We start from the raw sequence: 140,685 nt of genomic DNA on the forward strand, positions 1-140,685 counted from the left end.
TGTCATAAAAAACGTCATAGTATAGTAAGGCGTCAAAATTGGACAAAAAAAGTCAAAAATTTTTTTGACCTCAAAATGTCATAAAAAACGTCATAGTATAGTAAGGCGTCAAAATTGGACAAAAAAAGTCAAAAAATTTTTTGACCTCAAAATGTCATAAAAAACATCATAGTATAGTATGGCGTCAAAATCGGACAAAAAAAGTCAAAATTTTTTTTGACCTCAAAATGTCATAAAAAACGTCATAGTATAGTATGGCGTTTTTTTCGGACAAAAAAAGTCAACATTTTTTTTGACATCAAAATGTCATAAAAAACGTCATAGTATAGTATGGCGTTTTTTTCGGCCAAAAAAGTCAAAAATTTTTTTGATCTCAAAATGTCATAAAAAACGTCATAGTATAGTAAGGCGTCAAAATTGGACAAAAAAAGTCAAAATTTTTTTTGATCTCAAAATGTCATAAAAAAGTCATAGTATAGTATGGCGTTTTTTTCGGCCAAAAAAAGTCACAATTTTTTTTGACCTCAAAATGTCATAAAAAACGTCATAGTATAGTATGGCGTTTTTTTCGGACAAAAAAAGTCAAAAAATTTTTTGACCTCAAAATGTCATAAAAAACGTCATAGTATAGTATGGCGTTTTTTTCGGCCAAAAAAAGTCAAAAAAATTTTTGACCTCAAAATGTCATAAAAAACGTCATAGTATAGTATGGCGTTTTTTTTTGGACAAAAAAAGTCAAAATTTTTTTTGACCTCAAAATGTCATAAAAAACGTCATATGGCGTTTTTTTCGGCCAAAAAAGTCAGAATTTTTTTTGACCTCAAAATGTCATAAAAAACGTCATAGTATAGTATGGCGTCAAAATTGGACAAAGTAAGTCAAAAGTTTTTTTTGACCTCAAAATGTCATAAAAAACGTCATAGTATAGTATGGCGTTTTTTTCGGACAAAAAAAGTCAAAAATTTTTTTGACCTCAAAATGTCATAAAAAACGTCATAGTATAGTATGGCGTTTTTTTCGGCCAAAAAAAGTCAACATTTTTTTTTACCTCAAAATGTCATAAAAAACGTCATAGTATAGTATGGCGTCAAAATCGGACAAAAAAAGTCAAAATTTTTTTTGACCTCAAAATGTCATAAAAAACGTCATAGTATAGTATGGCGTCAAAATTGGACAAAAAAAGTCAAAATTTTTTTTGACCTCAAAATGTCATAAAAAACGTCATAGTATAGTAAGGCGTCAAAATTGGACAAAAAAAGTCAAAAAAATTTTTGACCTCAAAATGTCATAAAAAACGTCATAGTATAGTAAGGCGTCAAAATTGGACAAAAAAAGTCAAAAATTTTTTTGACCTCAAAATGTCATAAAAAACGTCATAGTATAGTAAGGCGTCAAAATTGGACAAAAAAAGTCAAAAAAATTTTTGACCTCAAAATGTCATAAAAAACGTCATAGTATAGTATGGCGTCAAAATCGGACAAAAAAAGTCAAACATTTTTTTGACCTCAAAATGTCATAAAAAACGTCATAGTATAGTATGGCGTTTTTTTCGGACAAAAAAAGTCAAAAATTTTTTTGACCTCAAAATGTCATAAAAAACGTCATAGTATAGTATGGCGTTTTTTTCGGACAAAAAAAGTCAAAAATTTTTTTGACCTCAAAATGTCATAAAAAACGTCATAGTATAGTATGGCGTTTTTTTCGGCCAAAAAAGTCAAAAATTTTTTTGATCTCAAAATGTCATAAAAAACGTCATAGTATAGTAAGGCGTCAAAATTGGACAAAAAAAGTCAAAATTTTTTTTGACCTCAAAATGTCATGAAAAAGTCATAGTATAGTATGGCGTTTTTTTTTCGGCCAAAAAAAGTCAAAAATTTTTTTGACCTCAAAATGTCATAAAAAACGTCATAGTATAGTATGGCGTTTTTTTCGGACAAAAAAAGTCAAAAATTTTTTTGACCTCAAAATGTCATAAAAAACGTCATAGTATAGTATGGCGTTTTTTTCGGCCAAAAAAAGTCAAAAAATTTTTTGACCTCAAAATGTCATAAAAAACGTCATAGTATAGTATGGCGTCAAAATCGGACAAAAAAAGTCAAAATTTTTTTTGACCTCAAAATGTCATAAAAAACGTCATAGTATAGTATGGCGTTTTTTTCGGACAAAAAAAGTCAACATTTTTTTTGACCTCAAAATGTCATAAAAAACGTCATAGTATAGTATGGCGTTTTTTTCGGCCAAAAAAGTCAAAAATTTTTTTGATCTCAAAATGTCATAAAAAACGTCATAGTATAGTAAGGCGTCAAAATTGGACAAAAAAAGTCAAAATTTTTTTTGACCTCAAAATGTCATAAAAAAGTCATAGTATAGTATGGCGTCAAAATTGGACAAAAAAAGTCAAAATTTTTTTTGACCTCAAAATGTCATAAAAAACGTCATAGTATAGTATGGCGTTTTTTTCGGACAAAAAAAGTCAAAAAAATTTTTGACCTCAAAATGTCATAAAAAACGTCATAGTATAGTAAGGCGTCAAAATTGGACAAAAAAAGTCAAAAATTTTTTTGACCTCAAAATGTCATAAAAAACGTCATAGTATAGTAAGGCGTCAAAATTGGACAAAAAAAGTCAAAAAATTTTTTGACCTCAAAATGTCATAAAAAACGTCATAGTATAGTATGGCGTTTTTTTCGGACAAAAAAAGTCAAAAATTTTTTTGACCTCAAAATGTCATAAAAAACGTCATAGTATAGTATGGCGTTTTTTTCGGACAAAAAAAGTCAAAATTTTTTTTGACCTCAAAATGTCATAAAAAACGTCATAGTATAGTAAGGCGTCAAAATTGGACAAAAAAAGTCAACATTTTTTTGACCTCAAAATGTCATAAAAAACGTCATAGTATAGTATGGCGTTTTTTTCGGCCAAAAAAGTCAAAAATTTTTTTGACCTCAAAATGTCATAAAAAACGTCATAGTATAGTAAGGCGTCAAAATTGGACAAAAAAAGTCAAAATTTTTTTTGACCTCAAAATGTCATAAAAAAGTCATAGTATAGTATGGCGTTTTTTTCGGCCAAAAAAACTCAAAATTTTTTTGGACCTCAAAATGTCATAAAAAACGTCATAGTATAGTATGGCGTTTTTTTTGGACAAAAAAAGTCAAAAATTTTTTTGACCTCAAAATGTCATAAAAAATGTCATAGTATAGTAAGGCGTCAAAATCGGCCAAAAAAAGTCAAAATTTTTTTTGACCTCAAAATGTCATAAAAAACGTCATAGTATAGTATGCCGTTTTTTTCGGACAAAAAAAGTCAAAAATTTTTTTGACCTCAAAATGTCATAAAAAACGTCATAGTATAGTATGGCGTTTTTTTCGGACAAAAACAGTCAAAAATTTTTTTGACCTCAAAAAGTCATAAAAACGTCATAGTATAGTATGGCGTTTTTTTCGGCCAAAAAAAGTCAAAATTTTTTTTGACCTCAAAATGTCATAAAAAACGTCATAGTATAGTAAGGCGTCAAAATTGGACAAAAAAAGTCAAAAAATTTTTTACCTCAAAATGTCATAAAAAACGTCATAGTATAGTAAGGCGTCAAAATCGGACAAAAAAAGTCAAAAATTTTTTTGACCTCAAAATGTCATAAAAAACGTCATAGTATAGTAAGGCGTCAAAATTGGACAAAAAAAGTCAAAAATTTTTTTGACCTCAAAATGTCATAAAAAACGTCATAGTATAGTATGGCGTTTTTTTCGGCCAAAAAAAGTCAAAAAAATTTTTGACCTCAAAATGTCATAAAAAACGTCATAGTATAGTATGGCGTTTTTTTTTGGACAAAAAAAGTCAAAATTTTTTTTGACCTCAAAATGTCATAAAAAACGTCATATGGCGTTTTTTTCGGCCAAAAAAGTCAGAATTTTTTTTGACCTCAAAATGTCATAAAAAACGTCATAGTATAGTATGGCGTCAAAATTGGACAAAGTAAGTCAAAAGTTTTTTTTGACCTCAAAATGTCATAAAAAACGTCATAGTATAGTATGGCGTTTTTTTCGGACAAAAAAAGTCAAAAATTTTTTTGACCTCAAAATGTCATAAAAAACGTCATAGTATAGTATGGCGTTTTTTTCGGCCAAAAAAAGTCAACATTTTTTTTTACCTCAAAATGTCATAAAAAACGTCATAGTATAGTATGGCGTCAAAATCGGACAAAAAAAGTCAAAATTTTTTTTGACCTCAAAATGTCATAAAAAACGTCATAGTATAGTATGGCGTCAAAATTGGACAAAAAAAGTCAAAATTTTTTTTGACCTCAAAATGTCATAAAAAACGTCATAGTATAGTAAGGCGTCAAAATTGGACAAAAAAAGTCAAAAAATTTTTTGACCTCAAAATGTCATAAAAAACGTCATAGTGTAGTAAGGCGTCAAAATTGGACAAAAAAAGTCAAAAATTTTTTTGACCTCAAAATGTCATAAAAAACGTCATAGTATAGTAAGGCGTCAAAATTGGACAAAAAAAGTCCAAAAATTTTTTGACCTCAAATTGTCATAAAAAACGTCATAGTATAGTATGGCGTTTTTTTCGGACAAAAAAAGTCAAAAATTTTTTTGACCTCAAAATGTCATAAAAAACGTCATAGTATAGTATGGCGTTTTTTTCGGACAAAAAAAGTCAAAAATTTTTTTGACCTCAAAATGTCATAAAAAACGTCATAGTATAGTAAGGCGTCAAAATTGGACAAAAAAAGTCAAAATTTTTTTTGACCTCAAATTGTCATAAAAAACGTCATAGTATAGTATGGCGTTTTTTTCGGACAAAAAAAGTCAAAAATTTTTTTGACCTCAAAATGTCATAAAAAACGTCATAGTATAGTATGGCGTTTTTTTCGGACAAAAAAAGTCAAAAATTTTTTTGACCTCAAAATGTCATAAAAAACGTCATAGTATAGTAAGGCGTCAAAATTGGACAAAAAAAGTCAAAATTTTTTTTGACCTCAAAATGTCATAAAAAACGTCATAGTATAGTAAGGCGTCAAAATTGGACAAAAAAAGTCAAACATTTTTTTGACCTCAAAATGTCATAAAAAACGTCATAGTATAGTATGGCGTTTTTTTCGGACAAAAAAAGTCAAAAAATTTTTTGACCTCAAAATGTCATAAAAAACGTCATAGTATAGTATGGCGTTTTTTTCGGACAAAAAAAGTCAAAAATTTTTTTGACCTCAAAATGTCATAAAAAACGTCATAGTATAGTATGGCGTTTTTTTCGGCCAAAAAAAGTCAAAAAATTTTTTGACCTCAAAATGTCATAAAAAACGTCATAGTATAGTATGGCGTTTTTTTCGGCCAAAAAAAGTCAAAAAAATTTTTGACCTCAAAATGTCATAAAAAACGTCATAGTATAGTATGGCGTTTTTTTGGGACAAAAAAAGTCAAAATTTTTTTTGACCTCAAAATGTCATAAAAAACGTCATAGTATAGTAAGGCGTCAAAATCGGCCAAAAAAAGTCAAAATTTTTTTGGACCTCAAAATGTCATAAAAAACGTCATAGTATAGTATGGCGTTTTTTTCGGACAAAAAAAGTCAAAATTTTTTTTGACCTCAAAATGTCATAAAAAACGTCATAGTATAGTAAGGCGTCAAAATTGGACAAAAAAAGTCAAAATTTTTTTTGACCTCAAAATGTCATAAAAAACGTCATAGTATAGTATGGCGTTTTTTTTTGGACAAAAAAAGTCAAAATTTTTTTTGACCTCAAAATGTCATAAAAAACGTCATAGTATAGTATGGCGTTTTTTTCGGCCAAAAAAAGTCAACATTTTTTTTTACCTCAAAATGTCATAAAAAACGTCATAGTATAGTATGGCCTTTTTTTCTGACAAAGAAAGTCAAAATTTTTTTTGACCTCAAAATGTCATAAAAAACGTCATAGTATAGTATGGCGTTTTTTTCGGCCAAAAAAGTCAAAAAATTTTTTGACCTCAAAATGTCATAAAAAACGTCATAGTATAGTAAGGCGTCAAAATTGGACAAAAAAAGTCAAAAATTTTTTTGACCTCAAAATGTCATAAAAAAGTCATAGTATAGTATGGCGTTTTTTTCGGCCAAAGAAAGTCAAAAATTTTTTTGACCTCAAAATGTCATAAAAAACGTCATAGTATAGTATGGCGTTTTTTTCGGAAAAAAAAAGTCAAAAATTTTTTTGACCTCAAAATGTCATAAAAAACGTCATAGTATACTAAGGCGTCAAAATCGGCCAAAAAAAGTCAAAAAAATTTTTGACCTCAAAATGTCATAAAAAACGTCATAGTATAGTATGGCGTTTTTTTCGGACAAAAAAGTCAAAATTTTTTTTGACCTCAAAATGTCATAAAAAACGTCATAGTATAGTATGGCGTCAAAATTGGACAAAGAAAGTCAAAATTTTTTTTGACCTCAAAATGTCATAAAAAACGTCATAGTATAGTATGGCGTTTTTTTCGGACAAAAAAAGTCAAAAATTTTTTTGACCTCAAAAAGTCATAAAAACGTCATAGTATAGTATGGCGTTTTTTTCGGCCAAAAAAAGTCAAAATTTTTTTTGACCTCAAAATGTCATAAAAAAACGTCATAGTATAGTAAGGCGTCAAAATTGGACAAAAAAAGTCAAAAAATTTTTTGACCTCAAAATGTCATAAAAAACGTCATAGTATAGTATGGCGTTTTTTTCGGACAAAAAAGTCAAAAATTTTTTTGACCTCAAAATGTCATAAAAAACGTCATAGTATAGTAAGGCGTCAAAATTGGAAAAAAAAAGTCAAAATTCTTTTGACCTCAAAATGTCATAAAAAAGTCATAGTATAGTATGGCGTTTTTTTCGGCCAAAAAAAGTCAAAATTTTTTTTGACCTCAAAATGTCATAAAAAACGTCATAGTATAGTATGGCGTTTTTTTCGGACAAAAAAAGTCAAAAATTTTTTTGACCTCAAAATGTCATAAAAAACGTCATAGTATAGTATGGCGTTTTTTTCGGCCAAAAAAAGTCAAAAAAATTTTTGACCTCAAAGTGTCATAAAAAACGTCATAGTATAGTATGGCGTTTTTTTTGGACAAAAAAAGTCAAAAATTTTTTTGACCTCAAAATGTCATAAAAAACGTCATAGTATAGTAAGGCGTCAAAATTGGACAAAAAAAGTCAAAAAAATTTTTGACCTCAAAATGTCATAAAAAAGTCATAGTATAGTATGGCGTCAAAATTGGACAAAAAAAGTCAAAATTTTTTTTGACCTCAAAATGTCATAAAAAACGTCATAGTATAGTATGGCGTTTTTTTCGGACAAAAAAAGTCAAAAATTTTTTGACCTCAAAATGTCATAAAAAACGTCATAGTATAGTATGGCGTTTTTTTCGGACAAAAAAAGTCAAAAAATTTTTTGACCTCAAAATGTCATAAAAACGTCATAGTATAGTATGGCGTTTTTTTCGGACAAAAAAATTCCAAATTTTTTTTGACCTCAAAATGTCATAAAAAACGTCATAGTATAGTATGGCGTTTTTTTCGGCCAAAAAAAGTCAACATTTTTTTTGACCTCAAAATGTCATAAAAAACGTCATAGTATAGTATGGCGTTTTTTTCGGACAAAAAAGTCAAAAAAATTTTTGACCTCAAAATGTCATAAAAAACGTCATAGTATAGTATGGCGTTTTTTTCGGCCAAAAAAAGTCAACATTTTTTTTTACCTCAAAATGTCATAAAAAACGTCATAGTATAGTATGGCCTTTTTTTCTGACAAAAAAAGTCAACATTTTTTTTTACCTCAAAATGTCATAAAAAACGTCATAGTATAGTAAGGCGTCAAAATTGGCCAAAAAAAGTCAAAAATTTTTTTGACCTCAAAATGTCATAAAAAACGTCATAGTATAGTATGGCGTCAAAATTGGACAAAGAAAGTCAAAATTTTTTTTGACCTCACAATGTCATAAAAAACGTCATAGTATAGTATGGCGTTTTTTTCGGCCAAAAAAAGTCAAAAATTTTTTTTGACCTCAAAATGTCATAAAAAACGTCATAGTATAGTAAGGCGTCAAAATTGGACAAAAAAAGTCAACATTTTTTTGACCTCAAATGTCATAAAAAACGTCATAGTATAGTATGGCGTTTTTTTCGGCCAAAAAAGTCAAAAATTTTTTTGACCTCAAAATGTCATAAAAAACGTCATAGTATAGTATGGCGTTTTTTTCAGCCAAAAAAGTCAAAATTTTTTTTGACCTCAAAATGTCATAAAAAACGTCATAGTATAGTATGGCGTTTTTTTTCGGACAAAAAAAGTCAAAAATTTTTTTGACCTCAAAATGTCATAAAAAACGTCATAGTATAGTATGGCGTTTTTTTCGGACAAAAAAAGTCAAAATTTTTTTGACCTCAAAATGTCATAAAAAACGTCATAGTATAGTATGGCGTTTTTTTCGGACAAAAAAAGTCAAAAATTTTTTTGACCTCAAAAAGTCATAAAAACGTCATAGTATAGTATGGTGTTTTTTTCGGCCAAAAAAAGTCAAAATTTTTTTTGACCTCAAAATGTCATAAAAAACGTCATAGTATAGTAAGGCGTCAAAATTGGACAAAAAAAGTCAACATTTTTTTGACCTCAAAATGTCATAAAAAACGTCATAGTATAGTATGGCGTTTTTTTCGGACAAAAAAAGTCAAAATTTTTTTTGACCTCAAAATGTCATAAAAAACGTCATAGTATAGTATGGCGTTTTTTTCGGACAAAAAAAGTCAAAAATTTTTTTGACCTCAAAATGTCATAAAAAACGTCATAGTATAGTATGGCGTTTTTTTCGGACAAAAAAAGTCAAAAATTTTTTTGACCTCAAAAAGTCATAAAAACGTCATAGTATAGTATGGCGTTTTTTTCGGCCAAAAAAAGTCAAAAATTTTTTTGACCTCAAAATGTCATAAAAAACGTCATAGTATAGTAAGGCGTCAAAATTGGACAAAAAAAGTCAAAAAATTTTTTGACCTCAAAATGTCATAAAAAACGTCATAGTATAGTATGGCGTTTTTTTCGGACAAAAAAGTCAAAAATTTTTTTGACCTCAAAATGTCATAAAAAACGTCATAGTATAGTAAGGCGTCAAAATTGGACAAAAAAAGTCAAAATTCTTTTGACCTCAAAATGTCATAAAAAAGTCATAGTATAGTATGGCGTTTTTTTCGGCCAAAAAAAGTCAAAATTTTTTTTGACCTCAAAATGTCATAAAAAACGTCATAGTATAGTATGGCGTTTTTTTCGGACAAAAAAAGTCAAAAATTTTTTTGACCTCAAAATGTCATAAAAAACGTCATAGTATAGTATGGCGTTTTTTTCGGCCAAAAAAAGTCAAAAAAATTTTTGACCTCAAAGTGTCATAAAAAACGTCATAGTATAGTATGGCGTTTTTTTTGGACAGAAAAAGTCAAAATTTTTTTTGACCTCAAAATGTCATAAAAAACGTCATAGTATAGTAAGGCGTCAAAATTGGACAAAAAAAGTCAAAAAATTTTTTGACCTCAAAATGTCATAAAAAAGTCATAGTATAGTATGGCGTTTTTTTCGGCCAAAAAAAGTCAAAATTTTTTTTGACCTCAAAATGTCATAAAAAACGTCATAGTATAGTATGGCGTTTTTTTCGGACAAAAAAAGTCAAAAATTTTTTTGACCTCAAAATGTCATAAAAAACGTCATAGTATAGTATGGCGTTTTTTTCGGCCAAAAAAAGTCAAAAAAATTTTTGACCTCAAAGTGTCATAAAAAACGTCATAGTATAGTATGGCGTTTTTTTTGGACAAAAAAAGTCAAAAATTTTTTTGACCTCAAAATGTCATAAAAAACGTCATAGTATAGTAAGGCGTCAAAATTGGACAAAAAAAGTCAAAAAAATTTTTGACCTCAAAATGTCATAAAAAAGTCATAGTATAGTATGGCGTCAAAATTGGACAAAAAAAGTCAAAATTTTTTTTGACCTCAAAATGTCATAAAAAACGTCATAGTATAGTATGGCGTTTTTTTCGGACAAAAAAAGTCAAAAAATTTTTTGACCTCAAAATGTCATAAAAAACGTCATAGTATAGTATGGCGTTTTTTTCGGACAAAAAAAGTCAAAAAATTTTTTGACCTCAAAATGTCATAAAAACGTCATAGTATAGTATGGCGTTTTTTTCGGACAAAAAAATTCCAAATTTTTTTTGACCTCAAAATGTCATAAAAAACGTCATAGTATAGTATGGCGTTTTTTTCGGCCAAAAAAAGTCAACATTTTTTTTTACCTCAAAATGTCATAAAAAACGTCATAGTATAGTATGGCGTTTTTTTCGGACAAAAAAGTCAAAAAAATTTTTGACCTCAAAATGTCATAAAAAACGTCATAGTATAGTATGGCGTTTTTTTCGGACAAAAAAAGTCAAAAATTTTTTTGACCTCAAAATGTCATAAAAAACGTCATAGTATAGTATGGCGTTTTTTTCGGCCAAAAAAAGTCAACATTTTTTTTTACCTCAAAATGTCATAAAAAACGTCATAGTATAGTATGGCGTTTTTTTCGGACAAAAAAGTCAAAAATTTTTTTGACCTCAAAATGTCATAAAAAACGTCATAGTATAGTATGGCGTTTTTTTTGGACAAAAAAAGTCAAAATTTTTTTTGACCTCAAAATGTCATAAAAAACGTCATAGTATAGTAAGGCATCAAAATCGGACAAAAAAAGTCAAAAATTTTTTTGACCTCAAAATGTCATAAAAAACGTCATAGTATAGTATGGCGTTTTTTTCGGACAAAAAAAGTCAAAATTTTTTTTGACCTCAAAATGTCATAAAAAACGTCATAGTATAGTAAGGCGTCAAAATTGGACAAAAAAAGTCAAAAAATTTTTTGACCTCAAAATGTCATAAAAAAGTCATAGTATAGTATGGCGTCAAAATTGGACAAAAAAAGTCAAAATTTTTTTTGACCTCAAAATGTCATAAAAAACGTCATAGTATAGTATGGCGTTTTTTTTGGACAAAAAAAGTCAAAATTTTTTTTGACCTCAAAATGTCATAAAAAACGTCATAGTATAGTAAGGCGTCAAAATTGGACAAAAAAAGTCAAAATTTTTTTTGACCTCAAAATGTCATAAAAAACGTCATAATATAGTAAGGCGTCAAAATCGGCCAAAAAAGTCAAAAAATTTTTTGACCTCAAAATGTCATAAAAAACGTCATAGTATAGTATGGCGTCAAAATCGGACAAAAAAAGTCAAAATTTTTTTTGACCTCAAAATGTCATAAAAAACGTCATAGTATAGTATGGCGTCAAAATCGGACAAAGAAAGTCAAAATTTTTTTTGACCTCAAAATGTCATAAAAAACGTCATAGTATAGTAAGGCGTCAAAATCGGACAAAGAAAGTCAAAATTTTTTTTGACCTCAAAATGTCATAAAAAACGTCATAGTATAGTATGCCGTTTTTTTCGGCCAAAAAAGTCAAAAAATTTTTTGACCTCAAAATGTCATAAAAAACGTCATAGTATAGTATGGCATTTTTTTCGGCCAAAAAAGTCAAAAATTTTTTTGACCTCAAAATGTCATAAAAAACGTCATAGTATAGTATGGCGTTTTTTTCGGACAAAAAAAGTCAAAAAATTTTTTGACCTCAAAATGTCATAAAAAAGTCATAGTATAGTATGGCGTCAAAATTGGACAAAAAAAGTCAAAATTTTTTTTGACCTCAAAATGTCATAAAAAACGTCATAGTATAGTATGGCGTTTTTTTCGGACAAAAAAAGTCAAAAAAATTTTTGACCTCAAAATGTCATAAAAAACGTCATAGTATAGTATGGCGTTTTTTTCAGACAAAAAAAGTCAAAAATTTTTTTGACCTCAAAATGTCATAAAAACGTCATAGTATAGTATGCCGTTTTTTTCGGCCAAAAAAAGTCACAATTTTTTTTGACCTCAAAATGTCATAAAAAACGTCATAGTATAGTATGGCGTTTTTTTCGGACAAAAAAAGTCAAAATTTTTTTTGACCTCAAAATGTCATAAAAAACGTCATAGTATAGTAAGGCGTCAAAATTGGACAAAAAAAGTCAAAATTTTTTTTGACTTCAAAATGTCATAAAAAACGTCATAGTATAGTATGGCGTTTTTTTCGGACAAAAAAAGTCAAAATTTTTTTTGACCTCAAAATGTCATAAAAAACGTCATAGTATAGTATGGCGTTTTTTTCGGACAAAAAAAGTCAACATTTTTTTTGACCTCAAAATGTCATAAAAAACATCATAGTATAGTATGGCGTTTTTTTCGGCCAAAAAAGTCACAATTTTTTTTGACCTCAAAATGTCATAAAAAACGTCATAGTATAGTAAGGCGTTTTCTTCGGCCAAAAAAAGTCAAAAAATTTTTTGCCTCAAAATGTCATAAAAAACGTCATAGTATGGTAAGGCGTCAAAATCGGACAAAAAAAAGTCAAAAAAAATTTTGACCTCAAAATGTCATAAAAAACGTCATAACATTTTATGAAGCTATTTCATTGACCAACAGGTGGTGGCAGTAGAGGTTTAGCCTAGTAAATGTAAGTTCACTGATCTCTTGAACGGTGACTAAATGTTAGTGGAGAGAACTGTTTAATACAACTTTTTCAAAGTGGAGACTAAAACCAGAAAGTTTTAAACTTTCCATGTTACATTGTGCTGCATTCTTCAAGTGTGTTGTGCCAAATATATATGGCAGTATGTGTGTGTGTGTGTGTGTATCTATATCTATATCTACACACACACACACACACACACACACACCTCACCTGTGTATATATAACAGAGTAGTAGACAAAAAGACTGAGATAAATCCTGCCAATTAAATGATAATGACCCCAAACACACCTCCAGGGTATTTGAGGGCTATATGACCAAGAAGGAGAGTGATGGAGTGCTGCGTCAGATAACCAGGCATCCACAATCACCTGACCTAAACCCAACTGAGATGTTTTAGGATGAGTTGGACCACATAGTCGAGGCAAAACACAGCTCAGCACCATTCCAGGTGACTACCTCATGAAACTGACTGAGAGAATGCCAAGAGTATGCAAAGCTCTCATCAAAGCAAAATGTGGCTTCAAAAAATATAAAATCTAAAATATATTCTGGTTGGTTTCACACTTGTTTGTTAAGTACATAATTCCATATGTATTCCTTCATACTTTTGATGCCTTCACTAGAAAGTAATACAAATAAAGGAAAACCAGTGAATGAGAAGGTATATCCAAACTTTTGACTGCTACTGTATGTGTACACACACACACACACACACACACACACACACACATATATATATATATAATTCGTATGAATATTTGAAAGACAGACAAGAGTCACCAATAGGTTTATAGGTTTATTAGATTCACAGATTCTTCTACAGGTAAGTAATCAGACTGTGTGGGTTTGCAGACATAGTCTTAAAATGTTATAAAGGTTCAAGATGGATGAGTAGTATTATAATTTTTCACTGATAATTTTCATATCATAATCCCATTTTAAGAACACAGTAGAATCGTAAGGGGCTGCTATCCCCCAGGAATGACTTTAACTGTTCTCTGAAAAGATGAACTGCTGCTCTGTTGAACTCTTCAGTGATGTATTCTCTGATGGGTGTCACTGAACTGTTGTTGACCATTTCATTCCACTCCTTCTGAAACAGCTCACAAGCTTTATCTTGTACTTGTGGCAGAAATGTGAAAGAATTAATCATCTGCTTTCCACGGTTCAAATGATCCTCACACAGACCAGATGAACTTTCTGCCAGACTCACGAGGGATTTTCGGGCAGATTTGATACACTCGTGCAGTGTGTTTTTATCACAGTTGTTGACATGTGACATTGTATCATAGTATATTTTACTATGCTTAAAAATACCTCTCAAATTTTTATCATCCAGTTTGAAAGGAATGTTTTGGCATTTTTCAACATATGGATGAAAAACACTGCTGGGACACGAGATAGTGGAATAGGTGAGATGTTTAAAATAATTTGGACCACTTAGTCCCCAGTGCTTTGTGAAGGCCACATCAGTAAAAACCTGATACTTTTCATGCCATTCACAGGCTTTGTACAAAAGCTGAAACATACAAGGGACAATTTTATCTTCGCTTTTCAAACATGGGCTGTTATATGAATAAATTAAAATACGTTTCACAGCTGATTCATTATGGCTTAGAAAATCATCCAGTTGTTTGATTAAAATTTCTTCACTGTGTTTTGTTGCACCAGGCTTTTTCTTTTTCTTTTGGAAATCTGGATAAACTTTTTGAAAAATACTTTTGGTACCATCTTTTAGGAGGACAATGGGAAATGCATATTGCTTGTTTCTTTCTAGCTGATCTGTGTTTGAATACTTTCTGAATGATTTCCATTCTGCATCAAAATACACATTATTATTACCATCTTTCTCTCCTTTTGAAGGAACAAGTTTCATTATGTCATTATATGTTTTTCTTTTGTCACACAAGTTTATTGTTTTTCCCCAACTGTTTTTTAACAGCTGAATTTTTTTCATCATATCTATACCATCCAGATTCTGTAAAAAACTGGCACAACAGTTTGTGATTTCAGTCTGGTCATCATTGTTGATATCATGAGCATTGAGAGTCATTTCAGGGATGAATTGATTGTTTTCCAGCTGCTCAGTCTTTGCCATCTCACCTCTTAAAGCTCAAGTTCAACAGTAGTTTTAAAAGTTTTTTAAAAAAAAATTCAATTGAAAGTTTAAAAAATTTTTAAATTAAAGGTTTTAAAAGTTGAAAAAATAAATTAAAAGTTTTCAACAGAGTAGTAGATAAAATTGTGTGAAGCTGTTCCACTGACCAACAGATGGTGTCAGTAGAGGTTTAGTCTAGTAAATGTACTTCACTGATCTCTTGAAGGGTGACTAAATGTTAGTGGAGAGAACAGTTAAATACAGCAACTTTTTCAAAATGGAGACACTGAAACCAGAAATTAAAAGTTCTACAATTTTTTTAAAAGTAAGTTTTAAAAAAATTTTTAAATTAAAAGTTTTCAAAGGAGAAGTAGACAAATTACAGTGTGCTGCACTCTTTAAATGAGTGTATAATAATAATATTATTATTAATAATAATAATAACACCTATTATTATTATTATTATTATTATTATTATTATTATTATTATTATTATTATTATTATTATTATTATTATTATTAATGTTGTTGTTATTATATTGATATAATATGTAAATTATTGCTCAGGACTTTCTAAGCCATGAGTTTTTCTTCAGCAGTGCACAGCATAAAAAAAGTCTGACATGAAAATATGCTCAACTTCAGTAGTGAAAAGGGATGGAAGGCCAACACTGCTGAACACAGACTGTTACCAGCACACTGCTCCTTTTCTTATCACAAGAAACTCACGGCATCATGTTAGTGGATGAAAGCTATAATAATAATGATGAGAAGAAGAAGAAGAATAGGAATGCTGTCAATCCTGACTGATTAAAGTTTGGTAATCAGAGCTTACAAGAAGGGCAGCAGAAAGGGTTTCAGGGAAATCACCTGATAATGCCACAACAATGTCAGCTTTTTCTGGATGATGACTATTACATGAACAATTTGTATATTTCTGTGGAGAAAAGAAAGCAGAGAGTGGGAAAGACAGAGAGGAACAGGAAAGCAAAGAAATGTGTCTTCTCGTGTTGCCATTGTTGGGCACATGGGCTTCATTCAGCAGCAGTAATATTTGCCAGAGCAAAGACTTGGTGCTAACAAACCATATTAAACACAGAGTGAATCAAAATTCTCAGCAAATAACATAATTCATCTGCTAAAATGTCTGTAGACCACGTACAACAAGAAGTTGTGTGGTGCGTGTGAGTGTGGCTATACAGTGTGAAGTGAGGACATTTTGCGCAGTCCTCACTTTCTGACCTTAAAATAGCTGTTTGACTTAAATATCCAAACATTTAATCACTAGCCTTTTTTTTACTTATCAATTTAGAATTAGACACTCCATAGTTTCTTTTTTAACTTTTCAAGAAACAACATTCATCAATCAACAGTGACTCTGTTATTAGTGTTTTATTTGAACTCTCTCAGCACAGTGTACGTGCCCAGTGCTACAGAGTAGTAGACAAAAAGATTGAGATAAATCCTGCCAGTTGGTCGCAGTAGAGATTTAGTCTTGTGAATGGAAGTTCACTGATCTCTTGAGGAGAGACTACATTTTAGTGGAGAGAACAGTTTAATACAACTTTTTCAAAGTGGAGACACTGAAACCGGAAACATGAGACTATCTATGCCTGTGTTGGCCTGTTCTTTATCTTTGATCAGCCAGCACATTTAGATGACAGATAGCAGATACAACACTGCAACTATAGCTTGCAAATCAAGCTTCGCGAAAGTTCTGTCAGGAGGACTATGACTGCGCATGCCCAATAAGTCAAGCGTACATTCTCGCTGATTCTAAGCTCCACCAGCTCATTACTGTCTTCATCCAATCACAACCCAACACCTCACCCAACAGCTCACCTTTAGCCAAATAACTCATCAGCTGTCAAACTTATAAAGAGCTGTCTCTCTCTTTCAGCTGACATTTCATAACCCACCTCACCCATCTCGATCTGAGTGATATACGTTTACACTAAATTCTGTAGGTAAGAACTTCATCTTGAAAAATCCAACATTTCCGTCTTACCATGTATCCTGTGGATATGATGACAAAAATTCAGTTGTTCGAAGACAGCTGGAAAAAAAACCCCAACTCTTCTGATAAAACAAAAACATATAATTACATAATGAAACTTGTTCCTTCCAAAGGTCAGAATGATGGGAATGATGTGGATTTTGATGCCAAATGGAAATCACAGATGAACAAGCAATATGCAGGTGCTACTGTGTTCCTAAAAGACGGAACCAAAAAGATTTTTGAGAAAGTTTATCCACATTTTCAAAAAAAGCCTGGTGTGACAAAACACAGTGAGGAAATTATCATTGAACGACTGGATGATTTTCTAAGACATAATGGATCAATGGTGAAACAAATTTTAATTTATTCATATAACAGCCCATGTTTGAAAGGGGAAGATAAAATTGTCCCTTGTATGTTTCAGCTTTTGTACAAAGTCTGTGAATGGCATGAAAAGTATCAGGTTTTTACTGATGTGGCCTTCACAGAGCACTGGGGACTAAGTGGTCCAAATTATTTTAAACATCTCACCTATTCCACCATCTCACGTCCCAGCAGTGTTTTTCATCCATATGTTGAAAAATGCCAAAGCATTCCTTTCAAACTGGATCATACAACTTTGAGAGGCTTTTTTAAGCATAGTGAAATCTACTATACAATGTCATACGTCAACAACTGTGATAAAAACACACTGCGAGAGTGTATCAAATCTGCCTGAAAATCTCTTGTGAGTCTGGCAGAAAGTTCATCTGGTCTGCGTGAGGATCATTTGGACCGTGGAAAGCAGATGATTAATTCTTTCACATTTCTGCCACAAGTACAAGATAAAGCTTGTGAGCTGTTTCAGTGTTATTTTTTTATTTTTGATATTATCAATCTTCTAACTGCACTGAAAATCACATTTATTTTCACTGATAGAGACATAAGAGTTTTTCAGTATTTTCCCTGCATTTGTTCACTAATGTTCTTGGATCATGATTAATCACAAATTAATTAGGATCATTTTCTCTCCACGTCTTGTCTCTTTTCTCTCATGTATAAATGCTCTTCAACGTTTCATGTGCCGAAGACGTCAAGTGTCTGATAAGGTCTGATAATGATACGAATCTAGTCAGAGCTGAAAGAGAGCTGCGTGCTTCCATACTCAAGATGAATCAAACAAAGGTACATGACGCTCTTGCAGAAAGAGGAATTCAGTGGGCGTTTAATCAAGCTGCTGGATCACACTTTGGTGGTGTGTGGGAGAGGCAAGTAAGGCTGGTTAAAAAGGTCTTAAGGTCAGTGCTCCAGGAACAGTCAATGGATGATGAATGTCTGCAAACTCTGCTTTGTGAAGTGGAAGCAATAATCAGTGATAGGCCAATCACTGCATCTTCAGATGACCCAAACAACCTTGAAGCGCTAAACTCAAATTCCACTGCTATTAAAGGAGCAGCCATTACTGCCGCCAGGGTTGTTCAATAAAGAAGACTGTTATGGACGTAGGAGATGAAAACAGACACATTATCGCTCAGATTTGTTCTGGAAAAGGTGGGTGCGGAAGTACCTGCCTAGTTTGCAAGAGCGCCAGAAATGGAATCAGGTCAAGCAAAACCTCAAACCTGGTGACATTGTAATGATCCTAGATGAAAAGGCCCTACGCAGTTCTTGGCTGTTGGGAAGAGTAGTGCAAATTAGGCTGGATGCAAAGGGCCTGGTGAGTGTATTTGTGAAGACAAAATCAAGTATTCTGGAAAGGCCTGTTACCAGGCTGTGCCTGGTCTGTGATGCCAGCTAAGGGGTGTCACTCGGCTCGACTCTATTGTTTGACTCATTATATATTTAGCTTTTATTTATATTTGCTCTTATGAATTGAACTTTACTGGGGGTTTTTATGCTGCACACTGCTGAAGAGCTGCTAAACCCATTTTCTTTGTTCTGCGCACCATGACAATAAAGATCTGTTCTCCACACTACTTGGCACTGATGAATCATTATCATGCGATGTGCCTGAAATCATGCCTGAGGCTTCTGTATATCTGACTGACAGACCTTTGCCAGTGGCCATTTTGTGTTTAACACAGGTGCTTAATAATGTCTGCTTAGCACCAAGTCTTTGCTCTGGCTGAAGCTCATATGACCAACAATGACAAGGAGAGAAGTTTTCATGTCTGTTCTCTGTTTTTGTTTGGCATTATTCCACCATGCTGTTTTATGCTGTTGAAGGTTCAGCTGTAGGAATGTAAGCTTACAGGAAGAGCAGCAGAAAGAGTTTCGGGGGAAATCACCTGATAATGTCATGACAGCTTGTTCTGGATGATGGCTATTACTTTTCATAAGTCTGTTGCCAGAGGACTCCATAGAGAGGGAAAGACAGGGAGAAACTGGAAAGCAGAGAAATGTGTCTTGTCTTCTAGCCATTGTTGGGCATATGGGCTTCATTCAGCAACAGTAATATTTGCCAGAGCAAAGACTTGGTGCTAACAAACAGTATTAAACACCTGTGTTACACACCCACTGAGTGAATCAAGAACTATAGAAGCCTCAGACATGATTCAGGCAAATCACAAGATTCATCTGCCGGTATGTCTGTAGAACAAGTATAACAGGAACTTCTGTGGGGTGTGTGTGTGTGTGGCTATACAGTGTGAAGTGAGGACATTTTGCCCGGTCCTCACTTTCTGACACACCCAATTGGGTTTAGGTTAGAGTTAGGGTTTGACTTTCAGTTTTGATGGTGGCCAACATTTCACCCATTTGTCTCCTCAAATCTTATATTCGTCTGTGAATCACCTGGTCCTTGTTATTTTTCTACTTCTGCTCTAAATCATTCAGATCTAAGACCAACTTACTGTAGGTTTTCATTCTGGTCTTAATATATGTTGTCAAAGCTATTAACCTGCCTCTAACCTGCCATGACTCTCATTATATGGAACAACCTCGCCGTTGTCATTTGCCTAGAGCTATCTTTTGATTTCCCTTTTAATGTCATTACCAATATTGTTTTATTGTTAAATATCCAAACATTTAATCACCAGCTTTTTTTTACTTATTGATTTTTACTTATTGACACTCCATAGTTTCTCTTTTTACTTGTCAAGAAGTAACATTCATCAATCAACTAGTGTTTTATTTTAACTCTCTCAGTAACACGTACACACAGTAGTGCTTGCCCCACCTTTTCTAGCCTGTTCACGTAATGAAAGTTGGGATGAAAACATCACAAAGTCAAAACTGATTGGTCAGCAGAGGGATATATATGCAGCTGCACAAACTATCCCCGTGTATTTCAAATTTAATGTCTTTTTCCTCATCAACGTACGGAAAAAAAGGAGGGAAAGGACAAGAAAAAAAAAAAAACCAAAAAACACAGGGTGCCCCAGCAGGGGTAGGCAGACCTTGTTACAACAGAAAATCTTTGTAAAACTTGTCGACCAGTAAGATTTTTTACAAGTAGCTTTTCTTTGTTTTCAAGCTCTGCCTATCCCTGCTGGGTAGACAGTTGCCGGCCAAGTCTGGTAAGTCATAACAATTTTAAATACATTTTCCAATATTGTTTCAAAATGTACTGTATTTTGTACGAAGCTTTGTGTTAATGGGTAAAACTGGCCTACAAAGTCCTGGTATGATAAACTTCAAACTGAACTTAAAGCAATACAGCGTAAGAGGCAATATGAAGCTTTACTTATAAGGACCAATTCAGATACTGAAATATTACATAAATATGTAAAAAAAACAAAAAGTGATATATTTGTAAACCAAATTAAGGAATTTTTTTCTCCACTAAGCCGGACAGAAGCAGGCAACAACTTCCAGAAATGCTTGGAAACGGAGAAGAGGAGTCTGCAGCCAGCTCCACCGAGCTACAGCTCCTCTCATCTCGAAGGTACACTGTGACAAACAAAATGCTGTTCGTACTTCATCTAGTTAAGACTTTATTCAAGGTCTTAAAAACATCCGCTGTAAAATATGACAATTACATTCATGCCGCTTTGACTTAATGTTTGACAACGTACTCCCATCCACCTTCTTCAGAAATCCACAGAACATCTATCAAGGGCAGAACTTCCACCTTATATCGTTCACTGAGTTTAATAAAGGCTCCTATGTCCATCGTTTCAGTCTTCAACCCAGGGTAGCCATCCGCAGAAGGTAAGTATTCATTTTCTATACTGCTTGATTCGTCAGGATCGCGGGAGAGCTGGAGCTTATCCCAGTTGACTATGGGCGATAGGTGGGATACACCCTGGACTGGTCACCTGTCAATTGCAGAGCTGACACATGAAGAGAGACAACTAATTTAGAGTAACCAATTAACCTAATGTGCATATTTTTGGGGATTGTGGGATGAAGCCGGAGAAAGCGGAGAACCAGCAGAAAACCCAACCAGGCACAGGGAGAACATGCAAAGTCCACACATAAGAGGCCAGACCGGGGTTCAAACCTGGAATCCTGTGAGGCGACAGTGCTAACCGCTGCACCATCGTGCTGCCCCAGAATGTAAGTAGACAGAAAATCTGTCCATGCTTTGGAGGACACAACAGACTATACACAGTACACAGTGGTACCTGATTATTTGCTTTGAAAGAGACACTGAATGGACAAGACATTTACATTTTATAAGCAGTTTCACAACTCTCAGTCGCCAGTTTATTAGGAACATGTAAACAATCCAGTGTGATCCAGAACAACAGCTGTGCCACAATCTCTTTGTCAATCTGATAATGTTGGACTGACTCTTTATTCAGCGTCTGAGAGAATAGCAATAATTTAAAGTTTTGTCCATCCCCAGTTCCAACAAGGGGAGAGAATATTAGAAATAAACCAACACATCACTAAATACACTCATCATTGAGTGTATGCGGCACACAGGGAATCTTGCAGCTCAACTGTTAAAACTATTGGATTAAATGAAGTCCAACCTCTTTCATTATACAGGGAAGAAGACTCACAGCAGGAGGATGAACCCACTGATCTGGAAAACAACAATTCTTTTAATTTTGTGTTTAGATTAAAAACTGATTTTTTATCACAGGACAACAAAAATAATCACAAAACTCCCCGTGTAACACCTAATCACTGGAAATATTTCCAAGAGTCTTACCGTGATGAATTCAAAGGAAAGACAAATCAGCATTTATTTGCTGTTTTGTTTTTAGGGGATAGTATTAAACAAATCTTTTCTGTTAGTCGGCCAGAATTTCCAATTAAGAAAGGCAAGAATTCTGCCACCAAATTTGCTATACACACAGAAGAGATTTTAGGCAAAAAAGTTGATGAGTTTCTGGAAAATTATTCCAAGCACATTGAACCTACAGCTGATAATATATTAGTGATTTTTTTACTTAATAGTCCATGTCTGAAGAGAATATGCATTGACCCTTGCATGATTCAGCTGTTACTAAAAATCTATCAATGGTTCAGTAAATATGGAATTTATACTTTCGTCTTGTACACAAAGTGTTGGGGCCCAATTGGACAAACATTTGCTGAAAATCTCAGCATGATTATAAATCCACATGCTGAAAGGTACAAGAATATCCCCTTCTGCTTAGACAGTAAAAAATTTGAAGGTATGTTCAAGAAAACTGACATAAAACAGCTACTGTCCATGGTTGAAAACATAAAAACCGAAAAAGCCATCAAATTTTTTCACAGGTGTAGAGACCGTCTTGTCCAACTAACAACAGCAGAACCTTTGACCATTCAACAACATCTGAATAGAGGAAGTAAACTGACTTTGAAATGGACTCGTTCATCAAAATTTAAGCGACAAGTCAAAAAATGCATGCGTAAGATATTATCCAGAATTTACCTTGAAGGGGTGCGTGAAAGTGCAGTACAACATATTATCAGAACAATAGTTGCAGATTCCAACAATCAAATAGTTAAACAGGTTATAAAGAACCTTCAGTCCAATTTAGGTAACAGCATCCCTGTAAAGTTTCATCAGATCACTCAGGAGGACTTAACTTCCCAAATGAACATCTTATGGTCTAATTGATGTCAAGTTCTGCTTTTTGGATTTTTTTCACGTTTTTCTGGATTTTGTTGTCTGCTCTGACAATAAAATTTTTAAAAGTCAAGGCTCTGTGTGCTGTGTTTGCTGATGAATAAAATGTATCTGACTGTGGTTAAACCACATCACCCCTCTGTGTTCTTTAGGCCTGTAAAGACATAAACAGGATGTGTTAATAGGTGAGAAAATAGAGAAAGGCTGGGTTGTGTTAATACAGGAAGAACAGAACCCACGAGAAACTAAACCAAGTCAGTGTGAGCCTCCAGAGTTCAGCTGTACAACAGGCAATAACACACCGATTTAATTTCTTTATTAGTAGCTTTATTACTGATACATGACCTTGTTAGATATCATTGTCCCAGCACTCATACTGTTATCCTCTTTGACGTGGAGCTCTGAGAATTGGCACAAACAATATACAAATGAACATCCCTGTATACAATACTGATTTTAAACACAAAATAATCAATAAATATTCAAAAATGACACAAGATAAAAATGCTGAGTTGTTTGTTGGTAAAACAGAACGTTCTCTAATTATGTGATGTCTTCTCTTTATTCAGTGCAAACATTAAACTAAGAACTTGTGGCCTTTAAACGCTTTATAACAGGACATAAACGTACAAACACCAGTTTAAACTCAGTCTGGAAATTCCCTACTTTGTGATGGAGAAGAGTTAAAATGTCTTGTCTCATGAAAAGACAAGTAAATGTTATTTAAAAAAGAAACACACACAAATGATTAAGAAATTAAACGGATGTCAGCCCAGAGAATGAATAAGGCAAGCAAGCTCATACTCTATATACAAGTTAAATTTACTATTTACACTGTGTTTACATTTTGTTTAGTAACTTTGCCAACAGTTGAGTTGGGCTTTGTCTCCACCTATTGGTTCATACTAGTATCACGCTGCAAACCGCAGTAATGAGTGCAGAAGTAGTCTCATGCTTTTAAATCTCCCACTGCACAGCTCTCAGAAGATACCGTGCCCCACGTGGAGGCTCCTCAAAAAACTAAAGTCCAGTGTGTTTTAGAAACACCCACAGCCTGGTCTGATACTCCCACTCCCCCCACATCTGAAACAAAAGCATGGGGGAGAGAAAATACTTCTCACACAATTTCCTGATGTTGGTTTGGCTTGAATTGTTTCCATATTGCTTTGCTTTAACCGGCTTTTTTTTCCTAGTGAGGCAAAGTGTCAAAGTGTCACCACGCAGTTGGGTAAAACTTTCTAATGTTAAACACAAACAATATACAGACGTCACCAAAAGCAGATTCGTTACCTCACAAACACTGGCAACTCATCTACGACTACTGTATTTATTGGGAGAGAGCGCTATCATCACTCAGTTACAGCATCGCCTCGGGAGGCCCAGGTATTCCAGGTATATGATCATATTTATTCCTAATATTACATGACTAACAGAACTGGATAAAACAGAAGCGCAATAAATAAATGATCATGAATAAATACAACTTCAGAGCGCGATGCTTAGATGATGGATAACTAAGCCAACACTAAACAAACTCCACTCCATCACCAGCACTGTCCATGACTTCAAAGTCACATTAAAGCAGTGAGAAAGAAGGCTGCTGTAAGTGAGACCTGAACATAGCAGAGCCAGACTCACTCAGAGGTAAACAGACTTGATGAGGGGAAGCTAAACTTTAAACTCTTCCACAAACTGTAAGGCCAAAAATCCTGTCAAAGAGGTTCAAATTTTAGGGATTTAAAAAAAAAAAAAAAAAGAAAAAGTGGCAACGATGAGGTCTGAAACAGCATTAAGGATGTCTACTATTGATCTCAAGCCCGTCTTACTCCTTGGTAAAAAAAAAAATCTCAGGATCAATTAAAGTCAGCTGTTTTGGTGATGTGTCTGAGGATTTCTACCATCACGGCCAGGTCAAGATGAAGATGCATCTGGACCTGTGGCCTGCATGAGATTTTTCAACCAGCATCTAGAGGTTACATAGAGGACCCAAATCTGGGGAACTAGGCTTGAAGAACATAATGTTTTACTAGAAATACTTCCAACAAAAATGTCAACCTGCCAGTAACAGAACATGAATCAGTAACATCACTGAAATTGGAAAACTGCACATGGCCAGCTCATGTTATCAGCTATGTTTAGGACCTACATATATGCCTTGGGGTTAAAGGAAAAAGGAGGATTAACCATCTTCAGACTATAAAAGAAAAAGTCCAAGAAACATCTCCAGCTGTTAAATCTGTGTGAAATAAAATATACAACAACTCAGTAAATGTAAAAGAGATGTTCCTACATAAAGGCGGCCACAACTAAATCTGCACTTTGCTCTAAAAACTAGCAAGAGTGATGCAATTTCTGTGATTGATATACATATACATATATATATAGTGTATATGTGTTTGTGTGGAGAACAAACTTAGAAAGAAGAGCCTGCAGGCTGTGGGTGGAGAGAGTGTAAGGGGGGTGGATGTGGACAGCAGGCCTCATGGTGGCGTCTCTGCATTGTTAGTCGTGGTCTTTTTCTTTGTCGGCTTCTTCACCGTCTTAGTTTGAGTCTTGCAGAGGGAGGACAGGGACAGGAGGGAGGGGAAAGTAAAGAGCAATTAACACAGTTGATTTAACAACAGAAGCAAAAAGAAGACAACTCTTCCTCTAGCACCATCATCCGATCCAAATTTCACTTTGTCAAATGCTCTGCACTTCATCATCCAAGTCTAAGCAGGTTTTAAGTGCTGCCTCTGAAAAAAACAACTACATATAATAATGTAGATGGTTGCTTCTTGGCCCTACCTCTGTCTTAGCAGCAGCAGGAGGTTTCTTGGTTGCCTTGACGCTGGTCCCACGTTTGGGGGCTTTGTCTCCTACATCTTCATCAGAGTGTTCAGTCCTCGTGTCTGACTGGTCAGAGCTGTGTTGGGATGACGTGTCATCAGCAAGGGACGCTGCTGCCAACGAGCGGGCTGCAGGATTGGGGGGGGGGGGGGGGGGGGGGGGATCAGTGGTCACTCAGTGAGAGAGTGGCTCAGGATTCAGACTTGGAGCATGTGAAAACAAAAACTGAACTGAAACCAGACGATTCACCAGAGAGACAGCAGGGCCAACTTCCCACATTTCTGCATATCATTACCTCTGAGACAATGTGGTTCTATTTTATAAAAACATTAAAATGTAGAATGGATTAAAGTCTTTTTCCATTAATTTGCAAGATTTATCCAAAAGACAACAACACTGAAGAAACTGTTCAAAAGTTTGTATTTGCACACCAGTGAATCTCTTTCACGCCACCCAGTGGCCACATTTCCAAGTACACTTTTTGCATCCACCAGCTTCATAGTTGGATGTGGGGTGTTTAATAAAGGTATCTGGCATCTGGGTCAAATATGTTGTGGACTGATAAAAGTCCAGACAGGTTCATTTGAGGTGAATGTATTTCAGTGCACTCACACCAAAGGCTACATAAGCAGCGGCAGAGGGTGCTGGTCTCTGTTGCTGTAAGCAATCCAGACCCCAAGAGACACTGGCACTGCAGCACCCATCTCCAGTACGTGGAAAACAAAACAATCAAACCTCTTTTGCTAGCAACAGTCCCTAATCCAAACTTTAACCATCGACCATACGGATTCCTAACTGTGGTAGTGTGTTGTCAGGGGCCGCAAGATAAATCTGAGGGGTCACGAGATGATTAAAGGGATAGGAAAGAATAAAAAGAACATTTTCAGACATTTCAGGGTTAGGGAGAAAATCAAAAATGTTTGGGTCAATAGATTTCTTGAAATTTACCCCATTTCCAATTTACAAATGGTGAAGACTTGTATAATTGAATGTGCTTGTTAACAGTATGGTGGCTTTTTCAGTCTTTTTCATTCTTTGAATAAAGACTGAGAAAAGATTGAAAGCCCTGAATCATTAGTAAGAGAGCCTTTGAGCTTGGAGTCTCTTCACTGAACACTGCATGGTTCCCAAAAGCTATTTAGGAACAACCTTCCACAAAAAGATTTTATTTAAATTCAATTGTCCAAAGCTTTAACTTACAGTGTTTTCCTGTACTTTTCTGTCCGTCTGTTTTTTTTTTAACTTGCTCAAGGTTTCTCTGTACGTATATATTTAAAATGTGTCACTTTGCTGTCTTCATTCATTGTTTCACTGTCTGTGCCTTTCTCTGTATTCAGTTCACAGCTTGTCAGGCCCACACAGCCAGCCGGCCGGCAGTGTAGTGAGACACAAAGAGTCCTCCTTCCTAGCCTCCCCTCCCACTGGAATCACATGCTTTGACAGTGCTTTAAAATCACATGACTCCTCTTGGCTCGACCAGCCCCAGACCTTCTCTGATAAAAGTTAAATAAAGTAAGTCCGCTTGGTGAAACTAAACCCTCCTATCAACAACCCGGACATACAGCATGTATGTATAATTTACGCGAGTCTGTGTTTCCCCACGTGAAGTAGCTAATGAAGCAGTGCGGGATGTGTGTGTTGTGCGGTCTTACTCTGCCGTGCAGCACTGCTCTTGGCCCGGGGCAGCGTGCTGGCCCCCGAGCTCATCTCATCCATGGGGTCCCGTCTCATGCGCGTGTCTGAAGTGTGCAGAGCCAGCTCATCGTCAGCGTTGATGAGAGTCAGGTCCTGCATGCTGAAACTCCGCAGTTTGTCTGACAGCACACCCTGACCCTGGGCATCGCAGCCAAACAAAACACAGACAAGTTAGTTTGTTGTGTGGGCATGAAACTATCCTGCCCGTGCCATCTAGAGCTGCAATGATTAGTCCATTAATCGATCAATATATTTGAGTTTTAGAATGCTGGTTGGACTAAAAAAAAAAAAGAAAAGAAAAAAGAAAAACAATTTGAAGATATCACTTTGGATTGTGGGGAATTGAAAAATAATCAACAGATTAATCAACGGTAGAAATAAGTGCTAAGTGTTACCCCAGTTTTTCTGTACTCTGCATCAAACATTAAATATTGGCTTGAATGTCACTTCACTGCATGGTTTGTATGATCCGTTAATGTCACAAAGACCACTGCATGCATAAACAGCAATGGTGAAGACTTACATGTTAATTTTGAGCAGAGCATTAAATCGTATTGCCAGAAATTAAACAATGGCTTTAAGACTTCCACTGAACATTACTGTGAATATGACTTTGGAATCACTGCACTGATTTGGCATTTCAACACTGATTTGGGGGCACCAACAATTTACTGTTTGCATGAGCCCATCAAATTATCGGATAAACAACAATTTGTTGAACCTTCAGGACTTGATTGTTTGGCTGAAGCGATAATTTAATTAGTTCATATAGTTTTAAGCAAGCAAAGACAGTCAGAAACCCAGCTAACATCTTGTCTACACAAGATATTAAGAGATACATATTTTTTCCAGTTTTACGCTCGTAACTCCAGTGATTTTGTGCTGCTTTCTCTACACAGGCTGAGTAGACATGGACATAAAAACACATTTCACATGTCAAGTAGACGTCTCTGTATACAGCTGTGAATTCATCCCAAACACAGAGGACAAACTGTGATCTTATCACTTAAACCACATTTAAATAGCTGGAAGACTAAGTGGAAATAAACATTACTCTCTGTTTAGCAGCTGTCAAAATTTCCCTCTGAAAAAAATCACGTGAGCAGGGAAGCAACAAGTGATCTCCGTGGTCTCTTGAGAAGCATTTGAAACACAGTGCTGTGAACTGCATTTCAACTGGATTCAGACAATGTGCACGGACCTGCATCAAAGATGGGATTAGCACAATCTAGAGTGAGGATAATACAGCGGTCAAAGCATTAACGTGAACATCAAGCATTAGTGAACCATCTAACAACACCTGAGAACACAGCTCACCTTGGTGGCTGCAGTGACAGCAGCATTAGCAGCCAGGTTGAGGCCTCTCTTTCCAAACCTCATCATGGTCTCGTAACTCCTGTCTTTGGCCTGTGCTATGTACTCATCTATCTCCTATAGCACAGGAGGACAGTTGAGGGGAAAGAGTGGAAAACAATGTCGGAAATCAGGACAAAGAACATTGGGAAAAATAAAAAGGAAACGAAATCTGAATACTTCAGTGTGCTAGCCAGTTCACATTTGTGAAAGGGACCAAATGACTTAAAAAGGTCACATTCCTACCTTCTCTTTGTTTGACAGGGTCGGGTGGACAAACTTGCGGTAGAGGACACTGGAGCCCTTGGTGTATGGGGAAAGGAGCCAGATCACAAAGGCAATCTTTAGCTCAAAGTAAAATGGAAACCTGGGCAACAAAACAGAATTATGACCATCAGCAACGAGATTCAAAGACAACATGAAAGTTTTGAGGGAGGTGCAGACACCTGAATAATAAAGAGAAAGACACAATGAGAGAAAGGAAGACACTGTATGTATAAAAAGGCTAAATAACTGTGTGGGCTGCATTTTATGATGCTAAAGTGAAAACAAATACTTTAACTAGAGATCATAGTGTTAAAAATATCAAGAACACTTAGCACTAAAAAAAACACACATGAATGAGTCTATTGATATTATACAAGAGGTTTATTTATTACAAGCTAGGTGAACATGAGGGTCATGATTGTGAGCAACTCCTGACTCACCATGATAGGAGCAGGTCTGTGGCTGTCTCTGCTGTGGTGAACAACGCAAATACTATCCAGTACATCATCCACTTCACCTGATAACACACACGCGCACACACACACACAAATACAGAGGTGAGGAGTGAGAACATAACAAAAATAGCACAAGAAAACACACAGCATCCAGTGCGCACGTGCTGAGACACGTGGAGCTGCACACACACAGCAGCTACACACACACACACGCCAGCGCAGAAACACAACATATGTTTCAGTCCTTCCAGATCACATCAGTATGCATGGTTAACCTCCAGAAACAAAGGAAAAGTGGGGCATCATCTAAATGTGCAGCAAACTAGGCACTTACAGGCAAATTAGCTAGAGAACCAATGGCAATGCATTATCAATAATCAAACATTATCAGATGTTTAGAATTGAGAGAAAAGCACTGGGTATGGTAACGGCATGTTTAAAAGGCATTAACAGGCCACAGGCATGCAGCCCTATAAACACACATAATGCTGAATCACTGGACTCATTAGAAACGGGCCAAACAAGAGGAAAGGGGGATGAAAACATCAGTTCTAAAAATGGCGTCCTCCACTCCTTCTCTCTTCCTCCTTCCCTCATTCGCTCCTTCTGTGGCCGTCTGCTCAAGCAGCGATTGGGAGGGAGGGTTGCCATGGTAACCCGCCAGGAGGAGACTGTTCCCCGGTGCAAATCTAGGCAGAGGGCCAGAGTACTGCTATCTCCTCCTCCTGGACCCCCTCTCTCTCATCCCTTGTAGTGATGAGGTAAACAGGGAGGACCCCATTTAGTTTACAGACTCTCAGCCAAATACAGAATGAGAATCTACCGTTTTTTGTTTTTTTTTTTTTAAATATAATGCCACCAAATCCCTAACTCAAGCATGGACTGTATTGAGTTTTAACATATCAGCAGTGAACTAAGAGAAAATCTGGGGATTTGCAGGCAGAATTGGACACTATGACAAAATCTGGGAGTGTTCATTTGAACTATGAATCATTTTGGTATCAGGGGACTGGATAGCTTCATGGAGTTAATATATTTTGAGTGTTTGTCGCAGCCCATTTTCCCTTAAACACAGCGATGCTACGAGTCATTAGTGATTCAACCTAAATTATTTCTCCTTATGAAAATGGTTTGATTTGATTTTAATTTTTAGAGTCCTGAAGGACTATTAACAAGTTCATAATAACCTGTTGGGAACAATTGCACTTTTCTCAATCTGCAGCATGGCATGACGGTTATGTAATTGTCAGAAGGTGCAAGCACATTCATTTACTTTTTTGCAATGGATAAAAATGATCTGCTCAAACAGATGAAAGAATACCCACACACTGCTGTCTCATCGCAAGGTCAAAACGCTGTCAGGTCAGTGCAGACTAAAAGGATTAGGACTGACACAGAGACATGCCGGTATTGAGTTTTGTTTTGTTTTTTTGTAGTGTGTGTCCTTATGGTGCCATAGTGACCCCTGCCCTGCCAAGCTTATGACCTTGTCTGGGAGACCCTGATCATTGTTAAACACTGTTGATATTTTTGACATCAGTCTTCTCATGATAGCACTCAGAGAAACAGAAACACGTCAAAACAGAAATCATGCCGGGTAATGAGCTGTGTGCTCTGATGAAACAAAGACAAATGTTTGTCTGACCCAAAACTCAATTTTGTGGGATTTGCATTACTTCCAGTCTCAGAATGTGCATTTACAACTTTAAACATCAGTGTAAAAATAGCTGACAGCAGCCTGGGGCAAAATATCCCAAAAGTCAAACATTGCAGGCATGGGGTCAAAAATGGTTTGCTGTGATTGAGTAACCAGAGGTGATACTCACATATTCCTTCACATTCTTCGTTTTGACAGCCTTGTATGAGGAGTATGCTGGATAGAGCGTCCCAAAGGCGAGGCTGCAAGAGCAGAGAAGCTCGGGTCAGAGAAGAGGGATTCAGCATGAGGACACAGCCTCTGGGTGTTGACACCCTTGCTTAAAAAGCAGGTTAGCCATGTTTGCTCAGAGCTACTGTAAACACAATTCTCTATCTTTATTACTGGCCTACTTTGTGTATACTAAAACACAGAGTCTGTGTAGTTTAGATCTGAATGGTGAGGCACAGTAGAGCAGAGAGGTGATGGGCAGTGGCTTATCAAAACACACTGGCCTCATAATCGTGGAGTCAGGAAGGCTGCAGCGAGATCATGTGGAAAAACACACCAAAGTCTGTCAGAGGTGGGTCAACATGTGTTAGTCCACGTGCAAATTGGGACACTGCCCACAGAGCTGTGTGTTTGGGATGTGCATTTGGTCGCATCCTGTGACACTGTGGTGATTTGTGCTGATGTGACAGGACGCTGAACACCGAGTGAGGGGACAGCAGGGAGAATACAGTGCAGAAAGTCACCAGTTTATCTGTATGCTTACAGTGTAAAGAACTGATTGTCCCTTATTACACCCCATCTAAAATAAGGTTTTAATGTGTATCACACCAAGTCTCCCTATGAGGCTTGTGCTCCCGGGTGTTGGCAGCCTGAGCATGTCTACTGTTTTTCTCAGCATTTAAGTAGGTCCTCTGTCCCAGTATGCGTCTCAGCTGCCCAGTCATGAGTGCAGTGCCTCTCAGCTCTGTAAAGTAAGCTGAAGAGACTCGCAGCAGACCTCTAGGCCAGTAGACTCCCTCAGCAGCCAGACGCCCTGCGTCTCTTTGTGTCCCCATCTTGGGTTCACTTCTTTGGGTAGAGGGCACCCAGTCCTCCTGACGAGACCCTCATAAAGTGATCTGGGTTATGCTAATTTTGCCATCTATTCCCTTTTCAGATTAGGATGAATCATCTTTCTGTGATACAACACAAAAGAAGAGGCAGCGGCGTGTTTAAAGCAGAATAAAGGTTAGAAGCGATTGATCTAGAGTTAGATGTGCAGCGGCCATTATGATGCTCATCCAGTCACATTGTTTGTCTCACAATCGACGCATGACCATCTGAGGTGCAGTGAAGTGGAAGAGCCAGCTGGAAGCCATTAAAAGTAACAGTTTGCCAATGTTATCCTCTACTTATGTAATCCAGGCGAGCAGAATATTTATAGGAATGAAAGAACAGTGACATTTCTACACCTGGGCTTTTCAAAAACACCATCGCAGCTACATATCTACATCCTCATCCACACAAAATGGACAGCATCTGTGACAGACAGGTACATTCAGCAGTGAGATGACACAGCATTGCAAAAGTGTGTGCATAAGAGACCAGGATAATGACAGCTGCTGGCTTTAGTTGAGTCATCCACAGCCGGGATGTGGCGTGTGGAATCTATCAGTGGATGGCTGGTATATTGAAAATATAGAAGTCATCTACATTTATCAGATCAATTCCTGATCATGGGCCTAGCCATGGGTGGATGGATGAACACACACACATCCCTGACTGGGAAGCTGCCATCACGTTTTACCAACTCATGTTACCAGATGGTGCCGAGATGCTCAGTCACCACAGCAGAAACACTCAGGAGGGGTGTCTCTTTTTTTTTTTTTTTAAAGCATGGCAGGCAGCTTGGAGTCTGTTTACTTGTCTGAAGCGAGGTTGGCATATTAAGCAGGTTTTTTAGCTGTGGCCAGCTAACAATTCATTTCCCTGCCAGCACATTATCTGTCAGGTGGTTACATTTACTGACTAGCCAGCATACGTTAGCTACCAGCGGCTAGCAAGCGCTGGATGCAGACTGTACTGCATCGTGGTAATAATAAGGTATACGAGGAACGGCCGCAACGGTTAGTATAGATTATGGTTAAACGGGTGCCTAAACAACAGTTCACCAACAGAGTTTTTCTACATCACTGAAATTTAACTAGACACGAGCAGAAAATGGTGCCAAGCCTTGCTAGTTGGCGCGGCTCGGCGTTCAGCATCAGACAGCTGATGAATGGAGCCGCTGCTCTGCCCGACGTACAAACACGACAACAGAGGCAGCCCGGCCCGTACTCACACAACTATCCTCGAAATGATCCACGATACCATCTTGGAGGACCGCCGACCGTGCGCCTTCCGCTTCTAGGAAATGTAGTCGGTTAGCTAGCGGGCTAGGTGGCCCCCCATTCCCCTCCAGGACGCGGTTTGTTGTGATGCGAACCGGGAGGCTGGCCGGTGCTGCCTGTCCGCTCGTCTCCGCCGTGCTGTGGTGTCAGGTGGGCTGACGGCAGCTGAGGATGTGCTGCAGTCTCTGGCTCCTCCAAGCTGTCCCTGCTCTCCGCCGCTGGCTGGCTCTTAAAGGGGCAGAGCCGCGCTGTAAAATGTGCCAGTTAAACTGCATCGAGACCACTGCACAGTGACACACATTATGCAATTAACTCAATTAATCAAGGAAATCAGTGACAACAGATGGGGTTACTTAGAATACAAAACATCTGTGGTTGTTGAGAAAAACAAAATAAAATAATAAATCAGGTAAATTGAAGCCTGCATTCTCCTCCTTGGTAATTTACCAGTACATTCAAGCTTTCCTGCCCCATTTCTGTGATCTACTTACTAATTCAGACATGAGCAGTGAAAGCTGAGTGTGGCATCAGTAAAACACTTTCTGTTGGCTGCAGGTTTGAGACACAGCTAACGGAAACTGCCTTGCTTTATGGTGATTTCCAAATTTTAAACTTCGTCGGAATTCGTGTTTTAATTTCTCGCCAGAATGCAGTGAGAAAAGGTAACATTTTAAAACATCCACAACTGAATTCAAGATGCAAACATCAAATTTAACTCACATCAAAACATCACACAGAACATTTAGATGGACATTCAGACTAGTGCTGAAACTGGTACTTGATCGAGTGATTGTTGTCATTCATCAGCAGAAGTCCAAACATTTGCTCTCAAATGTTAGTATGTGCTTCTTTTACCTGTTTTATATAATTGTAAACTGAATATCTTTACTGGGCCATTAGTTCAAAACAATGTGTCCACATTGCCTCGGGCTCTGAACTTAACTGACCTGACACTGAGTATAAATGATGGTTAAAGGACCAGTTCAGATATTCTAATACGTTCACATGTCTCACAGATGTCCCCTGTAGCACACAAGCAAACAGTAATTTTTGTAAACTTTATTGTGAAAAATCAAACAGACTGCTAAGATCAATATATATATTGATACAATGTTAATGGCCAGTAGTTCTGTTCAGCTGCAGTTGTGATTCTTGAACAATGTTGTTGGAAGTCTTCAGGTCATTCAGCCCATGGGACAAAGATAGGTGACCAAACCCATGACTTAAAAAAAAAAAAACAAAAAAAAAAAAACTGCCCTCTCTGAAGTCCTTCTCATCATTACCTTGTGGTGTATAAAAAGAAATGACTTCTTACTCTAAAACTGAAATAAGAAAACTAAAAATACAAAACTTTGGTCTGCTTCCCTTCACTGGCTGCTTTTCAAATTCATTTCAGCCACAGAGGGCAGAAGCAATCAGCTGTTTAAAAACTCCAACAACAACAAAAAAAATCTACAAAAACAGGTTAACCTCGCTCCTATTGAAGAAAAAATAATATCAACGTCATCAAAGTAGGAAAGTTAGCCCAGTACTCACATTTTGTCAGTCGCTTATATGATAGCTGAACCTCTGCTCCAAAGGCACGTCAGCTTTTACCTCCCTTACTCTCACATCATACATATAGAATGAGAACAACAGAACAAACACACTGACCTTAAATACAGAGTTAATCAAAAAAAATAATAAAATAAAATAAAAATTTTAAAAAAGGAAAACAACTAGACAACTTTGAGCGTACTGTGTAACAGCGATAAAGGACTTCCTTCATCAAAGCGCTGACTAGCCCCTCCCAGTCTAATCCCTCCCCATATCAAATGTTCTCTTTCCCGAAAAAACAAATCTTGACTGCCCCCAAAAAAACACCTACACTCCCTCTTTGTACTCTGCAATCTGCAGCTTGTACATGTGTATGTAGGTATGCCATGTATACTGTGTGTGTGTGTGTGTACGTAGTGGAGTGGTCTTCAGAGGCTGGTTGTCTTGGGACAGCGTTAAGTGAGAGGAACTAAGGGCGTGCTAGTTTAGGTTCATGGGCCTTCAGTGTCCCAACGGCATCCTTCACTGCGTGATAGATGATGTTCTTCACCTGAGGAAGACGACAGGAAAAGTCTGTTAAAACAATGACAGACATGGAAACAATCTACTGCCTCAGGACAGTAATACATCATACCGACTAGTAGGCCTGGTAGGCCACTGACATTTTTCAATACTTGTGCAAATACAATACCAGATTTTTCCAGAGCTTTACTTAGTAAAACTGTATTTTTTTCCGCATATTTGAGACACACTTATGCTTGCAGCATTATAGCAGGGGAAAAAACAGCTTCTGCTTACTACTCCACTGCTCTTCCTAATGACACCTTTATGTGCTGTCTGGAAGATATTAAATTCATTTCAGTAAAAGGAAAGATTCAGCCAACACCAAATGAACGTGCAGTTACAAGCTGCGCTAAATGAACTGACATTTCATTTAGCTGCTTTCATTTGTCCGTATAATTTAAATTATACTGGCTGAACTTGATTTCCATCAGTTCATACTGAGTGTGAATTTCACTTGGGGATGATTAAAGTATCTATCTCTATCTAATTACAACTAACAAACCTAGTCTGAATTGATCACTTCCCTTGTATGTCAAACCAACAGATTATAAAGGTGTGAATACAGAGTTGTACGTGCTTAGAAACAACACTACACAAACATCACTGTCTCCTCGAATAAATGGGAATGGGACACTGAAACTGTTCAAGACAAAAGCACACCAACCTGTAGCTTGTCTTCGTGGTTTGTATGAGTAGTGGACAGGTGTCTGAACTCCTGGGTTAGTCTGAAACAGTGCCTCACATGTTCAGGAGACACAAAGTCCTCAGCCACCTTGATACAGCTGTACAGGTTGTGCACCTGGGAGTGGGAAGAGCACAGAACAAACAAGTATGTTAATGAGGGACATGAATCGAGTCATGGTACATTCATAAATGATGTGATATGTATATCAAGCTCTCTCAGCCTGACCTGGTGTGGAGCTCCCGCAGGAATGAACACGGCATCTCCTAAGAACTGTACAATGGCCCAGCCCTGGACGCCATATTCTTCATAGAGCCTACGGCGGAGCACCTGGTCCAGGTACCAGCTCTGGTCATGAATGGGGTCATGGTCTGGGGGGTTTTCTTGACCCTGCTCCTCTCCCACCTGACACAGATATAGATAAACCACGGCATCATGTGATTAATTTATCTGAACCACACAAATATCTCTGGTTGTTGTTGGAATACAGGCGATGATATCTCTAATTTCTGTTTGGCTATTAGTTGAAATCAGGCCGTAGGTAGTGCACCTTTTGTACAGTTCATCATCGTCTCTGTAAAGAAGCCTGAGTCTGAGGTTAAAATACGTCCCATCTTCACTCAATGACAATACAGCGTGACAGATCAGATGCTATTTGAGAGAGAAATCTACTGGCTGCTGACCTTGCGGAGCAGTTCCCTGATCTTCTCAGCATCCTTGGCAGCGTAAATGTGCCAGAGTGCTCCAGGTTTCTCCTGCCCCTCGTACACCCTCCGCTTCGTCATTTCATCCACATCGCCCTCCTCGATGGTGGTCATGACCTCTGGAGGACCAAACATAAACAACCACACACACATACAGGGCACCAAAGGGTCATCAGCAGTGTCTCTTTGACGACAGGATTTTACAGTAGAGTTTCTTCTAAGCGGTTGCGTGAATTTGGAGCTTTAGCTGCTGATGTTTCAGCGTTGCTTAAATATTGCTGTCTTTTCATTATTCTGGTTTGTTGACTGACTAAATGTATTAAGCCTCAGTTCTGGGACAGTGATTTGGACTGACAAGATACATTTTCATTTCCCTCCTTTCATAGCATAGTTTTTAAACAACTAATTTAATGTATGTCCATCATACTGTTGGAGCAGGGTTGTGGCTCTCAACTGGTGGCTCATGACTCTGTAATGGGTCACAGATCCATTGCAAGTGGACCGCAGGATTGAGTGCCACAGCAGTTTAATTCTGAAGTGTACTCATTTAACAGAGCTTCAAGTAAAACACTGTTCACAGCTGCATCATGTGGCTGTCATGACACATCTCAAGCAGAAGTTCTGCGTGTTTTTCCCAGAGAAGAACTGTGATTAAAAAAGAAAATGCGTCTTCACAGAGAGTATTAAAATAGCCTTTGGCAAAACATGAAAATGCCTCGGCAGGACTAATGAAAGCACTGCAAATTAATTATTAGTTTTGAGAAATCAGAGAAAACGGCTCAAATTTTCAATGATGCTTGGGCTGTGACTACCAAAAAAAAAGAAAAGATGGATCCTATGGCTGGACCAGTTGAGAACCACTGGGGCAAAGAAAAGGACAAGTTACAGACTACACAATCACATTTACTGGCACAACATTCACATCCACAGCCTAAGGTTGATTGTAGTAAGCAGCTGCTGAAACACTACTGACTGAAAGGGTACTAACCTCTCATTTTAGTACTGATTTATGAGTTATTCAGAAAGATGGTAAGTGGAAGCAAACACATCAGTGACTAATGTATTTGCTTTCGGAGGACCTTTGTCTTTCACCAGCCCAAGGTCCTTTTATTCCCAGTGTTTCTCTTTGCTCTCTAATCATGTGTGTGCATTTAGCAGGCTGACCAAAGAGGTATAAGAGGTTTGTCAGTGTGCACACACTGGGACAGTCATTATTCTCTGATCAATCACAAATTATTGTCTTACAGACATAAGTTTAGTTGCCAGGCTAAATCAGTGTGTTTCTTTTGAGGTGTGTGTAAAATCCCCTTTTCCTAAGAAGAGGAGGAGGGGCCAGTGTGTGATGACAGCATGCCTATGGTCATGCTGTTGGGTGTGTCTCAGTGTCACTGTCACAAGTGAGAGGAAGCCAATTCTAGATGCCCTTCATTCAAACCTTTCTCCCACAGTGTAAGGACCAGAGCACAGCTCACCCAAAGCTAGCAGGAATTCATGTTACTGCACCGACTGAATGCCAAACACTACGCACATTTTTAGAAAAAGCCTGAAATCAACCCAGAAGAAGAAAGTGCGGATCTCCAAAGGTCAACAACAAGAATTTCAGTACCATCTTTTAATTCATTTAAGGTGTAAATAAAAGTTGGCTTTTACATAGAAGTGTAGAACAGGGTACAAAACATGCCACATTAAAAACTAACAATTGGGTCCCAGCGCCCTGGCCCCTACTGCACAGATAATAACAGAAGGATGGGGAGGAGGAGTGAAAAAGGGGAGTTAGTCAAGAAGAAGGGCATGCTACTGAAGTAATACAATTGAAAGTCTACAGACCTTTGCGTCCAGTGATATCTGCCTCTGTGAATGAGAAATTTTGCCACAATGTAAATGAGTGAGACCCAGAGGTGGGTCTTTCCAGGGTCCTATCCAAGCCAATCAAGCCTGGAGCAACTAACAAGTATAAGCATGACGTTCAGAACACAGCTCTGAAAATACTCCGTAAGATTTTTCGGGAGGGATCAGTTAGATTAGGGATGAGTGAGTAATATACTTCTGGTAACACTTGGTGGTTCAAGTAACGGTGTAGTGCTGTAAGTGTTACGTGTGTGAGCGAGAGAGAGAGAGAGAGAGAACAAGACTGAGAGAGACACAGGAAGTTCACTGACCTTGCTCCTGGTCTCCGTCTCCTTGAGGGATGCCAACATAGACCATGACGTTGACGGCATCAGATACATCCAGATGGAGGTTAGTGGTTCCCACCTTCCTGTCTTCAGTCGAGATTAAGCCTGAGGGAAAGAAAGACAGTGAGAGAGAGAAGGTGTAGACAAACACATAAACATAAAACGGAGGGAAGGGGAGAAAGAGATGACTGGGAATGGAAAATTCAATTGTTCTCACCATAGGCATTGTACATCTTAGGACCGAGGTCAGGACGCACAAAAAAGTTAGGCAGACGTGCGGCAAGGTTTAGACGACCGTCTCTTTTTGTGTACTCAGGTAAGGGGAGGTTATCCATCAGATCGTCAAACCTGGGAAAAGTATGTGAAATCAATCAACTACGTGACAGACCATACACAAATAAGATTCATGTGCTGTGTTCTGTACTTTACAAATACAAATCAAAATACTACAAATACGGGTTCACAAAAAACCTGAAGCAAAACTCAGATAGTCCTTTTTTTTCTTTAATCTAGTATAATTAGTTGTGTGATAGGAAGAACCCCTTTCGGGATGAAGTGGGTGGCTTGTTTGGTTAGCAAATAAATGAAACGCACAAAAAGCAACATAATTCTGGGCTCCTCACCGTGTGGGCATCATGTCCCTGAAGTCTTCACCTGGAGGCCAATCCTTTAACTTTAACACCATTGGCTGGCCGTCACCATCTTGAAGTCGCTCTAAGTTCACAAAAAAAAAAAATAAACGAAAGAATCACGTTAGCTACCACTTCCCTGACATCTGAGAGAAATGGGTGATAACATAGCGGCAGGCACATTGAGCCAAACAACAAACAAGAATGATTTAGCAAAAATAATTTGGACACTCACTGGAAATGACCTGGAAGCCATCCCAGAAATCTCGGACCTTCACATCTGAGATGATAGCACAGTTTCTACAGTTGACCAGGTCTACATCCTGGTCTCCAAACTCCTCACTGAAGGCTTCGGGTCGCCACAAATTAGCTTTCAGACGTTTATGTATCCCTGACACCAACACAGGCTGCACACAAAGGAGGAGAGATCAGACAGATGACAGAGCAACAGAAGTCAGTGTACCCATGTTTCCCCAACAGCCAAACACCTGGCTGAGCTGTATTTCATCATTATCCTGAGAAAAACTGAGTTACACTAATTGCGGTTCTTACTTGTCCCTGCTTCCAGCACTCTCTGAAGATCTTCCAGTTGTTGCTGTTGCTAGGATCCTGTAGGCAGAGGAGTCGTCCGTCACAGAGCCAGGAGTGTGAGGTATGTGGTTCTAAAACGCTAAGGCCCATTACTCCATCTTTGCGTCCCCCCAACACACCGAGCTCGCCACCTTCAGAGGCCCCTGTGCGACGGCCTTCTGCCTTCTTGGTCTCCACAACCGATGCAATGATGTGATCCAGGAAGTTTGGGAGGCTGCTCTTCAGCTTGTCACTCTGACAGAGAAAAGATTTTTCTGTTACTCAGCTGTGCAGTCATACTTTAAAGGTGGATAATTTTAGGCAAAAGCCTCTTCATTTTTTTGGAAGCTTTTTTTTTCATTTTCCACCTTGGCATTTTCAAATTAAACGTTCTGGTTCATTACTACACCAGCAGATGGCAGCAACACAATTTGTAATAAATTTTGTAACTATATTTTGAACTTATGATTAACTAATTGACTTATATGAAATATTTCACACATTATTTGAAAACTGAAACAAATATGAGAATTTTACACTGGAAAAAAATCACAGAACTTTTCTTAGGATTTCCTGTTGTATTCTTCTGTAGAGTTGTAATAATAATAACTTTATGCATCACTTTTCAAAACAAAGTGCTTTACATGGTTCACAGTTTTCAACAGGATTACAACAAAGACAAACAGAAGATAACACAATTAAACAGACAATAAACACAACAGTAGCAAAAAAGGCGGGATAATAATTCAATAGTTAAATAGGCATACAGTGTGTGATGTGTGATTTGAACAGGTTTTTTTTCATCTTTTTTTCACAACTGATATATTTTTCAGTCTAATGTTCTTGGGCACACTTGCTTCCACTGCATAAGGTTAATTCAGAAACTGATCTTGCTGATGTTCTTTTTAGCACAGATGTGTACACTTTGGATACTTCATAAAACTACATGGAAGAAAGGTTTTTATACATACGCCTGCTGAGGTAAATACGGAGGGGAATGGTACCCCACTCTCTCCAGGGCCCTGGGGGAGTTTGCCAGGTCCGGAGTTGAGAAGATCCCGAAGACTGGACCCTTCAGGTTTGGACTGGGCCATGCTGGAGCCCAGTAACAGGCTGTTAAATAGCTTAGGGCTAGAAGCAGAAGGCTTTGACAGGGCACTGAGTGAGTCCAGGCCAAAGGGAGGCCGGCTGTCTCGACTCATCATGGAGCGAAGTGAACCAGACTCTGGAAGGTGGCAAGAACACAGTGATGTGACTTCAGCTTTAATTTAGATTTCGACTTTTTTTTACTCAGTAAGACTACACAGGCACTGCATTGCCCCATTTCTACTTACCCTTGGTGTCATCCTTGGCTTTCTGTGTGGCCAAGTCTGCCAGCCAGTGCAGCGCAGAGCTGTTGCCCTCTCCCGATGAGCGCGACTCCTTGGCAGAGGACTGGGTGAGGTTACAGGGGGAGGATGTACCGCTGGCGGAGTTACTAGTACTACTCACATTTTCCCCTCCGCCACTGTCTGATGCTGCTGCCGTTTGTGTCGTTTCTGTTTTGATCGCTGACGTTTCTCCTTCTGATTTTGGCATGGTGCCAACACCAGAAGCCGCAGCTGCAAGACCACCACCACCACTTGTTGTAGACTGCTGAGACAAGCACAACCAGATGTTAGCGCCTTCAAGTTTAACACTTAAAAATGGACGAATGTAGACTTAGAAAAAGATGCTGTGACACAACAGTACCTGTGAGATCCCATTGGGAGCACTAGGGCGCACAAGAGGCTTGGTGTGTCGACTGGCACAGGGACAATTGGCCTTAATACCCCATTTGCCTCTTGCCGAATGCACCATGTCCCCTATGTTGTAAAGAGCTATAAGAGAAAGGCAATAAAAATCAATCATTACAGCTCTTATTGTACTGATACAACATTGTATTTAACCCTGAATGCTCATGAGGTGGGGATTTATAGATTTATGACTCAATCATAATGTACATGTTACCTGTCCCAGGTATAATCTGCGTAGGCATGAGGTTCTGTGGCTCATGAGGTTGACCTTTGGCACACTTCAACCAAGAAAAAACCTCATCCTCTGGACCTTCATCTACATCTAAAGGAAATAACATATTGACCCGTGAGTCCTAAACCTCAAAACATGTATTCATCTAGTCAACCTGTTTATGTATTAAAAACAGAAAATAGAATAAAACAAGATAGGTCAACACAGTAACAATACAGAAAACTGGTTAACTTGGCTCTAAAGTTTCCCGAATGTCACTGCAAGAACTCACCCTCCCTTGGCCTGTTCCTGCGGAGCCGATAGCAGTCCAAACACACTCCAAAGCCACACTTGCGACACACCCAGTGGATGTTAAACAGGGTGGTCTCACACACGTCGCACATTTCCCTGACACCTCGTACAGCACGTTTCCACGCCACTTTCTCTGAAGGACAGGCCACAGAGAAAAAGAACCTGGATTATATACACTGACACTTCTGACAGGTTGAGTGTAGGACAAAAGCACAAGACACGACACTGAATGTAAGAAAAAACAGGCTCAGCAAGAGCCCTTTATACTCACGGTGAGGTTCCACCATCATCATGGCTTCCTTCTCAGACATGACCAGCTGGCAGAACTGGTCTCCCACATTGGCCAAGATGTACTTGGATGTATCGAGGTCAAGCCCCTCTTGGACAGCTGGTGCAGGAAGCCACAGACCCATTGCCATGGAATCACTCTGCTGAGGACTCAGGAAGCCTTCCACACGCAGTACACCTTTACGAGTGAAAGCCAACCTGATCACAGGCAACAAAAAAAAAAAGTTTATTCAGTAACAAATCATAGATAGAGATGATTGTATCCTCTGTTCTGATAACTTCAGGACAATCATACTATAATCCACACCTTCTGAAGTGGAAGAAACGACAGGCTACATTTGGGTCGTCGTCGTCATCACTGTCTTCGTCTGTATTCCGATATTTACGGTAACGCTCCAGGCGGCACTCACGGCACTTGTGCAAGTGAGGGGCAACATTGATGCAGGAACCATCCTGGAGAAAGGACTCACCAGACTGCTTCAAACGACGCACCTTGCTCTGGTCTTTTAACACAGACTGGCCCACTGGAGGACAAAACTTTGTGTTAATTCGGTTGCTTAGTTTGTTACCACAAAGGATTCAGAAGAAGTTCTTCAAAGGCTTACCTTTGAAAGGCTTGTTACGTGGACGGCTCTTAGAAGCCCCTTGGACCTTAGTTTTCTGCAACAATGCCCCATCCTGGGCAGCGTGTGGTGGCCCCCCTGTGACTTGGCCTTTCTCTGGGCCCTCCTCATTCTCACTCAGGTCTGACAGGTCACTGTTGCTGCTGGAGTCAGAGTCGCGTTTGGACGACTGGCCTCTTTCCTCCAGGGTAAACTTCTGAGACTGGCTCTGGTCAAAGGACACAGGTACTTCCTCCATTCCACCAGGGCCAGTGCCTCCAAACATGGGACAGCCTGACGTGGATGTTGGCATCTCCCCAACCTCCTTCTCCTCCTTTGTCACAGCCCCTTCACTCTGTGGCTTCTGAGATGAGGCCGATGCTGGAGAGGAGGAAGAGCTGGGTGAAGCAGCTGCTGTGAGTGCTGGGAAAGGGGAAGACAGAATTCCCTTAGGAGGCTCTGCCATAGTGAAGAGGTTTGGTTTGCTGTCTGAAGCAGGACCTAGGGTCTGTGGCTCAGCCCCACTGAGTCCAGCAAACGGTGTGTGGGAGGTTTTGTCCCCATATGCCAGAAATGGATTAGTAGGCTCTTTGGAGGCTTGCAGAAAAAGATTCTGGTGGCTATCTGAAGTATTAAAACCAGACTGAAGCCCTAAGCCCCCCGTAGAAGTTCCATTATTACTGCTCTTCTTAGAAGTACTTTGGGCTCCAGAGGGGGCAGTCAGACCACCAATACCAGAGCCTCTTCCAACTGCAGAGCCACTCATGCCCTGGAAGGCTGATGACGATTTGTTGAGCACACCATTTCCCGTTGGATGGGTCTCAGGCACTTTGGGCTGATCAGGCTTTTTCAGCCCTTCAGTGGAGGCTGCAGGCTTGAAAAGGCTTGGGGGCTCTTTACTCAGGCTCTCAGATACTGCGGTGAAGTAATTGGTGTCCTTGGATTGGGTCTGACCAGCAGTTAGGCTTGGGCCAGAGCCAGAATTCTGGTTCATACACTGGAAAAACAAGTTCTGGTCTTGCTGAGATTGAGTCTCATTCTTAGCTCCGCCAAAGCCAAAGCCAAAAGGCCTGGGAGTGTCCTGGGAGGTTGTGGTAGTGGTAGGAGCTCCATTGGTCTGTGAGGTAACATCTCCAAATACAGGAGCAGCGGGTGCAGCCTGGGGCAAACGAAAACCCAAGGCAGTTTTAGAGCCCTGAGAAACAGAACAGTATGGTAAAATAAAATTATATTAATAACAAAATGATGACATCACATAATGGCACTGACGGTATTGATCATATTGATTTTCTTACCTCAGTCTGGCTTCCCCAGGTTGGGGCTTTAGGACTAAAACCCACAGAGGCAGAAAGTGCCACACTAGGGCCACTGTCATGTGACCAAGAAATGGTGACAGGGCCCGGGGAAACAAGGGCAGCCGTTTTGGAAAAGGCTGACTGGGAGGCCTCCTCTCGGTCTGGCTGGGGGGATGGGGAGGCCTTGGGGGCAGGAGCACCAGGCACTAGGCTTGGCATCTGGCCTAGTGAAGGGAAAGATGTGGTGGAGAATGGAGAGGGAGCTGGTTTGAGGGGAGGAGGTGTGGGGGTGTGAGTTATGGTGGTGGTGGAGTCCGCTGCCCCCTGTGTAGAGAGTGAGCGACCATTTTCTTTGACGTGGGCTGGATAACGAGGAGTAGCGTTTGATTGGTCCATCTGGAGTGAGGAATTGGTGTTAGGGGACGACACTCTGCCTTGAGGAAAGGTTCCCTCTGAAGAGCTTCCGTTTTTGATTGTGCTGCTGACTCTTTCGCCAGAGTCTCCAACCCAGATCCCCATCCCTTCCACTGGGGTTTTGTTGGAGTCGCCACAGTTTTGTGCATCAGCTCCCGCATCTCCTGCTCCCTTAAAACGTTTCAAGTTCAAGTCATCCTCACCTTCGGAGGCAGTCCTACGTCTACGTCCACTATCTCCCTTCATTGTTTCACTGTCCTTCCTTCGTCGCCCATTCTTACCAAGCTAAAAAGGGAGACAATGTTAAGAAGTAATTCTGTCAATGCATCTTCTAAAGCTAAAGCTAAAGCTTAAAGTAATTCAATCGCCTTAAAGAAATAGTTGAACCAGTGACAACCTTACCTCCTCCTCTGCCAGCATGACATGTATCACACGAGGATCTACTATTTGATTTTCTTCCCCCTACAACAAAAAGGTATATAAGTGGCATCCTTTCATACAACATCCAGAATGTATTCAGGCAAAAACATTAAGCTGTATTTACCTTATCCAAGGTTATCTCCATAATGTGTGAGATAGGGTCATGCTGTGAGACCAGTCCAGAGGCCCAGCACTCCTCAAACTCTGGCTGGTACACACGAACCCTGCGTCCTTGAATAGTGTACGAACCTGAGGACAGGGACAGCAAGAAAAGTATGAGTTACTTTCTGGAAGATTTAAAACATATGTAGGCGATATATAACGGATGGCACTCGAGATTGTATTCAAATTAGGAACGATTAGTTTTGCTTCAAAATTGAAAGCAATTGCTAAGCAGCATAGGCAGGATCATACAGATTATTGCTCTGTTTGCATCTTAAAACTGTAAAAGCATGAAAGTCTCTCCATTTTGTCAGTTTACTGCAGCATTAGATGACCATTATGTTGCTGTTAGTTGTACCGAATTGAAAATTCTTGGCCGAAACCGAAAACCAAAAATGAGGAAACCAAGGCCGAAAACCGAAAAACTGAAACACCAAAAGAAGCTATTTTGCCAATCATTAGTATCATTGCATTTATGGCTATGATTGTGTACTAACCTCATTAAAATTGCAAGGCATTGCCATTACATAAATTAATATGAATGTTTCAAAGAATAAATTAATTTAAACAAGACTGTAAAATTGAATATGTTCTCTCATAAAAACAAAAAGTACATATAAGTCAAGTGCAAGTGTATCAAAACAAAGATTGACATAGCCCATGTGTTAACAACAACAAATGCACCAAGAATTACAGCGTTTTAAGTTTTAAACTTCCTTGCCTTTTCAAAAACGTCCGCCACAGACGGAGTGGGCGTGCTCGGAGGGATTTTTCTTTTCTGCCCCGCAGTCTTCTCATATTCAGCACAGCAATCGAGATGTTTGGATTTCAGGTGATAAATTAAACCCAACGTGGAGAACTTCCCTGCAGTTGCACCCCCTCTTGAAATTTCAACAATACATGTTTTGCAAATCGCTATCCGTGTGTCTTTCTCAGATTTACTGGAATACGTCCACACCACGTATATGTTGGCCTTTCCAAACAAGCTCGTACTGGCCGCGGTTTTCACTTGCGTCATCACAACATCCTGTTTTGGCCGTGTTGTTTCTGTGATAAAAGTCTTTTGGCCGAAAACCGAAAATGCACTTTTGGGCCATTTTCGACCGAAAATTTTCGGTGGCCGAAAATATTCGGTGCATCCCTAGTTATCAGTATGTCCTGCCAATAAAAGCTTAGTTCTCTCCATTGCACCCTGCATCTACATCAACATCACATTCTGCATCAGTCCATCTGTGTCATGTTCTCACTGCTTGACATCATTTTTTAGCTGCATCTAATGGCAAATGTCAGGTTTAAGCATTTCAAATGAACTCCAGTGTTTTCCAGTTGTAATGTTGCTAACTTGAGCAGGTGCCCAAAATAAAAACATTATATGGGAAACACTGTTAAGACAAAATACCTCAGAGAACCCATACAGACAGTAAAGGAAAACAACCTGAAAACTGGTGAACGTGGAGTCTTACCCTTCCTGAAGATCTCTTGCAGTTCAAAGTCAGTACGCCAGCTGGAGATGGCAGCCTGCAGGGAGGGGTGCTCCAACAGCAAAGGGTGTCTTATGTCTTTATCAACCTGTACAAGGACATGATGCACATTGTCCTGAAATAGTGCTAGCTGTACAACAATAATGTGGAACAAAAATGTGTGAAACTTCAACGATTATTTGACTGGTTTATCATTTTGTTTAAATGTCAAGTTTTATATAAATACATACATAAAACTGATGGAAAAACCTAGAGGTATTCAGTTTACCGTCAAAAGAAACAGAAAACAGCGAGGAAATAATCTCTGAGAAGTCGAAGCAGATAATGTTTTAATACTTCTCGATAAATATCCTAAATAAATAGCTGAAAACAGAAATACGTTTTCTGTCAACTAGCTGGTTTATAAGCTAATTATTTTAGCACTCAACAACACAACTAAAGGTTTAACAAAAAATCTAAAACAAACTTACATACCTCAAACCTCTGGACAGTTTTGTTATCAGGTAGGAACTCAAAATTCTTGTTTCCAAAATACTCTACAGGAACCAGCGATCCTAACCCCACTCTATCCACTAGGGAGCGGAAGGCCTGAGGCAAAAGACAAAAAAATTATTTTAATTCTTTGACCCTGTAGAAAAATATTTGATATTTGTACTCAAATCAACAGGAAAAGAGCAACAAGAAAACATCCATTTTACATCTTTTCTTCTGCTAATAACACCCACATGAACAAGTTAACTGACCTCAGACATGAAGTACAAGCACAGGCAAATGGCCAATGAGTACTAACAAAAACAATTCAAACTGAAGGGTGAGACGGAGCTGCGACTACAGTTGTGAGCCCAGTCTGGGTGGGAAGGGTGGACCTGGGAAGTGACAGGTGTCTGTTGCCCATATCAGGGTCAGACATGAGAGTGAGGGAAAAGTGCAAATTTCATTTACAAATGAATCTAAATGCCCTTGAATTTCAAATATGTGTATTTAAATCACAGTCACATCATAGCATTTTTTCTGCATATCCTCACTGACAAGTGCGTACTTTGTTGTTTACATCAACTCTCTGGAAAATGTTGATGATTTTGTTACTTATAATTACAAATGGTCAAGGTCCAGCCTTGAGAAGGAATACTTAAGGGATTGAGCCCATCTGGCAGCCATGGTTGGCCTTGTGCTGATGCCCCACTTCAACAGGTAGCCTTGATCGTTTCAGGGCTTGACTTGTATACATAGTGCAGATGCTCACATCCAACGTCCAACAGATCACTCACCAGAGCGGGCCAGGCAGTGGCTGATGCTGGGGCTCCAGTAGTCCCAGTGCCATCGCTCCGATTTGCCCAAACAATGGAGTCTTCTACCAACACGGCTTTCACCCCTTTATCGTACACCTGCACCCAGGAACAACGCTGTGAAGCATTCTCAAACTCCACAAATACCTGCAGCCAGACCAAAAAAAAGAGAGAGCCTAAATGTAAACATAAGAAGTTTTAGGAGACCTCAGATGGCTACAGTAACTGTCTTAAGTTTAAGCAACTCTAAGAAATAAAATTCTTTCATGAAAGAGCATTTCATAACTGTGATCATTAACTTTGTCTTGTGCACGTTTAATAGAGAACCTGTGCTGCTCGAACAAGAGATTGGTAACAAACTTCATTTTTCACAGAACGAGTAGAACTAGGATATAACTGACTCACATTGGCAGTCACTCTGGAAGGGTCATAAGAAGGAGTGCCTGTCAATCATTAGTTATCTTACTACTTTTGTTTTACACACTTTGTACCTGTCTTCTAATTGTTTTCAAATTTGACTCTTAAGTATTATTTAATTTGAAATAAGAGGATCATATGCACGCACTAGAGAAGCTCCAATTAGTCATGAATGGATTGGAATTAGTCAACGTTTGTCTTAGGTGGTTGTATTTCTTTGTATAAATCTTCCTTTATCCGGGTAGGCTCAGTGAGCATGACTGCCCTTTCTTAGTAGTTCTCACATTAACACTGAGAGATACACAGTAGCAGACCATTAAGATGCCCAGCACAACCACAGACATCTGTGGGACACGGAGAAGCCCAAGCAAAGCAGTCCAGGGGTTAAGAAGTCCAGAAAGATAATGTAAGAATATGTTACAATTACTATAATTTTGTCTCTTAATGCCAGACATTTTAGTTATGCATGCTCTTCTCTGTGTCAAAGTAACAGAATAAAAGTGCTATGCACTGATTAACAACAGATGATCCAATTTAAGTGACAAAACTCCTCAGCCAGTGTTTCAAAATTAAATTGAACAACTACACAGTTAACTTCACAGCACGCACACCTGGGGTTTGAACCACTGACTATTATCACACCCTCTGAAGACACTGTGACACAGTTATCAAGTTGATAGCAGAGGTTTATTATGTGGACTCAAGTGAAGTAAAATACCAGGCGCCGCTAAGCTCTTGGCTAAAGCTGTTTTGTGTTACAAAGCAAGCTGTGAGAAACAGATTGGACTGTGCCTCACTCCCTCAGCCACTGCTGCTCGTCAAAACATCTGATTAACATCATCGATGCCAATGCCTAGCCAATTACCCGCTTGCATAGATTTGAAAAGAAAAAGATCTGTATAGTGAGTCTGTGAGAGAGAGAGAAGATAAACTGAAGCTGACACTTGGTGAGTGACACCTGGCTGCATTAGTATAATGTGTATATTGTTGTGCCTGCATTAACTGGGTGAAAAAACAGATCAGGTTAGAGGTGAGACTTGAAGCACCATAAGGTGGTGAAACAGCCTTACAGCAAGGGTGGGGTAATACTGACAAATTCAAACATCTTGGTATTCTTTTGCTATACTGTATTTCCATATTAATTAGTGTGTAACAATATTTTCTTGTACAATAAAAATGTAATAACAACACAATGTGTATCTGGATCTGCTGCTTAACCAACATGTTGCACTTTAAGAAACACTATTATCAAAAATCACAAGTGGTGAGTCATCAAACATGATGAGAAGCAAACCCCAGGATGATTCCTAGTGTCACATCACTGCACTGACATGTCCAGACTAACAGTCACAAACCGCTGAATCTAGCCTCGCAACAAAAGTCTTAAAAAGCACAAATGTGTTTTTGTGTTATTTTATTTGTCAAGCACCAGTAACATCAGAAAATTGCCATTTGCTCTGATTGGTTGAGATTAGACCACGTTCAGGAGGGTCATGGGAATCAGGGAAGTAAACTTAGACCTAAAACCCATCTTTATTTTCTTAGAACAAAAGCTGGAATGGTTCCTGGTGACCCATGACAAACTCTACACAGCAAGGTAATAACATTTTTTTCAAACTTAGTGAACAGGTGCACAGTCCCACGTGTCTTTGTTTATTTGTTTTTTCTTCTTATAATGACAATAGTTCTGTAAGCAAGTGATGATCATGGAGGGGGAAACCTGTTTTTGACTCTGTCCCTTTATACCAGTTATTCAAAAACTTGAACATGATTGTCCTGTCAAGTCCTGTCGAGTATCCTGTCAAGGTTCAAAATCACAGCAAGGCAGAAAACTAATTCCTTTCTCGAAAAAGACATTTAAGCCCCAGCCCCATTAATCTTTATATGACCGATGGATCATATTTTTCTAACAAAAATCCATTTTGGTGAAGGCACACCTCAGAGGAGAGAACCAGTCTTTACATGCAAAAAATAAACATAGAAGGAGAATCTAAGTTTGATAGTTTTGTTTGAGTCTGCTTATTTCCAACAAATAAGGGGTGCACTTCTGCAAAAACAACCCAGAGGACCATCACTAATTACTGTCCTTAAATAATTAATTTTACTTTGTTTAATAATACATACCACAGTCAAAGTAGGCACCACTGGAGGATTAATTCATTTAATCCTCACTTTGCTTACTTTTAAATCAGGTGATTTTATTGAGAAAAGGCCTGTACAAATCAAGTGTTTATGACAATTTAAATCATTCTTTTTCATTGTAATAACCTGCATGTTAGTTAATAAGAGTGCCCTTTTTAATGTAGGTCATCCAACATCCCAATATTTGTTTTTTCTCACTGCACAATGTAATCTAAACACAGCTTGGGAATATTGGTTTCATTCATTCAAGTTTGAGTTAAATCACAAACTTTAGCCTAAGTCTGAATATTTAACAGCTCGGACCCCAAAGTAAAGTAAAAGAAATTCCTGGTTCATCCTCATATGAATGTGAGGCCTTTAACTACACTATCGATGGGAACTGACAAGCTAATGCTGTTATCCACTGCTGATTTCCGCCGTTTTATTACAGTGTACTGGTCGTTTAATTGGCTCTGGCGCATCTGTGTTTTGCAATTTATTTCTACGAGGTAACGATTAACATTTCTGGAGCTGCATGTCATTCGTTTAAAAGAGCTAAAAAGCGAACAAAGCAAAGGCCAGAAAATCCCCGGCCTCGAGTTTAGCTTCGTCTCACTGCCTGCGACTTGCAGCTAGCTAATATATGCTTGAGCTAACGTTACCGGCCGACAAATGTACCGACATTGCCGTTTGAAAAAAAGAGCTCAATGAGGTAATAAAAACATACTTCATGGCTAGCACACATTTTATATACTTATTGGTGGGTATCGGCACATTAGCTATGCAGTACGGCACCATTTGTATGTAAACACTGACCGTCAGCCCTGCAGCAGTGCTTGTTGTTGTAGCCTCTCCTTCGCTAACCTCCGGGGCGGCCAGGCCGATAACGCTCACTGCCCGCACCGTCCCCCGGAGCCAGTCCCGGGCCCAGGCAGCCTGTTCCGGCTCGGATCCATTCGCGGACCTGCCGTCGTCGAGGAGCAAAAGCAGACGCTTCCCTATCAATTCGAGAGAGTCCCCCATGGTTCGCTCGCAAGCTAGCTGCCTTTAGTGAGCCACCATGAACAGAGTAACTTCTCCGCCTGGGATGGGAACTCAAGAACGGCAGAAGACGAGCAGGAAACAACCACAACGGCTTCGTGTTCAGCGTTCGCGCACAAGAGAGCTCGTCTCACCCGTTGCACCCGCGGGCACGCAGCGGTGGACCGAGTCACGCCGGCAGTTTACAGTGTCGAGATGTTATTGTCCTCGGTGCTAATGCGACTATCCTGCTCTGTCCGCCATTGAACCCTGCAACAATCAAACGCACTCCTCGTAGACAGGCAGCACTGCGGAGACAGAGAGCGAGTGTGTGTGGAAACAGCGACCTCCAGTGACGGGACTGTGTACCAGGACCAGGACTCGCACCCTGCGCTGGAAGAGGGCTTTGTTTTTCAGGATTTTCCGCAGCGGAGGCGGACCGCCTCGCCTGAAATAAAGAAATAAAAAGTTAAATCACTGTAATGAAATAAAACATTACTTATGTTAAAGTCAAGTAGCCTGCTGGGTTTTTTTGTAACAGATAACCATATTTATATTTACAAGTTACAAAGATCTGAATATATTTTTTTAATTCATAGGGAAACATTTTGATCATGATTCCTTAAAATTGAATTCTAAAACCGGACTCCATACTTCCATACTGCAGTTTCTAGTTGGCTTCTTATCACTGGCATTATGTTGGATGATTAATCAGGCATTTTCCCAATCATTTTTATTACCTAGCTCTGATTTCTCTATTCAGCCCAGGTACCTATTGTTTAGGCCATTTTCTACAAGCTAAATTGATCACAAGATGATCAGTTAGGGTGCCTGACCGCCTCTGCAACATAATTTTCTGGCCAGTCTCTTAGTCCAGGAGTTGAACATTTTTAAAAATTCTGTTATTTTAAAACAACAGCGTAATCTAGGGGTACACATCACAGAAACCCCATTTTTTTTATTATTTTTTTTTTAAAGAAAAATTAAGACAGTTACAACAAAGAGAGACAGGACCCATAAACAGAAAATACAAGCTACAATAGAAGTACCATTTAAGTAGATAAATACCTAAGACAAATGATCACTCTTATATCGCTCTGATACAATTTCTATTTCATTTTTATTATTATTCGTATTAGTAGAAGTATTAATAGTAGTATCGGTAGTAGTAGTGGCAGTAGTAGCAGTAATAGTGACAGTAGTTGTATTGGTGTTGTTGATTTTAACTAACACTAGGAGGTGCTACACTGCCACAAACTCTGCAATGCACTGTGTTGAGCAGTGAATACTTAAGGAGATGTTCTACTTGAGTGAACACTGACAGTTCATACATTTTTACGTTCAATTACTAATCCTTCAAATACCACCAGTAAAGTAACCCAGGGGCTATGGAGCACTTGGTTATCAAAATTTAGGACACAGAGTACAATACATTAAATTTTCATCTATAAATATGTAGAACTGTGACTTCTATTTTTGTGAATGTAAGGCATCATAACCTTTTCGCACTGTGATATTTTCAGCTGTGTATTTTTGCAGTGTTGAGTGTTCTTTGGACACAAATAAAGAAGTGTCAATACTGGTCAAATTATGTTTTGGCACACACAAATAACTGCATCGTGTATTACTGGAAATGTGCAAATTAAGAATGTTCTTTGGTCTCACAAGAGTTTTATATTTAGACACTGCTTTTGCATAATAATAATACGTTCCAAATGAAAAGCCATACAGGGGAACAAAGTAACACTGATGTCTTCTATTTGAAAAATACCACCATATTTATTCATGAGTTATACAAGATAAGATACATCATACAGTATGTACAAAATTTCAACATTAAAATATCAAAAAAGATAATAAAACAAATATTTATCTTTCATTTTATAAAAACCTGCATCTTGCAGACCAGCGGCTTCAGACTGGCTCAATGCTTCAAGTCAGCTATTTGTTTTTTTCTTGTGAAAGGTGATATTTATAAATTGGGGTGTTAGGTTATTTTGAAAGAGCTGCATGTGCCAAGCATGTATAGGTTACCTATGTAAACCAATGCCTCCGTGCCTGTAAAAGTATGCAGTATGTGCAAGGACCTTTGCCTGAAGATGTCTGCGTGCACATGTGTGGATACATGTAAGATGTACATTTGGAAAGCCACCATCAACATACACTTTAAATGCATACACTACCGGTCAAAAATTTCAGAACAGCTTAATTTTTCCAGATGTTTTTTAAATGTATTTGATTCAGTGTCTCAGTGTTTCTGAAATTAAAGCATATAAAAAATAAACAATTGTGGGATTTTGTTGAACTGAACTTAATCTAATTTTTTTGACTCATCCAGCAGCCGAACATACTTGTGGTGTTCTTTCTACAATGGAAACAAGCTATTGTTTGGAAAATTCATCCCAATACTGTTGTAGCAGTTTCCACAAATATTTTGCACTTGTAGTTTGCTTTGCTTTCACCCTCTGTCCTGTTCATCCCAAAGCAGCTTCATGGGGCTTAAGTCTGGAGTCTTTTCTTATAATGTTTGATGAAGCTCTGACCAACCAATCTTTCTTCCTTCGTTCGTTACTTGTCTTTTTCTCATCATTCTAATATGCATATGCAATGCAACATTGCAATTTAGCTTTTTTTTTTTTTTTTTACCATGGGCAGTTTACTACTTACCTTTCTATCATTTATGGTTATTCACTGAACTTGAACTGCTTAAATAAAAACTGGGGAAAAATGGGGTGTTCCAAAACTTTTGAACTGCACTGTATGCTGTTGGTAATGAACAAACCATAATAGGTCTTGTACAAGTCTTTGAGGGGACACACGTCATGTCTCCCACTTTCAGTTTTTCAACTCCACATCCATGGCAATTTATAAAAATCACTTTTAAACCTAAAAACACTTATAGTGTCATCTCAAACCCTAACACCTGTCCAACACTCTGCTACAACCAGCCTTAAGTTTCCGTTTACTGTCATTAAATGTAAAACTAATGGGCTGCACAGATAACGCAGCATGTCTTAAATGTCCACAATTTGGACATGACAAAGATAAAACAATCTTTTGCATTATGAAGGCGATACTCAAGATGCAGCAGAATTTCTCAGTCCAGCAGTAATAACATCAAAGTCCCAGTGCTAAATTACTGGCAGTATCTGTGACTGTGTGCTCTGTGGGTTACTGAAGTTTCATACAGCTGTGTGGTACACATTCAGCCTGTTCCTCCAGTTCAGGGCATGGAGTGCCAGCATTGGCCGGCCGCAAAAGGATGTAACGCGTGCGGTGGCGAACTCCGCCTCTGGAGCAGGGACCCAGACACAAGCCCCAGGACGACCAGAGAGACACTTCACAGTCCAGTGGTGTCACTGTGTGGAGGAGAGAGAGAGAGAGAGAGAGATGAAGGAACTATGTGTGAGTCTCAAGCGAAGGCCAAAGAATGCATAAACAATTCTCTGCTGAAGAAGGGCTGTTTATTAGTGTTTTGTTGTAGCATTTGGAGGTTTTGTGTAGAGCAGTTACTCAGATGTAGTAGAAGCAAAACCTTTGTGTACCACTGATGTCGGGAGTCCTGTGGTCTTACCTGAGAAGCGCTGGGGACTGATAGAGTTAGGCAGAATATGATTGGACATTGGGGTTTGACGGTCAGGTGACCTGCTCTGTCGAGAGATCTTTATGCTGGCAATTGGTGGGAGCTCCTTTAAGCGTGGATAGTAGAAGGAGTTGGCTGGGTGGTTCGGCATCTGAGACGTGATCTGAACAAGTCAGCAGAGAACAGTACGGCATAATTCACTGGGAGAGCCAGCAGATTGTCAACACAAATTCATATAACACAATAGTTCACTTTAAACCACATGCTGGAAAAGAATAGAAGGTCTATTATGTAACAGAGGCCCTTTTTACTCAAATCATTTCAGGTCAGCCAAGCAATAATTTAAGCGGAGACAGCTAAGAATGATGCTCCATTCCCATGCTGCTAACCTATTTTAAGAATAAGACGAAGGCCGTCCACCTTGCTTTGTCTCACCACGAAATGAATGCACGAATGACCAGAGGAATGATTCAACGTATGAATGCGTGCTGGTTTTTGTTCTTGGTACTCACCTTTGTGATGTTTTCGGGGGGGCTGGTGGGAAAGTTGGGAGAGGAGAAAGTGAATCCACTGTCTGTCCCTGCATCATAAGGCTGGAGGTCAATGGTCACTTCCTGTTTCCAGTGGCTGCCCTCGCAAAGATCTAGGCTGTCCACGCCAACGAACCAGTCGGGACTGGGGATCATCTTCACCATCAAGGACAGCTGTCGATCAGAGAGAGAAAATGCAATTAGTTCAAACTTCACTTTCCAAGGGAAATTTAGTTTACAGTTAAAATAGATAATATAAAGGGCAATACAAAAAAAACAACCTGACATAAGAAATACGAAGAGGATGGACGTCTTTGTAACCATGCTAGCAGAGAGGTACTAGGAATGGTAATGTCTGTTGGCCAGTTCAGAGCAGACTAACATATCTCAACAACTATTGAATAGCTTGCCATGAAATTTACCACACACATTCATGTCCCCCTCAGGCTTTCATTAATAATAATTAAAAAAAAAACACACTCAGCCCACCATAGCAATATTGTGTAATTCTGCTGCTTGTCTACACACACACACACACACACACACACACACACACACACACACACACACAAGCAATGTATTGTGTCAGGATTTATAAACTTTCCCTTTTACAAATGCAGGGACTGGGGACTGCATGTGTGCGCATGCATGCTTGCACCCACTCAGTTTCCTGTGCAGGGTTACACTGTGTCTCCTGTGTGATGGATGTTTTCCGAGAGCTGGTGACCTCATACAGGAAGTGGCCTGCGGGTCAGCACATGCTGAGGTGGCAGACGCCCAGAGAACAGCACACTTGAAAACGCCTCCTCACTGGTGGCCCAACATTTGAGGATCTGGGCTGAGCTTGGGATTAGGATGGGTGGGCTTGGGCAGCTTTGGATGGCTAGGAAAGGGTGGCTTGGAGTCGGATAGTGCACTGGATGGAAGACTGCTGGGACAGACATCAAACCAGTGCACCAGACAGAGCAGATCACTCAGGGCAGGAGGCAGGTAGTGTCAGCATGACACACTGGTCTGTTTCTTGTCCGTGACGCACGGCAAGAAACAGAGAAACCAAATCAGAAACAGCTCTGTTGCTTTTTAGAATCCTCCTCTGATCCTGTCCTTCCTTTCTTCCCTTCTCCTACTAACATTGCTCCCTCCCCTTGTGCTTTACGCTCTGAAACAGCAGTGTTTCCAAGAAGACATCCTGCTATATCCATTGGGCCACTCAGCAAGGATGTCTACTCAGGGGTATCCCTTGTCACTGGCTTGATCTGTCCACGGTGGTTTGTAATATACAGGCCAGAAAGTATCTCAAGAGCACAGACAGTTACTCAAAGCTCCCATGATCCCTCTCCATCATAGCAAATCTTTTGCAAAGCTCCGGACAGAACAAGTTGTCCAAGAAAACATGCAACCCAGTCCTGTAGCACAAGCACCTTAATGCTCTGATGTTGCCGTGTGATGCCACTGATCTTACAAAACACTGAAACTTAAGGAGTAATGCCAGTTGGTATCAGTTACATCTTGAATGGTATTTATTTGGTGTTATCTGTCTGTTTTGAATTATGCATTTAACAGCAATAGCAGGAGGCTCATGAATATGGAGATAGGAATCATATGTGTATGGGATTTTTGGGGTATTGCGTATGAATGTTTTGGTTTGTGGGCAAGAGAAAAAGGATGGGATTCAAAAATGAATGAGCCCGGGAGAGAGAAACACGCAAACAGAAAAGCAGAATAACAGATAAATCTGCCAAGAGATTCATCTAAAAACAGACAGACCCATTTAAAAGCAGCCCAGACATCATGTACCCAGACGACAAGTTGTTAAGCTGCTGTCCATGACAAGTGCTTACCAAAGATGCCCTCCGACAGGGTTGTTTATGATGTTAGAAATGCTTTACATATTTAAAAAAAAAAAAAAAAGTTTTAACTATGTGAATGCTATGACACATTTTTCCACAGAGCTGTGCCTCATTCCTACCTCAAATACTTTGCCTTTGTTTAAGCCCTGGTCCCAAATTTAGCTCAAGCCTCCAGCCATGGCCTTTGCTCCCAAACTCACTCACTATTCTGCACCAGTGGTACCCTGTAGTCCAGCAATGAGCAAAGCTGTACTCTAATTGGACATTGAGACTACAGCTCAAACGCAGTCCACATGCATCAAATCACTTAACAGACTTAAATATGGGGTAGTGTGGGGTTTTAGTAGTTTAAGTTAGCCAAATCAAACGGGTGACAGTTGTCACAGTTAGTCGTTTTAGTGCAACATTTCCTTTTGCGTTTTCCTGGACAATGTTTCCTTGCTGAGCTGCAGTACAGGGATAGTAACACAACGAGCTTCAGATGAATGTTAGAATGCAACTTTGCATGACACTGAGGACTGTGAGTACTGTCTGCTGTCCCCTCCATCATCACATGAGAAGGGATCACCTCAAGGGACGTATGGTGAGAAATAATGATTACAGCAACTCTCAGTGTACATATGAGCATGTGATGAGAAAACTGACACTATTTTCATATCTCTGTGAAACTACAGCCTTCCAGTGGATTAGCTTAGCATAAAGATAGGAAGCTTGGCACTGTCCAAACAAAATCTGTCTACCAGCAACTATAAACGCCTATCTTGTTTAAACCATACAAAAAAACTTCAAAAGTCTCCAGGAAGTCACTACAACAGCCAGGCTAGCTGTTTCCCCCTGATTTCAGTCTTTGTGCTAAGCTAAGCTAACCAGCTGCTGACTCCATTTTCAGATTTGACATAAAGAAGTGAGACTGGTATCAGTCTTCTCATTCAGTTCTTGGCAAGAAAAAGAATGAGCGATTTCCCCAAATTGTGAAACTATTCCCTTATAATTAAACGTCATCCTGAACTCCCAGAGGTCAGTGGGACAGGCAGCAGACAGAGCGCAGACTGCGCAGGATGGATGTGGGCGTTTGTGGCTGCAGGGCCTCAGCACTTGAGCTAAACATAGTCTGATTGGATAGTGGAAAGAAGTGGTGAAGTGTTTGGTCAGAGCGGATGGACGATGTTATGGGGAGGCCCGGGTCACCAAAGATTTAGTCACGGTTTGTGTGACTTACTGCGTCTGAGCATGTGTGTGCTTTTGTGAATGAGTATTGCTTCTGCTTAAGTTCTATTTGTGCCCACCAGTGAGTTCCGGGGCTGCATGAGCATCTCCGTGGAGCTGTGCCCAATGCCGTTAGGGATGCCGGCCGTTCGGTACATGGCGCCAACCATGCGTCTCTTCCTGGCCTCCTTGGCTGTCTTCATCAGCTCCACCGTCACCCCGAGTTCAGCGAAGTTCTGCACCCCTGCACTGGCTGGAGCACCTTCCTCCCACAGCCGAAAACGGCGATTATGGCTGACCGCTAAAGGGAGAAAAGAAACACAAGAAAGAGAAGAAGACAGGAGTAATATCTTTATTCACTGGAATGCATATCAATGTCATTGAGGTACCACAGAGCCTCAGCCAGACGGTGAGATCATTTCCACCGTGGAGCCTGTATATATTTCTATGGCTGCCTCTTACTTCCTGCACTTAAACAGATAATTTCTGAAGGAATTGCCCACATGCGTGTCTTTGGAATTATTGCATGGTTATTGTTTCAGCTTTTTCTCCATCTATCACTGATAAAACCACAACACAGGCTGGAGCTGCCAGGAGATGGGTGAGGATCTCAGATCTGGCAGTCAGATCATGGACAAGAAAAAAAACTGTTCTCAAAACCCATAGTGCTATTTTTTCTTACCCTTTGGGCCAACAGAACCATTTGCTTCACATTCTCATATTCATTTCTGGTTATCTATGAAATCTGTCAAGAATCAAGAGACCGATTTAGGTTAAAATGTTTGTACCACAGGTTCTGGAGCTCCGTACTGAAACCCACAGAGCCACTGGCCTGGGCCAGTGGTTTTAAGGGCAGAGTAAGGTTAGCCAGAAACACGCTGACAAATGCTCTGATGGTTCTGCCTTACCTCACTTTTCAGGCACACATACACAACCATGCATTTCTACTTAAACACTCTTGACACATGTATTAACACACACACCGCACCATAGCCACACACATAACGTGCGCAGCACACTTCACACACTATCTTGTTTCTCCTCAAACTGCCATTATTTGTGCACTTAATTACATTTCCATGCTAACAAATTTCCCACAGGCGTCAAGACCCTGAAACTCGATAACACATCACATTTAAGCCCTACCAAGACGTTTAAAGTCCACGACGCGCCCTTCCTAAATTGCTCCTGTTTTTTCTTTGGCCATGACAAACTCCATTCTCTCTTCCCTCTGGCAGTGTCCTTGGTCCCTCGACCCCGGGTCTCAACAATTCAGCAACACAAAACCATTGCAGGCCCCCAAATCCCTGGACCAGTTGTGCTTTTCTTCGTACTATGACAAAGTCCATCTCCAACTATTTGTCCCCACATTGTCAGCTCATTTAGGCCCTAGTGTTTTTCTTCTTTTTCGACAAAGCCCATTCCTTGTCCCTTCTGTCCACTACTGCCCCATTAACCGGGAACATTAAAAGCCATTATGGGTGTGCCAGAATCTCTGGTGCCTGTCTCTGTGTGGAGTAAGTAGGGCATCATCCTCTGGCAGGGCAGCAGGGCACCACTGGGAGAGCTGGAAACCAGACATAGTCATGGCCGCCACAGACTGTGATGCACAAGAGAAGTCCAACACACACACACACACACACTCGCACACGCACACACACACACACACACATTCATGCACACACCTTCAAACATCTGCCATCCATCCTATTCTCCATGGCTTGGGGAAAAAAGCCAAATAGGGGGGCCTGAATCTCTTCTTCTTTTCTTCCTCCTGGCTCTGAGGTAAGCGGTCTGACCCCACCACACCCCAACTATCAACACCCACCTCCACCAATCCCGAAAACCTCCACTCTAGTCCTTATGGCCAACACTGTGGTAAACCAGAGGAAATGTGGGAAGGGGTGTAGGATTGAGTTGAAGAAATAGAGAAATATTAAAGATACCGCTAGACAGAAGTTAGAGAACCAGAGAGAAAAAACCCATCTGGTAGCATTTAAGCTGTCTTTCTTATTGCTCTCTGCTTCTTGCTTCTTCATTAACATCTCTCACTCCCGTGTATGCAGACAATAAGGACCTAAACCTCTGACACATGATAAGTCCGTTTCCCATCCCCGTCCTTTCACTGGCTCCCACTTTGAACAAAAACTTTACATCCAATAACCAATTTCTTCGTCCCTAATGACTCTCTCACCTATGAGTTTGGACCACTGTGCGGGGGGCCGGAACAGTGGATACTGCTTGGGGAATGCCTGGGGGCTCCAGTGACCTGTAAAGACCAGGATGTAGGAAGCAGGACCCCTGGCTGTGCATTCGGTCCCATTGAATGGTCTCAAAGGCCCAGCAGAGGCGAGGCAAAGCTTCAGAAGTACAACAAGTAGCTGCTGCAACCACCCACAGGTCAGGTGCTCTGATGGCGTCATCTGAAAGAAATGGAGAGATGAAAAACGGTTGTGTGAGTAAGGTAGATATATATCAGGTTTGCACACAGCTGGGTTTCCCTGATGATTGTAAAATAAATAAATAAATCTGCTCCTACCCTTAAGTTTTCTTGAATACCATGAAATGCGTAGTGCACTTTAAAATCAAAAGCTGCTGAAGAAGTCTCTCAGAAGTGCTTTGGCAAGTAATCTCTGTCCATTGGCGAGCAACTGAAAGGATCTTAACATGTACATTTAGGAAACCAAACCCAGACAATCCTGGAAAATCAGTATAACAGAGGAAATTCCACGCCCCTGCCCTCATATCACAACACATTCATTTTATCAAAGAACAAAGCTTATTGAACCCAGTGACCCTCAAGCCTTCGATTTAAAAAAAAAAAAAAAAAAAAAAAAACTTCTATTCTCCTGGGCTGGGCCCGAGTGTGTGTTGGTGCAGAGCCAATCTGTGGCTACACGGCAAAACGGTTAACATTCATCGCTGTCACAGTAATGTCTGCCACAGAAGCCGCCCTAAAATAAAACAACACGGCTGAGATCTCTGAGGACAGATGCAAATCCTGTCTGCGCTGCTGCTCTACTGACCTCACTGACTGACCATCCGCTGACCGCCGGCTGCTGAGTCAGACTCACACTCTATTAAGAGAGGCAGAGTTGGGTCATGGCACCTGCGTGATAATTGCTCAAAACACATTTCAGCCTTACATATTGTGCAGGGCTGAAGAAAGTAGCAAAGAGGAACCATTTGTGTTTTTGTTTCTTTTTTTGTGTATGTGCACCTTTTTTTTTTGTCTTTCTGTCTTCCTTCTTCACCAGTCCTCCTTCCATCTCCATCTTCATCTCTACCTTTTCCACCCATACTCTCGTCCCGTCTCTGCTCTCAAACCAAACTGTTTCTGTGTCTGATTTTGAGGGTGGCAGAATTAGAATAAAACAACAACAGACAGACGACCTATCCTGCTTTGTTGCGTGCGTGCATTTTTAAACCTGTGCTCAAATTGGACGGAAAATAAATAAATAAATAAAAGTAAGTTCCCACTGAAGTGACATAGTTTAAAAAATCTATTACATGAGCTACGAAGTTATACATTCTAGTGGTTTGTCTTTGTGCACCAGCAGGACTGAGGATGCTTTCCCTCAAGAAAAGTACAATGGACAAAACAGCATTGCAAGAAAGGGTGATGTTATTTCACTTACATCCTGTTTTATTGGCAGATGTTTTCACTCTGAGGTGACAGTTTATGACCTGATGACAGATGAATTTTTCTGTGTTTGAGTGCTACAGAAAGGGAGAGTAGTGTTTCGTGGCTGCAGCCTTGGGTGGTGATTCTATGGGTTGCTATACTATAACTAAATCTCCAAGCAGCTGCAGAATGCAGACAGTTAAATTTGGGGCAAGTTGACCAGCGCACAAACACACACGTGCACTGGAACGCGCGTACACAGACACACACACCACCAACGCACATAACACATTGTCCCTGAAGTCTATTTCCAGAGGTCAGATAGTATTACTCTGCCAATATAGCTGCAAAACTCCAACTCTGACACTTTTCTGACCGCAGCCTTATATGAGGCAGAGTGTTTTATCAATTCCCTGTCTCCATTAAATGTATATTAACCACTGTACAGTCAGCCATAAAAATACCTTGAGTACGGAGACACATAAGCCCAGCTTTGATCTCACTGCTCAGTCATCTGATCATCTCACTGGCTGCTCTGCAGGAGGCAGCTAAAGCTCCAGGTTGAGATACTTAACCATGCAAGTCGTTCCAAAAAGTAACTTTATTTTTGGAAAAATGGCATAACAGTATTATTTTCAGACTGATAATAAAAAGTTTTTGGCCCCACTTGTAGTCAGGCACTGTAGGCTGGGGTTAATGGAAGTTCACTGCCTGGAGCTGGAGGTTTTCACATCAGTGTGTGATCTTAGCTGCTCCTGTCCTGTCTGCTCCGCCCACTATACGTTTACGTTTAGTATAGAAAAGGAGGTCAGTCCTGTCACACGCTGTTGCAAAGATTTAGATGTTTTTCTGTCTCTTTCTCACACAAATACACACACATTCCACACAAAGAAGATCAACATTTTTCTCTGGAAATTCACAGTCTGTGACTTACCGGTACATGATTTTCTTTTTTTTTTTTCCAAAATAATGTATTTCTGTTAAGTTGTTGTGCAGCCTGTGAGCGACTGTCATATGATCTGTGAACGTTAATCAGATGACCCTATTCTACACTGAGATTTTAGTTCGACCTTCCCTCTGAACTTGTCACACTGACACTATAACACACTAAAGAGACATTTCTTGAATTCCCACACTGACACACTGACCTTTATCAGTAAACACACAGACCTGCTACCAGCTGATGTCTGCTGCTTCTGCAGAAAACGCATGCAATCATAACGATTCATATGGAATTTATTGATGCATACAGAGCCACACGCTCATTTTCAGTCGACATAAAGTTTACACTTGCACTCAGACTATAGGCCCGCTCTCATCAGTCAGCTTAGACAGACACACACAGCAGTTTTTCTGTCAGGCACAAGACACAATAAAACAAGGGGATGTGGCACGGAGCCAAATGCCCCACGGGCACCTTCACTGTGTAATTACAGCAGCCTCATGCGGAGATAATATACACATTCACTTCAGCTCATATACGCAGGCATGCAGGTATGCACGCACAAACACTGATCTGTGTACACAGCAGGAGGCATGTTCATTTTTAACAAGGAGATAGCAGGGAGGTAATTTGCTGTTTTCACTAAGATTTTGCTGAAAATCTTTTGTTGCAGGGGGGCGGTGGCAGATTCAGGAGTTTGTGCTGAGAAAAAAGATGCTTTTTTTTAACACGCTCCTGTATAATGTGGATCCTGCTGTACCATTTCTCCTTCATGCACAGACAGACTAGACACACTTGGTCAGGCATGCATCACAACAGGCGGTCAGAAACTTGACTGTTTCTCAAGCAGGCAGAGGGGAAATCATGACCAGTGTAGGCAGCAGTTCAGACAGAGAGACTGAGAGAGAGGTGAGGAGAGCATGCAGATTTTGGTTTGCAAGAAATACTTAACTGAAGCCACATTTTCAACAGGACCAGAGAGGATGGACGGTGCATGCATATGCCTGCATATTGTACTACATATTGTAAGTGCAAAAGTATAAATACATGCAAAGAGTGAGCGGCAATAGATTTATATTAAAACAAAACAAAATAAACAAACAAAAAAGCTTCCATTATAAAAGATGCAACTGAAGCAAAAAAGACATCTGTGTACATTATTGTTGCATAAGAACAAACATGGCATAAATTCATTGGTGGAAAATACCTTTACCTTTACAGAGGTACAGTTTTGTGGTAGTTTACTTGAGTATTCTTGCTATTTGTTACTACTTTATACTTTTGCTCCACTACACATCAGAGGGAAATACTGCACGTTTTTCACATGACATTGACAAGTGTAATTAGTTGTATTAAAATAAATTCTACACATTGAAAAGAAATATTTCTATAAAACACAATGCATGCTATGGATTAAACCACTAATTAAAAGTATGAAAGAAATTAAAAACACCTTGAAGTGTTGCGACATTAAAATGATGTTTACATGTAAATGTATCAGTCAGAATAACTCCACAGCATAAAACAAATCAAATATCACAGATAATTCTAATTCTATAATACACTTTCATAATATTATATTTAAGCGACATTTTGAATGCGTTACTTTTACTTGTAATGGAGTTTTTTCCACTGTGGTACTGCTATGTTTACTTAAGTGAAGGGATCTGAATGCTTTTTCCACCACTGCACTGCTTTTACTCAAAAATTCTACATGTTCCCAAGACAAAGAAAACAAGCGAGTTTGATCTCATGATGCTAAAAGAGCCATAATCAGCGAGACTCCGTCTGTGCAGAGAATGAATGGAGGCTCAGTGTGTGTCCTACCTGTGCTGGATCAGTCAGTCAGTGACAGAGAGAAGCTGCAGCAGAGTCACAGTGAGGATTCAGCTCCACTCACCCTCTCACTCTTCTCCTCTCTATCTCTGTAACCAGCTGTCTGCTGCAGCCTTATCAGCCTTTATCCCTCTATCCTCTGTCTTTATCGCTCTCTCTTTCCAAATTTCTCCTCCCTTCTCTCTCTCATTGTAACTCCTCATATTACCCTCCTCTCTCTTTCTCCTCCCCCTCCTCCTCTTTTCTCCCCCTACCTTTCCTTGTATGGAAAGGCAGCCTCACTCCTCTCCTCCACTGTCCCTCTCTTCTCGCCCTCTGTCTGTCTCTCTCAAGTCTTTCATTGGCTGTGTAAACTCAGCAACCTCATTGCTGACAAGGTAATCAACACCACATTGGCCTCTCTTAACATACGCCGCTCAGCATTGTGTATTTTCTTACCCCTGTTCTTCAGCGCACGCTGTCAGACTTGAGAGGTGTAGAGTTGCTGAATAATGGCAGTAAAACAGAAGGACAGATGAGAAATAGGGCTTTACGCACAGCCGTGCAACCTGGAGAACAGACGAGTGCAGTCTGGACAGAAACAAAGGCTTTTTTTTTCTGTAGTTAATTTACTGATTGGACATTGCAGAGAATCAAAGGGGTTTAAATAGTTGCCGGTCTTCCCCCTTTCAAATAGCTCCTCTGTCCTGTGGCAGATCCAGCTGTGATCTCAGCTGAGGAACCCCTTTTCCTTGGGTCATCTTGTTCAAATGTGTGTTTGTGTGTGTGTGTGTGTGTGTGAGAGAGAGAGAGAGAGAGAGAGAGAAGTGTGGACACCAGTTCCCACAGCTGGTACACACATGGGCGACCAGGGAGGTTTCTGTTACCGGCCGCCACTCACTTATCAACGTGTCAAGGCTCAGACCAAACTAAGCTGTGTGTGATTGTGTGTACGTGTGTGTGTACGTGTGTGTGTGTGTGTGTGTGTGTGTGTGTGAGAGAGAGAGAGAGAGAGAGAGAGAGAGAGAGAGAGAGAGAGAGAGAGAGAGAGAGAGGGAGAGTGTGTAAAACATCCAGGAACCTTTGTTACTTTCCTAACTTCCCATGGCTATGATGCAACAAACAACACACACGCACAGCCTGGTCAGGTCTTGTGATCTGATGCGGATTAGGGACAGTTTGTCCATAGATCTGCACTATCAGCTCGACCTGGCTGACATCAACCAGACCTAAAAGACGACTCTGTGAACCGGAGAATTGCAGACTTTTAAACCAACTCGGCCACGTCACTGTATGGCTCGCCTAAAAAACCTTCCAGGAACGAGTGGAGACGAAGGGTAGCAGACAGAGGAAGAGGGGAAGTGGGGTTAGATGTAGATCGGGTAACAATTTGGGCTTTGTGTCCTGCAATCATTAACAATCAAATACACAATTACACCCTCTCTCCATCTGTTTCTTCTTTCATCTTTCATACCTCCCCCTTTGTCTCCAAAAGTTACTCACGCTTTTCCTTATTTGTCCACTTCTACCTGTCTCTGTTCACATCTGTCTGTCTGTCTATCATTCGATCTATTTGATTGTCTCTATAGTTGAAAGTAGGTTACGGGAAAAACCCAGACTCCCCTGCTGCTGCCCGCTGATTAATGACAGTGAGCTCAGCATCCAGATTCACTCATGTTAATGTGAAACGTCACTGACACGCTGTCAAATACACAGGTGTGCGTATGTGTGAAGGCCCACAAAATCACTGCAAATTTGAACTTGCACTGGCACATAACACCAACAGACATTTGAACCCACACGTGTCTGCAAACATATGCGGGAATCGATGATTACTTTGATTACGACGGCACACACATTCATAGTTTACAGCTAAACCACACTCTGCAGCGCGCACACACATAAAAGCCAGCATTAGGACACCAGATACAGCAGCAGAATGGCTGCAGGTTGCCTGACTGACGCAAATCTCCATGATAGCTGAAAGTTTTCTTCCTGTCAATCACGTGCTCACGTCAGTGTTACCGGAGCCAAGTGAGTGAAGCAATGAGAGGAAAACCATGACCTAATCGCAGAGCGCTGGGCCAGGGCCATACTAGCTCCGGTGTCTCGACCTCACTGCCGCAAACCCTCTAGACCCTTAAGACAGACAGACAGGAAGAAAGAGCAGCATTAGGAACAGATGGATAATATTGACTGTGAATTGTGTTCCAATATTATTATGATTATTGAAGAGGAATATGGGGGAAAAAAAACATACCGTTTAGTTAAATGTGGCTGGTTCTCTTTTCCTACATGAGGATAAGGCTGGTGTATTCTATATTTTTCTTATTGTCTACATATAACAAGAAAAGACCAAAACAAACAATGTGCTAGTCCATCTCTCAAAACCTTCTGACGTCTCTACCCAAAGCCTGAAGATGTAAATCTCTAAAAAGCAGTCACAAATATATAGTTTCATTTTAAAAAGAGGCTAAAACACTTGGGCACTGTAGTTTTTTAGCAAACGTTACTCAAACAAGAGTAAATAGTGCATTTGTTGGGTACTATTTTCAGCTGCGGATTAATACACATTTGGTGCTTAAGTGAGCACTCAAACTACAGTGCCCCATGTTGATGATAATAAAGGAACATCTAATGAATTGATCAACTAAGTGATCAAATCATTGTTTGTCTTCTCAAGGGATTTGTTGACAGTAAAGACAAAAAAATCCTATCCTTCAAATAAAGTAATGAGTGCTGGTCAAATAAAAGACGCACAGCAGTATATTTTAAAATGGAAAACAAAGCTGGTGCAGTTTGAAAGTGATGCAACATCTGAGTGTTTCAGTGGCTGGAATAATATTTAATCATTCCAAAGACAACCGAAGACAAATATTTATCCACTCGGCTCTGGGGTTGGCACTCCAATCCCTCCAAGTGGGACAGGTCATTTGTCTGGAGACTAATTCATCACACAGACACGTATACACAAGCAGGAGTACATGCTAACATATATCCTGATCTGTCAAACTGTTCTTTCTCCCCATCAAGGCTCAGAAGAATTTTACTTTGTTGATCTCCTCATCTCTGAGCTCAGTTAAATAATCTTACACAACCTTCTTTTTTTTGTGACCCACTCACTAGAACCAGTAGAAGTTATCTACACAGGATGACCAATTTTATACAGTAGTTTACTGAAGGTAACTGACCTAGCAGCAGTATGGGAACCAGTACTCGCATTTCACTGGCTTGACCACTGTCCTCCCAGACCTGATGAAATTTGTGAGTAAGCCCTTCCTCCTCCTCCTCCTCTTCTTCTTCCTCTTCAACTAAACAAACAAATTAAAAAAACCTGGCTGCACAGCATGAACGCTGACAGGGGTAATGTATGGCGCTGGGAGAGGTGGATGATTCTCCGCTGCACTATGCTGTGCATTCCCGGATGGGTCTTTGGAACCAATGAGCCTTAAGTGTGTTTGAAGTGTGTGTGTGAATCAGGTCTGTTAAAATACTGCTTGCATCCTGGGCCTCCTTCAACTGCACACACTCACACACACACACACACTGTTATGTAATATGTCTGTCGCTCACTTAGGAACTGGCTTGCATGGCATGCAACAGGACATATATTAGCCTCCAGTTCCAAGTATCCATAAATGACAAAGATGTTAAGAATTATAAAACTAAAAGTTGGTTTTTGGCCAGCCACTCAGTCCACCACTTCAGTCCAGATTGAAATATTTTGACAACTACTGGATTGGCTGCCATTTTGTACAAACAAATCAATGTTTTTTTGTGGTTTTGAGTAAAACCACAACTATTGGATTCATTGTCATGAGATTTGTTAAAGATGTTAATGACCCCATCGCATGAACTGTAATAAATTTGATGAGCCCCTAACCTCTGTGCCCTCATGAGTTCAAAGTTTTGTTACTTTAATGGTGAAGCAATAAAGTTCCCATCAGCCTCAGCTGCACTTTGTGTTAGCGCTTTGTAACAAAGGTTAGCATGCTGACACGCTAAACTAAAATGGTTTTTCTGGTTACCATTAAATCTCAGACTCTCAGACTGAACTGCTGGAGGTTGTGATGCACTGTGGGTAATGTAGGCACCAGGTTTTGGTGAGGAAGAAGAATGCGAGGAATAAAAACGGTTCTGGTGCAACAATTTTGACACTTATTTAACTGTCCATCATGAGTCCAACAAAAGAGTGCCATGCTAAATCAGTGGACTGTATTTGTCCAAGATGCTGACAAAGTGAATGCATTAGGCTGAAGACAATTATTGGATGAACATCATCGACTCATTAAACGCAATCTATCTCTAACCTTGCGTGATGGACTCCATGGCACCTTGAAGCCTGAGGTTGCCAGCCTTTAGCTAGCTCTAGTCAGCGGACCTAAGCTTTCAGTCCCTTCACTCCATTTTAAGAGCAGGCTCCTGGTTGTGTGCATGTGGTAGCAATTTTGGGGCTGATAATCCCCCGCCCTCCTCTGCCCTGTGGGTCTACACAGAAACCCCCTTTCCCGTACTCCCCACCTAGTCTGCCCACTCGTAAAGCTGTGCCCATTCTGGCACCGCATAACCCCTTGTTGCCATATAAAAGAGCTAACAAACTGTGGCAGCAAACAATTTTGTTAATGGCAAAAGCTCCGTAAACATAGCTCCATGTCCTTAAGCTGCTGAGTGTAATCAGCGAGAACACATAATGGCAACTGGCATTCATTGTTGTCAACGCACTGACCACTATGATCGAGCAGAGAAACATTTTCAAATGAAATGACCAAAGTCAGAGTTAAAAGTTCAGTACACAAAATGATTCTTGATACCAGCAGAGAACAATGGAGCAAATGTTTAATTTTTAAGATTTTATTAAAATACGGTGTGGAGTTTACCATCGGAAGTTACCATCACAAACATGATTGTTTCTAATAAAAAAGTAAACAAAACAAAAATAAAGCTTAAGAGCCTAGTTACAGGAGATTTTTTTTTTCATTTTTGTTTTTTTTTCTTTTTGTTTTTGCAGTCTGGTGAAAGAAAAAAAATCAATTCACAATGAGAGTGAGTGGAAAAAAAAATGTTCACATGTTGTAAAAATACATTTCATTTTTAACATTACACACAGTCACTTTCAAACATTCATCCATTCATTCCTTGTTAGATGGTTAGATGTCAGTGCCAAAAGAAAGAAAAACAGGAAAAAAAAAAGTTCAGACCTGTGCACAAAGGGAAAATGAAGGGAGAGCGGTTCCTAAAAACGCAGGAGGCTGTTCTACATTCGGAGGGCGGAAAACTTGGGATGAGGGACACAAGACAGAGGGCGACTGCTGGAGGATATGTGTGCATTTGAACCCTGAGAGAGAAAAAGTGACCGATTCTCACGTAATTTTCTGCTTTTTTTTTTTTTTTTTTTTTTCTTCTTTTGACAGACCACACCAGTGTCCGCTATGCCCTCCCACCCCCAGCCCCACTGGGGCTCTGGCAGCGCTGTGATAGAAGCTTTAAGAGCCCCAAAGTGGTGCTGGGTGGGTGGTGCAATGGCATTCTCACACCCAAGAGTGAAATATCAGCTGTGTTTTTGTGAACATACACAATGTGCTTATTTGTTAGCCTATGCACATACACACTGCTGGGCTGACTACTGAAAATTAGAAGACAAACAAAAACAAAAATATAACATTAATGCATATTAAGAATTCACGCTGCATTTATGTGTTTGCAGAATGGGCTGGAATCTGACTACACAAGGCTAAATGTGGTTCGACACTGAAAAAGAAATGCAACGTGCTGCAGATTTAGGCCTGTCGGGGTGTGAAGAGCTTTTTGCGGAGCGGCCTTGGTTGTGGCCCGTTCTTTTCGACTGGGTGTGTCTCCTGACTTCACCTGCTGTGGTCAACTGTATTAAGGCAGTGAGTGGTTCCATGGCGACTTTCTATAACAGCTACTTCGACAGGGAGAGAATAAGTAAGGCCCAGAGGATATCAGCTGGAAAGGACCGTTGGGATAAGACAAATTATTCCCCCAACAAAAAAAAAAAAAAAAAAAAAAAAAATCACCAGGAGAGGGATCTCTTGTTTTCTCTGAAATGTTTCAGTACAACATGTAGAACACAGACAGCATATCCATAAAAGTGAAATCCTACAATAAAAACAGAATGGTTTTCATAACAGTGCACTGCTGAACTGAAAAAAATATATATATAATCATCATCATCAACAGCAAAATTTAAGATTACTATAATGCTCATAATCCGAACTATGGGGGTTATTTTTTTTAAAAATATATACTCATCACATGACAGAGGAGCCTAGCATCTCAGGACACAGACATGCTCCATGTCTCTCATAGACTCTGGGGGAGGAAACTGTACATCACTGGAAACTGACCACGACAAAAATGGCAACTCGGGTTGAAAACACTCTGAGTGGGAGAAGGCCGGGGAGCGGAGGGAAACAGCAAGATGACACCAAATTTTTTTAAGCCAATAGTATTTCCCCTAGAAAAATTACCTCACATGCACTATAGATAGAGCAGCTTGACAATGAAGGGGGGTCAAAACAAAACAAAACAAAACAGCATCTACTACTACTGTTCTAATAAAAGAGAACTAGCAGACCACAACGACCGCCTTTTGCTTTTTTTTCCTCATTTTTCAATAGCCAGTAAGATGGAGGTCGAAACACGTCAACTACAGTCTGAAGTCTAAGAATGGGAAAGCGCTGTGCTGAATTTTCCACAATGAGGAAATAAAAGGGAAAGAGATACACACTGATTTTGAAGCCTGAGTATTCAGTGACCTATAGTGAACCTACAAAGATTTTGTCAATTTATTTCATGGGGCAATGTTTTTTTTTTTTATTGTATCATTACTGCTACAATTTCACAACCCTTCTGGTAAAGAATAGCAAAGAAGTATCTAGAAAATCTGTACAAAAAATAAAAGGGTATGCACGGTACATTCAATATCTGTTACTGAGGTACTAGAAAGGTGTTCCCTTGACACCAGGGCAACAGCGTTAAAGAGTTACTCCTAGGGACTATTCCTTTGGAAAGACTTATCATAACAGGGTGAGGGAACATACAAACACACACACACACACACACACACACACACAGGCACACACGCACACATACACACCACTGCCATTAATAAAGCCAGCATGCAAGAACACTGTCCCCTTGCTCCTACAGGGAATCTAATCTCTACTGTCCCCTCACACTTAAAGGAATTGGTGGATGCATACTGGTTCATGAGCAGATGTGCAGGGTCGGTCATGACAGTGGGAGAAGAGTGGAGGGTGGGTGGCTGCAGGGGTGGTGGTAGCAGTGATGGTGGTGGGGTGCAGTGAGATCTTTTCAAACAATAAGGCCGTAAGTAGTCGATCCCCAGTCACCCATCGTGTGTTCTGAACGTCGGCAGTGTGTGATCATGTTCTTCATCTCTAAAGCTAACCTGTGACTGTCCCTCTGTTCGACTGAGATGCAGCTCTGGTCTCTGTGCGGTCAGACAGTGCCCTCTGCTGGCGAGACCCCCCTGGCCTGCTGCTGTTTTTTGTGTTTGATACTGTGTGGGCACCATGTGTCGAGACCTCACACGCAGCACTGTGGCTGCTGGCATGAGATAGAAATTCATGCCTAGGTGCTCTCTGATATGATGCTCTGTTCTATTCTGCCATGGCAGAACAAGCAATGAGCGACAAAGCCTGTGTAAATACAGGGACAACTGTCCTAAAAAAAAAACTGCAGCAGTAAAAGGGGTACAAAAGATCTTGGGTAGCATCAAAGTTGAGAGCTGAAGCACATGAGCTGAGCAGATCAAATGTACTTAGACAGTCAGAGAGAGCTTCACACTGACAGCACTATGGACCCCTCTGCTGAGCAAGCTCATGACAGTGCCAGGGGAGGGGGAGGGAGAACTAAGGGCAAAACTGGGATGAGGGGTAGCTAGATGCCTGGTGGGGAGGACAGGATGTACTGTTTGTGATTCTGTCTGGTTTACTTAAGAACACACCCCCTCCATCATAAGAAAGGTGGAGGGGGAGAGAAAAAAAAAGAAACGAAGAAGAGAGCAGTAACATGAGCCATTAATGTACAAAGGGGGGGCTTCAAACTTTCTGCCTCTGTGCCTCTACTGGTCAAAGTCAGAAGAGAACTGCAAGAGGCAGCAGACTGTAAAGCCTAATGTCAGAAATGCTATTTTTTTTTTTTGTTTTTTTTTTTTACAAACAAACATTAACACCTAGAACCACAACAGATCAACTTTCCATTAAAACAACAGCCAACTAAGGAAATAAACCAATCCAATCATTGAATCCTTGAGAACAAAGTTATTGCTGACGTTGTGGGGGAGTGAAGGGAGGAGGGGGGTGGCGGGTGGGTGGGTGGGTGAGATGAGGACTAGGATGGAGGGATGTGTGTGTGTTCTGGAGGGATGTGAGTGGGATGCGGGGTAGCTGTGGACAGGTCACTCCTGGGCTGGTTATGTAATCTGAGAAACAAGACTGTGTAGATCCACATCAGGTCAAACTGGTGCTGCCGATGTACTGGAGGGCCGTGCTGTGTCTGATGCTGAGAAGTGGAGGGTGGGGGTGGTTTCCAGAGGTGACGGAATGTGCTGGCGGCGGCGGGGGGGGCTATTGGTCGGAGGGGATGTCTCTGTCGGCTTCGGCCTTAGTAGGCTGCCCCGGGGAGGGGGTGTGAGGAGGGTGGGAGACGGGGGTGATGCCGTGCGCCAGGGTTCCTGAAACCAGGCTTTCAACCCCTGCGCCTGCTCCAGGGAGACCCCCTGCTGCTGCAACATTAATCAGACTTGGAGGAAATCTGAGAAACAGACAAAAAGCAAAGGAATCATATGACAGTTGATTCTTACTGCCTCCAGATCCATGTTCAGCCTCATGACACCTTTCTGATGTCTAAGCCCTGTCCATTTTCAGCTTCTGCATTCACCCAGTTCACCTGTAAGTGGCTCCATTAAGTTCTGGGTGAACAGTGGCTGCCTCCATGCTGGGCCACTGAGAGGCTGCCATCAGATACTCCTTGTTCACGCAGTTCTTTAGACTGTCAGGGATACGCCCTAGAGCAGGGGGAAAAAAAGACCATTACAATTTTCATTACAGATGATAATGTCAGTTTAACAGCTTGAGCGTAAAAGTGAATCTCTGAAAAACGTACATGAATTTCAGATCTTTGTATTTGGTTTCTCCCCTTTTTGCTTTAATGACAGCCTGCACTCGAGCTGCATGGACACAAGTTTGTGCTAAACCTGATGACCCAGGTTCTCCCACCATGATTTGACAATGTTCCAAAGAGCTTCTTGCGGTGTCACAGAATGCTTGGCTTTCTCAGTCTTCAAGTGTCCCCATAAATGTTCAGTGGGATTGAGGTCAGGTGACTGTGGAGGAAAGTCCATGACAGTCAGGACTCCTTGGTCTTCTTTGGTCTTCAAGTAGTGAGGTGTGTTTGGTCATTATCCTGCTGCAGTATGAATCCTTATCCGCACAGAAGCAAACCAGAGGGTGGAGCATGTCTCTGAAAAACTGAGTGGTACTTCTCCTTGGTCAGGGCGTACTCAGTTCGGTGCAGGTGTCCAACTCCAGAGTAGACAAAACACCCCCAGACTTGAATGTTCCCACCACCATGTTTCACTGTGGGGTTAATACACTGTGGTATCATTCTCTTACATGTTTGTCTCCTTAGAAACTGCTACTTGTCCTCTGAGGCAGAGACACAGCTGTCTTTTGACAGTACTTTTGCTAAATGGAGTACTGCCTTCTGTTTTTTTTTAGCTAATTCTGTATCTGTGGTGAGGTTGGTTTTCTATCTCTCAAGGAACTGAGCTTGATGTATTGATTTTCTGACGGTGTGGTCTCTTTTTGGTCTGCCTGATCGTGCTTTGGATACAACTGATCCAGTTTCTGCAAAGCGTTATTGGGGTTCCATGCACTGCCTCCTTAGAAAGCTTTAGTCCAGCCATGATCTGAGGCTGAGAAAGTTCCTGCATTAGCCACTGAGCCGTAGCGATTTGTCGATCAATACCAAATTAATCAGCAACAATTCTGAAATTTGACTGTTATTTTTCAAGGGAAGGTGGCACTGTTCTGCTGGCTCAAGGTTCTCAAATGTGAAGATCTCATGCTCTTCTTTGTCATATGATAAAGTGAAGTGATTCTTTTAAAATTGGTCAAGTAAAACAAAACATTGGATTACGTCATGCTGAGGTCTGTGAAATTGTAATGTGTGTTTTTCACTATTTTCTTACATTTAATTAAAAAAAAAAAACTGAACCAGAGATCACAGGCTTGAGCACATGAAGCACAGGTTCATCAATATGCACACAGAAATCTTGAATTTTTTTTTTATTTTGTATGATAAATGTGGTTGTTATGGGATCATCTCCTAATCTCTAAAGCCCCTTTCATCCATGCACCCAATTCTTTTAATTGCTTTGGCCACAGAAAAATCTAAATGTCTGTATCTGTTCTAATCGTTTTATTTCAGTGAAACAACAGGCTTGCTCGTGTTAAATGAAAAGTGTATGTGCCTTACCAGTGATGGCGCGGCGCACCTCCCTGGCTGCCTCCTCGCGAGCCTCCACAGAAGCCTGCTCACTGTACCAGGATGTGTGTGGGGTACAGATCAGGTTGGGTGCATCCTTCAGAGGGCCTGTTGAAAAACTGTTAAGAATGGGAGAAGTTGTTACAGAGAGGAGTGATGACGTTGTGTTATCATGCACTCTGTGGGCATAAATGGGCCAGTGTGGCCCTGGTGTATGACAGATACCTGAAGGGTTCTGTCTCGTGGACGTCCAGGGCGGCCCCTCGTATCCGGCCCTCTTTCAGGGCCTGAGCCAATGCTTTCTCGTCAACCAGGCCCCCTCTTGATGTGTTCACCAGGAAAGCACCCTGACGCATCTGTACCAAGAGTTATCAGAAGTAAGTTTAAACTTTGTGGAGCAGACAAGGCCAGAAAACGCTGAAGCTTTCAACCTAACGCAAAATGCAACACAAACGGCAACATCATTTGGCACAAATACATTTTACTCTTATTCTTCCAATCTATAATACAGACTGTCCAACAATGTGGGAGCACAACTAATTATGCCATTATTTAATCTATTAAGCAAAAGGACCAACGAGCTAAAGAAGAAATAATAATGTGGTATTTACGTTATTTCTATCATAGATACTACAGCTAATGCAGCTAAACCTCAGAGGGAGTAAACACCTTTTTTTCCTCACAAACAGCAAGAGGAACAAAACAAGGCAGACCTGGATGTGCAGATGTGAACCCAGGGGGGGAGAAAAAAAGATTCAAAATGACTGATATGAATGAATGATGAATAAACAATTTGATAAATGAATCATGATACAGCACATTTTAATAAAATTGAACACCAGCCCACACTGATGCAACACAATGTTCAGAGAAATCTGACAATAACATTCAGTTCTGTTTAATCTCATCTAATGACAACATACAGCAACTGAACCAACCTAATGCAAGTGCACATTAATTAGATGCTTTTTCAAAACACTTAAAAATGTGAGGAGGATGGAAAAATGCCTGTTAATGGGAAGCTAAACATGAGACAAAGTTTGTGTTTTGCATGTTCAGAGTGCGTCCTACACACCTGTTTGATGGTGAAGTCGTTAATGAGGTGGTGGTTGTGCTCGTTGAGGCTGCAGTGCAGGGATACACAGTCCGAGTGGATGAGCAGGTCCTGCAGGGTGGCCATGCGCTGCAGGCCTAGTGAACGCTCCACGCCATCGGGCAGGTAGGGGTCATAGAAGATCACGCCAAAACCAAAAGCCTTGGCCCGTAGAGCCACCGCTTGGCCAACACGCCCTGCAACACAAAGAGAAATGCTACAGTTATTAAAAGCCACTGCTGTGCTCTTGTTGGAACCAAAATAGAAATCATAAATACCAAACATGTCCTACAGCATACTGTTTGTCTGACCCATCAACTGTCAGTTTGGATTAAACAGATCCCCGTAAGTACATCAGCACCAAATAAATTGTGTTTAATTATAACTTAAAAAGACAAATACTATCTTAGATTTAAGGCACTGATGGAATATGTAGCAATAATGCTCCCTAACTAATCTAGCCACCCCTGACAACGCTCTTCACTCACCCAAACCAATAATGCCAAGCGTCTCGCCACGGATACGAGCAGCACCGCCAGCCACCTCCCGGATCTGCTCCACACTAGAGGCACGGGTTCCCTCCCTGAGGGCCTGGTGCATCCAGGTGACTCGCCTGTACAGGTTGAGGATCAGACATAGCGAAGTGTCGGCTGTCTCCTCCACCGAGGCTGCTGGCACGTTACAGACAGCAATGCCTGCGTGGATGGGAGAAAAAGACAAGAAAAGACGAGCATCAATGACAACATAACCAGTCATGGGGAATACTGTGAACAACCTTGTGCGTTGTCCTGGGTTAGCTCACCTAGCTCAGCAGCTGCTTTGATGTCGACATTGTCGAAGCCTGAGCCAATCCTGACAATTACGCGTAGGCCTTTGAACTTTTCCAAGTCATCTCTGGACAGAGTGATGGTGTGGTACAGCAGGGCGGCCACTGCCTCATTTAGCACCTGCGGAAGACAAATGCATTATAAACAATTTGAATATTCATCTCCAAAAACTGCACTAAATATTCAAATTTTACACCACTTAAACAAGGGGAAATTAAAGCCACACAGTTTGGCTAAATATTAGTCATTAATTGAGAAGGCAATGAATTTTTGGGTACGGTGCAGATGCTGATTGCTTTTTGTGATTACAGTGTGGATGCGTGTGTCTGTCTGTGTCTCCTACCTTCTCGTGAATCTCTTGTGTGGACTGGGCATCGCAGAAGGCCACTGTGGCCACATCTTTGAGGATGGGCATTTCCACAGTGCAGTCGCGCCCATCCAGCAGGGCCACCAGGGGCCGCGGGTGCATTGGCCCGTTCAGGATGGGGGGTCGGATACCTGAGTCCAGAAGGAAGAAAACAATGTTTGTTGTTGCATGTGACCAATAAATAAAACACTTAAATGTTTATTGACGATTATAAATCCAGGACAAATAATGCTTAAAAATGTGAAAAAAATGAAAACTTGAAAGCTCTCTCTTATAGGTTTTCATCTCATTCTTACAACACTGACACAGCTTGTGGATGACACTTGGTGTACACAGCACAGCCACCAGCCACTTGTATTTCAAAACCACTAAGGTTAACATGGACGTTAGTGACTCAACAGTCTGCATTTTCCATGTCTGGACTACCCGACGTGATGCAAGTCATCATACCCTCACACAAAATCCCCCTCCACGCATGACTAAAGTTAACGGGGCAAACTGCCACACTCCTTAGACAATAATAACTCAGACTTTTATGACTCTCTTCCAACGCATCCACCTCCATCTGCACCCTAAGGACACTACTGGGATATGTGGTGTGTATGTGTATGTTCCCACAGAAGCGATGTGTTCTTTGGTTACAAAAGTAATGTGTAACTAAATCTGTGATGGGGCATGGAGAGCATCCAGCATCCTGGCCTATTTGGTATTGAACTCCAGCTCTGCTTAGGAATGTGTGGAACCAATATACACCGCCAAGTCTTCATCAATTCATCTCTACTCCACTCAGAATGTTACTTTCTGGTTAATGAAGTACAGCATGTGTGATGAAGTGTTAATTCTGGGAACTTGACCTGCCTACTGTATGAGCAGAGCACACACAGGGACGGGGGGGGGGGGGGGGGGGCTGGGATGGGAGGGGGAGAGGTGATGGAGTGTGGCGGCTGGGGGGAGGGCTGGAGAAAACTGCGGGGTCTCGGAGGTGGTGGGGTGGGGGTTCATGAGGGGGTCTGAGTCATGACCTAAATTCTCCTGTCTGTAAGAGTCCCTCCTTCCTATTTGTCTGGCTTTACCCCTTTCTGCAGACACATAAACACACACACATACACACAAACTCCTTTCTGGCAAAAATCTGCACATTTGGCTCAAATGCACCACAGTCATTTACCATTCTACCAACAAAGGAAAAGCTGCAATTCAAAAATACACCAATGCCAGGAATAAATTCCACATCTCTGCCAGCACATCACTGTTAAATTAGGGTAAATAAAAAAAAAGAAAGAAATTAACACTAAAGCTATATTAATGTTGCTTTTTTTACACCTCCCCCTCTTTCTTCTCAGCAATTCTTGGCTTAGACTAACCCCACACATGCACCAGTATACACTATCTTGTCCCCGCTGTGTGACAGGTGTGTGTGTGTGTCTCCAGGGGTGGGGGAGTGTCTCTAGCTGGAACATTTACTTGGACAGAGGGCAGGAGGTAATGGTGAGACTGCAAAGGAGCGAAGGGAACTGGTAACCGACGGTGGAAAACAAATATTTGCGAACACTTCCTTTGACGTCTGACCATTTCCCAACGCAAGCATTAAATGCAGACAGGCTAAAACTGAAAGAAAAACATACAGCGTGCTACTCTTATAAAAATGTACAATCTACTGTGCTTGGTTTAGCAGTGTGATTTACATTCACTGCAAATGGCCCAAGAATGCTAACAGGCCTACTGCAACACGCTGAAAGCACAAAGAGATTCTTACTATGTTTAAAAAAAAAAACAAAAACCCAAAGGAGTTCATCACAAAGACCCTCTCTGAAAAAGCAGTTCTGGAAATGTACAAGTAGGCCTACACACAGAGTAATTTGAGTAAAGGACACTGGCATACCCGAGGCCTACGAAGCAGAAGCATGGCCGCACACACAATACAATTCATTCAGTGATTCATTCATTCTCCCCCCTCTCCCTTTCTTTCCCCTCATTCCCTCCTCCTCTTCTCTCTCCCTCTGGCCGCAGTTGGAGGAGTAAGAGGTGAGGGGGGAGGGGCAGCAAACGATGATAATGCAGCAAGCAGCGGTACTCCACCCAGACGCAGCTAGACACACACACACACACACACACTTGGTTATTCAGTTCCTTCTTAACGCCTGCGACAACACCAGTACGTTCTGAACATAAAAGGGAAACTGCACAAACATAGCTGCACCACACCCAATCCTTAAACAACCCCCCCCGCAACAATTCACAAATTTCAAAAACACATGCTAAAATAGAAAACACATGAGCACCGGGCCTAACCTTGCATTATGAAGTCTGTCAGCCTGTCTTCCTCTCTCTCTCCCTCTCTTGCCTTGCTCTCCCTCTATCGCTCTTTTTTTTCTCCCTCTCTCTTTCTCTCTCTCTCTCTCTCTTGTCAGCCTGCTCTTGGCTGGCTGGATCCCAGCTGTCATCCACGCCCAGCCCCTCCCCCACGACCAGCCTCCAATCACATGCAGTTCCATTGAGGGCCAGCCAACCAGCACTAACCTCATTAGCATAGCCGAGGCTGAGGCCGAGGGCGGTTTGTGCTGTTGTCGTTTTTTAAAGTGACAGCTGGCCCATTTCCCTGGCCCACGACCCTTCACCTTGTCCTCTCCCTCTCACCCCTCTCCTCAGACACTTGCAGACTGTTCCCTCCATTTTAGTGCACCATTATGTCTGATCTCCATCATCTACTCTCCATTCTACTCCAGCTCAAAATACTGTCTCTTCTAGAAATCTGCAGTGTACTGGCCATGACTGCATATGCTAGTAGCAATATAAAAAAGGTTTACTTGTTATCTTCAAAATGAAAGACACTGCAAGGTTTCCATTTGTACCTTCCCTACCAACATATCAAATTTAACTAAAAATCGAAAGATTTACAAACAGTAATCTCCTCCACGCCCAAATTCACTGAGAGGAAATATGACATACAATAAGGGTTAGCATTTTAATCAGAAATTTGGCATTTCTACTCCAAGTGAAGAAAACCACAGACAAGTGTATTAACCAATAGCACTTCTTTGATCAACCTTGATTGAACCAGATTCAAAGGCTCCAGAAGTGCTCTGGTTTTCACATGTGGACACAACATAAAGCATTTAGCTTTTGTAATCAGGTATGAAAGATTATCTTTCATTACTAAGTCTTAACAATACGACTTATATGGGCATGATAGAATGAGTATAATAAAATAAAGATTTAATACTTAACATCAGAGTTTCAAAATACATCTCATAAACACAAGCTCCGACATATTTTATTTTACTTTGAATATGAGTATTTATGAAATCTCACCCTCACAAATGCGGTCAAGTCTCTGCCGCTTGACCTGTTTGTGTTTGTCCATCAGCGCCATAGACCAAGCAGTCTGAACCTGGGACAGAGGAGAACAGATCCAAGTGCTATGGAGCCCCTTTAGTGATGTCCTCTAAGATTCACCTGAACACAAAGGAGGAAAGGTCAGTAAAGAAAATTAAGGCATGTGGCTTACCTGGCATAAAAATGTGGTATACTCGTGGACCAATTAAAACAAGGATATGATGACCAAAAAAATTGGAAAAATTCAAACTGAGCCATAACCATTCACTCATCACTGGAAACAGACTAAGTTAATCAAATTAAACTCAGAGCAATTCATCATAGTGGGTTATTTCTACAGTGACAAACTGCTGACAAAGACTCACCTGGAGAACAGTGTTCCTTGTGCCAGTCAGGTAGACAACTTAGTTTACACTGTAAACAGAGAAAAAAAGAATACTGGCCTTAGATATGATAATGTCAGTTAGTATCACAGTGGGTGGTTGGTTAAAAGAACAATAACTCCATGTCACCAGCACTGGCAAGGATTCATATACAAGAGTAAATAAAATGTGCATCCCCGGTGACAAACGTGTTTTGATAAAAGTAATCTGTGCTCGTAACTTGTTCAAAACTGGCTAATACTCGGTCACCTTAAACTTACAGGTTTTTTTGCTGTTTAACCTGTAACGGCTGCTACTCACGGTTTCCAACTTCGAGATCAAGTGTAACTTTGGCTTGCAAAAACACAACCACTTGTACGCAAAAGTTAATGTTATCCGTTTGACTGTAACGACATCTTCACTTGGAAACACCTCACAGTCCCTCATTAGCAGCCAAGTTACCGTTAACTAACTAGCCTGCTAGGTGCTAGCTAAACCTTTTCTCCGCTATCGAGAAAAACCGGGGCTCCCGCAATGAATGGGGAGCATTTATCTGTTCCATGCAAATACCGCAGTTATTTAGTTCATATTTTGTGACAAACCCAACATAGTTTGTCTGTTCGTTCTGAGGTAGTTCAGATAACATTAACTTCTGAATTGCGATCTGAGCTAACGCTAACTAAATACATAGCACAGCGGCTAGCTAGCCGACGTTGGCTAGCTAACACAAACACAAACATTTGAGTACTTTAAGTGGCTAATATTTTAATGAAACTGCGAATTCTTGCTAACTCTCGAACATACACGGCATTCGGTGTTAATTAGCTGCCACTAACTTGTGAAGTGTGTCAAAAGAAACCACCTGCATAGCTACACATATCAGGCGTTTGCAGCGTTGCTAACGTTAGCTAGCCAGCGCCGTTAACTAGCGTGCCGCTGAGTGTGTGGGAGAGATGCAGGCGGAGGGGGAGCCCATTTCGTCCGATTTGTTATCAGCGAGTGGCGCTACAATGTGAAATATCTGATCCAGAAGCTGAAAAAAATGATTAATTCTACAGGGAAAGGTGAATCGCCCACATGACTGAATTCAAGCAGGACTACTTTGAAACCCAGTGACCGAATCTTGCAAAAATTGTCAATTATTTACCCCGAATAAACTCTTTCAAGAGTGCTGAGATAGTGTGCGTGCGTCGGTGGTGTTCCCTCTCTCCCGATCGCCATGAAATTAGACAAAAGAGGAAGTGGCTTGTTGGTGGGGGGGTCAGACGGTCTGCGAAAAAGCGTCGCTGGCCAGGAAGGAGCGCCCTCACCTTCCACGGCGGAACGGCTATCTTCGCCTTTAAAGACATGTAAGACTCTTTCAGTTGTTACAAGCCTGCTTGTAAAGTAATCAAAAGCTGCTCTAGTGTGTTTTAACTTAACCCACTGTTGAATAGTTTCAAAGCTCCAAACACTCATTCACTTTCCTGTTACACCTATAATTCAGGTTAATTTAGTTGGTGCGAAATGTTTTTTTTCCTTCCTCAAACAGAAAATGTAGTTGTTTATGCATAAACACTTGCTGTTGATGTCAGAATGAACTAAATATTACACATTTCTAAGAAAAAAAATCACTTTAATACTGAAATCAACCACTAGAGGTCACACAGTAATCTAATAAACTACTGCCCCCGATTTACTTTCTATTTGACTACAGGCTGTATAAATTAATTCTGAATGGAAGACAAGACAGATTTTGGAAAAAAATATCATTCTCTATTAAATTTTATTTGTACATAAATTGTGCAACAGGAATATTTCCATCTGAAAACACATGAAAAATCATTTCTGAAAGGCCACCAAATCATTTGCATCACTACCATCTTTGTCATGTACACTCATAGAATTGGCTCGACATGTGTACTCACTCTAACCGCTGTACAGTACATTTCATTGTGCCCTATGAAGTCCAGCTGCAGCATCGATTCAGTTATTCAACTGACTATTATAGTGCATGTGCCACCTGTTCAAAAATATCTTAATCAGCGCAAATGAAGATTGCAAAAATGTCTGGCTGTGAAAAGAAGACCAGAGCACCAAGAACTCTGTATGTTAAGCTTAAGGCATGGTCAGTTTACAGTATCATCAGTATGACTGCTGAAAAAGTGTGTTAATGTCCAAGCAATTGAGAAAACTCCAAAAAGAAAAGAATAGATGCACAAAAAGGGAGAGCTATCCTTTCTTCTATCACAAGAAAAGCTTCCCTTTGATGGTGTAGAGTTGCTCCAAAAGGACAAGCTAAATCAATGACAGAACAGCAGTAAACATAGATGTTTGTTTTTTTTTTGTTTTTTTTTTAGGGTTTGTGAGGGATTTAAGGAACTGCAGCAAAATCTTGGAATGTATCCTGTTCAATATACAGGAGAATGTTTACATATAGATAGTATTCTTATTTTTTTTTTGGGCTACCCGCATATTTTGTCCTACATATGGCAACATTATGTCCACCTTTACCAGCTCATCTACACTCATATCCAGATTCAGAGACCCACTGAGGAACGCTTATCTACTCTATCCCGTTAACTTTTGCCTCAGTCACATATGAGGAAATATTAAGAATATTCTGCTAACTGCAGTATATAGTGTTCTTTGATAAGGATATCAAGATGCATACCAATGGTTAATGCTAATTAAGACTTGTATCAATATGAAATACCCAAAAGTCTGTGCATGAAGACTTGCTTATTTGCTCATGCACATTTCCCTATGGTGTGTTGAATAGGCAGGCACTGACATTTTTGTGAAATGTTGAACAGTGAACTAGCTCAAGTGTTACAATCATAACATTGTAATTTGATATTTGATAACCCTAATTGCTTGGTTTTTGATTACAAACTCTGGACGCCTTAGGAGGGCAGCAGGTTCCCAAGGATTCTGCCAGAAAAGCACACAAAGCCTACTGGTGTGCTTAACATGGTTATGAATGCAGTGATCATGTTGGGAGCACCAACAACTAGTCAGTTTTCTTCTATAAGATTCAAGTCCAGTTCGGTGCAGTCTCTTTCAAAAACAATCTTTTGTCCTCCATCTATTACAGTCCTGTTTCTTTTATCTTCTTCCCCCTCGTCTTCTTCTTCACTTTCACTTAGTGGCCCAATGCTGGCTCGTCCCAGGAACTCAGCAGGGGAGAAGGCTGAGCGCTGCTCTGCCTGGGAAGACACTGGAACTATGCAGCCATCTGTACCACACACTGGGCTCTCGCGATTACCAATCTACACAGGAGAAAGAAAGGTCATGAGTATCACGTGACAACAGTTCTACCACTAAAAATGTGGCAAAACACCTCCCTAAAATGTGGTCCAGTCTCATTTTTGATGCACAAATTACCAGCTTCAAATACACATACACAAAAACAATAAAATAAAAGTGGTGTAGTGATGACTTTCCGGAAGCCTGCATGGATGGCAGTGCCCATTTCTTTGGTTAAGAATGGATTCATTGGGTTGATGGGCTTACAAAAAAAGGCCCACATTGTCAGAATAAGTCTGAAGGGTTTAAGAATTCTGCCTGATCAGCCTTTATTAATTTCTTCTTATATCAAGGCAAAGTGTTTAGTTAGTTTTTCTTTATTTACATATTGCAACCACAGAAACCTGAGACACAAGTCTCATTATGTATGGGTCAAACTCTGGTTGGAACTTGCCCTCTAAGCTCCAGACAAAAACACTGGGCACTAGTGAACCCAGGTCTGCCAGATGCTTACTGATAACAGCAACTACATGTATCTCAGTACATGCATCAATATAAACAGCAACTACCTACCAGGCCATTGGACTTTCTTGCTCACCTGTGTCATCTTGCTGAAGTCAAGGCCTGGCCTGGGGTAAGGAAGAACATCTGGATCATGGCGCCTCTTCAAGCGAGGTTTGCGCATGTCGCAGGGCTGTGAGTGGCATCGTGGCAGCGCTGGATGCAGGTCGCGCCTAGAGGAGGATGGTGTGCTGCAGGCTGAAGTGGGAGACGGAGACAGGGCTGGTTGCTCCATGCCAGAACAGCCATATGTCAGAGCAGAAGCAGGGCAGGGCTGGGGGGGCAGGAGCACCACAGAGGTGTCCTGAATGTGCACAGGGGAGAGGGAGAAGCGTCGCTGCAGCACTGAGTGAGAAATCAGGGGGGCCGGTGAAGAGGAGCAGGATGAAGGAGTAGCAAAGGAGGCAGAACAGGCTCCTTTCAGTGTGTCACAGGGGTCCCATGGGAAGCTCCATGGTAGTGGGGAGTCAGAGGACAGTGCTAAGCTAAAGAAGGTAGGGCTAGAGGATGAGTGTAGGGAGGAGGAGGTGAAAGAGGAACTGGGACCACAAAGTGGCAAAGAGCTGGCTCCAGAGCCTGAACTAGATGCTCCTCCACTTTGGCAGCCACGTTTGACCGGGGTCCAAACCTTTGATGCACTAGGATGCCAGGTGGAGCGGCACCGAGACAGGTCTTCCGGAACAGAAAGCGACCGACAGTGGCGTTTTGGGGGTGGTGGTGGAGGTGAGCTTTGGAAAGCCTCGTCTGTGAAGGAGACCTCCATTCTCTGGAGACGTTCTCCAGAATGGGAAGGCCGAGGCCATAAGGAGTCGAGTCCACAGGAATCATCCAGAAGGTTGGCTCTGGATGACGGGTGTGTTGCTGAGCTGGTCTCTGAAAGTGCCAAAAGACAGATATGAGACAGATTTCCCCACCGATAGGTTGCAAATGCAGCACTTAATTCAATGAACTTACCTTGTCTTGATCTGCATGCACTCCACGAGACAGTGGGACTGGAGCCCACTGCAGGTAATGACTGAAACAGAAACAATTTAAAATACGTTCAGATATTCAGGCAAATCAAAGAAAACGAGCGTTTTTAAAAGGGACAAGATTTTAGTTTTGTGTCCAACTTACCACATTCACATTGAATGAGAAAGCCTTGTGATAAGGCTCTTCCAGACTTTGCTTACGGAGCTGCTCTGTGATAAGCGTCACCATAATTGTAGCTATGATCCCGGGATAGACATGGATAATGAGGAGATTTACTGAGGGCAGTGGAAATTTTATTAGTCAGAATCCTGGCGTGGTTTGTGGTGTCCCCTCCACACCTCAACCAGCCAGACTGACCTGCTTGCTCACTATGCCACCATCATCTTTATGCCACCTAGAGGGACAGATGAGAAGGGATCTGTGTCAAACAATGTCAACAATTAACCGAAACTAGTCACACAAACACTGAAGACAAAGCACTTCACTGAGCAGAGGCTTATAAATTTGCCAGACAGATCCATCAGGCCTTAATAGAAGTGTAAAGACTGCTAATGGGGACTTTCCTCCAACATGGTATAATGGTTATTGTGTGGAGAAGCTCACAGAGAGTGGAACAGAAAGGCTGAATAAATATGATCCAAGTATTGGCTACGTTTTTCTACATGAAACGTGCTGCCTCACTCACACATGAAAGGCAGAGGCAGAAGTTCATGTTCACAAAAGGCAGAGAGAACCCACATGGATGTGAACAGACCCAGAACAAAGAAACACTTCACATTCCATCACGCACAGTGAACATGGCCACTTCTTGTTGGGACTACAAACGTGAACTAGGGTAATTTCAAGAAAAAGCAGGGTATGTCCCAAGTGAAAACCTCAGGGGTAATACCACAGCAATCAAAGTGATATGGGTCCAATAAACACAAATGACAAGAGTTGTGAACTGTGAAGAGAATGGAAGGGGGAGGGAGAGTCAAAAAGGGAAAGGATGGGGGAAGTGTGTGAAAAATGAATGGGGATAGGGGTTGGAAGCATGCCATGGTATCTTTGCAAGGGGGACAAAAGAACAGTGACCAGGTCTCAAGGGCTTATATTACCACGGTGAAGCCAAAATGGTGTGATGCATAGAGCAGAGGACCACAACACAGCCTGCGGGTCCATTTTATTAACACACATTCCTCAGACATTTTCATTGTATGCTAATAGCACAAAGTTACGTTTTCAAGATCTAATGGTTACTGATCTCACAAACATCTCTGAAGATTAACCTGCACTGGCCCATATAGGGAATCCCAGGAAACATTTGCATGCTTTAAAATGTACATCTCAAATTGAAACTAAAACAGAGAGACAACATTTTATCTCTGTCCCCTGTATTAACATATAACATGGCCTTTAAACCTTTGGACTTCTCTTTAGAAGTGCAGAGCACCAAAGAGTTACATGCATACATTTACAACAGACCAGGCATTAACTGCATCAACTTCAAATTATTAAACTTTGTCAGATGTGGCTTCCTGGGCCTTCCTCCTTGTGGCGAACATGGTGCTACACTGTTAGCCTAGTTTCACATGCCAAAGGACAAGCTACTTCACCGGTACAGGGACACAGGCTGAACCTCATCATGTGGCAGCAGCCACTAATAAAAGGAGCTCTGCGCCCAGCAGTATGACTCCATTTGCTCCGAAACAGCCAAGAGCAATGCTGTCAACCACCAGATGATTTGAAAAATTTTCATCACTATTCAATCTGACCTAGAAACTTTAATGTTGATGTTATTGTAACAGTTAATGATATTATATTCTTAAAACGATGACACGCGTCTAGCACAAAATACTACTGATTAAGGCTGTTAGTAAGGTTAGTTCTGTTTTCTGACTTTTCCGTCTTTATAAACATGCAAACCAACAATTAAGTTTAAGTCTGTGTTACGCAGCTTGCCCTCGTCGAGAAGAAGAAAAAACACCACACCGTTGGATCTGCAGATTAAAAATCTATAACGTTATCTCCAGCGTTAGCTACAGGACATCTGTTTGTCATTGGCCGTGGTGGACTTCTTAACATGAGGCTAGGTTTGCTGGCTAAATCGGATAGCGGCTTTAGCTGGTGGGCAAAGTATATAGTAAGCTAGCTCAGCGACACGATGCAGCCCGCGGAGCACCAAGTTATTAGCCGGTTCTGTTAGCTAGCTGATAGGATAACAAGTGCCCTAACTAACGTTACTTGCATTAGTTTGCTTACATTCGGTCTGTCTGCAACCGGGCAATAGCTTGTCATTGCACCCAGTTGTAGGCACAACTCGTTAAAATACAATATGAAAAAGGGCGATAAGAAATTTAAAGGCTGAGCCGATAATGGACATCTAAATTAGTTGTAGCGTTAGCTTGGTTGCGCAGCCTGTTTGCACGCTAGCATGCTACAGCTGTCCTGATGTATTACCTGCATTCAGTGTTTCCTTAGCAACCGAAGCTGCACACAGCGAACCGGACAGAGCGCAGCTCAGCGGAGTATTTATAGCCTTTGGACGATACCAATACAGATGTATTTTTTTTTATACACGGTCTCAAAAATAGCAATTGGAGGGAAACCCACAACAATTATATAGCGGATAGTTTTTCAATATGACTTTTATTTATGTGTTTCCAACTGAAACAAAAAAATAGCAACATAAGTTAATGTTATTTTGTACGTCTCTGTCCCATTAACAGCCCCACAGTTAGATCCTTCTAAATAAAGTGACCGCATCAAATCAAAAATGACAAAACAATGTCTTAGAGACACGTAAACGCTGTTTTTCTCTTATTTACGTAGAACAATATAATGCCCACGTAATTTTAATAGTCTACATATATCTGCAATTTGAAAAAAACCTCTACAGCAGAATGCTAAAGCCAACGTTTAGTGGACCCAAATCTATGATTGACGCATGCGTGGTGGATGTCAAGACGAGACAGCAAAACAAATCCAGAAACCGGACTCGAGGTCTGTTTCTTCATGTTTCCCATCATTTTAACCTGACTGGTACCGGTATCTCTGCTGGGCCTGGCCTGAGTATAACCTGAATTTAACCCTAACCTCAAACGAGGAGGGAGGCGCTAGGGGAAACACAGTTCTAACAGGAGAGAGACGGGGGGTAGGCAGACCTTCAAGGAAGACCTGCAAACTGCTGATAGTTAACTTTCTTCATTGCCACATCAGTATATAGTGTACATTGAACAGAGAGAGGCCTAAGAAGCTATGGCACTTCAGAAACTCAGGAAAGAAGAGACTCTTGCAATGAGGAAGAGATTAATCGGGTATGTTAAAATGAATCTTGACTGGCATTGTCTGATTTTCATGTTGTGCACGGAGAGTACTGACATATTCATTCTTTCGATTACAGACGGTCATGCAGACTCTTTTATTCAGACGACCCTGTCAAAATAGTAAGAGCAAGAGGACAGTATCTGTTCGACGAAAACGGCAAACGCTATCTGGACTGCATCAGCAATGTTCACCACGGTAAAACATTAATAAATCTAGTTTATTACACTTTTGTTTCCCACTGGCAAACATGCAGTATGTTTTCTGTTGTAGTTGGCCATTGTCACCCCAGCATTACAAAGGCTGCAACAGCACAAATGGACCTCTTAAACACAAATTCACGATTCCTGCATGACAACATAGTCCTGTATGCAGACCGCCTGGCTGCCACCTTCCCTGAGAAACTGTGCGTCTTTTACTTTGTTAACTCTGGGTAAGTAATGCTGTTAAACACACCCACGGCCCCTCCGCATAATAGTATACCTGAAGTACCATCCCAGTGATTTTATGCGTGTTCTTGTGACAGTTCAGAGGCCAATGATCTTGCCCTACGCTTGGCACAACAGTACACCCAACACCAGGACGTTATTGTGCTTGATCAGTAAGTATTTGTGTTCTAAGGCAACACATTCACTCTCTGACAATACACCTGCTTATCAATTACAATGGACTCTTCTTTTATACTAGTGCATACCATGGGCATCTAATGTCCCTCATCGACATTAGTCCTTACAAGTTCCGGAAACTGGCAGGACAGAAAGAATGGGTTCATGTGGTGTGTAAATTTATACGACCATCATAACACTAACTGCTGACCAACAGTGGACTCCTGCTTATCTGAAAGAATGTGTTTCAACCACCTAGGCACCCTTACCAGACACCTACCAAGGCATATTCAGAGAGAATCATCCCAACCCAGGCCAAGCATACGCTGACACAGTGAAAGACCTTATAGAAGAGGTGCACAGGAAAGGTCGTAAGGTACACTTTAACACAATTCCATGCAGCCTGAATAGAATAAGTCACATTCAAAACACTTACCATTAAACACTCAGGATAATACTGTAATAAACATGACTACTCCATAACATTTACACTACTTAATTCCTAACTTTTCCCACATAGATCTGTGCCTTCTTTGCTGAATCATTGCCAAGTGTTGGAGGACAAATCATCTTACCCCAAGGATACTCAGCTAAAGTTGCAGAGTGAGTAGTGATTCGGTTCAGGTTTCAGGTTTTTGCTCATCCACATTTACAATAATGGTGACATGGTACGTCTCCCTCGTACGCTTCACAGATATGTGCGTTCAGCTGGTGGAGTGTTTGTGGCAGATGAGGTGCAGACAGGTTTTGGACGTGTGGGAAGTCACTTCTGGGCATTCCAGCTTCAGGGAGAGGGTTTCTGTCCTGACATAGTGACCGTGGGGAAACCAATGGGAAATGGACATCCCTTGGCATGTGTGGCAACTACTGCGGAGATAGCTGGAGCTTTCACGGCCAATGGAGTGGAGTACTTCAATACGGTGACTATATAGTAGCCTTAATGAAATATGAAGGAAAGCGCCTTCAGGTTGGCCTCTATAGCCTTTCCCAGCTGCTGACTACTAATCCATTTATTTTTGTAATAAGGAACAAGCTGATCAATTTTATAGTCTGACATAAATCATGACATTAACAGTAAAATGTGATATCATAGTAAGTACAATTATTATTTCTAAACTGATGTCAGTTACATGAAGAGAGATTCCTTTAGAAGAAAATCTTCCATATATCAAGATGAAATTAAAGTTTTGTCTAACTTCATGCAGTTTGGAGGGAATCCAGTGTCGTGTGCAATTGGCCTGGCAGTGCTTGATGTCATAGAGGAGGAGGACCTAAGAGGAAACGCCATGAGAGTCGGAGCACATCTTAAAGATTTGCTCACAAAGCTGCAAGCGAAACATCAAATAATTGGCGATGTCAGGTAAGGATACAGTGACTAGTTCACTCTGGCTCTTCACAGTCATAAAGGCTAATGATATTCTGTTCTCAGTGCCCATGGCATTAAATCATGTCATCATCTGCCACTTATCTGGGTCCGGGCCCAGGTCGTGGGGGCGAATTGATATGGTCAATCTAGCTATCGTTAAGATGTTGTTACCTAGTACCACCATTTCACTGCCAACACTAATTAAAGTTCCCACAGTCCTGGTAAATCCACACAGGTATTCTCACTTATCTTGGCTGATTAGATCTCTTGTGAAGACAGTTGTGAGCATGTACAGTGCTCAGCTGGGTGGTAGAGGTTATATTATGATAACTGGCTGCACAGATTTTTTACACTGAGGTGCTTGAGCTTCAAATAGGCTTAGAGAGGTAATGACAGCAAGATGTGCTCAACAAACCAGAAAACCATACATCTTAATAAAACACATACAGCATGATACAGAGTCAGTTATGCTGCATCAAAAGACTGTCAGTTGTGTTTGTACACCAACAACAGTCCTTGAAAGTATAACCTTTTTTTTTTTTTTTAAAAAAAGTGGAACCTTGAAAACACCTGTGTGGATATGCAGGGCTACTGAGAGAAGGTGACACATCTTAATGTTATGACATGCTATTTTGTTTCATAATAATGTTAATGATAGCAGAAATAAAAATTAACCAACATTAACCAATATGTCTTGGGTGAGTCCTACGAATGTCCTAACGCACATGAGGTTGTATACTGCTTTCAATTTAATACCCAGCAAAAAAAATAAAAAGAGCAGTAACTCATTTTGAAGATATAAGTTCTATATTGCTAAACCCAAATGTTTTTTGGATATGAATTCTACAACCTCCTGCAAGTGTAGTCTTAAGAAATCACTTCCCCCTCCAGGGAAGTTGTGCAAACATTTTCTTCAAAAGTGAGATTGATAATGTCACTTTGAGATACATCTTAGATAAAGTATTAAGAATAAGTATACACACCACCACGACATTTTCACCTAATATAGGTATGTGTATATGCCAGATTTATCTATTTTCTTTACCATGATGGACCACCATCTCTTTTTTTTTCCCCAGAGGTGTAGGACTGTTTGTTGGACTTGAGCTGGTTACTGACAGAGAGCAGAGGACTCCTGCCACAAAAACAGCAGCATTGGTGGTGAAGAGGTATGGGACTACCACGTGGTGCAGTACTTAACGATTATAGTTTTGCCGTTTTTATCTGCCAGGAAAAGAGACAGTCTGTCTTTGCCACGTGCTGTCCTGGGATCTAAGTTGATGTTCCTTTTATATTAGGCTGAAAGAGGAGGACCGAATCTGTGTCAGTACAGACGGCCCCTGGGAAAGTGTCGTGAAGTTTAAACCTCCTATGTGCTTCTCTACGGAGGATGCAGAACTGGTGGTGAAATGTATAGACCGCATCCTCACAGGTTAGCTGCACAAACACCACCTTTACAGTACAGCTGTTACCAGACAATTGTTTGTATATTAATACGTAGCACTTTTTGTAACAATAGTAAAAAAAAAAAAAAAAACAACAAAAAAAAACGCCTTTTAAGAATTTGTTTCACACATTGATGTCCAGAATAACTGAGTTTTTCTTGTTCTCACAGACATAGAAGCCAGTGACCTTAAACTGGAAAAGGAAGACATCTAAGGTTTGTTAAACCTGTAGAAAAACTTTTAATTGCATCAGACATTGTCAAATGGTCACATTCATAAAGTTCAGAGGTAGAAGTATGAATGTCTATACTTGAGGTTCCAATAGATCAAACAAGTTCAGTCGTTTCACTTGGCAGAACATGTTGCCGCCTTGCACTCAACACTGACCACTGTGGGGAATAGGTCACTTTGTTTCTGAAATGCATTTGTATAAGTCTGATGTATAACAACTGTCTTTCTAACAGTTAATTTTTATATCAAAGCTTAAATCCAGCCAATATAAAAGCGATGACAGTAGATGGTAGGATGCGATTCAGTACTGAAGGATGATTGCTTGAAAATCTGCACAACCTGAAGTGAAATCTTTTTTTTCCCCCACCAGGTGTTCAGTGCCAATAAGACATGACATTCGGGAAACTGGGGGAAATCACATTTAAAATGATGCCGGCTGTAGCACATCTTTAGCACTTGGGGGGGGATGACTGATAAACAAGATGCTAATGTGACACTAATGAACTTGCATAAAGACCCTTTTTTTAAGTCAAGAAACTAATAAACTGTCAATTCTTTACTCTTTGACTATTCCGAGTATTTTCTTTTGCCCACAGTAGCAATATTTAAATAAAATAATTATTCTCAGCTTACAACACTGATCAGCAACATGTTCTCAAAACACATTATGGTTGAGATAAGCACTTACCAGACCACTATTTTTAACTCCTGGACACATTCACAAAAACGCTCAAGTATCGCAGTTTTCACATCTAGTGGGGTGGGTATTAACACTCAGCCAGTTATCCTGCAGGTAGTGAAGCCCTCTCCCACAGCTTCCCAAAGAGGCATCCGTGGAGATGTTAACATTACTCAAGACAAAACAAGCAAGCCATTTAACAGTACAGAACATTTAACATTAACTTTACAAATAATAACAAAAAGATCCATGTGTAATATAAACCAAAAGTTTATTTCTACCAATTTGCCCAAGACACTAGAGGAATGAGTTTCCAGTGAGAGAGGGAGTACCCTCTTACATTAACAGGCTTGCGTTCAGTTGAATAACACTAGTAAAGCCACTTAAAATTGCAGACATGATGGGGGAAGAATCTCCTTAAAAGCCAAAAGAAAAAAAAAAAAAAGATGCTGGTTGTCTTCGTCTACTATGCCATCTGCAAACATTCACTTGACACTCTTACAATGAACCCTTTGATTAGTTTAAATCCCTTATTTTACCTCACCCCACATCTGAAGCCATGCAACTCGCATCCAACACTCAGCACGGGAGAAACAAAAAAAAACTAAAGATCTAGAAACACCAAAAGAAAAAAAAAGCAAAATTGTTTTATTTGTGAGCTTTAAAAGCTCTTGCTCCTGCTCATCTGTAAATCCAGTAGACATGTAAAAATACAACCATACAATACATTAGATTCAAAAAGGTACCAAAAAGTACAGTAAAAATAACACTTCCATCACTGGAAATGTAAATGGACACAAAACAATATAAAATAAAAAGTGGAAAAGTGACATTTGCTTCCCCAGTTCCTCACTTGATCTGTACAAATGGAGCATGAGTCCAAATTTCTGCCAACTCCAAAGGAAAAGCCAGAGCCCATGTTCGTTGTGGTCAGACCATGGATCTCTTTCTTATTTACTTTAGACCTTAAGAGAAAAACATGGTGCTTAACGTTACTGAGAATAAACCAAATGTGGCATGCAGTTACACAAAGACAGACAGGTGCATGAATGAGTTTGACAAGTCAGTGAATGGACAGACACACTTTGGAGGGGGGGGAGTGGGGGCGGGGGACACACGACCACTAGCTATTAACACGTAGCACCCTGGTGAAAGGTGGAACGGTCCTTGTTCCTGTTCTCAACCACCACCAACTCAACCCTTATTGATCAAGTAGTGTTTGTAGAGATGCATCTTAAGATGGCTGACAGGTGGAATGAATCCATCTTTAATGATCACAGACCCCACAACACGGCCTACCCTAACCCCACCACAATGCTTGAATGGATTTAGAGTAGATGGAGATCTTTCGGGTCAAAAAAGGCACCAATGGTTACAGCTATGTTCTCATACTACCACGGATGATGCAAAAATGCATACCTGCACTACGTGTGATCAGTATGGCTTGTAGCTACTCTGGTGGCCTCCACGTCTTGGAGTTTTCCCATAGCTTGTATTGCCCTGGTCTGGAGGACAAGAGAAAAAGGGACTGAGTTCTTCTGTACAACAAGGAGGACCAAGAAAATAAAGTTTCTTTTTCTTTCCCTGGGGGCACTTATCGCTTACTGTAATCGTAGCCACCCCCATAGCCGTAATAACCAGCAGAGTAGTCATAGTTGCCATAGCCGCCATATCCGTAGCCTTGCTGTCCGTAGCCATAGTTCTGGTTGTATCCCTGGTTCCAGTAGTTATTGTAGCCTTGATTCCAGTTCTGGCCCTGGCCTACAAACAACAGGTGAAGCTCTTGTCACAACTCTTCGGTACACGGGATCCAGACAGTAAATTTGCACAAATTCAACTCTACCACTGAATGTAGGCTAAGAGAAAGGCTTTATTAGCATGCACATAAAAAGATGCTTACCTCCACGGCCTCTACCACGTCCTCCGTATCCACGGGCACCATACTGCTGCTGCTGGTAGACCTCTTTGGGCTGGGCTATTTTGATTTCACACTGGAACGCCACACAAGAACACATCACATTAAAGAGTGAAATGGCTTTTAGAAATGAAACTCAGTACGTCATACTCTATCGCCCCTGTATGCAGAATGGGTGATGTTGCTATTACCTTGCTTCCACCAACATTGTGGTATTTCTTCTCCATAACTTTCTTGACGGGTGCCTCTTCTTTATATGTGATGAATACGAATCCTCGCCTCTTTTCCGTCTTTGGATCTTGGGGGAGCTCGATGGTCTCAATCTAAACCAAGAGGAAAAACAAGCATTTGAAGCAATCAATATCACCATATATAACCATTCATTGACTTTACATGCTGACAAAACCCAGTGAACGTCTTACCTCTCCAAAGGTCCCAAAGTACTCCTGAATGACTTCCTTTGAGGTGTCAGGGTTAAGGCCTCCCACAAAGATTTTCTTGACTGGATCCTTCTTCATGGCCATGGCCTTCTTGGGGTCGATCTGTCGGCCATCTAACCTGTGCTCCTTCTGTTCAAGAACCTAAAAAGAAAAAAAAAACAAAACAAAAAAAGTTGAAAAGTGCCTGTCCTGTAAACACACTAGAGTTCCTTAAGCTCCAGGATAATTGCATCCCCACTCACCTTGTCTACACTGGCTGCATCTTTAAAGAGAATGAAGCCAAAGCCTCTTGACCGGCCTGTCTGCTGATCCATCTTTATGGTGCAGTCTGTCACCTCACCAAATTTAGAGAAGTAATCTTTAAGATCCTTCTTGCTTGTGTCCCAGCTGAGACCACCAACAAACATTTTCCTATAAACACCAAAAGAGGGAAAGGGACACATTTAGAATTACAAGCAGCACCGCTAACCCCTACTTTAAATATGGCTATGGTTGGGAGGGGGGGGGGGGGGGGTTGTTGGGCAGGGGGGTGTAAATGAACACACTGTTCCAGAACATCTGTTGACCCGGTGACGTATGAAGGCAGGCTATAGCTGTAATGACTTCAAGCTATTTTACATTAATTCAACACTGTGAAAATCGCTTTACGACCACAACGGACACCGCGTATCCATAGTTTCCCATAAGCCAGTACGTTAGATGTGATCCCTGCTCACGCGCCCATCCCCCCCTCCACTCTGCACATGGCGCCAACAAAGACCGGTTGAACAAAGAAACATGGCAAACCACGAGTGCGTATTATAATTGTCGGTCTCACTACTGACTCGCGTTGTGCCATTTCAGACTCACCCCGCATCCTCCTCGCCTTTGCTGGCGTCGATTTGGCCGCCCTCCGTGCCGCCGTTCTGCGAATTCGTGTCCGCGTCGGGCCCCGCGCCCTCCCCGCAGTCATTCACGACGCTGTCGTCGTTCCCCTCTTCGGTGAGGCCGGCTCCGTTGAAATCATCGTCGACTTCGTGGCCGTTTTCTGATGTTTCCATATACTGTTGCTCTGTCTCAGACATTTCGCACTATTATACCTAAACCCAGAGGATAAAAAAAGTCATTAAGTTATATCATCATTGTGATTATATAACCCATCATGCCGTACATGCTTCGCCATTTACATGGTGCCAATACATGCATTTCCCACCATTTTGGCCGGCACAGTCGCGCTCCATACATTCTCAGAGAGCCTTATTTGTTTCCGAGTGTCAGCAAGTGGCAACAGAGTAATGTTTGCTCACACAACATAGTAACCGCCCAACATGTAAAGTACATTTCTGTTAGAGCCAGAGATTAGAAAAAGTACAACCATCTGTATCACACTGATAAACCAAGCCTAGACTGTACAACTCAAATTCGCAGTTACGTAATGCAGAGGCCGTGCTAGCCGCACTCTAGACTCACATTTTCTACTAATTATATATATTTAATCTACCACTACCAGAAAAAATAACAAAACGGCTACAACAATCGTTGTACTTACGTGACAATATAACGAAAAAAAGCAAGGCTAAAGTAGTACAAAAACCTGCTTACTGGTCACACAACCGGAGAGCTCTCTTCAAGATGGATTCTCCCACACGACGACAACTCGTGGTTGGTTTTCTAGAACCGGCAGAAAAAAAAACACATTTCTACGGAGACGGCATCTGATTGGATGTTCGCCGCTGTCATTCACGCCACCGACCAATTACATACGCGCTGCTTTCTTTTCACAGAAGACGTTCACGCCCGTAGAACACAGGAAGGAACTCATAGTACCTTTTTCTGCCGCTAATGAAGATAATAAGCTCGGTGCTCGGCTATTTCGACTCGATACAGCTAATATTTTCACAGCGTCACTCTTAACATTTGTCTGATTTGCATTGCATTTCTCTCTGACTCTCACAAAAATGTTGCCGAATTCAACAGTAGTACGATCCATGTACGTGTAAAAAATTGTGGAAAATATTCAAAATGGAGATTGTTTTTATACATTATTGATAGGTACATGAGGAGCTGTCACTATACACTTTATACGTACACGGACATTTCACTCAGAGACTACTGTCCAGGATTAAGAGAAATACTGAACATTGTTTAGACAAAATAACAGAAAAAACAAAATAGAGAAATCAAGTACATAATGAACTACTACAGGTTCGCAATAAACTTTATTTTGTTAAGTTTATATACAGTTCTTATTGGGATTGTCAAAGAGGTCATAATTTGCTGTTCAGTACTGCAATGCATTTGAAGTTGTTCCTCTTGTGCAGGCCGCAGGGACCTGAGTCTTTCCAATAATCGTCAGCTCTTCACTCTGTTACAGCTCTCTGTCTAGACAATGAGTAAGGAACTACATATATAAAAAGCTGCGATCACAGTTACACTACAGACCAAATTACCTACACCCAAATGGCCTTTAGAGACTAACTAAAACACCCAGCTATGTCTCAATAATTACATTACATACTTTTCTCCATTTGATTTCTCAATTTTTTTTCTTTGTTTGCTAAATCAGAATCAGAAGAACTTTACAAAAAATACATTTTAGTTTTATCGTAGCACTGAACACATTTGTTTAAAAAAAAAAAACACATTGTCTGATATTATGTATTCTTCCATTTTTTTCCACCGCTTGTCATTCTGCTTGTTCCACAATGACTCCATCACATATTTGAGGCTTATTTGGACAGTTCTTCATCAGCCAGTCAGCAAGCCAAACCTATTTTAAACAAAAGTGCAAAAAATTGGATATTTCAGAGACCCCAAACACAAGACCAGCAAACAGCATGGTAACAGTAATATGAATGGTAATAATGACTAATGATTAAATCTGTCCATTTGTATATATCTCAAAATATTAAGCAGTGAATACTCACACAGGGGTTGTGTGGCTTGTGCTTGCAGAGCTCAGTGAGTCCACGTAGCAGAGTGGGGTTTACATATCTGCTCAGGTATTCTTCAGTTGCCTCTCTTGAGGGAAAGGGCTCAATTACAGCTGCAGAGAGAGAGCATGTCGCATACAGGGTCAGAAATGTTCAATACCACATTTGTACCAGAGTATGTATATAAGATTATGTGTGAGTGTGTGTATTACTTACAGTTTGGGAACATGAATTTGATCTCCCTCTCAGCTGCATGAAATGACTCACTCCCATGGAGTGCGTTTTTCAGGTCAGAAGTGCCATATTTTGCTCTAAGGCTAGAGAAAAATTAGCACATTCATATAAATACTCGTGCTTGGGTTGTCAAGAGCACAAACTGATCCTGATACCAAATCAAAGATGACCTGTATTCACAGGGCACAGTGAACTATGTATTGTATGTCATAAATTGTGAAAATTCTTGGCCCTAATCTCTGATCATTATGACTCATAATAGTCAATACTAAATAAAAAGAGCATTTCTATGACTCATTATAGTCAGAGGCTAGGGCCCAGATTCACAATGAGCTATATAGAGTATGTATGTACCAAAACCACAGACAATATTATAAAGGTATTTTTTAAAAACTATATAGAAAATATAAACAGTATGTTTCTGTAACATTATTACTTAGTAAAACACAATGTGTCACACAGCTCTCTGAGTTTGTCTGACCAAAGAATTGCTGCTATATCACAGCAATATTCAAGTATTATGACACTATAACATGGATGTATTCTCATAATGATAAACTGTTTATGAGACATGTACAGAACTTACTTTGGTAGAGGAATTAGTAGTAAGTATAGCGATAATCTGTTTTATCTGTGTCAGCCTCTGTTTCTTAGCAAACATTTAAGGAATTAGCAGAAACTTAAATCAGCCTCCATCATCGGCCTTCCTAGGCAGCAAGTCACTCAAAATGCTTAGCACGTTAATACGTTTTATATATTAGCCAAAACCATGACAACAGGACAAAAGTCTGAATTAACACCTTATAAGTCAACAAACTGACCACTCTGGATGAGTTTCTCTAGCCTTGGTGCTGTTGACAGGCCCTATGATGGACTTCCAGTGGGCAACAGCATTGTTGCGGGCCAGAGTCAGGGCAATGATGGGACCAGAGCTCATGAAGGCTGTCAAGCTGGGAAAGAAGAACTTTCCATACTGGTCTGCGTAGAAGTCGCTGCATTGCTCTGGACTTAGCTGCAGCTTCCGTTTCTGCCACAGGGATAAAGTATTAGACTCTGAGATGAGTAGAGAAAGGTTTTCCCAACTCATACTGTATTTATGACGTCAGAAATATAAAGTCTGGTCATATATCGCCCAGTATCATTTTTTTTAAACTGTAAGAGACAATTTTGTTGAAAATCACTTCAAGTGTGACCATGGTATGTACTGAGCAGGGTACTGCCCTCTGGTGGACAAACTATATAATAGTGTAACTGTGTGTTGTCTCAAAAATATCTTCAGCGTTTCTGTGCTGCAATTTCTTGTTACATCTCCGTCAATATATATGCAAGTAACAATATATATTTGCAGTTAATCACTCAATAATTTTCATGAGGCTCTTTGCAAAATTAGAGAAACACCTTATCGTTCAATGTGGGAGCATCTTAAAATAAAAAGTAAATACACAAACTAATCAGATTTGATCAGCTGAATCAACCCCATCCTGACACAGTACAACACACACACAGGACACTAAAATTGCTATGACAGTTGTAAATGTTCACCGTATGAAACACCTGTTGCACTAAAGAGCATTGTAATTCGGTTACTGTGTCTGCCAGTGCATTTTCAAACAAGAAATGTCAAACCGACCTGCAAAACTGTGAATCCCGATTTGAGGATAATGTCTTCAATCTCCTCACTTTTGTGGATGGCATCGGGTTTAATGAGAGCCAGAGTTCTCTCCACATAAATGCGAGGATATGAATTTTGGTCCATCTTTTCTTCCATGCTAGCTACAAAGCATCTCTAGCCTCGCGTTAAAGATACGAGAGAATATGAAGCAGGTAAAGTGAAGGTATTTATTTAAGAAAAAACAAAACAAAAAAATAAAAAGAGCGTCGTTTTTTTAAAGCACTGCCCCGCGGAACTGATGTCTGTATTTCGGTTGCTAGGATACCGCTAAACCCCTACGGGAAGCCAAGCAGGACAATCCGTAACTGTGCATAACAATTGTCAGACCGTAACTTCGCCATCATTGTCTGCCTTTAAATTACAAATCAATGTTAGTCCCCTTCTGAATTCTTACATATTTTCCTCACTTCAGATTTTAGTGTGTATAACAGTATTTAAGAATTTGTATGAAAAATATTTAAGTACATTCTATACACCGAACTCAGACGTTAATGTTGATATAAAAGTTACCAAAGTGATTGTCAGGTCTAGCTTTCTTTAAGGTTTCAATTTATCATTCTCCCAATCAATCGTTATACAATTTGCGTGAATTTTATAAAAAGTTCTACCTTTAATAAACATACAATAAATAAAAATAAACATATTGTATTATAATTGATATACAGTGTTGAAAACAAGAAAGCACACATGTCCTTTTCAAACAGTCTTTTATTCAAAGTTTCTTCAACGAAAAGTTCTTATCGGGTTCCAATAGTGACTTGCCACACTCTGATCAGGTTGTCAGTGTAGCCGGCAAACAGGGTCTGTAAAGAAATTTTAAAAAGGGACAGACGTTAACACAGAGCACTCAAATTCTGTTTTTGTGTTGTCCTTTAATGTTCACATAAGTGTGTTTCTACTGCCCCTCATATTTGCAGGACTGTCACCAGTGGACATCAGAGTTTAAAGTGAATGGGTAAAATCACTGGGGGTAAAACACTAAAACCACAAACGAGTGGGTTAGCCAGACATGAGCACCCGAAACGTCCTACAGAGTTGAGTGTGTTGTACCTGTCCATCAGCAGACCATGCCAGGGAAGTACACTGTGGGGGTTCAGCCTTGCTGTTTGTGCTGATCACTTCCTGTCTCAGCTCATCCACAATGATCTTGCCCTCCAGATCCTACATGAAGAGATGGAAAACACCAGAGGCAATCAGTAACTACACAGAGGAAGCAAAGAATCAATGACAAAGGATAATGCATTCGTAACTAAACAATAAACAAAATGGTCTATGTTAGAGCTCAGAAACAGCCTCTTTATCATCAAAGAATACAGTTGGCATTTATAGTTTCGTCACTGCCCTTTGCATTAGAACTTTAATGTACCATATACTAGTCATTAGGTATTTAGGATGATGTCATTTACCCAGATCTTGATGCTGGGGCCAGTGGCGGCGCACAGCCAGTAGCGGTTGGGGCTGAAGCAGAGGGCATTGATAATGTCACCACTGTCCAGGGTGTAGAGGTGCTTGCCCTCATTCAGGTCCCACAGCATGGCCTGGCCGTCCTAAACAGAAAGAGGAAAAGTATACTTCAGTAAGGCTAGAGTTACACTTTCCACATCTGTGAGTAAGCAAGGGTCAAGGTGACATAAATTCTGACTGTATCCACGCTGACTTCTGCATACAGCCACTACGCTACAAGGGCACCAACCGCACACAGTCCGCACCAAGCAGTATAATAAGAACAGCTACGTGCCTGCGATGTCCGCAGATATCCGTGTGAATGTCCACAATTAAGGTTTAACACGTCAAGCTTTTTAAGTGTAGGTTCCACTCAGAAACAGCCTCTTTATCATCAGAGTTAAACAGATGCTTCTAAAGTTGTCATCACTGTTGAAACCCACAAACTTAAGCTGGCATTTGAAATCAGAATGAGAGTAGAAGGATAAAAAAAAAAAAAGTCAACAATAATAATACGTTTCTATCATACCTTTCCACCAGATGCACACAGGGAGCCATCAGGAGAGACAGTCACTGTGTTCAGGAAGCCAGTGTGGCCAATGTGGTTGGTCTTCAGCTTGCAGTTGGCCAGGTTCCACACCTAGGAGCAAAGGATAGGAAGACTACATCACACCTATGAAGGACACACACACACCACCACATAAAGCGATCTGCAACTGTGCCCTCATCAACTTGAACATTTTCATCAGTGAGGAGGTCAGGTAATACATGCCGGTTTTTCAAATCACTGGGCAAGCACACTAAGGATGAAGTTTCACTCAGGTTCTTTTCACAAGGCAAATCTGTAAAGCAAGAGAACTCAAACCAAAAGCTGGTGGGAAAAAAGTAAAATACCTTGACCATCTTGTCCCAGCCGCAGGAGACAATGATGGGGTTGCTGCTGTTGGGGGAGAAGCGCACACAAGACACCCACTCAGAGTGGCCCTCATCCTGCAAATTGAACACAGACTGAAGTTACCTATTGGTTACCCAACGTTAGAGGTTTATCTTTTGCCAGATGAAATCATTACCATCTCTGTGTAAGCAAGGTGCAAAAAACATTAATGTCTACACTAAAGTGTATTGTTTGGCTGCTAGTCTTGTAAAACGGGTGTTTCCACTGATTACCGGCTGGGGAGCATGATTAACTGTTGATGTCAATTTGAACTGTTACTGAGAAAACTCCAAATTTAAGAGCATCTTTTTAAAAAAACCAAAAAAAAAACCAAAAAAAAAAAACTATTAACAACTGCCTCGTTTCAACTTCTAATTCAAAGTAGATAAGATCATAGCCTCTCACTTAAAGCAACTAAACTCCAATTCCACTGACAGAGAGACTGAATGATCCTCACAGTCTGAAACATGAGCTGGCAACTCACCTGGATGGTGTACTTGCAAACTCCAAGAGTGTTCCACAGCTTGATGGTCTTGTCCCGAGAGCCAGACACAATCTGGCGGTTATCAGCAGAAAAGGCCACACTCAAAACATCCTTGGTGTGTCCAACAAATTGGCGGGTGGTGAGGCCACTGGGGAAACATCACACAAAATGTTTCAGATGATCACAAATGTTGCACATCTTAACAATATAAGCAGTAAGCATGAGCATTTCTGATATATGCTGCAGTTAAGCTGCATAAGAACTAATCCAAAAGCTATAAACACATTTCAGAGTCAAGCTGAAGTCAAACTTGTCTTAAACCAATTTTCTGTGGAATAATGGAAGAAATGGGTGATAATAAATATTTATCAGCTATCATCCACATCAGTCTTTACAACACACACTGGTCACTGAAGGTCTTGCATAACTGACAGGTCTTCAGGTCCTTATAGCCTCCTATCAAAACATTTAGTTCATGTAACACTATGACACTAAATGGTCACCTACTGAATTATGACCAAATGTGCCATTTTAAATTTTCACTTGGGATAAACAAGCACTACAAGTAATACAAATTATCTATCAATTTTCCAGAAACACAAAAAAACAGCCATGTTACGTGATTTCCAAGGATTTTTGTGCTTCCATCTGTGGTGTATATAAGAGCAGTGTGGGTAGAGCACACTTTATTTGTTTTTAACCCTGTAGAGGAATCAGATCTACACTTAAACTGCCACACATCTGACCAGCAACTGAGGAGATGTCCACCCCTGGCACTTACGTGGTGAGATCCCACAAGCGGAGGGTCCCATCCCAGGCACCAGACAGGGCAAACTGTCCATCTGAGGAGATGACAACATCACTTACAAAGTGAGAGTGGCCCTTCAAGGAGCGCTGGGGGATGCCATAGTTGGTTTCATCACGGGTCAGCTTCCACATGATGATGGACTTGTCTGGAAAAAAAAACAAAAATACATTAGAAACAATAAATAAATCCATGTCCATATTTCTGGGGGGTAAAAAAACAGATATTTTAAACATTAGCATATTTAGCATAGGGCCAGTGCATTTCCAAGGAAAGCTGTCAAACACTGAATCAACAGTGAGCAGGCTCAATACACAAAGATCAGGAGTGGATTGTTGTAAGGTCCACATATCTGTGCATGTAACTACACTTTAACTTACACCCATAGTTATTTATGTGTATGTTATTACACGTGTCACAGATACACTGTAAGTATCTAATGCTTAACTACAGATGGCGACTCATAGTGTTAGCTAGCCCGGCTAACTGGCGTCTTTCTCCCCAGTTCGAGCAGATTACATTAATTTAAAAACATTAATACATCACATGTCTTCGTGACTGGTTACATATTGTATTTAACGAGACACTTACGTCAATATAGTCATTTTGTCTTACGTTAGAGCAGTAAACCAGCTAGCTGCCTAATGCTATCTGAGCCATGTTGGCGGAGCCGGCGGGGGGAAGCCTCACCTCGGGACGCCGACAGAATCATGTCGGGATACTGGGGTGTAGTGGCGATCTGGGTGACCCATCCACTGTGCCCCTTCAGGGTCCCCCTCACTGTCATCTGCTCGGTCATTTTGGCGAGGTTCGGTGGTGCCTTTTACAAGGATGGATTCGGATTTTTCACAGGTCCGGGGAAACCTAAGTCCTCATCGCATCTAGGCACAGAGGAAAAGGAAGTTCAGACCCGGATGCAAAAGCTATGAGGGGGTTGAGCGAGCCGCGGAGGACTCTGGGAGATGTGGACTTGATACTTTTCACCCGAGCCTGCAGTTTCCTACACATGTCCACATTTAACTTGAATTTATTGCTCACTTACATGAGAAAAAAAAATCAAAATAACAGCAGTCGCAGGACAAACTGCAAAGTTGACTGTCAGGATGATTTTTCTGGCAAAACATAATTTATACCATTGTAGAATTGATAAATCTCCCCCTGTAATTGAAAAAAGCAAATTGGCAATTTTTCTAAAATCCTTGGGACTTGTTAATGATAAAAAAGCCAGACATACTGACTTTAATAAAATAAAAAATAATAAAATAAAATCTGGTTTCCATTTAGCTGCTTCAGTTTCAGGGTCCTGGTATTGTGCATGCTGGCTCACTGTCACATCGTCTTATAGCTGCACTTGAATAGAAAAAAGGTATTGCTAATATTGTTAGTAACACTTGTACTATTATTAAGTCAAAACATCTGTGAAAAAGGTATATTAACAAAAATCTTCTGAGGGTTGTAAAGGAGTGATGAAACTCAACCCTACAGGAAGTGACTTTCTTGTCATTAATTCATAATTAGAATATTTCTCAAATAAACCTTGCGGTGTATTAAATATTACCTGAAGCTACAAAATACAAATGTAAAAAAGGTACAATTTTTGTGGCAAAATATATAACACACTATGGAAGTATTTACTGAAAATTGCAAATGCTATTACCAGAATATAAAAAATGTTCCAAATGTTTAAATATAGTTAAGATGCATGCAATTTAGATATATAACAGTTCCATGGCGGTCAATGATTGTAATAAATGTGGCACCAATTTAATAGTCACAAACACCCAAACCACAAATATAAGGCCATTTTATTAAAACTAGCAATTATGTAAAATTCAAAACATGACATTCAGAGTTGCTGTAAACAATTCAAGCAGATGTTAAGGTTGTGTGCCTGTGTTCCAGTGTTCCCTACCACATGGATCAACTGCAACCAATTGTGTAACCTGCTGTTTAGTCTTAGAAACAATGAACTCATTCAGCTGTAACACTAGACGACATATGCAATTGATCTGTGAAAATGTTTGAGAAAATTTGTAAAATTAAGAGCACACTTTTTGGCCTAATGGATAACAGACCAATATCTGTCTTTCTTATAAACATATTTGAGTCACATGGTTCTAAGTAATGTTTTTATTCTATAGTCTCACTGAAAACACCACTAACACCATGCCCATGTTATATTCTGTTGTGTGGCATTAGTTTTGGGGAATTAAATGCTCCCCTGGAAGAGGGAGTCAGAGGTCAGCAGTAACCTGGTGGTGGTAGAGACTGATCACACATTCAGCAGAATTAAATTAACTGTATGGCAACTTTTCGTCTGTCGAGTATTTATTAAAACATTGTATTGGTTGTGTTACATTTTTGAAGAGATTGTCAAACTTTGCCTGGAGATTCTCAAACACTGTCTGGCAGGACTCAAGTGAAGTATCTCCATTTGCCATTTGCTAAAACTGATTGCTTTCAGCCCGGCAAGAGACTCAGCTTGTGAGGAAGCTGCTGTCCTGTCTAACATATTTCATACTGGATTCATTGAGCTCATATGGTACAGGAAAACAGTTCCTTCCATTGTGGTGTATTGACCTCTGGTTGCAATTTTTCTCTTTTGTGTATAATGTATTAAAGGACGTGTGTCTCTTTAACTTACAGGACCATAGTCTGGTATTGTTCTTTTTTATGGTTTGTCTCTATTGTTTTACTTTGTGTTTATTTGTACAGCTTCTGTGTAATTTTTGAGCCTGTCATATTGATTTTTTTTCTTTGGATAATAAAGTTAAAATTTGATACTCAAAGCAATATGGTAAATATTTGCATGTTATGTCAGTGCATTTTTTTGAACATGCAGTATGGGGGAACATCTCAAAATCATTCAAGACTGACTATAGATATTTTATTGATGTTAAGTTAATGAAACAAAATCATAAAACCAGAGAGTTTATTTCAGTCTACATGTTTAGTTAACCAGATTTCAAGTTATACATATTTAGACAAGTAATTACAAAAATAGCTTAATTCTTTTACAACCAAATACACAATCGAAAAACATTCTCACAAAGTCAAGCTAATACTGTGATATATGATTTGCTAAAGCACCAAACTGTACTCAGATATGGTGTCATTTATTGACTTCAATAAGCCTTAAAACTGAAACTGATAGAATCTGCAAAAAGAAATAAACACATATAATAATGTTAAGTAACAGATAACCATCAGCTTCCAGTAAAATAATGCCAAGACCTGCGTGATTTGCAGTTAAACCATTCTGCCTTTGATATAAATTCTCACTCAATATGATTCTCAAATAAAGTCTGTATGTCAGCTATTCTGTCTTAATGATATGCAACTGATTTACAGATGTTTCATAGAAAACATTTCTACAATACCTCTAACTTCATGAACAAGTCGTACTGTATAGGTTTAATATATGTTGCACTGATCTTTCTTACAAAACCCTTCTGAAGTAAATAAAAGAAATGAGCAGGACTTCACAGCAAGGTTATCCCACTGATATGGAAATTGTTTTGCAGATATATGTAAAAGGATATTGGCAAAACTGATCAGAGATGTTGCACATTGTCATTTCAGACCTAAACAGGAGAAAAAAAGTGGCCTGCATCATGACTACTGCAACATGACTTGAGCCAGTTTCCAGGTCAGCTAGTGGATATTTTTAATTACAAAGAAGGTGTCTGTGTTTCTAATTTTCTGTGTTTTCTGGATTCAGTACTAAATAAACACTGTTACCCTTTTTTCCTTTTCTTTCATTTTCCTTATTATTTAATTGCCCTTTCAACAAATGTACCTAAATGGAATAGCAAATTCCATTTTCACCTTTTCACACATCACTTATCCATTTGCGGCCAATATCAGTATAAATAATATTAAGCAATCACCACTGAATGTGTATATTCACACTGTGTCAATGCAGGATATACAGATGTATATGGACATTTCCCATAACTGTAAATGTATTTCTATACATGTAAAAAGTAATGATTCCATGTAATCTCTGTCCTTTATACATGTAGCCAAATATTTGAAAACAGGTAATAGTACATCAGTGAAGTCAAACACAATTTCTATTTTTCCCATGTTCAACATTTCTTTAAACAATGATGGATGTGTATGTGTATAAATGTGTAGATGTATGCAGTTTTGCCAACCATAGTTTGCATGTGTATGCAGTGCAGAGCTTTAAACGAGTACATAAGAGTTTTTTAAAGTATTTAAGCACCAAGAAATTATTCCATCTGAGAAAAACGTTTTACAAAAACTAAAACCTGTTGTGAAAATTGAAAGAAAGCACACACAAAAAATGCATTATAACTGACAGTTATAAACCACTGTGAACGTGTATTGCTGAATTAAAATGTATAATTACTGAAAAGAAAAGAAAAAAACAATGGTTGTGTATACTTTTGTTTCAAATTTCATACTTTAGCCTGTTAGTCCTTCAGTCCAAATGACTAATATTGGTTCAAAAATATCAAACAAACAACACACATTTAAGTCAGCAGCAAGAACTTAGAACAGTAAAACTGGCAACAGTAATTAAACGTCTTCATCTGTGATGAAAAGATAATGATCAGTCATGCTGAAAGTTATTAAGAAAAGAATTTGATAGGCAATCATTTTTCAAGGCAACTAAAATAGAAACAGTCTAACGTTGGAGCTGACTGGCTCCCTGGTTGAAACACTGATTGAATACATGAATACTGTGAATGGTTCCTTCAAATCGGTTACACTACTTATATATTCCGCAAACTCGTCAATGCACAGGAATGCAAAATGTCACTGGACAAAATTAGATAAGAATATAAAAGAATAAAACAAAACAACACGCAAGTCACCACTTCCGCAAGTGTAAGCCATAAAAAAACTTACTGACTTTTCTGAGTGGCTTGTTCAATATGGAAAGACTATTAAAGACTGCTTATTGCAAATGTAAATGAATCTACTGTCATCTGATATTTCAGTGACGGACCACAGGTCATACAAGCTGTCAGGATGCTAAACAACACTGTGCCTTGTTATGATCATGCATTTAATTAGTGAAAACCTTTCCAAAAGAGCCATACAAGAGATCACCACAACATGTTCAATGTATCTGTGCAGTAAATCCTTTCTTATGTGCCAGTGACATCATTGACTCCCAAACAACTTCAACTGGTTATCAAGCTATTGCGTAACATCAGCCACATGTATGTCTTCTCTTCTCAAGTGAAGGTGGAGACGCAGTGTTCTCTGTCGTCTCCTCCTGGAGTGTTTTCGTAACGGAGGATCTGAGTGTTCAGCGTGACACTGAGGCCTTACAGGGCTCTTTCTGCTTCACAAAGGCCAAATCTGCCCCTCGTGCTCTCTGCCTGTCACTGTGTCCTTTCTCCACCAGGCCCCGCACCCGTTCAGGGCTGAGAGAGACGCTTGCGTTTGAGCTTCTGCCTCGCCATCTCCTCCTTTCAGAAAACACAGAGAGGAGAAGAGAGTACTGACCCACACTCCTCGATACGCCGGGAGATCTGTCCATCCTTCCATGAGATCGGGTGACTGCACACACCATCAATCCCAAACAGCGTTCATGATTAGAATCAGGCAGCAAGTCATACTTTGTTAGTAAGGCACTCTTCCACTCCAACTCTGTCATCTGGACTGTCCTTCAAAATAAGAGTCGTGCTGCCAGTTCAGTTCCTTGTCTTCAAAAGCAACGGCTGCATTCTCAACAACACTGGATCTCTAATTTAAAAAAGCTTTCATAATACTGTAGAGTCAAAATGTCCTTGTAAAAAAATCTCAATATATTATATAAACGTTTTTATAAAAAAAGGGAAAGAAGGGGGTGGGTTGCTTGTTGTAAAATATACCAGATCAATATGTACAGATTCCATGCTGCTAGTTAGTCATCACTGCAAAAGAAGAACAGCAGGGATTGATTATTAGTAGTATTTCAAACCAGAATCCAAACATATGGCCTTTATCACACAATCAGCAAAAAAATTACTGGCTTCAGATACCCATGCTCCACAAGCTCACGCTATTATATACTTACAAAATGCCCCTGTGTCAAACCAGAGTCAAGCAATGAATTTAAAGCTGACAATCCATGAGTAAACATCTTAATCCTATGCTTTGAGTGTTAGCTGTTCCCTAACAGTACCTGCTGCTGTCAAAATCAAAAGCTGATCATTTCATTAGTTTACAAATTTGTAAAAATATATTACAACTCTTAACACTCACCTTGTGCCAGCAACCTGGTATGGGCAGCCCATCTTGTCCCTGCAGGGAGAGAGCAGCAGTGGAAATTTAAAAAGCCAGAAAATGTCATGTGATGCATTCATAAACTTTATAATTCTGCAGGCTGCTCATTCAAATAGCGACAACTGTAATAATGCCTTAAGCATTCACTCTTTATGAACGAACTGAACTGCTATGAAGTAAAGCAAAGTTGGAGACTGGGCAGTAAATAATACAAATTAAAGCAAAAGAGAACATAAAAAGGTCAAAAGGCCAAAATATTCTGTTTATTATTTGTGAATGCTTGTCTCTGCAGTGAACACCGAAGTAGACAGACATGAAGTATGGAGTGATGACTGTTACAACAGAGCTTGAGAGAAATGAAAAAGGAAACTAAAGTGTTTGACTAGAAAACAGTGATCAGAAAAGAGAAAGGAGGCAGAGATACTGTACCACAGGACAGGGGGCCTCAGGGCCAGAAGGAGGAAGAGGAGGAGCTGGAGGGGAAGAAAGCCCTGCCTCCACTGACAGACCTTTAGTCTCATCACAACCCTGTCAGCAAGAGCCAGTTACATATTCACAGCACTGAGAGAGAAACTCAAAGAAAAGCATAGAAAATGATAGAAAAGATGCTGAAAGCAGAAAGTAGGGATATACTGAGTCTGTAAAAGGTGAGAAGAAAGTGGTAGCAACTAAACCAATTTACATGCAGAGTACTGTAGCATGTGTGTGTGTGTGAGACATACCACAGGACAAGGCTGGTCCAAGCCTGGAGGACCCTGCTCACCCTTCTGGCCCTTTAGACCTCTCTTTCCCACTGCTCCCCTGTCACCCTAGACATGAAGAGGACAGCAGTTAGACACACACACACACACACTAATGAACCTATCAAATAATACAGTCAACTGCTGATCACCACATGTATGTGTTATGCATTATTATGCATGATGGTAATTTCTGAACGAGATGCGATAAACTAGAGGAACAAAATATGTGATTGTTTGTGTTTTAATTACATATAATTTCATTTCTGTTATGTACCAACCTTCTCTCCTCTTTCCCCTCGGTCACCTTTCTCTCCCATCAGACCCGGGAAACCCTGGACACAGAAGCACAAATAGGTCAAAGGGTAGCTCACCACTGGATACAAGTTCAATAAAAAATTAAAAATGTATGAAAATGATATTCTCATTGACAAACTCACATCTAGTCCAGGCTCCCCTGGTCTGCCCTGCAAACACACATTCACACAGATTGACTCATAAGTTTATTCAATATCGAAACAATAAAAAAGAAAGAACACACATTTATGGAGGCAATTATGGTCTTACTTTTTCTCCCTTTGCACCTGGAAGACCCACTAATCCTGCAGATCCAGGTGGACCCTGGTGGCCATCTAGTCCCTGCAGTTAAAGCACATTGTTATCACTGTATCATGTCTGCAGATCTCATGTTTTATTACAGTCTGATAATAAAGGCTTGGTGTCTCTTACTCTAAGTCCAGGCGCACCAATGTCCCCCTTCTCTCCCTTTACCCCGACTCCTGGCTCACCCTGAATTAGAACACAGGAACAGTGAGTACCAAACAAGTCATAGCCCCCCTCCATATGCAGACTGTATTAGATACATGGTCTAACAGGCTTACCTTAGGACCCGGCATCCCATGCAGCCCCTGAAAAGCATTGTGTGCTGTGAGTGATTGACAACTACAGGTGCAAATGTAAAATGTGGCTAGTTTCTACCAGGACTGGGAGAGTGACATACACTTAAGTACTCACCATGACTCCAGGGGACCCAGGAACTCCTGGTGGGCCAGGTGGACCAGGTGGGCCTGGTTGGGAAATCATCTGAACCTGAGCACCATTGACATTACAAGAGTCAGGCAGGAGCAGGAATCTCATGTTGGCAAAGTTTAACTGAAGTCACGACGAGAGACGATTCACCAGTTATAGAACCGTAACAGTGTTTTCGTTACGGTTTAGCTCTTCCTCTAAATCAAGGATACTTTATATGACTGCTGACTGTTTTCCAGAGCATTCTGCAGTTTCAGATCTCTTAGCTCATGCTCAACATTTGCTTGTGTATTCCATCATCTCTGACATAGTCTTTTAAGTTGCCACACAAATCTATGCTGAACTTAGGTGTGTTCATGTGTGTTTCACTGACCAGGTTATCATCCAGTCTGCAGTCACCTTTCTCTCCTTTCCATCCATCCATGCCCTGATGCACAAAGAGTAAGATGAACTTCCAGATGTACTTTTCACTGTTTGTATATCAGAGAAACATGTTTGCGGTTAGTACTTACAGCAGGCCCAGAGAGCCCCATCTCTCCCTTCTCCCCTCTCTCGCCAGGTGGTCCTGTCTCACCCATGTCCCCTTTAGGTCCCTGAAGATGAAGAATTAAGAATTAATCTTATATTTAGCAAAATGAGGAGTAGTAAAAAAAAAAAAGAGAAGAAAGAAAACAAGTCCTCAAACTAACATATCTAGCCATTTAAAAAATGCCAATGCTTGTATAAAGCATTTAATCAGCCTGTATGTAATTTCTTTGCAACCATACCTTCTCTCCATCAACTCCTGCTGGACCAGGTAAACCGAGCTCACCCTGGAAGAGCACAAAGAGAGGAAGGATTCACTCACTTGATGAATATGACTGGATTTAACACTTCACAAAATCAGGTTTAGCATCTTTGGTTTTCATCAAACACCACCACTAGAGAATGGCAGTATGGCGCACTGGGATGACAAGAGAGGGCAGAGTGCTTTACCTTTTCCCCTGGAGGGCCTGGGGGTCCAGGTGGTCCAGGTGGGCCCTGGAGAAAGGCCGACAGAAGACAGAAATGGACATATACTCAGATAAACTTTTCTATGTGTTTCTTTTTACACGGAATTACAATCTATCCATGTTTAAACCTGCAATAACTGATGTTTGGCCACTGGGTGGCAGTGGAAAAGAGCTGTAAACACAACACTGGCATGTCATCACCTTTTAAGTTGACATCTTTAAGCCTTCGCTCCATATACTGCAGAATTAGTGATAATTCTCTGTGGGTTCATCGCTTTGAGCGACTGCTGTCTAGTATAAGTATTCAGGAGATTCATTGGTAATATGAAAATACAGATTATAGCTACGTTAATTAGATCTGTCATTTTCAGGACAGTCACGTGGACATACTGTATACATACAGTGTATACATTATGTAGCTGTTCACAATGGTACAACAAATGGGAACTCACAGAATTTTTCCATAGGGCCTGAACCTGGGCCAACACAAAACAATACTACAAGGCTGATGGATTCCCCAATGCTGGCCTGACAGTAAACAAAGCCGATGAATTCTTTCGTTTACTCTGTTTGCTGATCACAAGCAACTTGAAGCAATTTTATCTTACAGAGATTATAAAACAGAGCTGAATGTGGTTTGTGCTACACAATAGCCTGGCATCATTTCCCATCTCGCTGACTGTTTTGATGCAGGATGACTTGGACAAAAGGAGGAGAAACGAAACATTCATGCGACTTTATGTAACTAACAATGGATGAAGAACAGCATGCACATGCATGCCATTTTCATCTCATGCAGTCTCCTATGCTGTCTAATGAGTGACAGGTCCCTTAAATTACACTCCTTAATCCCTCTGAAGTCCTCAGCCATCTTGAAGTAATAAAAAGGGAAATCTCCCAGAGGTGTACATGTTGATTCTCTCCTTCTTTCCACTTTCTGACATTTTGTTTGTCCCCTATTAAAGCCATGGAAATCAACAGATGTTTACAAACAACAATTTGCTCTGAGATATTCCATCATTGCAAAATAAAGTCTGCTCATGCAAATAATTATACTAAAAGACATAAAATGATTGATGGTAACAAACCAACAATTTCAGCACAGCTTTAAACCAAATTCATCACCACCTAAAATTTCACCACAGATGAAACCAATACAGCTTTTCACACAAACAAGTGAATGGATCCTAACACAAGCTGGGTGGCCAATGAGCATTCTCCACTCCATGGATATAACTCTAGCAGAGGCCTTGTGTGTGAACTGATCCATGTTAGCAAGACGCTTCTGATAAGATCTCAGGTTGGTGTTTTCACTGACTCCTTTGTAAGTATATCATGCTGCTGTCTACAGCCTTGCATGCGGGAGCCTATTTCAGATCAGGTCCAAGGGGACCTGGTTCATAGTGGATTTTAATCAAATGCACACTCCACTGCAGAGATAGCCATCTGTCATTAGCATGTAGCACGGTACATGGTGGAATCAAAGAGTCTTGTGTATAAAGAGAGGGCTGTGAAACCGAAACTGTGGCGACTATGAGGGTTTCCTCTTTCCTCAATATTTTTCCAATGCATTCACCCTTGTGCAACAACTGAGTAATGTGGAACAACACAAATACATAGACAAAATACATCATGCTGACCTTTAGCAAGTTACAGCCACATATCTTGTGAGGTACATTGGATTCATTGCATGAAAGCACACTAAGAACAATGTAACAAAGGCTGTTGATTTTTCTGCATGATTAAGCATGCTTCTTTAGATATGTTGATAGAACAGAACAGCTGTGCTATATTTACTGGGGCTGTACATTTTGCCCCAAATGAATACACAAGAGAGCCTGGTAAACCAGTCTGGTAAAATAGGAATATTCAGTAACTCTCATTAGTTGTGGCCTCTAGGAGTGACATCCAAAACATCTGAAGTCTGTAGTTCTGGATAGAACGCATCTACAAAAGCACACAGATTCACTGGTTGAAGCAGGTGGGATAAGGAGCGGATATGCATGAGTTGTGTGCATGTGCAACTCTGTGCGAGTCTATGCATTATTATATGTGTTAGTTACTGATCACACCACCAAAACCATGCAGGAGCAACAACAGATTACCGAAACACTGATGGTGCTGATGGCCTGTCAAGAAGAAATGGCGACATGTTCAGTTTTGCTGTTCCGAAATAGAAAAGAAATCCAGACGTGTTTCCAACTACACAGCCATTTCTGGGCTTAAGTTTTGCCGGATTCCTAACTTGAGATACAGTAAATAAATAAATGCTCAATGTAATTTATGCATGCAACCATGAATCTGGTCTCGCTAACACTTTAATATTACTCACCTGGAAAGCATCTAGAAGTTTCCCATTGAAGTCAATGATGTCTGAGGAACCTGCGGTGCCTTTTTCACCTGGATAACCCTGAGGCAGAGAAGGAGAAAATTAATGAGATATACATAAACAGCCTAAGATAATCACAATACATATGTTCAGTATGATAACTAAATGATTAAAGAGGGCTAATCCCTTGGGTAATACACATACCATAGGTCCCTGTGGTCCTTGTTCTCCAGTTTCCCCTTTGTCACCCTATGTGATGCAAATATTACAATTTTATGGTAAAACTCTTAGACATATAACACGTTTAATATAGTGTAAAAATAATGTTATTCCTATGAAGAATATTAATTATTGATGTGTGTATTGTTAAGGGCCATTTCAGATTTGACTCTTACCTTTAATCCTGGGAGTCCATCCATGCCTCTCTCTCCCTTTTCTCCTATACCTGGCTCGCCCTGTTTCAATACACAATGAACATTCAAGGTTGATGCATGAAAAGACATACACTTAAAATAACCTTGAGCCTGAGACATGAGTGACATGAGTAAACCTTATCCGTACCTTTGCCCCTGGAGGACCCTGTGCCCCTGGATATCCAGGCTCACCATCTTCTCCCTGTCATGTCATAAATGTCAAAAGTTCAAACTTTTGGTAAGGTGTTACTTCTCTGGTAGAAAGTAGAGTTTGACAAGAAAGTTGAGGTATTTGAGTGAAACAAGAGGGGAGACAATTAAGATGATACAAGGCTGATTATCCACACAAGCTTACCGGGTTGCCGGGCAATCCCTGTGGTCCCTGAGGCAGAAATATATTAGGTTATTGTAATTATCCAGAGAAAGACAAGTCATCACCACAGACTTATAATAATACTTTGTGAACAAAAAAAATTACTTATGATGTAAAAAAAAAAAAAAGGATTTGAATTACACTCACCTCAACACCATCACGACCTGGCAAACCCTGAGGAGTACAGAAGGAACACTTAGTTATGGTTTCAGTTGCAGGTCAATTTCCACTAAAGAGTCAAACCACTGTGGCCACTAGATGTCACTGTTAAAGAAGGAACGACCAGTCCACAGACTTGGTTGCCAAGTGCCCATGCAGAGCAGAAGTACATACAAACAGATGATAAATTAAAGGAAAAGCCTGAAATAAACACGTGGAGAAACTGGATGCAGATGCCTTCATACAGAGCACGATTATGATTTGATGAGTGTGAAAATTGCATGAATTACATGCTTACTTTCTGCAATTGGTCACCCATCTGTGTTCAGATCTCAGACACATTTTCAATTATAAAAGATTCTAAACTGGCTATTGAAATAATCTTCTGAAGTTACATGTTTTGAAATAAAGCAAATATTCATTATATTATTCATCCAAACATCCACTACAACTGTTTCATGTAGACTAGCTGTCATTCCTATATTTCTTTCCACTCCACAGACATAAATGACAAGGGTTCAGGGACACCCATGCTGGCAGGCTTGTTCACTTTCTCCTGCTCAGCCTCTCCTACATTCAGACATCTGCCCACAACATGGAGCAGCTCTTAGCACCACTCTGCCTTGTTTTGCTGTTTTGGGTTTTGCAATGCCTTTAATCAACTTGGAGAGTACATTTGAAATCGACTAGGTTACAGGATGGGCCCCCATCTTTTCGACCCGTCTGTTTTTAGTCATTTTCTGAGCTATGTTGGCTTTGTTCTGCATAAGCTCTCAACTCACCCACTCTGAAACCAACATTTTTCACTTGAATCTCTTTGCTGTCCTGTGCCAGTTGAGGGTAACTGAGCATTCATTCCTTCACTTGAATAAACAAAAATTACCTTCATAGGCTGCTTCTCTCTCTTCCATCTTATAACCACAGCTTTAAGCTACCACTGAATATGAACTAACCTCTGGGAAGCAAAGTTAATTTTGAGAAACATAAACTGCTTCAGGCAAGGAGCACAACTATTGTTTGGTGAGGCCAGCAAACTGCCCATGAACTCGCCACAGTGCCATATCTGTTTCAGGGGTGCACAGCGACACAGTCATTGGGGGAGGGTGGGAGAATGGGGGCGTGTTGGAGAACTTTGTGGCCGCCGTCTTACACAAAACAGATGAGGCCAGGAGTAGAGTTGCTATTCTGGGAGTTTTTAGGTAAGCCACAGCTCACTGGCAAACCCGGAAGAATGAGAATATGGGTTCATTGCAATTTACTGCCTAGACCCTTTACCCCCTTAATACATGTGTATAAATGCACATTTACACACAGTATACACACAGTATACACACAGTATACACACACAGAAAGACAACTTGTGATCAGTTACACCCTGTGGTTGAACCCTACAAGGTCAACACAATTGGAGTAATATGCCCCCTATTGACTGAGGTGTTTTAAGTGACTGCATTCTTTGTGGTGCAACCTTAGTTAGAGGGTGAGGAAGAGGGGGTGAGTGATGGAAGATGAGGAGAATGTAAACCACCAAGTGGGGTGTGTATGGGTGCATTGTTTTGAGTAAAGGGTGTACATTTGGCACTTTGATGCATAAACAGAAGCTCTTACCGGCTCCCCAGACGGGCCACGGGGTCCATCTTTTCCCGTGTTCCCAGGGGGGCCTCTGGGACCAGGAGGACCTGGAGGACCGGGAGGACCAGCAGGTCCAGCCTGGCCCTGGTCACCCTAATGAAAAACAAAACAAAACAAAAAAAAAGCAGAATGAGGAAAGGAGAACAAAAAATATACAATTTTTTCACCATGGAAAAGCAAAAGACAATTTTCTAATACTTATTAGCGTACAGGTTTGATTGCTTATTTATTTATTTTTGATTATCTGTATCAGCACAGGTAGAATAACTGGCAGAGAGTCGTTGCCTCTTTGCACATCTAGCCAACAGGGAGTCATGTTTGTGTCGAGTCCAATATTCACTCTCCTTTTTATCACTGTTTTTGGTCTCCACTAACTCCTGAGGGAAATATCTGCTAATTGTTCAACAGCTAGTAGCTAGCTTCTGCCATTTTTTTGCTGTGGAGGTTGTGTGCAGGGTTTTTTTCGTTTTTGCTTTTTGTTTTTTTTTTTGCTGAAAAGAACTTTGAGAGTGAACCAAAACAGCACATTTTGTAAAACCAAAACAATGAAAGATGCTAAAATATCTTTAATACATATACCACTTCTAAAATCCTTGTTAACTAATCCATCAGCTTCCATCAATTTGCCAATTAAACTGGCCAACAGCAGGAGTCCTCATCCAGTGAGCCAGACTGATATTTAGTCATGTACTGTAACACAGCCATGTTGACAAATGCATCCTTACATATGACAAATCGTTAATTGAGTTTCTTTTTCTCTTTATGCTTCATGAAAAACAACTGAAATGTCACCTCTTATTAAAGAACCTTTCATCCCTGGATTTACATCTAACAGGGGACATGTCTCTCTCTGATGACTTCCACCCTCATGTTTATGCCAAACAGAAACCATTAATGCCCTCAAGGTCTTGCACACACTGAAGGGGATGGAGGACCAGTGTTTTCTCTATCATCACATGGTGACACTTCCTCCGCACCCTCTCATCTCCACAGACATGTGGTGCATTATGGTTTGTTTTGTTGCGGCAAGCAACATGGTACAGCAACTGCTTTCATGAAAATGATATTACTAAGGACTTATAGCAGACTAAAACATCATTTCCTCACAGGGATAATTATTATGTCTTTATTAAGGTCAGGTCTAAACTTAGCTGTCACCAACAAAGGTCTTCTATTCTCCCTGTAATGAGAAGCACACTTTTCTTGAGTCAGTCTAAGATGCATGTGGTTCATCCCTCAAGATGTTTTCCTAAAATTTTGGATGCTGTACAGCTTTTATACAAACAGTGTTACCTAATCAGTTGTGTTAATACAATTAAACACATCAGCACATGCAGGAATATTATGAAAAAAGAAAAAAAAAAATCAAACGTGAAAGCATTTAAACGTAGCTGAATTGAGAAAGGTGGAAAAGTGAGAAAGGAAGGTGATGCATAGCTGATCAGAGTATGAGTAAGCAAAGGTTTATTAGTGTTTAAAAATGCACACATGCCTTAGTTGTGGTCTACCTTCAGAAAGCGTCTCTGAAAGCTGCTGGACTGTTCTCCAGAGAGAAAGCCATGGTCATATCGGGGGAAGACCATCTGAGGTGGGAGAGGTGCAGCAATGACAAACAGAAAGACAGAGTAAAAGGAAGGTGCATAAAGAGAAAGAAGGAGGGAAGCACATGGAGAGGGTTGAAATAATAGGGAGAGAAGAAAGAAAAATATGAGTAAGGAGAAGTCAGAAAGCCACTTTTAGCTGAGAGAGTCCAGAGGGGAGGCAACTTCTGCAGGAAAAACAGAGATAAGAGTGCAATAGCCTCTGAAGCTGTAAGCCAAAAGAGAAAGCGTAAGGAGAATCATTTTGCTCCTCTACCAGCAGGAATAGAGACAGATCAGCAGCCTGACAGTGAGCAGTGGCTGCTGGGAGGACTAAAAGAACAGTTTGCTGGGAGGGACAAACCTTGACAGTGAGAATCTGATTACTGTGCAGACCTGCATATGTGCTGTAGTTAGGGGGACCCTGAAGAGAGGAGTGACAAAGGTAAAGGTGAACAATTTAGAATACCAATATAGACAAAAAGGGGTTTTACAAAATAGAACAAAAACACATCATCTGCACATAGTGAGACATACGTTTCGAAAAACCTAAAAAAGTGAGACCCTATAACAGCCCTGAGTGCTTTCAAAAAAACTCTTATTCAAACATATATTTAACTGTGTGTGTGTGTGTTCCATTTAATGCCTTCCCATCATACCCTTTGCGACCGAACCAAACAGTGGTGGCTTGGCTCTTTGCATCCAACAGACAGTAAGTGTGATGATTGTCTGTCAAGCTGAAAGGAGCAGAGTTTGTCTGCCGCCAGAGTTCGGAGCACTGTGCTGCTTCTCTGGTTGAGTTCCCTCCAAAAACACATGGAAGGATGGAGAGACAGGATGGAGAGAAGATCTAAAAGAGGGGGGGAGGAGGAACTACAGTGGGACAGTGAGGAGAAAACGAAGGAGAGATGCTAGTCCGCTCACAAGGTTTCCGTTAACAGGCTGTGGTAAACGCTGGATGGCTGAGGTTTTTCCGACACCGCAAATGCCTCCTCCTCCTCCTCTCTTTGCCTATACACTCCTCTCTCCCCACTGTCACATTCACTCATTCGCACCGCTCCCACCATGGAGACCACATACACATATGCTCCTTTAACATCTCAAAAGAGAATAGGCTGTTTCACAGTGGGCTTTCCCTTTACCTCCTTCTCATCAGACCTTAGGCTGATACAAAGACAAACAGCTATTCAACCTCAGAGCCCTGTCTAAGCATGGCCTTTTTTGTAGCTGCTCCGGGGGAGGCAAAGGGAGACTTTGGCTGGGGATGAAACTCCCGTCATGGCTTGTGTTTCAACACAGCTGCCAGGAGAACATAAACATGCAGTGACAATCTCCTCCGTATGGATTTGACAGTATGGAGGAGAGGAGAGGAAAAAAATGGCTACCGGTGTTATGCCTTTCAATAAAAGTTGCTTTAGTGAAGGATGCAACTCTGCACATGACCTTTGGTCACACGTTTTAGCTGGTTCCATAACATCTGATTGTGTTTTAATACCCCTGTTATCCTGTGTTTGTAATCTGCCCCGGGACCAGATTCAGCCTGACAAAGGCACTGAAAATGATGGATTGACAGGAAGTCACAGGTTGACAAAGATTCATGGCCACTTCCTGTTTTCACATGTGTTCACTTATCTTGTAGAGTTCAGAGGTGAAACTGTGTACAATGTTGAAATCAAGACAAGGTGATGACTGAGCTTATGTACTGGGATGATACTTCCAAACTCCCACTGCGCCACCTTTTATCTGCTTAGCCTTAGTGGACCTTTACTGGTTTGATTCATAGCTGTTAAAACACATTCAAGGACCAACCGTTTTTCCTTTGCTAACCTATGTGGCCATATCTATGAAATTTACCCTAGAGCCAAGTGTCATTCACAACTTTAGTAGTTTTAGGAGATGCAAGGTTTGTTTTGAACCAAGCCTGTGTTTCTAAGCGATACTCTGAGGTTTTTGGGCTGCAGTCTAATCCAAAGACATCAAAGCTGCTGAAGCCTTGTCCAAGTGCAATATTTACCATTTGGAAGAGCTTTGTAATGCAGAACGCCAAAAAGATTTAATTCTTGCACAAACTAATACCTCAAAATCTAGAAGGATAGGCATGGAAATCAACTGGCTCACGCCTTGATAGGAATCAGGAATTCCTGTAATGTGTCTGAACTGCACCACAAATATTGTTCTGCTGCACAGCCCTGTCAAATTTACACTCCATTTGTGCTCTGCTAAAAAACAATAGCCACTCAGTTTCATTCCAGTACCCTCACATACTCTGTTATGCCAACATTTTCAGGCTCCAACTCTCTCAACAGATCTATGTCTAATTATTATTCTAAATCAATTCTAAATCAATCAAGCAAATGGCTACAGGAAGGGTTTAAACATATTAAAGGAACTATTGCAGTTTTTATAAATATTTTATGTGTCAGTCACAGTCAGTTCAATTACTGGCTAACAAATATATGTCAAAAATATCAAAATATATGTCAGAATAATATATCTAAATATGTCTGAATTCGTACCAAGTTGAATGCAAATCCAACAACACGCAGAAATTCAAAAACAATTGCATAATATGGATCACGTTTGTATTAAGGCCTTACTTTTACTTTTACAATGTTTCATGTAGGGATGCATTAATTATTTTCTAAATTGAATAATTTGATGAATTGATTAATTGTTATTTTTCCTGAGCTGATTAATGGTTAGGTGTATAAAATCTAACTAAACAGTAAAAATGTACATTACAAGTTGACATAAATTACTTAACACTTGTTGCAGAGTAATTTGTCTTATTTATATATTGACTTATTTCTTTGATTTACTAAACTAAGCCTTTTGGTTCCTCTTTAAGATTACTACAATTTGCCCTCTAGGGGGAAATGGAGAAAATTTAGAGACAAAACATGAAAATAACAGGGCTTTAGATCTTTGTTTTTTAACCCCAAACAATGTATAGATCACCTCAGGAGCTCCTCCCCACTTTTATTTCCATGTGAAGAAGTGTGACCTTGAGCTGATGTTATATTCTAAAGACAATAAAAGTAGAAAAACATTCAGGATTCATGGGGGACATGACTTCTTCAAAGAATCCAGGCTGTTCACCATGTAAAAGCACAGGGGGCTTATTTTCAAACCACAGTGAATGAAGCGGGAGATAATTACATAGATCCCATGGTGGCTGGAATGATATCACATGAAAAGACAACACTGACAACATGGACCAGATGCAAAGCGAGGTTACCCAGTAATGTTAAAAAAAACAGTTTGGTTGAGACGAGATGGCAGTTTTGGCAAGGCCCCAACCAGTGGGTTTTGATGGTGAGGTCTAAGTATTTCCATCGTTCTTTAATATCATCATTTCTCATCTCTGGCTTTGGAGATGTGGGCAACTCAGACCTCATCATAGGAGCCGGACTATTCTTGTTGGTGCAGTTGCTGGGGAAGCCACACAGGAAAAACACACTTTTCTTTTGAATTATTAAAAGACTTGCTTCGAGTGTTGAAGGATATGTGCACAGACCAAAACTTGTGATCAGTTTTTTTTTTTTTTACATGCTTGTCTCCCTGCATGTCCACATAGTTCCCCCAGTGTGATAACAAGGAAATGATGAGTTGTTTTCAGATGTCATAAAAACTCCAAAGAATGAAAATTTCTGTCTTCCTGGACTTTGATTTCCAATTTGTGATGGTCTGTTACTTTGTCTGGGCTGGGACTGAAATTCAGCCCTTTTCCTTTCTCTGTGAAATTGGCATATGCTCCCTGTGTTGATGCAGGTTTCCTCTGGCTGTTCTAAGATGCTTTTCAATTCAGGGGCACTGATAGCATCAGTTGCACATACAAGTTAAATAAGAGTGTGATTTCAATTATGCATGTATGAGTGTTTGCCCTGTCCTAGACAAGTGCTGGCTTTCTCTCTATTTGAGGATTTTTTGTAAATACATTTGAGCTTTGTTGCCATGTTTTAGATGAGAGGTCACTCATCAAACTCCACTTATCTACCTAACTTTAACTAAAGTGAAAAAGTGTATTGTCACACTGAACAGGACCTTTTGCAGGATATTTAACTTCTTATTCTGTCAGTATACAGTGTAAGGGAAAACTGCAAAGCTACAACATTCTCAACTCATGAACAATTCTTTTTTTTTTAAATGACTGAATGGAAGTGGCAGTGTATCTTGACCTTAAGAAAGGGTGAAATTTTTAAAAAGGAGACTAGCAGAGAAAAAAAAAAACAAAAGAAAAAGGAAATAACCTTGGAAGGAAGCTCATTTTTAAATTGCAAAGCTGTGCTGGGGAACAAAACACGATTAAAAGGAAAAAGCATTTTCAGCCAGGTCAGCCGTGGAGAAAAAGTAGCTTCCAAAATGCCCATATAACAGTCAAGACAAATCATTTAACCTAAGACAGAAAACATGACTTACCCGTGGCCCAATGTCTCCTTGGTCACCCTGTGAGACAAACAGGAAAATAACGGTTGTCAGCATTTATTAGCACTGTATATGCACACAGGACCAGTCATGCAGTAGAGTACTGCTACCATGGAGCAGCTGTGACAGACAGGTTTAAAAAATACTTGTGTACGGGAAGCGACTCAAAGGTCCCCAAACCAGATCAGGATGTTGACGGGTACTGCATAAATCATTGGATCGGCCACAATTGGAATCATCTGACAGGACGCGATGGGTTAAGTGAAAGTGGGAGAGCACGTGTTGGGGATTGGTTGGGTTTCTGATGAGGATTTGGAGTTGTTCTCATCACAGCACTACTAGAATGATTACACGAGGGGAGCCAATTTTCCAAAACTCAGCATCATCCGTCATTTGCAATCCCCACTCATCAGACTGAGTCCTGCTCTGACAGATGCTGTTTACTGCAGTTGTGTTGTTCTTGTGGTCGTGCTTATCTGGACCGTTTTCACTTGAGTGCAAAAAACGTACACATGCACACAAAGTTTCTCATCAGCGTGTACACAAATGACTACATGCACAGGCTGCCCCTGCCAGCTCTTGCAGCTCTCTCGGTCGCTAATATCTTAGGCTGGGCAGAGGTTCACAGAGCGGGAAAACATCTGGCTATCATCGAGCCCTGCGGAAGCCCAGTAAACCTGTTTAGTGCCTTGACGTGAGAATGTGGGGAGACATATGAGCTCCTACATAACTACATGTAATCTATGGCTGGTTTGATGGGCGTGCAGTGAAAACGTGAACGTGGGAGGGCAATGGAGAGAACACCTGTAAGGTTCTGTGTGTGTGCGTGTGTGTGTGTGCAATTGCATTTGTGTCTTTTCTGAATCTCTCTGCCTGTGAGAAAACATCCATACAGAGCGCTGACTTGTCTCACAGGGCTGGTGAAATCCATATTGAAGCATACCTTTTCTCCCTTGGGTCCGACTGGTCCCTGAAGGAGAGAGGAGATAATGCGAGACAGTTGGTCAAGACGAATCAGTTAACATATGAGCAACATGCATCATTGTACGATACATCTTCGGCTGGCTGCGAGCAGGGAGTATTTGATCAAAAAGTAAGGAAAGGCAGTAACACTGCTTAATGCGGTCATGCCATCGAGACTGCTCAATCTCAAGTAAATTTTGACATGACATGAGCTTGCAGTAAGAATCCCTTTAAAGATTTCTCTTTGAGAGATAAAAACTATTTTGCTGAGAGATAAAACTGAAAAGGCATAATGTTCCTTTGTTCCTCCAGCACTCTTTCTCTGAGTCTTTCTCTTTTCTCTGAAGATGTTTTAGAAGTGGAATGCTACAAACACTAACTAAAAACACAGGGTTTCAAAACAGGCCTGTATGTGAGGCGCTGCCACACAGTCACACTTTGTGTTGGACAGTTTGACATTGTCTTATGAACACCAGGCCCACAGATGAGCTAATCCCTGCCAGCCTGTCTGTGCTGCGCTCTCGTCCATCTCCGTCTCAGTCTGTCCACTGCTGACAAGTGGCAAAAGGACGCCAAATGTGGCGGCACCACAAACCGCAGACTGACTACAGGCCTTCTGTGACTGTGACGGAGAGACAGAAAGAGAGGACTGTGTGGAAACCTGCCACCAACCATCTCTGATCTCAACCACAGAGTCTCTAAAAGTGACAACAGTGGGCAGGTCATACCTCTTACAGCCCAGTCACCCTCAATGTTAAACCTCTTTGTGTCTCTATTCTCTAAACTGCTCGTTTGTTTGTGTATTTCACACACTTTTTCCCTCTTCCCCAGTCTCTAAATATGCCATGCCATCTGCCTTGAAGCCTTCCTTCTCTAATTCGTTCCCCCTTTCCTCACGTCTTCTCCGTCCAGCAGACGTTTTATCTGGACTGGAGCTCTAATTGTGTTCAGGAGTACGACGTTAAAGAAGGGGTATGGTGCAGTGGATAAGCAGTTAGTTAATGTGACTGGCCACATGATGACAGGCAGCAGCTTATCTCCTGCCCTTTTCCATGCTTCAGTTCAGGGAGAGAAGATCAGGAGGAGGAAGAAGGTTTAATTCAAGTGAATACTAATCTTGTAGGCCGGTAATTATCATAGGGAAGTTCTTAGGTTTCTATTTATACATCATTTTCATATTTGCCTGTCTTTATAAAGCCAATACTAACTCATGCTGTGAAGCCAAATATTGTTCAAACACACAGAACTTTATTTTATTTTTCTTGTATATGTATATGTCATGTATGTCATAGTGTCAGACAGTGTGGAATAAGATGATTTTTATAATGTTAAAGCTTCTTAAAGGGGAAGTGAAAGGAAACTGGGTGTTTCCTTTTACCTTTCCTTTAATTTTTCTTCCATGTGTATTTATTCTTTGATATTATTTGCATTTCTAAAATCTTAAATTAGCAAAGTTCAGAAAGTTTCCCTTAGATACTTGTGATTAAAAATTATTTTCATAAGAAGAAAAGAATTGATGATTGATTCATTAAAATTAGATGAATGTTTGAAATTTTTACTTGGAAATAAAATAGACAACTTCCTGGCCTTGAAAGTTCATTATTGACCCTGGACACAGTGGAGCTTTCCCCAGGACAACTCAGTAAAGTCCATCCCCTAATGAAGGTCAAGATGTGTCTGAAAGCTCAGATTTCTTTGTCAGAGACTTTGTTCATGTTCAGTTTTTGTTTTTAGTCCATAAACTTTTATAACTCTGTGCTTTTTTAAAGTTTATGGTAAACTTATGGTTGTGGTTGAACTTAAGTTTCTCTTCAGCATTCCTTCAGTCTTGTTTTGTTCCTGCATGCTCATCCTCTGTCTTGCATCTCCTTTAGCTGTCATGTATCAACAAATCAATCTTACTGTTTTATCACTTTTAATCTCCTGCTGTCATCACCCCTTACATCCCTTGGATAGTTAGTCGAGTCTGATCATGATGTCTGTGTCACACCTGCTGTGGTTTTTACTGCAGACCTTTGGTGGTGGGGAGAGTCCTCTTAAAGGACCGACCCAGCTTGAGGTCTCCTTTAGCAGGAACCAACAGCCTAGCGGTGTTTGGAGAGGAGCTATTCAAACAGCTCTCATTATGCTGTGAGGGGTTTACGTTTCAGCAGATGACTAGTCGTCCTCTCATCAGGCAAAGCAACCAGAGAGAAGGGCTGAAGGAGGGGGGTGAAGGGTACTATAATGACTTTTTAAAGAGCCTCTACTGAAGGTTATAAACTCTGTTCGCACTGGTGTGTAACCTATTTGCTCTGCTTCACCCGTTTCCACGCTACACCTGGGTGTGCCTGGGAGTGCGGCAGGGTTTCAGGGGGAGGTTGATGAATGGGACTCAGAGGTGAAGTGCAAAGGGGCTTTCAGTGCTCGGTTCAGTTGAGCCATGACTTCTCCATGGCCGCGAACCCTGGGATGAGTTAAGAGGTGGAACAAGAAACAAGATGGCCACCATGGGCATTTTACTCGCTGGCAAAATATTCCCCTAGGAACAGTAAAAATGATTGATGATGTATAGCAAACCATCACCTGTCTTACAGGCCAAATATCCCCCAAGATTCACAGTCTGACAATCTTTGAGTGTGATTTATTTCAGTGTAATTGATATGTGTTATTAGAAAACCAAAAATGAGACAACAGGTGTGTGATGGTGTACCTGGCTTCCTTTAGGACCTGGTAAACCCTGAGAGGAGAAAGAACAGAAGGAAAATTAAATTCAGGTCAGTCTCTTATAGCATGTTTTACAAATCTGTATATGTGAATACTCACTGGTTTGCCATCCAAGCCAAGTGGACCCTGTTGGAAGGCAAAGAAAGAGGAATTATAAAAAGACAAAAGTACAAAGTTACACCAGCCATGTCTAGACAAAACCATTAAATGAATAGTTAGCCATTTTGGGAAATATGCTTGTTCATTTTCTTGCCATGATGAGACTAATACCATGTTATTCATGTCTCTGCGTGGTATCAATGCCCTCATTTAACTCTCTACAAGAAAGCTGGTTCAGTAAGTGTATTTCCGAAAATGTAAAACTACTCCTTTAGTAACTGGCTTCAAAAACTCACTGTAAGTCTATTGTGAATAAAGAAAATGATTAAGACATAGTGAAGACACTGTTTGTATTAAATCTTTCCTTAATATCATAAAATGGCTGTTATTTATTAGTAATTCATAATATTTGAGTCTTGACTTCGTATCACTCAGGAGACAACGTAAATGCTCTTAAGTTGGGATAAACAGTTAAGTGGATTTAGAAAAACAAATCTATCGAGAGAGGACAGTAAAGAGCTTGCTTGTAAACAACAGGGAAGAAACAGCTGCAATTATTGGAAAGTTGAGGATAAAAAGAAGAAAAAGAAAGCTGGTCTGTGGAAATCCTGCCCCATTTAACGGCGTGTGTGCGCATGTGTGTGTGTGTGCGCACATAAGGGCCAGATATCGAGATGTTTCCAGGTGGTTGTGGTTTATAATTATTTTGAGATTTAGAGTGCGGTGTCCAGTATGATAGACTGCGGGGGGATTTGGTCCAGCTGTATTAATCTGACACACAATCTTTGCGGTGATGAGATAATCCAACAGGCAGTTAAGCACACTGAAAGTCCCCATCCAACCTCACCCAAGTGCTGAAACAGCAGTTCAACTTGTCCACTTTGTTTACCTCAATAAAAACAGCCGAGCAGCCATGGAACCTCCTCTGCAAAGCAACACTCAGTTCAAAGGCACAAACCTTTAGATCCCTACTTAAGCGTAAAGGATCAGTTGGGTTGTGGATCAAACTTTCCAAAAACACTTAACTGTGATGTATGTGGTAAAGGCTAATGTTGACTTCCACCTTAACGACCGTACTCGGCGTAAAGCTAACAGTTTTTACAGGGTCCCTGGAGTCATCGGCTGCTCAGCCCTTCAGAGTCCTGGTGGCTCTGCAGACTGGAAACCATCATCTCCAGTCGTCATCTCTGGCCTTGGGTTGCTTATATAACTTAAGCTTTTCTCTTCATCTCCCTGCTTTACCAGACCCATGGGTGCTATCTGGGCTGGGGTCCTGTAGTGAAAACCTACCACAGTGTCATCACTGCCTTCTTTGACGGATGGACAGTGGGAATGTAAGGATGAAGGGAAGAGGAAGAAAGGAAGAGAGGGAGTGATATGTGGAGTGGCTTTCATTAATAGATCATGTGATCGTTTACTGCCCCCTCTTTAGTCTCGTAACAGGCTGGCACCACTATAAACTCTCATCAAAAACTTAAGTGGTCACTCAAGAGTAAAAAGAGATTTATAAAAACACAGAGAAAAGCCTTTGAGGCTCCTGATGTCTTTTTGATTAAAGGCCCCTGGTGAAATCAGCAGTAGGTGGCTCAGACTGGGGTGGAACAAATGACTGGGACCAAGCGGGTGGCAATAATTTCACCACGGCTGTCTAAAGTTGAGAGGAGTGTGAAGAGTAAAAATCTTTCATTGGATGCTACATACAGTACCAGACAGGTCGTAGTTGTAGTTTCATCGCTCTATTAAATGCAACACACGGTGTTTATCATGTCATGCATGCAAGTGTGAAAATTCGAACGAGCCTAAAAATCAGAGACAAACCAGTGAGTTTTCCCTGCTTATCTGTGTCCACGTCTATTGATACATGCATTGGTATACTGTATGAGTGTGTATATGTGTGTGTGTGTATAAGTGTACGAGTGGGTGATGTCTCTGCATCTGGGAGCGTTTATTGGGGCTCGGCTCCTACAAGACTCGGGATGAGTAGAGGAGGTGTACATGGTGAGGTCATCGGCTGCTGTGGAGTCTGAACTGGAGCAAAAAAAAAAAAAAAAAAAAGACTGATTTATGGCTGCTAACGAGTCACACAGTGGCCAGTGAACTGTAGGTACTGCTGTGTGTGTGTGTGTGTGTGTGTGTGTGTGTGTGTGTCATCCTTTGTGAGGATGTGTCTGTGTGTTCTACATTTATGTGTCTATCTGTGAGAGCGGGTTTATTCTCAACATTAAAACCCTGAATCTAATATCTGGCAGCTGATGGTTTGGATAAAATTGTATACAGTATATAACTTTTATGACCTTAGTTCCTCACTGGATTCTAATATGGAATAAAATAAGGCCTAGAATTACTACGGCTACCTGGAACAGTATTTCAACTAACAACATGGCAGTACAGGAAGTTCTTCTAGGACTGATAATAAGATACTTTAAAATATATGAGGCTTTGAGGCTTAGTTAAATCAGCAACAGAGGTCATGGAGAACTTTTGATGGAAAAGCAGGGCAAAATGGGCCAGTAGTGTTTATGTGCATAACAATATATGAAACAAAGAAGCCAAGGGGATTGTATTTTGCTGTGTGGCCCTTAGTATATTCTATGCTTTTCTTTTTGTATAGCCACATTGTTACAGTGTCCCTCCTCTGCGGTACAAACCTACAGTACAAGACAGACTGCATGGCAGGAAAAACAGCTGGAATGCAAATAAAAATAGAAAAAGCGGAAAAAAAGAGAAATGAGCCAGTGCTAAAATCTCTTCATCTCATACCACAAATGGATCAGGCCACAGAATAAAAAGAAGAAGGAAGGATAGAGGAACACTAAAAGAAAAAAAAAGTTGGGAAGATTAATCTTAAGAAAAAGTGAGAAAATAGGCCTGAGATTACCACCAAAACCTCAAGTGAATGTGGGATAAAATGAAATAATGCCTCTTTATGTGTGTGTGGGTTTTAGTGTGTATTTCTGCTCTTGTCCTGCAGCGTCCCTCAGCAGATAAAGAAAAAAAGACTCGACTCAGCATTCCCACCAATTAGATGGCTTTTAAACACATTTCTGGAAAATAACTTGGCCTGCAGGAGGGCATATGTCTCTGTCTGTGTTCGTGTATGTGTGTATGTGCATGCTGACACATGCATATATATGTGTGTGTGCATGTCTCCAAACCTCAATGAAGCAGGGCGACGGGTGTCTTTACTGTCTTTATTGTGCTCCCTATGGTGCCAACTGGTAATTATCCAGTAGGGTGTAATTGTTGAGGATGCAAAGCTGGTGTCTGCACATCAGAGCAGACGTCTCTCAGAAGCACACATGGTAATGTGTCGCACACATTAAGCTCAACGAGCGCAATTACGTGATGTCAAAGTAGAAGACGATGGGGAGGGTGGGATGCTCTTTTGAAAACCCTTTCCTCTTTCCTGGTTCTCCTTTCTTTCCTTCTCCTGCATCTTTTGATGTTATCGTATCCTCTCTTGCAGTGATCCTCCTCCTGTCTCTCTCCACTTTCTTTTCACCGCAGGGACAAAACTCTACTCCATGTCAGCGCTACATGAGCACAATTTGTGATACATGACATTTGCTGCTTTGAAAAAAAAAAAAAAAATAGTGGCTGCATCCAGAACCAAAGAGCAGAATAAAGCATACCAGAGTGCTGTGTGATTTGGGACAGAAAATTACTGACATGTTGTTGGGTGACTGTCTGGCTTTAATCTGCACTCAGCAGCCTGGAAGGCTGAACAATGGAGGCCTTGGCCTGTTGAGGTCCGCTGTCTGTCACAGACTGGCACTCTCGTATAAACACGCCAGTGGCTGGGCACGTTGCTGACCGTGCATATGAATGAGAACCTATTGCTGTGTGTAGGTGTGTGTTTACCCATTCTGCACTGTTCTGTCAGTCTGTCTGACTCTGATTGTTTGACAGCGGGAAGGATCTTTTCTGAAACTGAAACCCCCCCGCCTGTGATTTATGAGAGGAAGAAGTGACAGGGGTTACATGAGGAGAGAAAGCATACATCAACACTCACAAACACACACACACACGAACCACGTCATTAACATTGTTTAACATATTACTGATGCTTCAGTGGAAGTGGGCTGCTGCGTGTATTAGTCTGATGAACTTAACGTCTGCGAGACATGTGTGCCTCACACACTGGCATACGTGCACGCAGCTTATATAACAACTGTTATTTGTTCATATTGTGTGAATGTGTCCAGTTATAGAATTAAGACTTGTATCTGCTGAGGGTTAAAGGCTTAAATTCTTTTTAAGTTAGAGAGACATAATAAGGATGAGAGAGGGCAGGGGGAAAAAAAAGCAAAGCGCTGGAAAACAATCCAGCCGTTTGTTTTAACAATGGAAAAATAAAGAAAGAAATCTAGTTGGCACAAGTCAGTGGCAACAACAGCGTTTGCACCACTGTGCTCTCCGGAAGTTGACTTGACTCATTGGTGTTGATGTGTGAAAGCCCTCTGCATATGAGCTGTCCACACTCACATCACACACACGCACGCACGTACGCATGCACGCGCGCACGCACGCACACACACGCACACACACACACACGCATCTCTGACTACTTCTATAGTTCTGGCCTTTGTTACAGAGATGTACATAAACTCTGGGTGGTTGGAAGTTCACACACATCTGCACATATGGACACATACACAAACACTGCCACACAACAGGAAGAATGCCCCCTTCTAAAGCTTGAAAGTTGGAAACTTGATCACCGCTGTTGATACTAAATGAAACAATGTGCTGTCTATGTAAATTGTCAGTATGATTAATCTGCTGTTGTTTCACTGAAACTTCATACATGCTGCTTGTCAAGTGATCATATACCTCACTTGACAAGCATATACCCATACATAAGCATCATAACAGGAAGCTGCCTCTTACACTTAGAAAACAGAGCTCCTCCAGTTCTAATACTGTTTCATCTATGAAATTATAGAGCTGTAAGGAATGATTTCAATATGCTAACTAGACTAGGAAGGATTATCCAGATTATACAGTTTTAAAGATGTCAATTACATCATTTTATATAAGCTGATGTTTCGCAGTTAAAAACAACAACAAGACAGTGACAAAGATGAATAGAGTCACAGGCAAACAAACACAGATTTAGACACACTCCTCTGTTCGCTCCGTCCACCTGTGTGTGATTAGCAGCAGGCATTTCCCGTCAGGAGGGCTGTGCAGTGCCAGGCAGACTGGGAATCTGACTGGGAAAGAGCCCCATGGGGAATGAACTTCCCAAAATTCCCAATGAGACAACACACATTAGGACACAACCAACAAGACGCCGATGAACACAACACTGGTGCGACTGTTTTAGGTCACCACGGCAACCAGACAGCAGGGTCACTCGATAGTGGACAGAGGGCCTCACAGAACACGTAACACGCTCCACGCACAGACCTTGCACATGTTAATGCTTCATTAGATCTGTGCCACTATGCAAACATCCAGTTCTGATGAATCCAGTGGCTCTGGAGACTCTGGAGGGTGTATCTCTATGAGATGATGAGAATCTGATGATGGCTGAACAACAAATCAGCAATAGGGGCCACGAGCTGTTTCAAAGTGAGGAATCTAACCGGCCACTAGAGGCCGCTATATCTCTGAATAACACAAGAACTGGCTCTCAATCATCTGGTACACCTCACTGATGGAAATCGGTGATCTGCTCTGCATTCAGTTGTTATGGATGTAAACAGTTATATTATTCAAATTAAAACCCCATTTAAAAGATCAAGGCCACGATTTGTGCCTTTTACATTTTCATTGCTTTGATTTACGCTCTGTGTGAATCAGTACACAGACTGTTTTCACATTTTCTTATGTGCACCAAATGTTTTATTTTCTGACTTGAGTCAGTAAGTTGCAATATTTCAAACTGACTTTGTGTTTGAGTCATGTTTCAGTCATGGGGCAGGATACGTCACTGATGAAGAACAAGTGGTGAAGATCACAGGAAGAGGCAAGAGAAGAGGCAGCAATTAGACTGAAGATTATTTCTCTAAAAAAAGAGTAGAGAAGAAGAAAAAACAGGCAAAGGCCTAAAGAACCTGTGGGAAGAGTTGGAATAAATCAAGAGAAATAACTTAAGGGAGAATAGAGACATGATTGGGTGAATTGAGGAGTGACAGGATAAATAACAAATCAAATTTACCGGGTATCCATCCCGTCCAGCCTTGCCCTGGTGAGGTTAGAGATTAAAGCATGAAGCATTGGGACAGGTTAGAATAGAAAACAACCAATGCACACAACACCTTTCATTTATGTTAAGTCATCCGGTCATCATGTGACTTTTAGTTTAGTTCTAGTTCACAGTCAGCAGCTAGTTTATTCTATAATCTAGTTTTTTAAGATTTAAGATTACTTTCAAAGGCCAGCCTTAACTGAATTTTATGTTTTTAAATTGCCATTTACATTGTTTTTGGGTTATTTTTGGGTTATCGGCTTCCTGCTGATATACTTGACTCAGTTGTACAGACAGACTGTTACTTTATGGAGCAGCAGGTGACTCCGCATTACCACACCTTCCCATCCACTTTATGGGTTTTTGGCAGGATTTTGGATGCATTCCGGAAAAAGAAATTATACATCGTTTCATGCACACTTAGGGTACACCAGGTGCACAGACAGTTTTTTTCCCAATGAAAACATTCCCCAGATTTTCAGAACGTCAGCCGGACATGCTTTTCCATTTGGATGCTTCCTTAAAAGCGTTCGGGTGTGTTTCATTTCCGCCTCTGTGTATCTGATCTGTGCCATATGTGACCAACACATTAAAACAAAAAATAAAGTAATACAGTCATATGAAATAAATAAAGTCATTTTTCTCTTCCAATGCAAGTCACAACAATTCAAATTAAAAAACATACACAATCATACACACACACACACACACACACACACACACACACACACACACACACACACTCACACTTCCCTAGGTGGTCCATTTATTGCCATGCTCTGTGGATGCACATGTGTGAGTGAGTCTTTGACAGTTTGTGTGTCTGTGTGTTTTACTGCTGTGGGAGAAAAGATCCTTTGGCTCAAACAGTAGTTTGTCAAGCAGTATATATGTATAGTGCACTCCTCGGGATGATATACTGTGAGTGTGTGCACGTGAGTGTGTATGCATGTCTTGTTGTCAAAGGAAATGACAGGGACAGTTTTGTGTCCATTGACATTCTGGGTGATTTTGATACTACCTGGATGAAGTGACAATGTACTTACAGGAGGTCCTGCAACAGAAAAAGAGAAATCAGACATTAAATTCTGTTCATCTCTACTGGCACATGAAGCAAAGCATGTGTGAGTTATGGTAACCTCTGGTTTGTACAGCAATCAATTCCTCGGAACAGTGGTATGCAACGAAAAAAAAACTGCACATGCAATGCGGTTAGATGATGACTGTAATTAACCACCTAAATATGGTACAGAACAAGCTCATTAGAACCGCTGCCAATGGAGTTTGTGGTGAACCCGTTATGATAAACAGACTTCTGGATAATGGGCTATGTTTTGCATTAGGATATGAAGTCATGTCAAGACTTTGTTTCCTGAGAAGATATGGGTGTATTGGATGGAGGACAGACGGGGAGTGAAAAGGTCGGGTTTGCTGGCAAACTGTGTTCCTTTAAAATATTTAAAAAAAAAAGATATCTCAGAGGTTTCTCTGGGTCAGTCGCTCAGATCTGATTGAAATCCTCTGATGTTGAGCCTCAGCAGCAAAAAGTACATTCTGCTTCTCATACTTTGTTTAACCAAAAACAATAGTAATGATCAAAGGGACCCCTCTCCTTGTTAGTGGTCTTGGTTTTAATGGAATATTCTTATTAAAAAAACATTCTCTTGAATTTGCAGTGCTAAGGGCACTAACAAATACCCCAAACCCTTACAAAATGACTATTATTTTGCTATTAAAAGACTTTTTTTTAGTGATTGACACATAGTTATCTAATCTAAATTTTAAACCAATCACGATGCTGATTAATTTGACTGTTAGCACAATTACAGTGTATGGCTGATTTGGAGTGACGCCACCACTGCTGCTCTGGTACGGCACAGCTCATCAGCATGGATGCAACATCTAAATAAACTAAGCAAGATTGAAAACAGACTCTCTTTAGGGGAATATGGGATATTTGTGGTGTTTTGTTACTATTTAAACACACAGAAAGTTCTGCTTACGTGACCAGAATCTATGGGAGCCTTTAAGTTTGGTGTTTAATTTGAGGGAAAGGACGTTTTCGGGACAAAAGAGGGATGAAAAGGTGCTTGAGGTGAAGAGGTGTGAGGCAAAGAAGAAGGGAGAGGTGCTGGGGTTTATGAGGCATGGAGACCAAGTCAATCACGTTTGGCTGCGTCTAGACGTTGTGACAAGAACCTCCTGGGCCAGACAGTCAAGCAAACAAACGCAAACTGGCAGTAAGACCAGCTTTAGCCATTGAACTTGAGACAGGTGTGTGTGGAGACTAATGAGAAAGAAAGAGACCAAAGGAATGAGAGGGAAAGATAGAAGAAACGAGAAAAGGAAAACAAGTCAAAGAGCAAACAGAAGAAAAACAGCCGATGCAGGAGACAAAGCAGAGAGCTGATTTTAAGATACTTAAATGCTCTGTCTGCCCTCTTCACTGTTATTCAAGTTTCTGTTTCTTGTCTCCACTCTCATTTGTTTATCTGAGAGAACGGGGAAAATCTTTTCTGGTCTTGTGAAAAAATTGTCCCAGAGTCATCAGCTGGCCAGAGGACGGCCTAACAGTCTGTACGTGCCACCTACCCCCGCACTATGACCCAGGCTGCGATGTGAAGATGTAAAACTACTACAGACAACTAGAGAGAGAGAACCTAAACAGAACCACATCAATACAGACCCTCCTGCCCTTCTGTCAATGAGAGTCCAATCTCAGCTGAAACCTAAACTGCCAGTTTTCCCTTGATGAAAATCCCCCTTGCTAAACACCTGGAGGACGAAAATATCACCATTTAGTTGTCCTGATGATCGCCTGACGGAAAGTAAGGAGGAGATTTGGATTTAAAGGAAAAATGTGGTGATACTCTATAGTTTTCTTATTGTCAAGAAATCCTATGAAAAAAAACAAAATCATCTACAATTGTTGTCCAAAAAAAAAAAAAAAAAAAAAACACCAGTGAGCCACAACGTTGCACTGGGTCAATCCCACAAACACTGTCATGCTGCCATAAATACTCACTACTGCACCAAATCCAATGCTAAAAAAAGTCCTCAACAAATACAATTTTAACTCCAGTCTGAGTAATGTTTGCTAAAAAATACAGCGCCCAGCTGGTTGGATGTCATTTCATGTAATTTTTTGACACTAAGTAAAATTTTGAACATCTCCACCCTCATCCTTTAACAGGAAAACAAAGGTACACAATTCATTTAAAAATAAAGGGACTTTAAAAACTAATAGAAACTTTAGAACTGCATTAGCTCATCAATGAATATTCAATTTCAAATAAAATAGAAGTAAATAGACAAACTAAGAAATTTTGATTTCAGAGATATTCCACTGCTGCTTCACACAGTCTTGGTGTGTTAAGTAGAGCAATTAAGCTTCCTGGTGATCTGTCACTTAGTCAACATTTTCACAGGAGCAGATCCCATCTCATAAACCCCCACAACAATGAATCACAGCCAGACTGGAAATTTTCCCATCTGACACATATCCTGCAGAACAACTACAGCCCTGCAGGTTTTGATAATATCATCTAAAATTATTGTGCAGCAGTTTGGTGGGGTCCGTACCTAATAAAAAACATTTAAAATCAGGATGACTCAGACTTGTAAAACATTCGTTCTATCTGTCATGACGAACTTTTGTGTATCAAGAGTTATGTCTCTGCATTGCTTCGGTTGCTCGATGAGTGTGTTGCGGTCTGGATGGAAAGAAAAAGCTGCACAATAATGCTGGGTAGTGATGTTGGCAAGAGAGAATCTCATTAGGCCCGTACTACTACAGCTGCTACTGCTCAGTGAGAACGACTGACATCTGGGCAAAGTTAGTGCAACCACATGGCCAAAGTTAGCACTATGTTGCCGCAAATAGGGAGGTGCAGGGAGAAGGGCCAACTGCAGCCCATCATCTGCCGGCCTGACTCATGGGTCACTGCTTTTTTACCAGCCCTCGAACCTATCCAGTCACCCGGGAAAAGAGGGAGAGCGAGAGAGAGAGAGAGAGATGAAGAAAGAGTGTGTCTCCCAGGAAAAGAGAGAAAGGAGAAATAAACAAAACAAAGCAGGTGGTGGGCCTGACTTACCAGGCTCTCCTCTTCTTCCCATCCTTCCACGCTTTCCTGGAGGCCCTGTGAAAACACACAGAAAAAGCAATAAATCCCTCAAATCAGCACTTGCGGGGATGAGTAGTGAACAACCAAGCATCGCTCGCTGTTTTCACCGCAGGTGGTTGTGTGTTGCCTGGAATTACGTCGGTGTGAGCTGGCACAGCACTAAAATGTCTGTGCGTAAGAGACGGGAGCACAGATTCAGATGTTTGAAAAACATGAAAAACAAAACGACAACAAAGATCCCATCATACTCAGACGTTAATGTGCTGTATGACTTTATTTCAGGCTGAAACAAAATGGACCTTCAGGCATGTTTAAGACCGACTCTCCCCTCACTTTGGCTGAGTATCAGGTTCGTCAGACCCATTCCTCACTGCCTGGGCTCCATCCAGCTACCTTCCTCTGACCCTGCAGTGATGCAGCTGGTACCTCCACCTTTCCGGTAAAATGATTTCTGCTGTTGATGGAGAAGTCTGGTAGAGCTGTGAGAAATATCAGGAGGGCTGTAGAGGAACCAGAGGATGATGTGGCCATCGAGCGGGCCGAATCAGATTCTCAGACCTCATGCTGCGCTAAGACCATGAATCATTTCTGCACTGCCGCTGTTTTGCGTCAGAGTCTGTCTGGTAACTTAACAGAAGTATTGTTAAACAAGATGGTGCAACTGACTACAAAAAATATGCATATTTCGGCTCAAAAAGATTGCCCACCCCTCGTCTTCAGCTTAGCAACTGTAACCAAGCGCAGCAGGACTGTCAGTTCTCCACATCTTGAAGCTGTGTGCATGAAGCAATACTTAGCATTTAAAGAAGAGAAATGCCTTTTTTTTCAACCTAATTGAAAACCTGAGACAGCTTTACATGCATCCTCCTTTTCTTTTGTTATATGAAAAAATTAAACATACAGTTTGAAAATACAATTAATAAAGAGTACGTCTCTCAACTATCATAACCTTTGTGTCAAAAGGACCAATAGTACAAATGCTTTTATGCATGTCAAGAGAGAATGAAATTATTCTCTGATCTTAAATTTCCCCTTCTCATACTGCTCTACCCTGCAGTACAAAAACATTTCTGCTCCTTTATTTCCTTGTCCTGTACATGGATCATCCGTTGGTGAGGATATTGACTTTTTGTCCTGCACTTGAGTCTTTTAGTGACTGCGTTTGTGAGCCTCTGTGTGAAGACTTCAGTTTAAAAAATCTGTCATAATTATCACTGTAACCTTCAAATGTCCCATGTGAGGTAACAAAGCTTGACAGATACATCGGTAACTAAACCTTCAGCACCTTCAACCCCTCTGTGGGTAACACCTTACTCTTTCTTTTTCTTTCCATGTGCCCATCCTCCCACGCTCAGTCCTGCTCTTGTAAAGAAATAGGAACCATACTGGGTGCTGTTCCTGATCCTAAGTGGTTGTGG

General features: G+C 40.5%; 10 protein-coding genes and 1 long non-coding RNA gene across 25 annotated transcripts in view; 2 read left to right on the forward strand and 9 right to left on the reverse strand.

The window, feature by feature from the left end:
• The first annotated feature begins 19,938 nt into the window (after positions 1–19,938).
• On the forward strand, positions 19,939–21,976 carry LOC121188484. Its single transcript, XR_005894705.1, has 4 exons — positions 19,939–20,182; positions 20,453–20,550; positions 20,700–20,816; positions 21,603–21,976. It is a non-coding gene; the product is annotated as an uncharacterized LOC121188484 (long non-coding RNA).
• An 884-nt stretch (positions 21,977–22,860) lies between these two features.
• reep2 (receptor accessory protein 2) lies at positions 22,861–33,460 on the reverse strand. The gene is made up of 8 exons (XM_041048278.1): positions 33,245–33,460; positions 31,103–31,175; positions 29,262–29,338; positions 28,801–28,921; positions 28,519–28,632; positions 27,159–27,339; positions 25,465–25,634; positions 22,861–25,229 (listed from the first exon to the last, which is right to left on the reverse strand). Exons 1-8 carry the CDS (start codon positions 33,274–33,276, stop codon positions 25,158–25,160), a joined length of 840 nt encoding a protein of 279 aa, XP_040904212.1. The 5' UTR covers positions 33,277–33,460; the 3' UTR covers positions 22,861–25,157.
• An 877-nt stretch (positions 33,461–34,337) lies between these two features.
• On the reverse strand, positions 34,338–52,245 carry kdm3b (lysine (K)-specific demethylase 3B). Of its 4 annotated transcripts, none has more exons than XM_041048276.1 (25): positions 51,753–52,245; positions 48,381–48,545; positions 47,587–47,700; positions 47,095–47,200; positions 45,594–45,718; positions 45,452–45,511; positions 44,636–45,334; positions 43,344–44,499; positions 43,046–43,262; positions 42,722–42,936; positions 42,431–42,583; positions 42,142–42,249; positions 41,884–42,011; positions 41,487–41,787; positions 41,124–41,377; positions 40,135–40,407; positions 39,818–39,989; positions 39,577–39,667; positions 39,171–39,301; positions 38,939–39,058; positions 38,607–38,630; positions 36,759–36,898; positions 36,304–36,480; positions 36,058–36,192; positions 34,338–35,379 (listed from the first exon to the last, which is right to left on the reverse strand). In XM_041048276.1, the coding sequence occupies exons 1-25, from the start codon at positions 51,957–51,959 to the stop codon at positions 35,299–35,301; spliced, it is 5,352 nt and encodes a 1,783-aa protein (XP_040904210.1). In that variant the 5' UTR covers positions 51,960–52,245; the 3' UTR covers positions 34,338–35,298. The 4 variants fall into 4 exon arrangements, with proteins under 4 accessions (XP_040904210.1, XP_040904208.1, XP_040904207.1 ...); XM_041048274.1 differs by having other exon boundaries at positions 41,487–41,784; positions 43,344–44,535; XM_041048273.1 differs by having other exon boundaries at positions 43,344–44,535.
• A 2,311-nt stretch (positions 52,246–54,556) lies between these two features.
• On the reverse strand, positions 54,557–65,689 carry spon2a (spondin 2a, extracellular matrix protein). Its single transcript, XM_041048260.1, has 6 exons — positions 65,521–65,689; positions 61,320–61,548; positions 59,206–59,426; positions 56,052–56,243; positions 55,531–55,702; positions 54,557–55,315 (listed from the first exon to the last, which is right to left on the reverse strand). Exons 2-6 carry the CDS (start codon positions 61,546–61,548, stop codon positions 55,128–55,130), a joined length of 1,002 nt encoding a protein of 333 aa, XP_040904194.1. The 5' UTR covers positions 65,521–65,689; the 3' UTR covers positions 54,557–55,127.
• A 4,638-nt stretch (positions 65,690–70,327) lies between these two features.
• Positions 70,328–83,254, reverse strand: ctbp1 (C-terminal binding protein 1). 2 transcript variants are annotated; one of them, XM_041047830.1, is made up of 11 exons: positions 83,177–83,254; positions 82,033–82,081; positions 81,644–81,787; positions 78,308–78,462; positions 77,940–78,084; positions 77,626–77,832; positions 77,120–77,334; positions 76,270–76,400; positions 76,036–76,163; positions 74,446–74,563; positions 70,328–74,310 (listed from the first exon to the last, which is right to left on the reverse strand). In XM_041047830.1, the coding sequence occupies exons 3-11, from the start codon at positions 81,702–81,704 to the stop codon at positions 74,124–74,126; spliced, it is 1,347 nt and encodes a 448-aa protein (XP_040903764.1). In that variant the 5' UTR covers positions 81,705–81,787; positions 82,033–82,081; positions 83,177–83,254; the 3' UTR covers positions 70,328–74,123. The 2 variants fall into 2 exon arrangements, with proteins under 2 accessions (XP_040903764.1, XP_040903765.1); XM_041047831.1 differs by lacking the exons at positions 81,644–81,787; positions 82,033–82,081; positions 83,177–83,254 and adding an exon at positions 80,624–80,703.
• Positions 83,255–84,283: 1,029 nt separating this feature from the next.
• LOC121188210 (protein FAM53C-like) lies at positions 84,284–89,270 on the reverse strand. Its single transcript, XM_041047833.1, has 5 exons — positions 89,230–89,270; positions 86,935–87,184; positions 86,773–86,833; positions 85,856–86,691; positions 84,284–85,280 (listed from the first exon to the last, which is right to left on the reverse strand). The coding sequence occupies exons 2-5, from the start codon at positions 87,016–87,018 to the stop codon at positions 85,026–85,028; spliced, it is 1,236 nt and encodes a 411-aa protein (XP_040903767.1). The 5' UTR covers positions 87,019–87,184; positions 89,230–89,270; the 3' UTR covers positions 84,284–85,025.
• Positions 89,271–89,681: 411 nt separating this feature from the next.
• Positions 89,682–94,299, forward strand: phykpl (5-phosphohydroxy-L-lysine phospho-lyase). The gene is made up of 13 exons (XM_041047904.1): positions 89,682–90,086; positions 90,173–90,291; positions 90,367–90,526; positions 90,620–90,694; positions 90,781–90,868; positions 90,958–91,074; positions 91,219–91,301; positions 91,393–91,618; positions 91,904–92,058; positions 93,144–93,233; positions 93,363–93,496; positions 93,680–93,724; positions 94,111–94,299. The coding sequence occupies exons 1-12, from the start codon at positions 90,028–90,030 to the stop codon at positions 93,721–93,723; spliced, it is 1,350 nt and encodes a 449-aa protein (XP_040903838.1). The 5' UTR covers positions 89,682–90,027; the 3' UTR covers position 93,724; positions 94,111–94,299.
• Positions 94,300–94,671: 372 nt separating this feature from the next.
• On the reverse strand, positions 94,672–98,458 carry hnrnpaba (heterogeneous nuclear ribonucleoprotein A/Ba). 3 transcript variants are annotated; one of them, XM_041047907.1, is made up of 9 exons: positions 98,356–98,458; positions 97,624–97,853; positions 97,017–97,185; positions 96,757–96,915; positions 96,526–96,657; positions 96,320–96,410; positions 96,025–96,180; positions 95,839–95,924; positions 94,672–95,384 (listed from the first exon to the last, which is right to left on the reverse strand). In XM_041047907.1, the coding sequence occupies exons 2-8, from the start codon at positions 97,836–97,838 to the stop codon at positions 95,854–95,856; spliced, it is 993 nt and encodes a 330-aa protein (XP_040903841.1). In that variant the 5' UTR covers positions 97,839–97,853; positions 98,356–98,458; the 3' UTR covers positions 94,672–95,384; positions 95,839–95,853. The 3 variants fall into 3 exon arrangements, with proteins under 3 accessions (XP_040903841.1, XP_040903842.1, XP_040903840.1); XM_041047908.1 differs by having other exon boundaries at positions 98,303–98,407; XM_041047906.1 differs by lacking the exon at positions 98,356–98,458 and adding an exon at positions 97,967–97,985.
• Positions 98,459–99,399: 941 nt separating this feature from the next.
• nme5 (NME/NM23 family member 5) lies at positions 99,400–101,688 on the reverse strand. The gene is made up of 5 exons (XM_041048431.1): positions 101,551–101,688; positions 100,742–100,947; positions 99,903–100,003; positions 99,681–99,799; positions 99,400–99,523 (listed from the first exon to the last, which is right to left on the reverse strand). Exons 1-5 carry the CDS (start codon positions 101,686–101,688, stop codon positions 99,440–99,442), a joined length of 648 nt encoding a protein of 215 aa, XP_040904365.1. The 3' UTR covers positions 99,400–99,439.
• Positions 101,689–102,282: 594 nt separating this feature from the next.
• rack1 (receptor for activated C kinase 1) lies at positions 102,283–106,167 on the reverse strand. Its single transcript, XM_041047551.1, has 8 exons — positions 105,949–106,167; positions 105,235–105,406; positions 104,454–104,601; positions 103,930–104,025; positions 103,565–103,675; positions 102,999–103,139; positions 102,643–102,753; positions 102,283–102,395 (listed from the first exon to the last, which is right to left on the reverse strand). The coding sequence occupies exons 1-8, from the start codon at positions 106,055–106,057 to the stop codon at positions 102,330–102,332; spliced, it is 954 nt and encodes a 317-aa protein (XP_040903485.1). The 5' UTR covers positions 106,058–106,167; the 3' UTR covers positions 102,283–102,329.
• A 1,970-nt stretch (positions 106,168–108,137) lies between these two features.
• col23a1a (collagen type XXIII alpha 1 chain a) overlaps positions 108,138–140,685 on the reverse strand; it is a 114,654-nt gene continuing 82,106 nt past the window's right edge. The window contains exons 3-33 of one of the 9 annotated variants that reach the window (XM_041047542.1): positions 139,238–139,282; positions 136,190–136,197; positions 135,114–135,140; positions 128,948–128,974; positions 128,835–128,861; positions 126,123–126,149; positions 125,174–125,200; positions 120,683–120,757; positions 119,151–119,267; positions 117,531–117,557; positions 117,366–117,392; positions 117,159–117,212; positions 116,993–117,052; positions 116,802–116,846; positions 116,601–116,678; positions 116,374–116,397; positions 114,252–114,296; positions 114,044–114,088; positions 113,789–113,869; positions 113,650–113,703; positions 113,262–113,336; positions 113,129–113,155; positions 112,977–113,036; positions 112,815–112,886; positions 112,688–112,714; positions 112,529–112,582; positions 112,230–112,316; positions 111,937–112,035; positions 111,487–111,525; positions 111,299–111,307; positions 108,138–110,708 (exon numbers count right to left, since the gene is read on the reverse strand). In XM_041047542.1, the coding sequence (XP_040903476.1) occupies positions 110,658–110,708; positions 111,299–111,307; positions 111,487–111,525; positions 111,937–112,035; positions 112,230–112,316; positions 112,529–112,582; positions 112,688–112,714; positions 112,815–112,886; positions 112,977–113,036; positions 113,129–113,155; positions 113,262–113,336; positions 113,650–113,703; positions 113,789–113,869; positions 114,044–114,088; positions 114,252–114,296; positions 116,374–116,397; positions 116,601–116,678; positions 116,802–116,846; positions 116,993–117,052; positions 117,159–117,212; positions 117,366–117,392; positions 117,531–117,557; positions 119,151–119,267; positions 120,683–120,757; positions 125,174–125,200; positions 126,123–126,149; positions 128,835–128,861; positions 128,948–128,974; positions 135,114–135,140; positions 136,190–136,197; positions 139,238–139,282 (1,520 nt within the window). In that variant the 3' untranslated portion in view covers positions 108,138–110,657. Of the gene's footprint in view, positions 111,156–111,298; positions 111,308–111,486; positions 111,526–111,936; positions 112,036–112,229; positions 112,317–112,528; positions 112,583–112,687; positions 112,715–112,814; positions 112,887–112,976; positions 113,037–113,128; positions 113,156–113,261; positions 113,337–113,649; positions 113,704–113,788; positions 113,870–114,043; positions 114,089–114,251; positions 114,297–116,373; positions 116,398–116,600; positions 116,679–116,801; positions 116,847–116,992; positions 117,053–117,158; positions 117,213–117,365; positions 117,393–117,530; positions 117,558–119,150; positions 119,268–120,682; positions 120,758–121,118; positions 121,179–125,173; positions 125,201–126,122; positions 126,150–128,834; positions 128,862–128,947; positions 128,975–135,113; positions 135,141–136,189; positions 136,198–139,237; positions 139,283–140,685 lie in introns of all 9 variants that reach the window. The other 8 variants (XM_041047544.1, XM_041047546.1, XM_041047545.1 and 5 more) reach the window with 8 other exon arrangements.

The sequence above is a fragment of the Toxotes jaculatrix genome, chromosome 10 (assembly GCF_017976425.1).
Source record: "Toxotes jaculatrix isolate fToxJac2 chromosome 10, fToxJac2.pri, whole genome shotgun sequence".
NCBI lineage: Eukaryota > Metazoa > Chordata > Actinopteri > Toxotidae > Toxotes > Toxotes jaculatrix.

Coding starts and splice junctions, on each gene's coding strand:
- LOC121188210 (XM_041047833.1), bottom strand. CDS start 87,018: ATGGTGACGCTTATCACAGAGCAGCTCCGTAAGCAAAGTCTGGAAGAG. Junction 86,834..86,934: donor TCTCATTCAATGTGAATGTG/GTAAGTTGGACA, acceptor TTTCTGTTTCAG/TCATTACCTGCAGTGGGCTC. Junction 86,692..86,772: donor TGCATGCAGATCAAGACAAG/GTAAGTTCATTG, acceptor TGGCACTTTCAG/AGACCAGCTCAGCAACACAC.
- phykpl (XM_041047904.1), top strand. CDS start 90,028: ATGGCACTTCAGAAACTCAGGAAAGAAGAGACTCTTGCAATGAGGAAG. Junction 91,302..91,392: donor TACTCAGCTAAAGTTGCAGA/GTGAGTAGTGAT, acceptor TACGCTTCACAG/ATATGTGCGTTCAGCTGGTG. Junction 91,619..91,903: donor GAGTGGAGTACTTCAATACG/GTGACTATATAG, acceptor AACTTCATGCAG/TTTGGAGGGAATCCAGTGTC.
- hnrnpaba (XM_041047907.1), bottom strand. CDS start 97,838: ATGTCTGAGACAGAGCAACAGTATATGGAAACATCAGAAAACGGCCAC. Junction 97,186..97,623: donor AAAGGCGAGGAGGATGCGGG/GTGAGTCTGAAA, acceptor TGGTGTTTATAG/GAAAATGTTTGTTGGTGGTC. Junction 96,181..96,319: donor ACGTGGTAGAGGCCGTGGAG/GTAAGCATCTTT, acceptor TGTTGTTTGTAG/GCCAGGGCCAGAACTGGAAT.
- kdm3b (XM_041048273.1), bottom strand. CDS start 51,959: ATGGGGGACTCTCTCGAATTGATAGGGAAGCGTCTGCTTTTGCTCCTC. Junction 41,378..41,486: donor AGCCAAGGATGACACCAAGG/GTAAGTAGAAAT, acceptor GCCACCTTCCAG/AGTCTGGTTCACTTCGCTCC. Junction 35,380..36,057: donor ACCACGAAGACAAGCTACAG/GTTGGTGTGCTT, acceptor CGTCTTCCTCAG/GTGAAGAACATCATCTATCA.
- nme5 (XM_041048431.1), bottom strand. CDS start 101,688: ATGGAAGAAAAGATGGACCAAAATTCATATCCTCGCATTTATGTGGAG. Junction 100,948..101,550: donor CGGGATTCACAGTTTTGCAG/GTCGGTTTGACA, acceptor TCCCTGTGGCAG/AAACGGAAGCTGCAGCTAAG. Junction 99,524..99,680: donor ACAAGCCACACAACCCCTGT/GTGAGTATTCAC, acceptor TGTTTAAAATAG/GTTTGGCTTGCTGACTGGCT.
- reep2 (XM_041048278.1), bottom strand. CDS start 33,276: ATGGTATCGTGGATCATTTCGAGGATAGTTGT. Junction 27,340..28,518: donor CTGTCACTGCAGCCACCAAG/GTGAGCTGTGTT, acceptor TGCGATGCCCAG/GGTCAGGGTGTGCTGTCAGA. Junction 25,635..27,158: donor GAGCAGTGCTGCACGGCAGA/GTAAGACCGCAC, acceptor CCAATCCTGCAG/CCCGCTCGTTGGCAGCAGCG.
- rack1 (XM_041047551.1), bottom strand. CDS start 106,057: ATGACCGAGCAGATGACAGTGAGGGGGACCCTGAAGGGGCACAGTGGA. Junction 104,602..105,234: donor CGCTTGTGGGATCTCACCAC/GTAAGTGCCAGG, acceptor ATGTTTCCCCAG/TGGCCTCACCACCCGCCAAT. Junction 104,026..104,453: donor TTTGCAAGTACACCATCCAG/GTGAGTTGCCAG, acceptor TTCAATTTGCAG/GATGAGGGCCACTCTGAGTG.
- spon2a (XM_041048260.1), bottom strand. CDS start 61,548: ATGACGCCATCAGAGCACCTGACCTGTGGGTGGTTGCAGCAGCTACTT. Junction 59,427..61,319: donor ACAGTGGTCCAAACTCATAG/GTGAGAGAGTCA, acceptor TTCTCCCTTTAG/CGGTCAGCCATAATCGCCGT. Junction 55,703..56,051: donor CCCCCGAAAACATCACAAAG/GTGAGTACCAAG, acceptor TGACTTGTTCAG/ATCACGTCTCAGATGCCGAA.
- ctbp1 (XM_041047830.1), bottom strand. CDS start 81,704: ATGGCGCTGATGGACAAACACAAACAGGTCAAGCGGCAGAGACTTGAC. Junction 78,463..81,643: donor ACTTGACCGCATTTGTGAGG/GTGAGATTTCAT, acceptor TTCTGGACTCAG/GTATCCGACCCCCCATCCTG. Junction 76,164..76,269: donor CACGAGACAGAACCCTTCAG/GTATCTGTCATA, acceptor CATTCTTAACAG/TTTTTCAACAGGCCCTCTGA.